General features: G+C 39.5%; 2 protein-coding genes across 3 annotated transcripts; both read left to right on the forward strand.

Annotated features, from left to right (window-relative positions):
• Positions 1-43106: 43106 nt before the first annotated feature.
• LOC128639905 (toll-like receptor 2) lies at positions 43107-118831 on the forward strand. Of its 2 annotated transcripts, XM_053692161.1 has the most exons (3): positions 43107-43272; positions 70810-71600; positions 118797-118831. In XM_053692161.1, exons 2-3 carry the CDS (start codon positions 70907-70909, stop codon positions 118814-118816), a joined length of 714 nt encoding a protein of 237 aa, XP_053548136.1. In that variant the 5' UTR covers positions 43107-43272; positions 70810-70906; the 3' UTR covers positions 118817-118831. The 2 variants fall into 2 exon arrangements, with proteins under 2 accessions (XP_053548136.1, XP_053548135.1); XM_053692160.1 differs by lacking the exon at positions 118797-118831 and having other exon boundaries at positions 70810-74377.
• On the forward strand, positions 118826-120100 carry LOC128640402 (uncharacterized). Its single transcript, XM_053692892.1, has one exon. It carries the CDS (start codon positions 118847-118849, stop codon positions 120098-120100), a length of 1254 nt encoding a protein of 417 aa, XP_053548867.1. The 5' UTR covers positions 118826-118846.
• Positions 120101-130641: the final 10541 nt, after the last annotated feature.

The following is a 130641-nucleotide window of genomic DNA, read 5'->3' on the forward strand; positions in this document are numbered from 1 at the left end:
CTGGGTCACAGTCAGTGTTCCCTCTGAGGCCAGTTTTTTGAGTGGTCCAGCAGTGAAACAGTTAATTAGAGCAATTAGCAAACACTACACAATGCAGACTGCAAGGTGTGGTTCCCGTATTAACTTTCCAATACTGTATATATGAAATTATAAAAATATATCTTTTGTTTATTAGTAAAGAGCTCAGAGAGTACATGCATTATGCTCTTCAGCCCACCTTGACCAATAGCGAGTGTTTCCTGAGTGATTGGCAAGTGCCATAAAGAAATAATAAAGTGGTATGTAAATGAATGCAGTGAATGCTAACATATGCATTCTTTCTATTTTGGTTGGCAGTTGCAGTCTATGCACAAGACAATGCCTTTTGGTAGTCATACTTGTTTGTTTGTTGTTGTTTTTTTTTGTTGTTTTTTTTTTATATATTAACTTTCCAATTTACGTTTATCATTAAATTTGCTTTGGTCTCTTGTTATTCTTTGTTGAAAGCTAAACCTAGGCTCATATGCTAATTTCTAAGCCGTTATGTTCATGTGTGCCATATAGGTAACATTGTGCTCACTCCTGTGAAGTTATTTATGAGAAAAAAGGGGTGGTGTATCTAATCCAGAAACTGAATGACCCAAACTCTGCCACCTACAGGTAAACAAATTATCCCTAACTAATTTGTGAAAAAACAAGCAGATACAATGGGAAAAGGTGGAGCAAAAAATGTTGGTTCAGGTATTGCTTAACACAATAATATTCAAGTGTGTTCTCAAATAATTAGCCAATTCATAGGAGTAATAACATTTAATAAGAAATATTATAAATCACAGTCAGTGCGTATATATATACAGTATTTAAATAGATAGTGCATAGGCTATTGCAAGCTCCAAGTAAGTAATGTACAAGTCGGTTGATATAACACAGTAATTCATAAAAATTCATAAATTTACACAATCATTAATATAATAATACACCGTTGTAAACATTCACACTCTCATCCTTACATAATACTCAAAAATAAAATGCACGCACAAAAAAATCTAAAAAAAAACTCTCAAAAAACCTTTCAGAGCTCTGTATGAAAACTATGTGATGGTAAAAGAGCGTCCATTAAAGACTACATTTGGGAATACTCCTATTTTAGACAGTAAAATGTTAAGTACTTTTTACCATATTTTGTATGAGTCCCTTTAATATTTATATTGCTGAATATATAGAATCAGAGCTTCCTTCTCCGTTTGTAATATTCTGCATATGCATGCTGAAATAAGTCCAGTTGTCTTATCTGCTTCCCTTTTTTTCTCACCACACAAGTTTGTGTTCCTTCATCAGTGTATTTATAAATTTGCATCTGCAAGACCTAACAAAATAAGAAATTTACAATGAAAACTCTGTATCTCTGCATTACCAGATGGGGAGAGGTATATGTACAACTATAGAGTATTAAAGGGATACGATAGTCACAAATTAAACTGTAATGGTTCAGCTTGATCATACAATTTTAAGTGACTTTTCAATTGACTTCTATTATCAAATGCACTTTATTCTCTTGGTATCTTTTGTGGAACACCATAACTATGTACTCCTGGGAGCTATCTGGTGATTGGTGGCTATTTTTTGCTATGCAAAATGACTCTGACAGTGTTAGCATGTGGCCTTTCTAAGCATTTCCCTTGAGTGTATTTCATGGTTTTTTTCTCAGCTCTCCCTGTAATCAGTAAACAATTATTGACTTCTGCATAATTGTCTAATTTGCCTAATCCTGTCTATTTCTGCAAGATACATTTTATATAATGCCCATCCTTTTAGTTTTTAATGTAAACAGTTTTAACTTGACTTTATTCATTGAAATAAGTTTAAATAATGATTTTTTATAAGTATGATGCAACTTTGGGGGAGTTCAATGTCCTTTTAAGCTACACAAAAAACTTTTATTTGTATTATTTTCTAATTTGGGGTTTTAGTAGTAATGGGTGTTCCCATGTTAAATACTGCATGCCTGGTGGGTAAAAAAAATATTTCATGATTTTTAAAGAGCATGACATTTTAAACAGCTTTTAAACCAATTAACTTAAATAATCTAATGTGCTTCATTCTCTTGATGTCCTTTTTTGAAAAGCATATATAAATAGGCTCATTAGCTGCTAATTGGTGGCTGCACATAGATGCATCATGTGATGGGGTCCTTGAGACACATCCAACACACATTTTTCAATCAATGGCTTATAGTAATTAAAAATTATCATTGAAATGTGCACGGGCAAAACATTTCAATGCTAGCAGAACATACAACTCACTGATTGAATTTGAACCAATGACTAGATCACAGAGGCACATAAGTCACGCAACTGCTCATTCCAATAGCTCTAGTCAAAGTGATTGAACATGTCTGAGCTTCCCCTAGTTTCCCACCTCCCAAAGCTAGGATAAGGCTTGATTGGACTAGTATCCAATATTTAGTGCTTGACTGGCTGTCCATAACATCAATCATTAGTAATAATATGGCAGAATTGGACAGGGGACAATAAACACATGAATTGTCAGACCCCCTCATCATTACAATCAAAGGAGCTAATTAGCTAAACAAATATTGCTCCTTACCCTCCTTTCTGCATCTTTTGTGGCGCCAAATGGCATGAACAAATGAATGCATCGACTTTGTCGAGCAATCATTAATTTCTTGTCTGCTTTCTCTAGTAATTTATTCGGATGCTTGTGTTTTTAATGAATCGGTATAAATTCAAACAAATACACATCCCTATTTTTATTAATATTATTATTATTACTAGTATTAAGTCTATCATCAAATTTACCTCTTTCTCCTGAAATAAATGTATTGAAACATAGCTCTTTTCTATAAAAGCATACTGAGGTGCACATGAATGTATAACATTCTTACAAACATTGTTTCAACACGGCTGCTATACAGTGCTCAAGATAGGTACGCGCCAAGAGAGACAGTTGACAATAGAAGAACATATAATTTTTTTCTTAAACTTTTACCACATATCTTAATCATGAAAGGTTCATTTTATCTTCCATATCTCTATAAGTTCCATACATAATGTGCATGTATATTGCAAAACAAGCTTTGTGACTGGCATGTAATTTATGTAATATCTAGATATACAGTTAGAAGTTGTGGCATTTAAATGGACACTAAAGTCAAAATTAAACTTTCATTATGTAGATAGAGCAGCAATTTTAAGAGACTTTCTAATTTACTACTCATCACATTTTTGCAAGTCCTTTTATTCTCAAATTTTCTGAGACACCAATTCCTACTGAGCATGTGCAAAAGTTCACAATGTATACGTATATGAGTCTGTGATTGGCTGATGGTTGTCAAATGATACAGGGGTTAGCAAATTGAAATACATTTTGAAATTTGCCAGAAACCAATCTACTGCTAATTTAAAATACAGAGTAAGTGCTATTGCATTGTCTGTTTATTATGCACTTGTTGAACATGCAATTTTATTGTATTTAATGACCCTTTAAGTATTGTTTACCATACATCAATTTTTATTGTTCAAAAAGATAGATAATCCCTTTATTACCTATTCCCCTGTTTTGCATAACCAAAACTGTCATATTAATAGATTTTTTACCTCTGTGATTACCTTGTATCTAAGCCTCTGCAGACTGCCCCCTTATTTCAGTTATTTTGACAGACTTGCTTTTTAGCTATAAGACGTTTGATACAGTGCCACACAAGAGATAAATGTACAAAATTAAAATACTATAAATAGCTGAAAATACTAGCTCATGTATAAATAACTGGATAAAAGACAGAGAGCAACCAGTAGTAGTAAGTGGATCATACTCATATTGGACAAAGGTAATTAGGGGAGTCCCCCAGGGATCCTGTTCTTTTTAATATTTTTATTAATGACTTGGATGAAGGATTAAATAGCAGCATCTCTATTTTTGCAGATGAACAAAGTTGTATAAGGTCATTAGGTCAGAGCAGGATGAACTTGCTTTACTAGGGGATCTGCAAACATTAGAAGAATGGGCAGATAAATGGAAAATGAGATGTAATACTGGAAAGGGATTCGGGAGTACTTATAGATAACAAGCTAAAGATCGGTGCACAATGCAGGGCAGTGGCTTCTAAGGCTAATAAGATACTAGCATGTATTAATCCCTTCACTACCGGTAATTTTAGAGAAAAACTTGCCCAAAATACCAGAGAATTTTAAACATTTTTGCTGTCACTCCATTTAAACAGAAATAGAGCCTTGGGCGGAGATTTACCAAAGGTCGAGCGGACATGAATCATTTCCGCTCGACCTCGCTAAATGCCAACAGCATACACTGTCAGCATTTAACATTGCACAAGCATTTCTGGTGAAATGCTTGTGCAATGCAACCCCCTGTCTATCGCGGCCAACCAGCCGCTAGCAGTAGTCATCAATCATCCTGATATGATCGGAATGGGATGATTTCAGTCCACCACCTAAAAGGTGGCGGAGAAGTTAAGGAGCTGCTTCTTAACTTCCGTTTCTGGCGGACCAGAAACGATGGGGCATCCGATGCTTGATAAATCGACCCCTTGGTTTGTTTTATATATATATATATATATAGAGAGAGAGAGAACTGAAAATCAGCGCTGGTAGCTCATAAAAACCTGAAACCTAATGTTGATACTAACAATGCTGCCTCAAACCTAAACCAAAGGAGTTTAAGGATCCCCACCCCGAACTCTCCTATAGTTCAAAAATGTAAACAAAATGTGTGTGTGTGAAGAATGGAAAAAGGCTCACAGAAGGATGAAGAGAGAATATCAAGCGTAAAAGCGAGAAAAAGAGATAATTGTATATGTGTGGTGATATACTAAAGTAGAGTGCACTACAAATATCTGCAAACACTATAAAGACTAATGAAGTGTGTACCTCAATTAATCTCGTTGAAACAAATAGTATAAGTAGGTAAAATCATATATCACCACACATATACAATTCTCTCTTTGGAGCTTTGGAGCTTGATATTCTCTCTTCATCCTTCTGTGCGCCTTTTTCCATTCTTCACACATGCTATATATATATTTTAAGTAGTCAACCCAAGGTATTGATCTAGGCCTATTTTGATATGCTTCATGCCACCATTTCCCTGCCAAATGCGATCAAAAAAAATAAATTGTAATTTATTTTGCAAACTTTGGGTTTCTTACTGAAAATATTTAAATACTGCTTGTGCAATCATGATTGTAAAAGCTTCTCTGGGATCCCCTTTGTTCAGAATTGCAGACATCTATGGTTTTGCCATTGCTTTTTGATAATTAGAAGGCCGCTAATTGCAGCTGCTCACCACATTTCTATTATTTCCGACAGTGAAGGGTTTAATTAGGTAGCTTAAAAGGTTAATTTTAGCTTTAGTATATGGATTACCCTCCCATCTGACACTTCCCAACCCCTGATCCCTACCTGATCCCTCCAAACAGCTCTCTTCCATCTATTACCACCCCCCCCCCCCACTTGGTCACCCTATCTTAAAGGGACATTAAACACTTTGAGATGGTAATATAAAATAATAAATTGTATATAATAAAACAACTCTGCAATATACTTTCATTATTTATTTTGTCCTCTTTGCCTGTAATTCCATTCTGAAATTGTGAGCTTTTCAGTTCCTGTTAGAAATGGAAGTGCAGAACATTGTTAAATCCAGCACAACCATTGGCTGCACACTCTAGTGACCTATTTATAACTGACCCTAATTGGCCACAGCAGAGAAGGTAACACAAGTTACAACATGGCAGCTCCCAGTGTTTTATAGACACTAAAACTTTACACTTATTTTGTCACTTTTTAAACAACTAATGAAACTTTAAAAAATACATCTACATGTTAGTCATGGACTAATCTTTTCTTTGAATGCATCATTCTATCTAGCATGTATTTAGTGTTCAATGTCCCTTTAAGTACTGGCAGACAGTCTGCCAATATAAAAATTTAAGTGTTTTTTAAATTTATTTATTGCAAGCTTTATTGAGATATTGTAACAATAATACAAAACAACATCAAAGGCAGTTGGACACGTGTAATGTTAGGGATAACAAGTATAAAAGTTCTAAGGGTGTTTAAGGATTCCTGGGTTTCCAATCCTCATTGTCCAAGGGAAATGCTTGTACCGTGTCTGTTCGACCCCAGCAGGGGAACAGGATATAAAGTCCCTTTCAAATATTAGTGTCCTCAAGCCTTACATGCACAGCTTGCAATAGGTTTCATCATTTTATAAGTAAAACAAGTTGTAACCCTGAATCGGGATACACGTAGGTATTATTAGCTGTTGTATTTGTAACATAACTGGGAATTAACAGTGCTAATCCTCCAGGTCAAGAGGGACCTTGAAAGAGAATGAGAAAAGCAAAGGTAGAAGAACTAGATGGGGGGAGGGGAAAAAAGGGGGGAGGGAGGAAGGGGGAGGAGGTTGGGGGGAAGAGGGACATTTGGGTCCAAGATCTGCTATAGATAGGGGCGTTATGTTTAAGTTAATGGTCAAAGCACTATTGTGAGGAGGGGCAGGTCCTGTCACTGTATAGTTTTTATATTGGGATGCCTTCCCACATCAGGTGCATTAGTTCATGTGTGTCTGGTTTTCTTATTTTCATCTTTCTAAATGCAAAAGGTTAGTGACGTGCGTCTTCCACTCGGGCAGGAGTGTTTTTTTTTTCTCCCCAGTAACGGGGGATGAGCTCCTTAGCGCTACTGAGCATAATGATGAAAAGGGGTCTTTTGCTGCTGTCCCTAAATTTAGGTGAATTATGAAATAATAAAAGGTCGGGTGTGGGGTGGAAAGTAAGGTCTAATACCCAGCTCATCTACTCAAAGACCTCCTTCCAATAGTTCTCCAATTTGGAGCAGCTCAACCAGATATGGAGCAGTGTGCCCTCTCCCCCACATCCCCTTCAGCAGCTCCCAGAGGCACTCGGGTAGATTTTATTTAGCCTCTGAGGCATCAAGTACCATCTGCTCAAGAATTTATATTTGGATTCCTGTACCCGGGCGGAGACTAATACTTTTTTAGTTGTGGCAAAAATGTTATGCCATTGTTTGGGGTCAATTTCATGTCACAATTTTTTGTGCCAACTATGTATGTAGCTAGGAAGAGCTTGTTGATTTTCAGATACAATTATACTATATAGGAGGGATATTAGGTGTCTTGGTGACTGGGGTAAGGTGCAAAGCTTTTTGAAAGGTGTGGTTGGTCTGGTAAAAGAGGTGCTGTGTTTATGTTTTGAAAAAAAGTGTGAGAATCTGGCTGTGTTAAACCAGGATGTGAAAAGAGTAGGGTCCCATTCACCAAGTTCTGAGTGTGGTCTAGTTTTCCCATGAGAAATAGCATTGTAAATAGCAGTATGATTTAGTGGGTATTGCGGTTTTGTTGTCTTAGAGGGTAGGTGTATTCCTATGTCAGGGTTTGCTCTGAGGGGCTGAATGTTGAGTAAGGGGTGGATATAGAACAGGAAGGAGCTAGTTAAAGCAGGACATCCGCCTCTAGAGATCCAAGCCAAGGCTTCCGTATTCCCTCTGCTAAGAATGTCTGTGTCTAGTTGTGTCCAAGCTTTTTGGTTGGAACCATGGCAACATTCAACCACTCTCTGAAGTAATATTGCCTGTCTGTATTTGTGGAAATTGGGAATCCCCAAACCCCCCATGTGTCTTAACATATACAAAGTTTTCTTGTTAATTCTGGGCTTTATTCCCTGCCAGATGTAGGATTCAATGGCCTTCTGTATCTGTTTTAGATGATCTATTTGGAGTGCTAAGGGTATAGTTTGCAGTATGTACAAAACTCTGGGCAGAATATTAATCTTTTCTACATTAATTCGACCCATCCAGGATATAGATTTACTTTTCCAGCTGGAAAGGTCTTAATTATGTCATCTCTGAGTTTTTTGTAATTAGTGTCGACTAGGTCTACAACTCAAGGTTTGATAGTAATCCCTAGTATTGAAGTTCATTGTAACTATTTTAATGTTTTTTTGGGTTTCAGAAAAAGTGTCAGTGGGTTCTGAGATGTTCATAAGGTCTGATTTTCTACTTATGTGAGTAGTTTTCTGGAGGGGGCCCTGACACACAAGCAGGCTTGTTCTCTACGTTATTACCCTATGTGGCGCCTCTTCTATTTCCCATTGCTTTAGGACTCTATCTCCACGGATACGACTAAGAGTGCTGCCGGATCTCGTTCATTATGATCTTTCTTATTACACCAGCGCACCTCTTTAGAAATGGAAGATTCCTATTATCGTTTGACTTCTCTGGCAATGATTGGGCAGTGTTTGACATTGTGAGCAGGACGTCATCTGCATACATGGCTAATTTGTATTCCTTTCCCTGTACTGCAATGCCTTTTATTTGAGGATTGGATTGGATTTACATGCTAGGACCTCTATAGTCAAGGCGAATAAAACTGGGGATAGTGGGCAGCCCTGACATGTGCCGTTTGTGATCTTGAAATAATCTGATAAGATGCCATTAGCAAGAACCTTAGCATTAGGGGAGTAGTAGAGTGAGAAGACCATATTTATAAATTTAGTACAGAAATTCCTCTTGGTCAGTGTAGAGTGCATAAAAGGCCATCTGACCCGATCAAAGGCCTTTTCTGCGCCTGTGGATAAAAGTGTAAGGGAGGTGGAATTGTTGCGGGCAAATGTTATCAATTGAAGTATTTTGAGGGTGTTGACCCTAGTCTCTCTGGAAGGTACAAAATCTACTTGATCGAGTATTATTAGTTTGGGCATAAGTGCATTAAGCCTATTGGCCAAGAGCTTGGCGAGGATCTTTACATCAGTGTTGAGAAGGGATATGGTGTGGAAGTTATCTGGTTTTGTTGTAGGTTATCCTGGTTTGGGTATCACTGTGATGTATGCTTCAAGCATAGTGGGTGGTAGAGAGGCTGTATTTGGTAGCTGGTTAAACAATTGCAATAGGCGCAGGGAAAGTACTTGGGAGAAAGTTTTATAATATTTGAAGCCCATTCCATCTGGTCCTGGACACTTCCCTGTGGGGAGGTCCTTTATCGCTTTGTGGATTTTGTTAAGTGTGAACGGGCGTCTAGGAAGTCTGCGTCCTCTGCATTAAGTGTTGGGAGGGGTATATTCGACATGCACTCATGAATGAGGGGAGTTGTGGTAGGTGGAATCTGTGTGCTAGTTTGGGTATGGCGCATATGTTGTAAGTTGTGTAGAGTTTCATAGTAGTCCTTGAACATATTAGCTATATGTTTTGCGTCTTTTTGTTTATATCCGTGTTTATCTAGTATGTCATGAACATAGGATTTAAATCTCCTGCGTGTGATTGCTCGGGCTAAAAGTTTACCTGCCTTGTTCATAGTAAGTTTGTTTCAATAGGAGTGCTTTTCTCTGGTATTCTTTTTGTAGGTGGAGTAGTAGGTCCTATTTAGCCTGTTCAAGAGTTTTAGTGTGGATAGGGTTCTTCAGGTCTTGTTTCTGCAAGGTTTCTTGTTTAGAGACCTCGGCTAAAGCTAAAAAATGGTGTAGGTTTTCTCTCTGTGCCTTCTTGTATTTGGCCCTAATCGTAATCAGTTCCCCGCTCACAACACATTTATGGGCTTCCCACACAGTGTAGAGTGGGGGTGAGTCGGTTGCGTTGAAGTGAAAATATTCAGACAGTAGGTTAAGCATGTTGGTTGTAGTCACTGGGTTGTTCAATAAAGAGTCGACGGAGGAGATAGGAATATCAGGCCAGTCAATAGAGCCCGAAACCGAGGCGTGGTCCGACTATGTGGTGGGATTAACTTTGCAGGTGTGAGCGAGTGACAGTCCAGTTGTGTCTGCGAATATGTAATCTGTTCTGGAGTACTTTTTGTGAGGGTTTGAAAAAAAAGGTGAAATTTTTAGCAGTTGGGTGAAGTACCCACCAAACGTCATGGACTACTAGGTCTTTTAATTGTGACAACAGTGTTTTAATTGTTTTAGCGGGAACGCAGGAGAAGCTATCCAAAGTGTCTAAAGAGGGATTCAAAGAGACATTAAATTATCCTCCCAGAAAAAGTATCTCCTTTTGGAGTTCAAGTATTTTATGGAGTACCTTTTTAAAGCAAGGGACAAGCGAGGTGTTAGGAAAAGATAGATTAGCTAGGGTGAATGGTCGGCCAAAAAGCAGGCCAGTTATAATTAAATAATGTCCTTTGGAGTCCATTTCAATATGTGTGTGCTAGAAGGAGATCTTTGAATTAAACAAGATTCCCACTCCACCCTATTTGATGGGGCTAGATGCGAAGTGCGCTGTAGGATAGTGTTTGTTATACCATTTGGGTTCCTTATTTCTTGCGTATGTTGTACGCAAAATGTGTTTCTTGTATGAAAAGGATGTCACCCTTGAACCTTCAATCTCTGAAGGTCATTTTACACAATGGACCATTTTCCCGGGCTGTTAAATCCCTTGACATTAGCCGTAATTAGTTCTATACCGTAATTCTTTGGACAAGGTTTAGAGGTAGTCATTTTCTAAGTTATTCTATGCCCCCTCTTTTGAAGAGGGGGGGGGGGCAAGGGGAGGGGGGAAAATAGAGGTAAATAGTAGATTAAGGGGGTAGCTAGAGTGGGAGAAGGGGGTGGAGAGAATAGTTAATTGAGGTAGTAGAGGAGGAGTTGCAAGGCAACTATTAAAGGTAGATTAAACAGAAAAATAATAAACAGCAATAAACAACAGTATTTCACACAGCAATAGCAATTACTGCTTAATAGTGTAGTCTAATTTCATTTTCTATCAGGCCTGTGTGTCAGGCTCACACAGCATATACTGTGGTTAATTGCTCTCTGCCACCACTGATATCTGCTTAACATTATTGTAAATTAAAAAAAAAAAACTTTTACATAATTTTGCTAGTGTAATCTAATTTCATTTTCTATCAGGCCTGTGTGTCAGGCCCACATCATACACTGTGATTAATTCTTCAGTGCCACCACTGATATCTGGTTAACATTATTTTAAATTTTAAAAAAAACAAACTTTTACATCATTTTGCTAGTGTAATCTAATTTCATTTTCCATCAGGCCTGTGTGTCAGGCTCACATCATATAGTGTGATTAATAGATCTTTTTTCCACCACTTATATCTGGTGTAACATTAGTGTAAATTTGTTAATTTTTTTTTTACATCAGTTATTTTCTAGTGTTATTTAATTTTAGTTGCCAGGCCAGCCTGGCTGCCATTAGTGCCAGCCTGTGTGTCAGGCTGCCAGCATATACTGTGCCTACTTCCATCCTCAGTGCCAGTCCGCCACTCCTATCTGGTGTAACATTAGTTTAAATTTTGTAAAAAAAAACTTTTACATCAGTCTTCTAGTGTTATTTAATTTTAGTTGCCAGGCCAGCCTGCCACTAGTGCCAGCCTGTGTGTCAGGCTGCCAGCACATACTGTGCCTACTTCTATCCTGAGTGCCATTACTCCTATCTGTTGTAACATTAGTGTAACTTTTTTTAAAAAAAACTTTTACATCAGTCTGCTATTGTTATTTAAATGCAGTTGCCTGTCTGCCAGCGTGTGTGCCAGGCCCACTTTCCAACTAGTGCCACGAATCATATTTGTTATAACAGTAGTGTAAATATTTAAAATAAAAACTTTTTTGACTGTGAATCATCAGTCTGCTAGTGCAATTGAATTGCAGTTGCCTGCCTGCCTGCCAGCGTGTGTGCCAGGCCCACTTGCCAACTAGTGCTACCAATCATATTTGTTATAACAGTATTGTAAATATTTAAAATAAAAACTTTATTGACTGTGAAACATCAGTCATCTAGTGTAATCTAATTGCAGTTGCCTTCCTCCCAGTGTGTGTGCCAGGCTCACTTGCCAACTAGTGCCACCAATCATATTTGTTATAACAGTAGTGTAAATAATAAAAAAAAATATTTTTTGACTGTGAAAGATCAGTCTGCTAGTGTAATCTAATTGAAGTTGCCTGCCTGCCAGCGTGTGTGCCAGGCCCACTTGCTGCCAACTATTGCCACCAATCATATTTGTTATAACAGTTTTGAAAATATTTAAAATCAAAACTTTTTTGACTGTGAATCATCAGTCTGCTAGTGCAATTGAATTGCAGTTGCCTGCCTGCCAGCGTGTGTGCCAGGCCCACTTGCCAACTAGTGCCACCAATCATATTTGTTCTAACAGTATTGTAAATATTTAAAATAAAAAAATTTTAGACTGTGAATCATCAGTCTGCTAGTGCAATTGAATTGCAGTTGCCTGCCTGCCAGCGTGTGTGCCAGGCCCACTTTCCAACTAGTGCCACCAATCATATTTGTTATAACAGTATTGTAAATATTTAAAATAAAAACTTTTTTGACTGTGAAACATCAGTCATCTAGTGTAATCTAATTGCAGTTGCCTTCCTCCCAGCGTGTGTGCCAGGCCCACTTGCCAACTAGTGCCACCAATCATATTAGTTATAACAGTTTTGAAAATATTTAAAATAAAAACTTTTTTGACTGTGAATCATCAGTCTGCTAGTGCAATTGAATTGCAGTTGCCTGCCTGCCAGCGTGTGTGCCAGGCCCACTTGCCAACTAGTGCCACCAATCATATTTGTTATAACAGTATTTTAAATATTTAAAAAAAAAACTTTTTTGTCTGTGAAGCATCAGTCAGCTAGTGTAATCTAATTGCAGTTGCCTTCCTCCCAGCGTGTGTGCCAGGCCCACTTGCCAACTAGTGCCACCAATCATATTTGTTATAACAGTATTTTAAATATTTAATAAAAAAACTTTTTTGACTGTGAAACATCAGTCTACTATAGTAATCTAATTGAAGTTGCCTGCCTGCCAGCGTGTGTGCCAGGGCCACTTGCCAAGTTAGTGGCACCACTCATATTTGTTGTCACAGTACCTTTAATATTTAAAAAATAAACATTTTTGACTTTGAAACATCAGTCTGCTTTTTTGTGTCAGGCTCACAGCGTATACTGTGCCCACTTGCCCAGTGCCACCACTCATAATTTGTTTTATAGTATTGTAAGTGTACATTTTAAAAAAATGACAGGCAGAGGCAGGCCACCCCGCAGGTGCCGTCGTGGTCGTGGTGCTTTGCTTCCTTTAGACCCTACAACTATGCACATTGTTCAGAGGCCAGGTGCCAGGGACGCGAAAAGTTCTGAGGAGGACCTAGTTGAATGGCTAACACAGGACACCCAATCTTCTACAGCTTCCGCTCCTAGTCCTAACCTTGATGCACCATCCACCTCCAGCTGTGCTTTGGGCACCTCTCAAGTGACCAGTGCCACTCGCCTGCCTGTCGCCACCACCAACACTAGCACCACAGCCGCTTCACTTGATCTGTCAGAGGAGTTATTGACAAATCAGTTGGAAGAAATGAGTGATGCGCAACCATCATTGACAGAGGATGTAGATAACAGTGATATGTCTCAGTCAGGCAGGATTACAGACATGGACGTACGGTGTGATGATGATGATGATGTTGTACCCGCTGCTGCTTCCTTTGTTGATGTGTCAGATACAAGTGAAGCGGTTGATGATGATTTGTCCATGGAAGTCACGTGGGTGCCCGCTAGAAGAGAAGAAGAAGAGGGGGAAAGTTCAGATGGGGAGACAGAGAGGAGGAGATGAGTTGGAAGCAGGGGGAGGTCGTCGCAAGGAGCTAGTGGCACATTCAGACAGCATGCATCGGCACCTGGGGTCAGCCAGACAGCACGCCGTCGCCAATCAACGCATGCTGTTGACACCACCAGAATGCCGTCATCGCAGAGCTCAGCAGTGTGGCATTTTTTTTGTGTGTCTGCCTCTGACAACAGTGATGCCATTTGCAACCTGTGCCAAAAGAAACTGAGTCGTGGGAAGTCCAACACCCACCTAGGTACAACTGCTTTGCGAAGGCACATGGTCTCACATCACAAACGCCGATCGGAAGAACACATGAGTAGAAGCAGCACACAAACTCAAAGCCGCCCTCCTCCTCCTGGTCCAGCATCTTCAGCCACGTCAACCACTGCTGTCCTCCTTGCCCCCTCTCAACCATCCTCCACTCAGTCTCTCTTACGTAGCAGTTCCTGGTCATCTGCCCACAGTCAGGTGTCTGTCAAGGACATGTTTGAGCGTAAGAAGCCAATTTCCCAAAGTCACCCCCTTGCCCGGCTTCTGACAGCTGGCTTGTCTGAACTCTTAGCCCGCCAGCTTTTACCATACAAGCTGGTGGAGTCTGAGGCTTTCAAAAAATTTGTATCTATTGGGACACCGCAGTGGAAGGTACCTGGCCAAAATTTCTTTTCACAAAAGGCAATCCCAAACCTGTACTCGATTGTGCGAAAGGAAGTAATGGCATGTCTGGCACACAGCGTTGGGGCAAGGGTCCATATGACCACTGATAGCTGGTCTGCAAAGCATGGTCAGGGCAGGTATATCACCTACACTGCACATTGGGTAAACCTGCTGACGGCTGACAAGCATGGAATGCGTGGCTCTGCAGAGGAGTTGGTGACACCGCCTCGAATTGCAGGCAGGCCTGCTGCTACCTCCTCTACTCCTCCTACTCCATCCTCTCTACAATTCAATATCCCGGATACGGCAGTGTCACACCGTCTTGGGGTTGACTTGCCTGAAAGCCGAGAGTCACACCGCACCAGCACTCCTGTCCGCCCTGAACGCACAGGTGGATCAGTGGCTGACTCTGCACCAACTGGAGATTGGCAAGGTTGTTTCTGACAATGGAAGTAATTTGGTGGCGGCATTGAAATTGGGCAAGTTGACACATGTGCCGTGCATGGCACATGTGTGTAATCTGATTGTACAACGCTTTGTGCATAAGTACCCAGGATTACAGGACGTCCTGAAGCAGGCCAGGAAGGTGTGTGGCCATTTCAGGCGTTCCTCCACGGCCATGGTGCACTTGTCCGATATCCAGCGTCGAAACAACCTGCCAGTGAGGCGCTTGATTTGCGACAGCCCGACACGTTGGAATTCAACACTCCTAATGTTCGACCGCCTGCTCCAACAAGAAAAAGCTGTTAATGAGTATTTGTATGACCGGGGTGCTAGGACAGCCTCTGGGGAGCTGGGGATTTTTTTGCCAAATTACTGGACGCTCATGCGCAATGCCTATAGGCTCATGCGTCCTTTTGAGGAGGTGACAAACCTTGTCAGTCGCACCGAAGGCACCATCAGCGACATCATACCATTTGTTTTCTTCCTGGAGCGTGCCCTGAGAAGAGTGCTGGATCAGGCCGTAGATGAGTGTGAAGAGGAAGAGTTGTGGTGTCCATCACCACCAGAAACAGCCTTATCAGCATCGCTTGCTGGACCTGCGGCAACGCAGGAAGAGGATTGTGAGGAAGAGGAGTCAGAGGAGGAATGTGGCTTTGAGGAGGAGGAGGAGGAGGAGGAAGACCAAGCACAACAGGCATCCCAGGGTGCTCGTTGTTGTCATCTATCTGTTACCCGTGGTGTTGTACGTGGCTGGGGGGAAGAAGATACCTTCAGTGACATCAGTGAGGACAAGGAACGGGACATGATTAGCTCGGCATCCAACCTTGTGCAAATGGGGTCTTTCATGCTGTCGTGCCTGTTGAGGGACCCTCGTATAAAAAAGCTGAAGGAGAACGACCTGTACTGGGTGTCCACGCTACTAGACCCCCGGTATAAGCATAAAGTGACTGAAATGTTACCAAATTCCTGCAAGTCGGAAAGGATAAAGCAGTTCCAAAATAAATTAAAAACTATGCTTTACACAGCGTATAAGGGTGATGTCACAGCACAACGGGAATGTAACAGGGGAAGAGATGAAAGTAATCCTCCTCCTCCCACGATCACGGCGGCAAGGACAGGACGCTTTCCTGACGTGTTGTTGATGGAGGACATGCAGACCTTTTTAACTCCTATGCATCGCCAGAGACTTTCGGGATCCAGCCTCAGAGAAAGACTCAACCGACAGGTAGCAGACTACCTAGCATTAACTGCGGATCTTGACACTCTGAGGAGCGATGGACCCCTTGACTACTGGGTGTGCAGGCTTGACCTGTGGCCTGAGCTATCCCAATTTGCAATCGAACTTCTGGCCTGCCCCGCTTCAAGTGTCCTGTCAGAAAGGACCTTCAGTGCAGCAGGAGGTTTTGTCACTGAGAAGAGAAGTCGCCTAGGTCAAAAAAGTCTTGATTATCTCACCTTTATTAAAATGAATGAGGGATGGATCCCGAAGGGACTGACATGTTTTACAAACATCAATTTTTCTGGCCGCTGCTACAGCAGCGGCTGCAACAATACCGAATTTTTCAGGCATTTGGACATGCCTATTTTTTCTGGCCTCTGGTGCTGCACTGTGGTTACAAAACCCAAACCAAAAACGGCACATAACAGTGATGAAACTGTTAAGAATAGTACTCAGTCATTAACACACCACTCATATCTGGTGGCACAGTAGATTGCACGTGCAGTGCCCCAAATTTGAAGTAGGAGGACCGACCAAGCATCTTTTTCCATCTCACGGTTCTGAAAAATTATCTATGGGTTCCTAAAAACGATGCCATACCTGTACTCGATTGTGCAAAAGGATATCATATGTGGTGTTTCATGCTGTTGTGCCTGTTGAGGGTCGTGGACCATCGTATAAAAAGGCTGAAGGAGAACGACCTGTACTGGGTGTCCAAGCATGGTTTTTTGTTCAATTTCCCGGTTCCTAAAAATTATCTCTGGGTTCCTAAAATCAATGCCATATCTGTAATCTATTGTGAAAAGGATGGCATATGTGGTGTTTCATGCTGTTGTGCCTGTTGGGAGTCGTGGACCATCGTATAAAAAGGCTGAAGGAGAACGACCTGTACTGGGTGTCCAAGCATGGTTTTTTGTTCAATTTCTCGGTTCCTAAAAATTATCTCCGGGTTCCTAAAATCAATGCCATATCTGTAATCTATTGTGCAAAAGGATGGCATATGTGGTGTTTCATGCTGTTGTTTCTGTTGAGGGTCCTGGACCCTCGTCTAAAAGGCTGAAGGAGAACGACCTGTACTGGGTGTCCAAGCATGTTTTTTGTTCAATTTCCCGGTTCCTAAAAATTATCTCTGGGTTCCTAAAATCAATGCCATATCTTTAATCTATTGTGCAAAAGGATGGCATATGTGGTGTTTCATGCTGTTGTGCCTGTTGAGGGTCGTGGGCCATCATATAAAAAGGCTGAAGGAGAACGACCTGTACTGGGTGTCCAAGCATGTTTTTGTTCAATTTCCCGGTTCCTAAAAATTATCTCCGGGTTCCTAAAATCAATGCCATATCTGTAATCTATTGTGCAAAAGGATGGGATATGTGGTGTTTCATGCTGTTGTGCCTGTTGAGGGCCGTGGGCCATCGTATAAAAAGGCTGAAGGAGAACGACCTGTACTGGGTGTCCAAGGATGTTTTTTGTTCAATTTCCCGGTTCCTAAAAATTATCTCTGGGTTCCTAAAATCAATGCCATATCTGTAATCTATTGTGCAAAAGGATGGCATATGTGGTGTTTCATGCTGTTGTGCCTGTTGGGAGTCGTGGACCATCGTATAAAAAGGCTGAAGGAGAACGACCTGTACTGGGTGTCCAAGCATGGTTTTTTGTTCAATTTCTCGGTTCCTAAAAATTATCTCCGGGTTCCTAAAATCAATGCCATATCTGTAATCTATTGTGCAAAAGGATGGCATATGTGGTGTTTCATGCTGTTGTTTCTGTTGAGGGTCCTGGACCCTCGTCTAAAAAGGCTGAAGGAGAACGACCTGTACTGGGTGTCCAAGCATGTTTTTTGTTCAATTTCCCGGTTCCTAAAAATTATCTCTGGGTTCCTAAAATCAATGCCATATCTTTAATCTATTGTGCAAAAGGATGGCATATGTGGTGTTTCATGCTGTTGTGCCTGTTGAGGGTCGTGGGCCATCATATAAAAAGGCTGAAGGAGAACGACCTGTACTGGGTGTCCAAGCATGTTTTTGTTCAATTTCCCGGTTCCTAAAAATTATCTCCGGGTTCCTAAAATCAATGCCATATCTGTAATCTATTGTGCAAAAGGATGGGATATGTGGTGTTTCATGCTGTTGTGCCTGTTGGGGGCCGTGGGCCATCGTATAAAAAGGCTGAAGGAGAACGACCTGTATTGGGTGTCCAAGGATGTTTTTTGTTCAATTTCCCGGTTCCTAAAAATTATCTCCGGGTTCCTAAAATCAATGCCATATCTGTAATCTATTGTGCAAAAGGATGGCATATGTGGTGTTTCATGCTGTTGTGCCTGTTGAGGGTCGTGGGCCATCGTATAAAAAGGCTGAAGGAGAACGACCTGTACTGGGTGTCCAAGCACGTTTTTTGTTCAATTTCCCGGTTCCTAAAAATTATCTCCGGGTTCCTAAAATCGATGCCATATCTGTAATCTATTGTGCAAAAGGATGGCATATGTGGTGTTTCATGCTGTTGTGCCTGTTGGGGGTCGTGGACCAGCTTATAAAAAGGCTGAAGGAGAACGACCTGTACTGGGTGTCCAAGCATCTTTTTCCATCTCCCGGTTCCTAAAAATGATCTCTGGGTTCCTAAAATGGATGCCATACCTGTACTCTATTGTTCAAAAGGATGGCATATGTGGTGTTTCATGCTGTTGTTTCTGTTGAGGGTCCTGGACCCTCGTATAAAAAGCCTGAAGGAGAATGACCTGTACTGGGTGTCCAAGCATCTTTTTCCATCTCCCGGTTCCTAAAAATTATCTCCGGGTTCCTTAAATGGATGCAATACCTGTACTCTATTGTTAAAAAGGATGGCATATGTGGTGTTTCATGCTGTTGTTTCTGTTGAGGGTCCTGGACCCTCGTCTAAAAAGGCTGAAGGAGAACGAGCTGTACTGGGTGTCCAAGCATGTTTTTCCATCTCCCGGTTCCTAAAAATTATCTCCGGGTTCCTAAAATGGATGCCATACCTGTACTGGATTGTTCAAAAGGATGGCATATGTGGTGTTTCATGCTGTTGTTTCTGTTGAGGGTCCTGGACCCTCGTCTAAAAAGGCTGAAGGAGAACGAGCTGTACTGGGTGTCCAAGCATCTTTTTCCATCTCCCGGTTCCTAAAAATTATCTCCGGGTTCCTAAAATCGATGCCATACCTGTACTGGATTGTTCAAAAAGATGGCATATGTGGTGTTTCCTGCTGTTGTTTCTGTTGAGGGTCTTGGACCCTCGTATAAAAAGGCTGAAGGAGAACGAAGTGTACTGGTTGTCCAAGCATCTTTTTCCATCTCCCGGTTCCTTCAAATTATCTCCTGGTTCCTAAAATCGATGCCATACCTGTACTGGATTGTTCAAAAGGATGGCATATGTGGTGTTTTCTGCTGTTGTTTCTGTTGAGGGTCCTGGACCCTCGTCTAAAAAGGCTGAAGGAGAACGAAGTGTACTGGTTGTCCAAGCATCTTTTTCCATCTCCCGGTTCCTAAAAATTATCTCCGGGTTCCTAAAATGGATGCCATACCTGTACTCTATTGTTAAAAAGGATGGCATATGTGGTGTTTCATGCTGTTGTTTCTGTTGAGGGTCCTGGACCCTCGTCTAAAAAGGCTGAAGGAGAACGACCTGTACTGGGTGTCCAAGCATCTTTTTCCATCTCCCGGTTCCTAAAAATTATCTCTGGGTTCCTAAAATCGATGCCCTACCTGTACTGGATTGTTCAAAAGGATGGCATATGTGGTGTTTCATGCTGTTGTGCCTGTTAAGGGTCCTGGACCCTCGTCTAAAAAGGCTGAAGGAGAACGAAGTGTACTGGTTGTCCAAGTATCTTTTTCCATCTCCCGGTTCCTAAAAATGATCTCCAGGTTCCTAAAATCGATGCCATACCTGTACTGGATTGTTCAAAAGGATGGCATATGCGGTGTTTCATGCTGTTGTTTCTGTTGAGGGTCCTGGACCCTTGTCTAAAAAGGCTGAAGGAGAACGAGCTGTACTGGGTGTCCAAGCATCTTTTTCCATCTCCCGGTTCCTAAAAATTATCTCCGGGTTCCTAAGATCGATGCCATACCTGTACTGGATTGTTCAAAAGGATGGCATATGTGGTGTTTCCTGCTGTTGTTTCTGTGAGCGTCCTGGAGCCTCGTATAAAAAGGCTGAAGGAGAACGATGTGTACTGGTTGTCCAAGCATCTTTTTCCATCTCCCGGTTCCTAAAAATTATCTCTGGGTTCCTAAAATCGATGCCATACCTGTACTGGATTGTTCAAAAGGATGGCATATGTGGTGTTTCATGCTGTTGTTTCTGTTGAGGGTCCTGGACCCTCGTCTAAAAAGGCTGAAGGAGAACGAAGTGTACTGGTTGTCCAAGCATCTTTTTTCCATCTCCCGGTTCCTAAAAATTATCTCCGGGTTCCTAAAATGGATGCCATACCTGTACTCTATTGTGCAAAAGGATGGCATATGTGGTGTTTCATGCTGTTGTTTCTGTTGAGGGTCCTGGACCCTCTTATAAAAAGGCTGAAGGAGAACGACCTGTACTGGGTGTCCAAGCATTTTTTTCCATCTCCCGGTTCCTAAAAATTATCTCCGGGTTCCTAAAATCGATGCCATACCTGTACTGTATTGTGCAAAAGGAAGTAACCTTACCATGGGTCTCAGACCACATGTCTTGTTGTTATATTTTGTCAGGGTAATCGGGCAGGCCATATAGACCTCACCCGATAGGGGGAGTAACACGTATTAAAGTGCTAAGAATAGTAATACTTAACACAACCTAGTTACCATGGGTCCCAGACTGCATGTCTTATTGTTATATTTTGTCAGGGTACTCAGGCAGGCCATATGGAACTCCACTGGATAGGTGGAGTAACACATATTAAACTGCTTAGAACAGTACTACTTAACAAAACCTAGTTACCATGGGTCACAGACCGCATGTCTTGTTGTGATACTTTGTCAAGGTAATCAGGCAGGCCATATAGACCTCCCCCGATATGGGGAGTAACAGGTATTAAACTGCTAAGAACAGTACTACTTAACACAACCTAGTTACCATGGGTCACAGACCGCATGTCTTGTTGTGATACTTTGTCAGGGTAATCAGGCAGGCCATATAGACCTCCCCCGATATGGGGAGTAACAGGTATTAAACTGCTACGAACAGTACTACTTAACACAACCTAGTTACCATGGGTCACAGACCGCATGTCTTGTTGTGATACTTTGTCAGGGTAATCAGGCAGGCCATATAGACCTCACCCAATAGGGGGATTAAAAGGGATTAAAGTGCTAAGAATACTACTACTTAACACAACCTAGTTACCATGGCTCCCAGACCGCATGTCTTATTGTTATATTTTGTCAGGGTAATCAGGCAGGCCATATAGACCTCACCCGATCGGGGGAGTTACAGGGATTAAAGTGCTAAGAATAGTACTACTTAACACAACATAGTTACCATGGCTCCCAGACCGCATGTTTTATTATTATACTTTGTCAGGGTAATCATGCAGGCCAAATAGACCTCCCCCGATATCGGGACTAACAGGTATTAAAGTGCTAAGAACAGTACTACTTAACACAACCTAATTACCATGGGTCCCAGACCACATGTTTTGTTGTTATACTTTGTCAGGGTAATCATGCAGGCCATATAGACCTCCCCCCGATAGGGGGAGTAAAAGGGATTAAAGTGCTAAGAATAGTACTACTAAACACAACCTAATTACCATGGGTCCCAGACCGCATGTCTTGTTGTTATACTTTCTCAGGGTAATCATGCAGGCCATATAGACCTCCCCAGATAGGCGGAGTAACAGGTATTAAAGTGCTAAGAATAGTACTACTTAACACAACCTAGTTACCATGGGTACCAGACCGCATGTCTTGTTGTTATATTTTGTCAGGGTAATCATGCAGGCCATATAGACCTCCCCCGATAGGGGGAGTTACAGGGATTAAAGTGCTAAGAATAGTACTACTAAACACAACCTAATTATGATGGGTCCCAGAACGCATGTTTTATTATTATACTTTGTCAGGGTAATCATGCAGGCTATATAGACCTCCCCCGATATGGGGAGTAACAGGTATTAAACTGCTTAGAACAGTACTACTTAACAAAACCTAGTTACCATGGGTCACAGACCGCATGTCTTGTTGTGATATAATTGTCAAGGTACTCAGGCAGGCCATATAGACCTCCCCCGATATGGGGAGTAACAGGTATTAAACTGCTAAGAACAGTACTACTTAACACAACCTAGTTACCATGGGTCACAGACCGCATGTCTTGTTGTGATACTTTGTCAGGGTAATCAGGCAGGCCATATAGACCTCCCCCGATATGGGGAGTAACAGGTATTAAACTGCTACGAACAGTACTACTTAACACAACCTAGTTACCATGGGTCACAGACCGCATGTCTTGTTGTGATACTTTGTCAGGGTAATCAGGCAGGCCATATAGACCTCACCCAATAGGGGGAGTAAAAGGGATTAAAGTGCTAAGAATACTACTACTTAACACAACCTAGTTACCATGGCTCCCAGACCGCATGTCTTATTGTTATATTTTGTCAGGGTAATCAGGCAGGCCATATAGACCTCACCCGATCGGGGGAGTTACAGGGATTAAAGTGCTAAGAATAGAACTACTTAACACAACATAGTTACCATGGCTCCCAGACCGCATGTTTTATTATTATACTTTGTCAGGGTAATCATGCAGGCCAAATAGACCTCCCCCGATATCGGGACTAACAGGTATTAAAGTGCTAAGAACAGTACTACTTAACAAAACCTAGTTACCATGGGTCCCAGACCACATGTTTTGTTGTTATACTTTGTCAGGGTAATCATGCAGGCCATATAGACCTCCCCCGATAGGGGGAGTAAAAGGGATTAAAGTGCTAAGAATAGTACTACTAAAAACAACCTAATTACCATGGGTCCCAGACCGCATGTCTTGTTGTTATACTTTCTCAGGGTAATCATGCAGGCCATATAGACCTACACAGATAGGGGGAGTAACATGGATTAAAGTGCTAAGAATAGTACTAATATAAACACAACCTAGTTACCATGGGTCCCAGACCGCATGTCTTGTTGTTATAATTTGTCAGGGTGATCATGCAGGCCATATAGACCTCCCCCGATAGGGGGAGTTACAGGGATTAAAGTGCTAAGAATAGTACTACTTAACACAACCTAGTTACCATGGCTCCCAGACCGCATGTTTTATTATTATACTTTGTCAGGGTAATTATATATCTATCAAATCGATCTATTTATCTTCTATCGATTCTATCTAGCTATCAATCTATGTATATCTATCTATCAAATCTATCTATCTCGTGGCCGGACTGATTTGAGACAGCCACTTGTGTTTAGGCCAAATTTGAAGTAGGAGGACAGACCAATCATCTTCTTCCATCTCCCTGTTCCAAAAATGCAGCCCATATAGACCTCCCCCGATAGGGGGAGTAACAGGTATTAAACTGCTAATAATAATACTACTTAACACACCACGGGTCCCAGACCGCATGTCTTATTGTTATACTCTGTCAGGGAAATCATATATCTATCAAATCTATCTATTTATCTATCAAATCTATCTAACTATCAATCGTATCTATCAAATATATATTGCATCTATTGATTGATGTAATTCGTATCTATCAAATGTATATTGCATCTTTTGATTTATGTAATTCGTATCTATCAAATGTATATTGCATCGATTGATCTATGTAATTCGTATCTATCATCAAATGTATATTGCATCTATTGATCTATGTAATTTGTATCTATCATATGTATATTGCATCTATTGATCTATGTAATGTATGTATCTAACTATCAAATCTATCTAACTCGTGGTTGTGCAAATGGACTGTTTGCAGTTGTTTGCGGTGCGTTACACGGGGAGTTTGGTCTGTCACTGTGAAGCGGGCGTAACCCTTACACTACCTGATCGATACTACATCATACCTGATGTTTTAAAGCACGTTATTCAAAAAAAATTTAGGAATGTTAGGTGATTAAGGCACTTTAATGCTTAAAACCAGACTCTGCATCAACTACGTAATTTTCCGTGGGAGTTTTGCCATGGATCCCCCTCCGGCATGCCACAGTCCAGGTGTTAGTCCCCTTGAAACAACTTTTCCATCACTATTGTGGCCAGAAAGAGTCCTTGTGGGTTTTAAAGTTCGCCTGCCTATTGAAGTCAATGGCGGTTCGCCGGTTCGCAAACAGTAGCGGAGTTCGAGTACGCCGTTCGCAAACCGAAATTTTAAGGTTCGCGACATCACTAATCAATATATGAAACTTGATCATAATCCATTTTCTAGTATTATATCACAATTAGAATCAATTCTTTCGAAAGCCCTTTGTGCACACAGAATAACTAAAACTGAATTTGACTTTTTGATGCCTAAACAACCCAGAATTCAAACCTTTTACACTATCCCCAAAATACAGAAACAGGGGGTAGACTATCCACTGGGTCGTCCCATAGTTTCCGGTATCGATGGTCCCCTGGAAAAAATTGGGTAATACATTGATCACTTCCTTAAACCTTTTGTTAGTGGTTTGAACTCATTTGTACAGGACACTCCTGATCTTCTGAGAAAAATAAAATACATAACCACAACTGAACAAATGTTGCTTGCCACTATAGATGTAGAGTCTTTATACTCTAGCATTCCACATACAACAGGGTTACAAGCTATACACTACTATCTGAGCCAAAGAGGCAAGGCTTTTCAGACACACACAAATTTCCTACTTGAACTTTTAGAATTTGCCTTAAAAAACAATTTCTTTGTATTTAATAATATCCAGGTTAGGGGCACTGCTATGGGGGCTAAATTTGCCCCCTCTTATGGATGCCTCTACCTTGGATATATATTGGGAAACTAAATTTGTTTTTGATATAGACCTCCCAGGATCACAGCACGTCGGTCTGTGGCTTCACTATATTAACGATGTGCTGCTATTCTGGGACAGCACTGAATGCGCCCTTAAGGAGTTTGTATTTCAATTAAATAACAAGGAATTAAATTTAAAATTTACTATGAACTCAAATAAAGACTGTATCCATTTGTTGGACCTAAATATAGCTAAGGTTAATAAGCAATTACAAACATCAATCTATAGCAAACCAACATCTACCAATAGCTTCCTTAGAGCAGATAGCCACCACCCTATTCTCTAATTAAGGGGATACCTGTTTCTCAGTTTGAAAGAGCACAGAGAAATTGCTCCAGTGAATTAGAGTTTAAGAAGGAGTCAGAATTATTGACAGGAAGGTTTAAACAGCATGGCTACACTAATAAAATTATCTCTAAAGGTTACCAAAGGATAAAAGATAAAAGTCAGACTGATGTTCTATACACGTCCTCACCAAGTACTGATAAAATTGACAAAAAGAAAATAAGATTTATCACGCAATACAGTGAGGGTTGGAAGGACGTTCAGTCAATACTTAAAAAACATTGGCCCATCCTAAACACAGATCTAGATTTACATAATGTTTTTGGCAATTATCCTCAAATGACTGCCAGAAGGGCACCGAATTTAGGTGATAATTTGGTTCATAGCTTTTATAGCAGACCACCCCCAACACACAACTGGCTACATTGCGCATCATTTGAATCAGGGTGCTACCCATGTAAATGTTGTAAAGCCTGTACTTATATTAAGAAAGCTAGATACTTTGTTTCCAAAACAGGCAGCAAATATAGCATACGGGCCTTAATGACTTGTAGATCTGAGGGTCTCATTTACTTAGCTCAATGCGGTTGCCCTCTATTTTATGTCGGCAAAACAACAAGAGCACTCAGAGACCGTACACTTGAACATATACGTGATATAGAACATGAGGAACAGACATCTAGCATAGCACAACATTTAAAAAAAATTCACAACTCCTCTTCCAGATTCTTTAGCCTAATTGGTATTGAAAAGGTTAAACTTGGTATTAGGGGTGGCAACCTGGATAAGATCCTGTTACAACACGAAAGTCGCTGAATTTACAATCAAGACGCCCTCTCCCTAGGTGGTCTGAATGAGGAATTACTTCATTCACCATTTTTGGGTTAATAAAAATTATTTTCCTTTACTGTTCTGTGTAATCTACCTTGTCAGCTCATGTCTATGTATCTGTTCATTTCTGTGTTTTAAGGGATTGGCCATTCCGATTAGATGATATGGTAAAGTAAAAGGCTATGGTGTAAGTTAAGCCACATTGCTCAAAACACAATATTTATATTGCAATATTTAGGCTAATAGGTGCAAATGAACCTTTTGATAATATGGTTTGTCTGCATATTGAATTGATTTCTTTACTTAATGTAGTTGATAATTAAGTGTATTTCCTTGTACTATTTATTTTTGTCTAAATAGAAGGATCATTATATTATAAGAAACAAAATGTTTTCTATAACATAACTAACATGGAACTTATAATCACAGAGCGGATTTCCAGGGGAAAGCAATTAAATCTTGCTATAAAGGAATGGCAGGCAACAGCCAATTAACATGCCCTGACGAAGCCGCACAGGTGAAACGATCGTTCTTTGGGGGTATTTTCTTTATTTCTTATTTCATTTTCTTATTATTATTTTGTTTTGTTTTGATCCTTGGCAATTAAATATTTATTGATATTGTTACTTTGTGTGCTTTCAGTTTACTTGTCAGCGGAGGTGATTATATTTACTTATGGTCACCATTTTTTGCATATATTGCATTTAAACTACTAGAGGCAAGAGTGCTAATTTATAAGTATTAATTTTCTTTAAACATTTACCCTGTAGATGCACACAGGGTTGAGAGTGGTATGTGCTACTCTGTAATGTGCTGAGATCAGATCCTGTTTGTGGGTCAGCTTATAGGGAACTACTGTGCAGTGTGCGCTATAGTAAGTTTTATTAATCTGTAGATTTTGAAAATCTATGTGGTGCAGAGGCCTTTTCTGAGACCTTTTCTGATGTTGTGCCCCTATTATCATGCATTCTCACCTCTGGATGTTCCCTTCTCACACAGGCTGCGTTTGCAGTGATGGTGTCTGCCGGCTTGCCGTGTAGCCACGTGGGTCGGATGACATGCGATATGCAAGACTCTGTAATCAATGATCGAAGAACTCTTGCGGAGGTATGTGGCTATTGCAGCCATTGTTTGACCCGCCTGCAGTACACTGCTCTCAGGCTCTGCAGGGTCTCCGGTGAAGAAGGGAAGCTCGTTTATGTCTAGGGTGCTTCAGGAGCTCATTTCTTTAGAAACCGGCTATTTTGAGTTGCTCATTTTGTACACGGTTACAAACTCTGCGGCCATTTCCATGCTTGGCCAGGCTCCGCCCCCCATAATACCCCTTTTTTATGTATTTGTAACTTAACAGCCAAGACTGCTGGAGCTTCCTGAAGCTCAGATGGATATATATATGTCTTGTGGTACGATGAGCAAAGTACCGGAAGACGTATATACGTCTTTTTGGGTGAAGAGGTTAAAAGAGGCATTAATGCAAGGGAGGAAAGCATAATTCTGTCACTATATATATCCCTGGTAAGACCTCACCTTAAGTATGGAGTGCAGTTCTAGAGACCATTCTCTAAAAAATACATTGCAGACTTAGAAAACTTTTGGAGAAGGTCCACAAAGCTATGAGGAGAGGTTAGCCAAACTAGGTCTTTTTTCTCTAGAAAAAGGCACTTGAGAGGTGACATTATTACTTTATTTAAATATATGCAAGGCCAATATACAAAGATAACGGAAGCTCTGTTTATTCCAAGCGGTCACAATTTAAGGCTGGAGGAAAGAAGATTTAATCTCCCACAACGTAAACATTTTTGCACTGTAAGAGCAATCAAATTGTGGAACTCATTACCTAAGGAGGTAATAAATGCCAATATCTTAGATACTTATAAAATTTGTTTAAATTAATTTCTGGCTAGAAACAGAATTCAGGGATATGATTGCTTGTGTTAAATGGGTCACCTTTTTAATGAGATTTATTTAAGCTCAACTGGAACTTTTATTGTAAGTATATTAGAATTTGGATAGGTTGAACTTGATGGACTTCTGTCTTTTTTTCAACCTTATCTATGTTACAACCTCATATATGTTATATTTTCATGTCAGATTAGCGATCGGGTTTGTGCGAGAGTTGGGTGTTAGGATTTTCCACTTTTATTTCTCTATTGACTACTATGGGGGAATACGTTAACGAGGTTGCGATATTCGAAGCTTGGCATTTTGCATACATTGGGTTCGCGCAAGCAAAATCTTTTTACTTTCAACTTGTAATGCAATTGCTACCAGATGCGCACACAAAAAGCTTACTTCTAGCGGAGTTAGTGTGAGAGCACGAACGTTAAATACTGCTCCACTCATAACTCTGGCCCTTCGCGTGCGTTACAGTACTCCCACCACAGAGGACACTGTGGCTTTCAATTTTACACTAATTTTGCTCATTGCAAGATATATAATACCAGGGAATGGAATGTGTGAGATAGTAAGTAGGCATCTCAGTAGTGTTATACAATTTGTAATGTGTAATTTTCCCCATTTATGTACTAAGGCTTTGCTTAGCAGGGGGTTAACATATCAGGCTCTATATGTGCTGGGACTGGAATTCACAGTACATACAAAAATACAGATTTACTGGGACGTTGTCTATTAGCCCTCTGCCTACAATATCATCTGCAGCAAAGATTAAAAAAAATGACACCTGCTTGTGAAACTTTCAATAGTGTTTTATCACAAATAAAACATAAAAAACAAATCCTCAGTATATTTACATATATTGTTTTCCATTCCAGCAGCCCCAACACAGCAGGTTAAACATACTGGGCGAGATTACATATACAGCGCAGGCTTCAGCGCAAGCGCTGAAACCCGCGCCACCCGTAATTTCACATCGCACATTGGGGTATCACATATACGGTGCCGGCAGTTCATAAAGTGCCGTAAGTCGTATAAACTAGCGATGTCCAGAAATGAGCATAAATACACATTTCTGGAGTCGCTACTGACTTACAGCTAGGGATGGGTGAATGTTTCTAAAAATTCGAAATTTAAAACGAATTTTGATACATTCGTTCGTTCGAATCGAATTTCGAATGTTTATATAACATTCTAACATTCTATTTTCGAATTTTCGTTTTTTGAATTTTTCAATAAAATTCGAAAATATTAATTCGAATAATAGAATGTTTAGCTATGTATTCATTCAATTTCGAAATGTAATATTCGAATTCGAATGTGACATTCGAATTTGAATGTGACATTCAAATTTCAAATAGTATTTCTAGTCTACAACTGTGTTTAATAAATGTAATATTCGAATTCGAATGTCACATTCGAATTTTAAATAGTATTTCTAGTCTAATACTGTGTTTTAAATGTGATATTCGATTCAAATGTGATATTCGATTTGGATGTGACATTCGAATTCGAAATAGTATTTAGTCTAATACTGTGTTTTATAAATGTAATATTCGAATGTGACATTCGAATTCGAATGTGACATTCGAATTCGAATGTGACATTCGAATTTGAATGTGACATTCAAAAACTGTAAATAACATTCGAAAATCGAATTTTTAAGAATATTCGTTCTTATCAACATTCTATTAGGTAAATCGAATTTCTACAATAACATTCGTTCTAACATTCGAATTCGGATATAAACACATTCGCCCATCCCTACTTACAGCACTTTAGAAACTGCCGGCACCTAAGAAAATAAAAACAAATTAACAAAATCTCTCGTAAAAGTCTAACACGCCTCCCAAAAATAAACCTGACACATAAAACCCCTATATTCGCCATCAAACCCACATCGGAACTAATAATAAAAGTATTAACCCCCGAAACCGATAACCCCCCACAACGCAATATGCCTAATTAAACTATTAACCCCTAATCCACCATTAACCCACATGGCGATCAACCTAGTAAAATTATTAACCCCTAATCTGCTATTAACCCACATCGCAAAGTACCTATTAAAACTATTAACCGCCTAATCCGCCATTAACCCACATCGCAACAAACCTTATAAATCTATTAACCCCTAATCCGCCATCCCCACACAATGCAATAATCCTAATAAAACTAGTAACCCCTAATCCGCAATCATCTAATCACTAAGCCCCCTAACCTAACACCCCCTAAATTAACCCCATTACATAACATAAAATAATCATAAATTACAATTAAAATAAAAAAAACTATTACTTTAAACCTTAAAAAAAACTAAGTTTAAAGGGACAGTCAACCCAAAAAATTATATATTTTATGTAGATAATGTATTTAACGATTTGTACAGCAAACTGTAGGCCAATTTTGATGTCAATATACAGTACTTTGCAAGTAAAAATACTTACTATTTCTCAATTGGCAGTTTGAAATGGCCTCCTGACCCCTCCTTCCTGGCATCATCCAGCTTCCACTGAATGAAACTTTTCGATCCTACGAGTTGCCATTTTCGGCAAGGGAGGCTTAGTAAAGCTTAATGTTTTCTAAACAGGTAGCCCTTGGTTTACGCCGGGGTTAGGTTCCAGAAGGAATGGTTGTAAATCAAAACCGTTGTAAATTGAAACCAAGTTTATAATGTAAGTCAATGGAAAGTGAGGTAGTTAGGTTCCAGGCCCCTCTCAAAATTGTCATAAGTAACACCTAATACATTATTTTTAAAGCTTTGAAATGAAGACTTTAAATGCTAAACAGCATTTTAAACCTAATGAAATAATCACACAACACAGAATATATAATTAAACCAAGTTAAATGAACAAAAACATTTGATAAACAGCATTATAAACCTAATAAAATAATCACACAACAAAGACTTCACTTGCATTTTTCTGCAAACAGTTCTTTCTATGCATTCCAATCTGGACTGATTTATAGACAGGAAGATCTTGTTCCTTTGCAAGCTGCTCGATAGCTCAGGTCTGGTTAATTTGATTAATTTCAGCTTGCTTGGCTTTGCTGCAACACAAGCGGACAGCTCCACCTACTGGCTATTTTAATCAATGCACTGCTTCTTTTCAATAGCAGTCACATGACTGGAAAAAATGGTTGTTATTCTGAAACGGTGTAAATTGAACCGTTGTAAACCGAGGGCCACCTGTATATGGTTTTGCACTAGTCTGCTAGAGTTATTTATTGAGATAAATGTATTTCCACACATCATATGTCAGAACTCGATCTACTTATGAGGGGTGGGGTTACATCATGTTTTTCCTACTTGAAGCACCAGCTACTGTAATCTAGTAATTGTGCAGAACAAAACAACTCACACATGATATGGCAGACACAAGACCACTGGCGATATTTGCCCACAAGTACGTATACACAGACCAACATTAATTAATATACATTCACTCCTACCAAAAATAACAGAAATGTATTAACCGAACAGCTCACTATATTAGCTGTGTGATATTGATAATAACGCATCTGTGTTGCATATTCGGGGCAGTAGAAGAGCAATTAAAGTGAATCTCAGCATTATCCTTACCAATAACTTTACATTATGCCTCAATGTGCCACACAGAAAGGACTCTGTAAAGTCTTCCTGACTGAGAATAAAACTCACTTTTTGTTATTTAGACAACTGGGAATAAAATAAATGTATATATATATATATATATATACATAGTAGATATAAAAAGTCTACACACCCCTGTTAAAATGTCAGGTTTCTGTGATGTAATAAAATGAGACAAAGATAAATAATTTCAGATTTTTTTCCACCTTTAATGTGACTTATAAACTATGCAACTCAATTGAGAAACAAACTTAAAGGGACACTGTACCCAAAATTTTTCTTTCATGATTCAGATTGAGCATGAAATTTTAAGCAACTTTCTAATTTACTCCTATTATCAAATTTTCTTGATTCTCTTGGTATCTTTATTTGAAATGCAAGAATGTAAGTTTAGATGCCGGCCCATTTTTGGTGAACAACCTGGGTTGACCTTGCTGATTGGTGGATACATTCATCCACCAATAAAAAAGTGCTGTCCAGAGTACTGAAACCAAAAAAAAGCTTAGATGCCTTCTTTTTCAAATAATGATAGCAAGAGAACGAAGAAAAATTGATAATAGGAGAAAATTAGAAAGTTGCTTAAAATTGCATGCTCTTTCTGAATTACAAAAGAAAAAAAATTGGGTACAGTGTCCCTTTAAATCTTTTAGGTGAAGGGAAGTAAAAATAAAAAAAATAATAATACTTTGTTGAAGCCACTTTTGATTTTATTACAGCACTCAGTCTTTTTGGGTATGAGTCTATCAGCATGGCACATCTTGACTTGGCAATATTTGCCCACTCTTCTTTGCAAAAACACTCCAAATCTGTCAGATTGCAAGGGCATCTCCTGTGCACAGCCCTCTTCAGATCACCCCACAGATTTTCGATTGGATTCAGGTCTGGTCTCTGGCTGGGCCTTTCCAAAACTTTAATCTTCTTCTGGTGAAGCCATTCCTTTGTTGATTTGGATGTATGCTTTGGGTCGATGTCATGCTGAAAGATGAAGTTCCTCTTCATGTTCAGCTTTCTAGCAGAAGCCTGAAGGTTTTGTGCCAATATTGACTGGTATTTGGAACTGTTCATTATTCCCTCTACCTTGAATAAGGCCCCAGTTCCAGCTGAAGAAAAACAGCCCCAAAGCATGATGCTGCCACCACCATGCTTCACTGTGGGTATGGTGTTCTTTTGGTGATGTGCAGTGTTGTTTTTGCGCCAAACATATCTTTTGGAATTATTGCCAAAAAGTTCAACCTTGGTTTCATCAGACCATAACACCTTTTCTCACATGCTTTTGGGAGACTTCAGATGTGTTTTTGCTCAATTTAGCTAGGCTTGGATGTTTTTCTTCGTAAGAAAAGGCTTCCGTCCGTCTACCCCAAAGCCCAAACATATGAAGAATACGGGAGATTGTTGTCACATGTACTACACAGTCAGTACTTGCCAGATATTCCTGCAGCTCCTTTAATGTTGTTGTAGGCCTCTTGGTAGCCTCCCAGACCAGTTTTCTTCTCGCCTTTTCATCAATTTTGGAGGGACATCCAGTTCTTGGTAATGTCACTGTTGCACCATATTTTCTCCATTTGATGATGACTGTCTTCACTGTGTTCCATGGTATATCTAATGCCTTGGAAATTCTTTTATACCCTTCTCCTGACTGATACCTTTTAACAATGAGATCCCTCTGATGCTTTGGAAGCTCTCTGCGGACCATGGCTTTCTTGTAGGATGCAACTAAGAAAATTTCAGGAAAGACCAACTAGAGCAGCTGAACTTTATTTGGGGTTAATCAGAGGCACTTTAAATGATGGCAGGTGTATGCTGACTCCTATTTAAAATTATTTTGAATGTGGTTGCTTAATTCTGAACACAGCTACATCCCCAGTTATAAGTGTGCACACTTATGCAACCATATTATTTTAGTTTTTTTCGTTTTCTTCCCTCCACCTAAAAGATTTCAGTTTGTTTTTTTTACATCACAGAAACCTGACATTTTAATAGGGGTGTGTAGACTTTTTATATCATATATATATATATATATATATATATATATATATATATATATATATATATATATATATATATATATATATATATATAAAGATGTGCATTGCCTTTACGTTAAAATTAAGAGCAAATAATCAGTCCTCCAAAGATTATCTTTTTTCACAGTTACCTAAACAACAAAAAGTGTACATAAAATAATAAACAAGATTATCCAAAATAAAAAAATTAAGCCTAATCCCTATGAAAATAAAAAAGTCCCCCCAAAATAAAACACCCCCTAATCTAATGCTAAACTACCAATAGCCCTAAAAATGGCTTTTTGTAGGGCATTGCCCTAAGTTAAACAGCTCTTTTGCAGTTAAAAAAAATTCCAAGTCCCCCACTAACAGTAAAACCCACCAAACCCCCCCAAAATAAATAAACCTAACACTAAAAAACCTAAACTACCCATTGCCCCTAAAGGGGCATTTGTATGGGCATTGCCCTTAAAAGGGCATTCAGCTCTTTTAAGAAGGCCCATAACCCTAATCTAAAAAAAAAAAAATGTTTTAAAAAAGCCTAAATCTAGACCCTAGGTTGGTACTCATGGTTCCTGAAGTCCGGCGGAGAAGGTCCTGTTCCAGGCGGTGAAGTCTTCTTCCAAGCGGTGACCGGTTCCTGAAGTCCGGCGGTGAAGTCTTCTTCCAAGCGGGGACCTCTTCTTTCTTCATCCAATACCAAGTAGGAGCGGAGCGGAGACGAGCGTGGAGCAGGACCGGCGACCGCAGAGCCATGGAGCATGGAGTATCCTCTTCGCACGATCACCACCGTACACTGAATAGTGAATTCAAGGTAAGCGATTAAAGATGGCATCCCTTGAATTCCTATTGGCTGATTTACTTCTTCAAATTCAAATCAGCAAATAGGATGAGAGCTACTAAAATCCCATTGGCTGATTTGAACACAAGGCGGCTTTTCAAAAAACTTGTAATGGCAGCACTATGGAGGGTGAAATAACGCACCCTCTATAGCGCAAAATCTGGGTGTTAGTTATTTGCGTTGTGGGTTTTGGTGGATTAGGGGTTAATAGTTTTACTAGGGACTTTGCGATGTGAGTTAATGGTGGATTAGGGGTTAATACATTTATTAGGTAGTTTGCGATGTTGGGGTTGGTGGATTTAGGGGTTAATACTTTTATTATTAGTTGCGATGTGGGTTTGATGGCGGATATAGGGGTTAATATACTTTATTAGTCAGTGGCGTCACTAGGGTTGGTGTCACCCGGTGCGGTAAGTCATGGTGTCACCCCCCCCCAGAAAGCAGACACACACAAAAACACAGGCACACACACATACAAACACTCAGACACACTTAAAAACATACTCAGATGCACACACAAACACTCAGAAACACACTCAGACACACACACAAAAACACACACACAAAAACACTGAGACACACACACACACAAAAACAATGAGACACACACACACAAAAACTCAGACACACACATACAAAATGTAAAACTTCTCTGCATTAATTATGAAGCTCATGCCTAGAGCTGCTCCCTGGCTCAGCAGAGCATCAAATGAAAGATAAACAGAGCACTCTAAAATAAATCACTGAAGAAAAGGTTTAGGCGCGCAAACTATGAAAATTCTGCTCTCTGACTCTGTTCCAAGTCTGTCAGTGCACAGCCCCGGGCCGCATGTCACTGAGCAGTGAGCACAGATAGGCAGGCAGGTTTAGGCTAGCAGCGCAACTTTGCAAGCCCCACGGCATGCCCACAACATTCATAGTGAAATTGGGCAGGGGAGGAGCAAAGTACAAACAAGCAAAAGCAGCCGGGAAAACTATTTGTTGAAATTGCAGCACTGGCTTAAGGGGCAAAAACATTGTGTGTCTACAACTTCCCCAGTCCCACTAATGTTCACAAATGCCAGCCTCTAATAAAATAATCTATGCATCTCAACATTGTATTTCTTTGAATTTCACCCCCCTAGTGACGCTACTGTTATTAGTTATTGCGGTGTTGGGATTGTGGTTGACAGGAATATAGATATTGCGCATGCGTTAGGTGTTAGTTAATATTTTCAGGCAGTTACAGGAGTTACGGTGCTCCCATACTCAGTGCAAGGCTTTGTGTGCAAGTCCTTGCACTGAATATGTGATACTGATTTGTGATGCAGTTCTAGGTTAGCTTATGGGAGTAAAAATTGCGACCGACGGGTGAAATATACGTGACGCATTTATATGCGGCGCCATATATGTGATACAAAAACCGCTTAAAAAACGGCGTTGCCCGTAAAAGCCGGATATGTATTCTCACCCACTGTGGTAATATCTATCTAACTTCAGGCTGTGTAACATCTGTATAAACTAGGGTGCTTTGTGGTTTACTGCTATACAGATGCTGAAGGGATAATAATTTAACCTTTGCTTGCTTATTTTGGTACATAGTAAAGTTATTTTTTCTATGCCAATTATGTGCTTGAGAGGGAGATGATGAAGAGATGATGAATAGTTTGATGATTTAACCTACATTAAAAGGCTATGACATTGCAAAAAGAACAGTCAAATTTATTATTGTACTGTTGTTTGTTTACACCATGAAAAGAGATTAAACACATACGGCTAGATTACAAGTTTGGCGATAGCCTTAAAAAGCAGCGTTAAGAGGTCCTAACGCTCCTTTTTAACGCCCGCTGGTATTACGAGCCTTGCAGGTATAGGTGTACCGCTCACTTTTTTGGCCAGACTCAGAAATACTGCAAATTCACTTATGTCAATTGCGTATCCTATATTTTCAATGAGACTTGCATAGCGCTTGTATTACGAGTCTTCCAAAAAGTGAGCGGTACACCCTCTCCAGTCAAGCCTGGTACCGCATTTAAAAGTCAGTAGTTAAGAGTTTTACACTACAACGCCGTAACATAAAACTCTTAACTAAAGTGCTAAAAAGTACACTAACACCCATAAACTACCTATTAACCCCTAAACCGAGGCCCCCCCACATCGCAAACACTAAAATACATGTTTTAACCCCTAATCTGCCAAACCGGACATCACCGCCACTATAATAAAAATATTAACCCCTAAACCGCCGCACTCCTGCATCGCAAACATTAGTTAAATATTATTAACCCCTAATCTGCCGTCCCTAACATCGCCGCCACCTACCTTTATTAACCCCTAATCTGCCGCCCCCAACGTCGCCGCCACTATAATAAAGTTATTAACCCCTAAACCTAAGTCTAACCCTAACCCTAACACCCCCTAACTTAAATATAATTTAAATAAATCTAAATAAAATTACAATTAACTAAATTATTCCTATTTAAAACTAAATACTTACCTATAAAATAAACCATAAGATAGCTACAATATAACTAATAGTTACTGTAACGGTACCAACCGGATACCAAGGGTTAACACCAGGGAACAATGTCCTGCATAGGGAATCAGCAGTTCACAACCCAGCCAGTTTTCAGGTTTTAAACAGAATAACACTTTATTTGAAGGCAGCATACAGATTTATACAGGTTTTTGACCCCCCCCCCCAGATGGGGGTTGAAAGAATGTTGTACATTAGATAAAAGGGAGAAGCGCCCTTGACATGATACAATAGGATTATATTACTTAAACACTTCAACCACAGGACACTCTTGACTCTCCTTATCACTTAGGCGTTTCTCTCTGGGGGTGATCAAACACTAGAATGCTAAGCATTAATTAGATTGTAGCTGGAGCCAGCCACTTGTGGTTAGAAAATAAAGTTAACACTTTCAGTCCTGACCGAAGGGTCTGTCACAGACAACCTTTCTTACGTTATAGTCCAGAAGTGGCTAGGTTTGCCACAATGCTCCCCCAGAACCAAGCCGGCATACACAGTCTGATCCCAACGGATCGGCTTGGGGATGTCCGGGGCAACAACTTTCGGCTCAAGTAAGCTACGGGGTGTTCTCCGCCATCTGCTCCAACTTGGCTCAGTACTGCCCCCACCCCAAACATGGAAGCGTCTCTTCCCGGAGGGACTGGGCTTGGGTAGTCACAGGGTTAACATTAGCGGGATCCATGGGAGCATAGGCAGAAACAAGGGGGGCCAAGTCATTTCCAAGGAGAACATCAGCAGGTAAGTCCTTCTTGACCCCCACATTCACAAGTCTAGCGCCCACTCCCCAATCCAAATGTACCCTGGCAACAGGTAGGCGGAACACAGTGCCCCCTGCTACCCTCACAGCCACAGTGTCTCCAGTGTGCTGTTTCTCAGGCACCAAGTTCTCTTGAAGCAAGGTCATGGTAGCACCAGTATCCCGTAGACAACTGACCTCCTTCCCATTCACTTTAACCCGTTGCCGGTTATTCCGGTGGGCAGCTTGCACGGGGTCTGCTTCATGTAGGCTGCCCCAGCATTCTGGCGCCTCTACGTAGCGGGCCACAGGCTGAGGATTATGTGGGATTCCGCCAGCGGGTCTTCTCCAGGACTGTGCTTGATTCGCTGCATTTAGGGGACACTCTGGTCTTTTGTGCCCTAGTTGCTTACATCCAAAGCACCGAATAGGTTGTGAGTAGCCCCGCGAATTGAACCGGGCTCTCTGAGGGTAGTTCGTGGCCGGAGGCCGTGTGGTATAGCGGTGCGCCGGGGGTTGGTAACTGGCAGCTGCTGGGGTGACTGGGGGTCTGTACTCCACTCTAGCAGTGGGCAATCGGTATACTGCTCCCCCTGCCCCTCGTACTGCCACGGATCCGCCAGTGGGTGCTGTATCCGGCACCAAATGGGGAGCTATCAGGGTTAAAGTAGCTCCCGAATCCCGAAGTCCCTGGACCGACATCACCTCATGCAGAATTCCCAGGGGTTCCTCGGCTTGGGTGCTCAACACCTCATGAGAGGCTGGCTCCGTTTGGTAATGGTGAGCAGCCGCCCTTGGGGCCAGGTTCTGTCTGACCTGGTTCCAAGCTTGTCTGCTCCGATTTTGGGTGCACTCACGTGCCATATGTCCCCACTGCTTGCAGGTGTGGCATTGTATATTAGCCCGTCCGTTGTTAGGCTGTAGTCCATGGTGCCTCCTGGCATCAAAATGCTGGTCTGCTAATCTGGCTGCTTCGGTTAAGGTGAGGGGTTTTCGATCTCTCACCCATTCTTGGGCTTCTGGGGACAAGCCGTTAAAGAATTGCTCCAACAGCATCAGTTGTCGCAATTCTTCCATGGTGGTAGCTTGGCTGGCCTGTATCCACCCCTGAGATGCTTGATCCAGCTTGTGGGCCCACTCTGCATGGGAATCTCTTTCTGGCTTGCGCAGGCCTCTAAACTTGCGCCGGTATGCCTCTGAGGTAATGGCATATCTTTCCAAGATCGCTCTCTTCACTTTAGCGTAATCCTTGCTGTCCTCCCTGGGTACAGCGCGATACGCTTCCGCTGCCCTACCGGCTAGCTTGCCTGCTAGCACCGGCACCCATACGGACTGCTCCAAATCATGTAACTCGCACAGTCTCTCAAAATCCTGTAAATACCCATCAATCTCATCCTTCTCCTCACAAAACATTTTAAATGCATGGTATGGGATTTTGGGTCTTACTGGGTTGCTGAGTGCGTCCAAAATGGATTCTGCTTGGGAGGATGCATTCCGCGGACTGTGTGCCATCACGTACTCCTGCACATCTGCCATTACCACGGATAGCATATCCCGTGGTACAGGTTGGGGTAAAAATTCCAGCCTGGTCCTCATTTCCCTCTGGTATAGGGTCTCCTCCATGGCTGCTGGAGGCGTAGCGCTGCGAGCTCTGTCTCCCTCCATCAGCTCAGCAATTAATATAGCCTTGGGTTTGCTGCTGCCTATCTTTCCCCTGGCTTCTAGCAGTTCCTTTTACGTTTGTCTCTTTAGCTTAGAATAATCCATCTCCATTCACTTCGGTCCCTGGTACTCCTTCCATCTTAGTCAGTATTGTAGTAATCCCCCTCTTCCTGAGGTTACTGGCTTGTGTAGTTGCTCTTCTGGGCGATAAGGTTCATTCCGTCGCTTGCCACCAATTGTAACGGTACCAACCGGATACCAAGGGTTAACACCAGGGAACAATGTCCTGCATAGGGAATCAGCAGTTCACAACCCAGCCAGTTTTCAGGTTTTAAACAGAATAACACTTTATTTGAAGGCAGCATACAGATTTATACAGGTTTTTGACCCCCCCCCCCAGATGGGGGTTGAAAGAATGTTGTACATTAGATAAAAGGGAGAAGCGCCCTTGACATGATACAATAGGATTATATTACTTAAACACTTCAACCACAGGACACTCTTGACTCTCCTTATCACTTAGGCGTTTCTCTCTGGGGGTGATCAAACACTAGAATGCTAAGCATTAATTAGATTGTAGCTGGAGCCAGCCACTTGTGGTTAGAAAATAAAGTTAACACTTTCAGTCCTGACCGAAGGGTCTGTCACAGACAACCTTTCTTACGTTATAGTCCAGAAGTGGCTAGGTTTGCCACAATGCTTACATTGTATCTATCTTAGGGTTTATTATTTTTTACAGGCAACTTTGTATTTATTTTAACTAGGTACAATAGTTATTAAATAGTTATTAACTATTTAATAACTGCCTAGTTAAAATAAAGACAAATTTACCTGTAAAATAAAACCTAACCTAAGTTACAATTACACCTAACACTACACTATAATTAAATACAATTGATTACAATTAAATAAAATTATCTAAAGTACAAAAAAACCCACTAAATAATAAAATAATTACAAGATTTTTAAACTAATTACACCTAATCTAATAGCCCTATCAAAATAAAAAAAAGTCCCCCCCCCAAAATAAAAAAAACCGCTAGCCTAAACTAAACTATCAATAGCCCTTAAAAGGGCCTTTTGCGGGGCATTGCCCCAAAGAAATCATTTCTTTTACCTGTAAAAAAAATACAAACAACCCCCCCAACAGTAAAACCCACCACCCACACAACCAACCCCCCAAATTAAAAGCTAACTAAAAAAACCTAAGCTCCCCATTGCCCTGAAAAGGGCATTTGGATGGGCATTGCCCTTAAAAGGGCATTTAGCTCTTTTGCAGGCCCAAAGTCCCAAACCTAAAAAATAAACACACCCAATACACCCTTAAAAAAATCCTAACACTAACTCCCGAAGATTCACTCACCGGGAGAAGTCTTCATCCAAGATGTCCTCAACGAAGTCGGCAGAAGTGGTCCTCCAGACGGGCAGAAGTGGTCCTCCAGATGGGCAGAAGTGGTCCTCCAGACGGGCAGAAGTCTTTATCCAGACAGCATCTTCTATCTTCATCCTTTCCGACGCGGAGCGGCTCCATCTTCAAGACATCCGGCACGGAGCATCCTCTTCAAATCATGTCTTCTTCCAAATGAATATCACTTTAAGTGACGTCATCCAAGATGGCGTCCCTTAGATTCCGATTGGCTGATAGAATTCTATCAGCCAATCGGAATTAAGGTAGAAAAAATCCTATTGACTGATTGGATCAGCCAATAGGATTGAACTTCAATCCTATTGGCTGATCCAATCAGCCAATAGGATTGAGCTCGCATTCTATTGGCTGATTGGAACATCTTGAATGATGTCACTTAGAGGAACCTTCATTCAGTCGTCGGCCGTCGTCAGAAGAGGATGCTCCGCGTCGGATGTCTTGAAGATGGACCCGCTCCGTGCTGGATGGATGAAGATAGAAGATGCCGTCTGGATGAAGACTTCTGCCCGTCTGGAGGACCTCTTCTGCCCGGCTTGGATGAAGACTTCTGCCCGTCTGGAGGACCACTTCTGCCCGGTTGGGTGAAGACATTTCCCGGTAAGGTGATCTTCAAGGAGTTAGTGTTAGGTTTTTTAAGGGGGTATTGGGTGGGTTTTAGAGTAGGGTTGGTTGTGTGGGTGGTGGGTTTTAATGTTGGGGGGTATTTGTACTTTTTGTTTTACAGGTAAAAGAGCTGATTACTTTGGGGCAATGCCTCGCAAAAGGCCCTTTTAAGGGCTATTTGTAATTTAGTGTAGGGTAGGCCTTTTTTTTATTTTGGGGGGGGCTTTTTTATTTTGTTAGGGGGGTTAGATTAGGTGTAATTAGTTTAAAAATCTTGTAATTATTTTATTATTTTCTGTAATTTAGTGTTTTTTTCTGTACTTTAGATAATTTTATTTAATTGTAATTAATTGTAATTAATTGTATTTAATTTATTTAATTTATTTAATTATAGTGTAGTGTTAGGTGTAATTGTAACTTAGGTTAGGTTTTATTTTACAGGTAAATTTGTCTTTATTTTAACTAGGTAGTTATTAAATATTTAATAACTATTTAATAACTATTGTACCTAGTTAAAATAAATACAAAGTGGCCTGTAAAATAAAAATAAACCCTAAGCTAGCTACAATGTAACTATTAGTTATATTGTAGCTATCTTAGGGTTTATTTTATAGGTAAGTATTTAGTTTTAAATAGGAATAATTTAGTTAATGATAGTAATTTTATTTAGATTTATTTAATTTTATATTTAAGTTAGGGGGTGTTAGGGTTAGACTTAGGTTTAGGGGTTAATAACTTTATTATAGTGGCGGCGACGTTGGGGGCGGCAGATTAGGGGTTAATAAGTGTAGGTAGGTTGCGGCGACATTAGGGGCAGCAGATTAGGGTTAATAAATATAATGTTGGTGTCGGCGATGTTGGGTGCGGCAGATTAGGGGTTCATAAGTATAATGTAGGTGGTGGCGGTGTCCAGAGCGGCAGATTAGGGGTTAATAATATAATGTAGGTGTCGGCGATGTCGGGGTTAATAAGTGTAAGATTAGGGGTGTTTAGACTCGGGGTTCATGTTAGGGTGTTAGGTGTAAACATAACTTTTATTTCCCCATAGGAATCAATGGGGCTGCGTTAGAAGCTGAACGCTGCTTTTTTGCAGGTGTTAGGTTTTTTTTCAGCCGGCTCTCCCCCATTGATTCCTATGGGGAAATCGTGCACGAGTACATTTTACCAGCTCACTGCTAACGTAAGCAGTGCTGGTATTGATGTGAGATGTGGAAAAAAAATTTGCTCTTCGCTCACTTTTTTGCAGCTAACGCCGGGTTTAAAAAAAAAACAACTAATACCAGCGCTGTCTGCAAGTGAGCGGTGAGCATAAACTGCTCGTTAGCACTGCACCCCTGTTAACGCCAAAAGTAATCTAGGTGATAGTTAAAGTCATCTCCAGTTTAACAATGCACTGCTGAGAGCTAGCTGAACACATCTGGTGAGCCAGTGACAAAAAACAAATGTGCATAACCACCAATCACCAGTAGTGTATTGCTTCTGCTGAGAATATGTCAATATTCTTTTCAACAAAGGTATCCAAGAGAACAAATAACATTTCTCAGTAGAAGTGAATTTAAAAATGACATGCTCTATCTCAATCATTAAAAGATGAAATATGACTTTAAGCTATCAGTAGGGCTAAAACATACTACTAGAATTGTATAAGCTTGTTGTGGAGTAGGTGGGGCTATGTAAACCATAAAGGGGTGGGACTCTGCAGCAAAGTGTCTCTGTAATCGAAACTGCTTGTTTGGAATATTTGTAGAGGCACCGGAGCAAATATTTGCTTTACAAATGAAGGAATGTTTTGGACTTTTTAAACAGTTTTTAAAAATGTTGTGATTTGCAGTCCTTCCCTAAATGATATACAGAAGTAAAAGTTTATTTTTCTGCACAGCACAGACTTTTCTGTAGTTAGCAGGTCGTTAAATCTTTGCTATTTGCAGTTTTTTTCTGGATTTAAAACACAATAGGAGAAGATATTTATATACCGTAATTGCTGACCTACAACAGAAACTTAAATCACCAACAGAAAAAAGGAAATCTATAAGGTATGTAATCCCTGATCACTTTAGAAGAGATGTTGTAAATCAGGGATGGCCAATTGGTGGCCCTGGGGCCACATGCAGCCCACTGCGCCATGTGCCAGAGATTTTTTGGTCCCAGGAAAAATTGAAACTAAAATATGTGTGTCGGGAATTCTGGTTGATGGGCAAACTCAAATGAGAGGACAAGCAGCAAATAAATGGTACCCTGCAACATTACCTAAATCTAGCCATGCAAAACTGGACATATTTAAGAAACCTATTATTTTTGTGTTCAGTATCTATTAATTAATGTCCAGATATCTAAAAATATTGGGGCTCCATTACATATGCAGTGTCGCCCGCAAAATCCGCCGCTGTCTGTTTTTACGCGATTTTGGCATTACGTATACGGCACCGAATATAAATGCAGCACGTATATTTCACCCTTTGGCCGCAATTTTTACTCCCATAAGCTAACATGGGACCGCGTCGCAAATCGGTATCCAATATTCAGTGCAAGGACTTACGTGGCGAAAATGGAGAAATTTTACTCCATTTCCACCTCACCACACAAGGCAGCCGCAGCAAGCCTTGCGCTGAGTATGGGAGCACCGCAACCTCCGTAACTGCCTGTAAAATACAAGCCTTGCGCTGAGTATGGGAGCACCGTAACTCCCGTAACTGCCTGTAAAATATAAATTAACACCTAACGCATGCGCAATATCAACCTGTCAACCGCAATCCCCCACCACAATAACAAATAAACAGCTAGATTCAGGTTTTGCGTTATGAGTGAAAAAGCATCGTTATGGCCGCTATTACAAGTCTTGTCAGAATAGATGTACTGCACACCTTTTTGGCCGTCACGCAATGTCAGTACCACACTTTTAAAAAAGTCCTTTTTCAATGGGACTTCCATAGCGCCGGTATTACGAGTTTTGCGTTGAGGCCAAAAAGTGAGCGGTACAGCCTAAAATGACAAGATCCGTACCGCCATCTAAAGTCAGTAGTTATGAGTTTTACGTTACAAAGCCGTAGCATAAAACTCATAACTAAACTGTCACAAAGTACGCTAACACCCATAAACTACCTATTAACCCCTAAACTGAGGCCCTCCTGCATTGCGAACACTAAAATAAAATTATTAACCCCTAATCTGCCGCTCCGGACATCGCCGCCACTTAAAAAATGTATTGACCCCTATTCCGCCGCTCCACGACATCGTCGCCACTATAATAAAATTATTAACCCCTAAACTGCCACCCTCTCGCATTGCAAACACTATTTAAATATTATTAACCCCTAATCTGCTTTCCGCCCACACCGCCGCTATAATAAACCTATTAACCACTAAACCGCAAGCCCCCCACAATGAAATATACTAAATTAAACTATTAACCCCTAAACCTCTGGCCTCCCACATCACTACATAAATATATTAACCCCTAAACCTAACCCTAACGTAACCCTAAGTCTAAACCTAACCCTAACACTCCCTAACTTAAATATAATTAAAATAAATCTAAATAAAACTTACAATTATTAACTAAATAATTAATATTTAAAACTAAATACTTACCTATAAAATAAAACCTAAGCTAGCTACAAGATAACTAATAGTTATAATATTGTAGCTATCTTAGGTTTTATTTTTATTTCACAGGTAAGTTTGAATTTATTTTAACTAGTTAGACTAGTTAGTAAATAGTTATTAACTATTTACTAGCTACCTAGTTAAAATAAATACAAACTTACCTGTAAAATAAAACCTTACCTGCCTTACAATAAAACCTAACATTACTGTTGGGGGGTTGTTTGTATTTTTTTTTACAGGTAAAAGAGCTGATTTCTTTGGGGCAATGCCCCGTAAAAGGCCCTTTTAAGGGCTATTGGTAGTTTAGTGTAGGCTTTTTTTATTTTGGTGGGGGCTTTTTTATTTTGCTAGGGCTATTAGATTAGGAGTAATTTGTTTTTATTTTTGATAATTTGGTTTTTTATTTTGTGTAATTTAGTGTTTAACGTTTGTGTGTAATTTAGATAATGGTATTTGATTAATTTAATTTATTTTATTTTATTGTAATGTTAGTTTTTAGTGTAAGACAGGTTAGGTTTTATTTTACAGGTAACTTTGTATTTATTTTAGCTAGGTAGTTAGTAAATAGTTAATAACTATTTACTAACTAGTCTACCTAGTAAAAATAAATACAAACTTACCTGTGAAATAAAAATAAAACCTAAGCTAGCTACAATATAACTATCCTATATTATAAAAGACAAGTGTTTGTCTGAAGCAGTCATGCGCGAGAGAGAGAGAGAGAGAGAGAGAGAGAGAGATTAAATAAATATGTATAACACAACACGGCCCGTGTGAACGGGCTTTAGGACTAGTTACTTATATTGTAGCTATCTTAGGTTTTATTTCACAGGTAAGTTTGTATAGGAATTATTTAGGTAATAATTGTAAGCTTTATTTAGATTTATTTTAATTATATTTAAGTTAGGGGGTGTTAGGGTTAGGGTTATGCTAAGGGTTACGTTACGGTTAGAGTTATGCTTAGGGTTATGTTAGGGTTAGGTTTAGGGGTTAATATATTTATTTAGTGTTAGGGATGTTGGAGGCCAGAGGTTTAGGGGTTAATAACTTTAGTATAGTGGTGGCGATTTTGGGCGCGGCAGATTAGGGGTTAATAACTGTAATGTAGGTAGCGGCAATTTTAAGCACGGCAGATTAGGGGTTAATAAGTGTATTTAGGTAGTGGCGATGTTAGGGGCAGCAGATTAGGGGTTAATAACTGTAATGTAGGTGGCAGCAATGTTAAGGGCGGCAGATTAGGGGTTAATAAGTGTATTTAGGTGGCCCAATGTTAGGGGCAGCAGATTAGGGGTTAATAACTGTAATGTAGGTGGCGGCAATATCGGGAGCGGCAGATTAGGGGTTAATAGTTTTATTTAGGTGGCGGCGATGTTAAGGTCAGCAGATTAGGGGTTAATAACATTATGTAGGGGTGTTTAGACGTGGTTTTTATGTTAGGGTGTTAGGTTTAAACGTAACTTTTTCTTTCCCCATAGACATCAATAGGGCTGCGTTACTGAGCTTTTGTTTCCGTGATCGCAGATGTTAAGCTTTTTTTTTGCCGGCTCTCCCAATTGATGTCTATGGGGAAATCGTGCATGAGCACGTAACAGCAGCGCTTGATTTTGGTGCAACCATACGCCCGCACTGCACACCTTTTTGGCCGTCACGCAATGTCAGTACCACACTTTTAAAAAAGTCCTTTTTCAATGGGACTTCCATAGCGCCGGTATTACGAGTTTTGCGTTGAGGCCAAAAAGTGAGCGGTACAGCCTAAAATGACAAGATCCGTACCGCCATCTAAAGTCAGTAGTTATGAGTTTTACGTTACAAAGCCGTAGCATAAAACTCATAACTAAACTGTCACAAAGTACGCTAACACCCATAAACTACCTATTAACCCCTAAACTGAGGCCCTCCTGCATTGCGAACACTAAAATAAAATTATTAACCCCTAATCTGCCGCTCCGGACATCGCCGCCACTTAAAAAATGTATTGACCCCTATTCCGCCGCTCCCCGACATCGTCGCCACTATAATAAAATTATTAACCCCTAAACTGCCACCCTCTCGCATTGCAAACACTATTTAAATATTATTAACCCCTAATCTGCTTTCCGCCCACACCGCCGCTATAATAAACCTATTAACCACTAAACCGCAAGCCCCCCACAATGAAATATACTAAATTAAACTATTAACCCCTAAACCTCTGGCCTCCCACATCACTACATAAATATATTAACCCCTAAACCTAACCCTAACTTAACCCTAAGTCTAAACCTAACCCTAACACTCCCTAACTTAAATATAATTAAAATAAATCTAAATAAAACTTACAATTATTAACTAAATAATTAATATTTAAAACTAAATACTTACCTATAAAATAAAACCTAAGCTAGCTACAAGATAACTAATAGTTATAATATTGTAGCTATCTTAGGTTTTATTTTTATTTCACAGGTAAGTTTGAATTTATTTTAACTAGTTAGACTAGTTAGTAAATAGTTATTAACTATTTACTAGCTACCTAGTTAAAATAAATACAAACTTACCTGTAAAATAAAACCTTACCTGCCTTACAATAAAACCTAACATTACTGTTGGGGGGCTGTTTGTATTTTTTTTTACAGGTAAAAGAGCTGATTTCTTTGGGGCAATGCCCCGTAAAAGGCCCTTTTAAGGGCTATTGGTAGTTTAGTGTAGGCTTTTTTTATTTTGGTGGGGGCTTTTTTATTTTGCTAGGGCTATTAGATTAGGAGTAATTTGTTTTTATTTTTGATAATTTGGTTTTTTATTTTGTGTAATTTAGTGTTTAACGTTTGTGTGTAATTTAGATAATGGTATTTGATTAATTTAATTTATTTTATTTTATTGTAATGTTAGTTTTTAGTGTAAGACAGGTTAGGTTTTATTTTACAGGTAACTTTGTATTTATTTTAGCTAGGTAGTTAGTAAATAGTTAATAACTATTTACTAACTAGTCTACCTAGTAAAAATAAATACAAACTTACCTGTGAAATAAAAATAAAACCTAAGCTAGCTACAATATAACTATCCTATATTATAAAAGACAAGTGTTTGTCTGAAGCAGTCATGCGCGAGAGAGAGAGAGAGAGAGAGAGAGAGAGAGAGAGAGAGAGAGAGAGATTAAATAAATATGTATAACACAACACGGCCCGTGTGAACGGGCTTTAGGACTAGTTACTTATATTGTAGCTATCTTAGGTTTTATTTCACAGGTAAGTTTGTATAGGAATTATTTAGGTAATAATTGTAAGCTTTATTTAGATTTATTTTAATTATATTTAAGTTAGGGGGTGTTAGGGTTAGGGTTATGCTAAGGGTTACGTTACGGTTAGAGTTATGCTTAGGGTTATGTTAGGGTTAGGTTTAGGGGTTAATATATTTATTTAGTGTTAGGGATGTTGGAGGCCAGAGGTTTAGGGGTTAATAACTTTAGTATAGTGGTGGCGATTTTGGGCGCGGCAGATTAGGGGTTAATAACTGTAATGTAGGTAGCGGCAATTTTAAGCACGGCAGATTAGGGGTTAATAAGTGTATTTAGGTAGTGGCGATGTTAGGGGCAGCAGATTAGGGGTTAATAACTGTAATGTAGGTGGCAGCAATGTTAAGGGCGGCAGATTAGGGGTTAATAAGTGTATTTAGGTGGCCCAATGTTAGGGGCAGCAGATTAGGGGTTAATAACTGTAATGTAGGTGGCGGCAATATCGGGAGCGGCAGATTAGGGGTTAATAGTTTTATTTAGGTGGCGGCGATGTTAAGGTCAGCAGATTAGGGGTTAATAACATTATGTAGGGGTGTTTAGACGTGGTTTTTATGTTAGGGTGTTAGGTTTAAACGTAACTTTTTCTTTCCCCATAGACATCAATAGGGCTGCGTTACTGAGCTTTTGTTTCCGTGATCGCAGATGTTAAGCTTTTTTTTTGCCGGCTCTCCCAATTGATGTCTATGGGGAAATTGTGCATGAGCACGTAACAGCAGCGCTTGATTTTGGTGCAACCATACGCCCGCACAAGCCTGCTTTTTTTAAACATGTAATACCAGCGATATAGGGAGGTGTTGCGGTCGTTAATTTCCCTATAGCGCTCAAAACTCATAATCTGGCTGAGTGTTTGTTATGCAAAACTGGGTGTTGTGTAGTAAAGGGATTATCTATCTTTTTAAGCAATACAAATTGTCCCTTTAAAGTAATTTTATAAAGGCTTAGTATAAATTAGTTATAACCAACTTCTTTACACGGGGCTGTGGGTCAATATTTTAGAAGCTTTAAAGAAAAAAAAATGAAATACAGGATAGTCATTGAACATACCTTTCTAATGAGACTATTGTGAGAGAGAGTGGAGGGAGAGAGAGAACAAGGGAGGTATGTGAGGGAGAAAGAGTTATAGTGAGTGGGAGGCAGAGAGAGAGATAGGGAGGGGAAGGAAGAAAGAAATAGGGAGGGCAAGGCAAAGAGAGATTAGGAGGGGGAGGTAGAGAGAGAGAGAAGGGGAGGGGGCAATGAGAGATAGGGAGGGGAAGCAGTAAGAGAGATAGGGTGGGGCAGGCAGAGAGAAATTAGGAGGGGGAGGTTCGAGAGAGAGATAGAGAGGGGGCAGTGAGAGCTAGGGAGGAGGAGGAGGTTGAGAGAGATAGGATGGCGAGGCAGAGAGAGAGATAGAGAGGGGAAGGTTAAGAGGTAGGGAGGGGGAGGTAGAGAGAGATAAGGAGGGGGAGGTTAAGAAAGATAGGAAGGGGGGTTGAGAGAGATAGGGTGGGGCAGGCAGAGGGAGATAGGGAGGAGATGCTGAAAGAAAGATAGGTAGGGGGTGGGAGGTTGAGGTTGAGAGAAAGATAGGTAGAGGGCGGTAGACAGAGATAAGAAATGAGAGGGAGAGAGAGTTAGAGATAAAGGGATGGACAGGTTAGTAGCAGTGAGTCAAAGCTTCAGGCCTTATTCTGCTCAGACTCTATGGCATGGTTGTTATGGCTTTTGATTGGCTGCATAGCCTGATAACATGCTACTTAAAAATTCAGCAAAAGTGAATGGGCAGTCTTGGGTAAAGAGACATGAAGATAAACCCTATGGATGTTCAATGGTTAATTTTTGGAGTACTGTGGTGCTTAAAGGGACATTAAACACTAAATAAGTGTTAAGTAGAATGAGCCATTCAAAGAAAAATTTAGTCTGAGAATAACAGTTAGATGCATTTTTTTAAAAAGTTTAATTAGCTGTTTAAATATTGACAAAATAAGTGTAAAGCTTTAGTGTCTATAAAACAATGGGAGCTGCCATGATGTAACTTAGGTCACCTTACTTTGCTATGGCCAATTAGGGACAGTTATAAATAGTAGAAATGTGCGACGCTAAAAAATGTATTTAGTTTTCATTAGTTAAATAAATAAATAAAGTTTTTTTTAAAAAAGAACTAAACTGCCGAAACAATTTTTTTAAAAAACTTCAGTTAATGTTCCTGACGTACAACTTTCCTTTGATAAAGCCGTACGCTTACGGTGAAATGTACGTCAGGAACATTAACTGAACGCCACTATACGTTGTGTACAAGTAAGGTCGCCAGGACAGGTATTGAGAGATTACTACTTACCCAGGGGGAAGTTGATGTGGCACGCTTTTTCTCTCCACCCTACCAAAGGATAAGTTATCTCTCCCGGAGTCCCACTTAAAGCTCTGCTAGTGGTTCGATACCCGAGTGACTGTATACTTTGATGTGTATATTTGTGGCTTTTAATGATTTTATGTATTTTAAATAAATAATCTTTTTACCTGAAGCAGCTGTTTGCGGTTGGTATATACTGGTTACCTGGCAGTATAAAACCGGGTGTGCGCGTGGTAGGCTCAGCAAAGTGTGAGCAACCCCTTGGTGGGACTACGAATGTGAAGATAATATTTCTTTTTCACCAAATTGTATTGCACTATATTTTTCTTATTTTGTTTTTGAGGCAAGAAATCACTTCAATCACTGGAATTGCGGAGGACTCCCACAGATCACCCATATCCTTACACCCTATATCTCATTGTTACTTTTATATTTGTGTATTATTTAGTTTATCACTTTTTATTTTCACATTAACCCCTAATCTGCCGCCCCCGACATCACCGACACCTGCATTATACTTATTAACCCCTAATCTGCCGCTCCGGACATCGCCGACACCTACATTATACTTAGTAACCCCTAATCTGCTGCCCCCAACATCGCTGACACCTACATTATATTTTTAACCCCTAATCTCCCGCCCCCAATGTCGCCGCAACCTACCTACACTTATTAACCCCTAATACGCCGCCCCCAACATCGCCGCCACAATAATAAACATATTAACCCCTAAACCGCCGCACTCCCACCTCGCAAACTCTAGTTAAATATTATTAACCCCTAATCTGCCACCCCTAACATCGCTGCCACCTACCTACATTTATTAACCCCTAATCTGCCGCCCCCATCGTCGCCTCCACTATAATAAAGCTATTAATCCCTAAACCCAAGTCTAACCCTAACACCCCCTAACGTAAATATAATTAAAATAAATCTAAATAAAACCTACTATTCATAACTAAATAATTCCTATTTAAAACTAAATACTTACCTATAAAATAAACCCTAAGCTAGCTACAATATAACTAATAGTTACATTGTAGCTAGCTTAGGGTTTATTTTTATTTTACAGGCAAGTTTGTATTTATTTTAACTAGGTAGAATAGTTACTAAATAGTTATTAACTATTTACTAACTATCTAGCGAAAATAAATAAAAATTTACATGTAAAATAAAACCTAACCTGTCTTTCACTAACACCTAATATTACACTGCAATTAAATAAATTACCTAAATTAAATACAATTACCTAAATTAAATACAATTACCTAAATTAAAAAAAAAAAAAAAAAACACTATTTAACTAGGGCATATTTAACTAGTGTTTGCAATGCGGGAGTGCAGCGGTTTAGGGGTTAATATGTTTATGTGTGGCGGCGATGTCGGGAGCGGCAGATATGGGGTTAATAATTTTATTTTAGTGTTTACGATGCGGGAGGGCCTCAGTTTAGGGGTTAATAGGTAGTTTATGGGTGTTTAGCGTACTTTTTAGCACTTTAGTTATGAGTTTTATGCTACGGCTTTGTAGTGTAAAACTCATAACTACTGACTTTAGAATGCGTTACGAATCTTGCGGGATAGGCTGTACCGCTCACTTTTTGGCCTAAAAAAAAAGCTTGTAATACTGGCGCAATGGAAGTCCCATTAAAAAAAGACTTTACGCAAATTGTGTAAGTTAATTTGCGGTACGGCCAAAAAAGTGTGCGGGACAGCAGTACCTACAAGACTCGTAATAGCAGCGGTAGTGAAAAAGCAGCGTTATGAGCCTTAACCCTGCTTTTTTACTCATAACGCAAAACTCGGAATCTAGCCGTAAGATTACTAAAAAATTAAAACTACAATTACAAAAAATAAAAAACACTAAAATTATAACAACAAAAAAACTACCATTACAAAAAATAACAAACAAAATTATCCAAAACAATAAAAATTATTCCTATTCTAACACCCCGTTTAAAAAGAAAAACAACCCAAAATAAAAAAAACCCTAATCTATAATAAACTACCAAGGGCTCTCAAAAGGGCCTTTTGTAGGGCATTGCCCTAAAGTTAAATGGACATTAAACCCACATTTTTTCCTTTCATGATTTAGAAAGAGAATGCAATTTTAAACATATTTCTAATTTACTTCTATTATCTAATTTGTTTTATTCTCTTGATATTCTTTGCTAAAAAGCATATCTAGATATGCTCAGTAGCTGCTGATTGGTTGCTGCACATAGAAGTCTTGTGTGATTGGCTGACCCATGTGCATTGCTTTTTCTTCAACTAAGGATATCTAAAAAATGAAGCAAAATAAATAATAGAAGTAAATTGTAATGTTGTTTAAATTTGTATGTTCTATCTGAATCATGAAAGAAAGATTTTGGGTTTAGTGGCCCTTTAACAGCTCTTTTGAAAAAAAAGCAAAACAAACACCCCCTGACATTACAAACCCCCACCCTCCAAACCCACAAAATAAAATAAACCTAATCTACCCATTGCCCCAAAAAGGTTCAGCTCTTTTTCGGCCTATTAAAAATAAAAAATGCCTAAAAAAAAAACACCCCAAAAATTAAAAAAAATCCCATTGCAAAAAAAATAAAAATCCCATAAAAATAATTCCATTATTCTGATTCAAATCAGCCAATAGGAATGAGAGTTGCTTAAATCCTATTGGCTGTTCAAGTCAGCCAATAGGATTTAAGCAGCTCTAATTCCTATTGGCTGATTTACATTTTTCAGCCAATAGGAATGCAACGGTACCCCCCAATACAATACCTTGCCTTGAATCCTCAGTGTGCGGCGAATGATCGCATGAAGAGGACCTCCACGTCGGACCGATGGACCTCGGCCTGTCTGGTCGGAGGCATTGTTCCCTAAGGGGTGCCGGGTGGGATAGAGTGTGTCATCTCTCTCAGGGTGTGGGAGAAAGACTCCCAATAGAACCGGACTTCATGAAAGAAGGCCAGATTGCCATTCTTGAAGAAGGAGTACTCTTCCCCCTCCAAGAGTTCCGAGATGTGGTGGAGCCAATCCTGGGTCGTGGGGACATTTGAGGATTTCCAATTCCGGGAGATGAGTGCTTTCGCACTATTAATGGTAATTTGTAGGAGTTTCCATCTGATCTTACAAATCTTTTCATATTTATGGTTCAGGAGGGCAGTGAGGGGTGTTAAGCTAAATGTTGGACCCATAAGCTCCTTAAGGAATCTCTCTACTCTCCTCCAGAAAGGGGAAATCACTGGACAGTACCACCATATATGGTCCATCGTTCCCACCGCCCCACACCCCCTCCAGCCAGTGGCGCCTGCTCTCGGGTAGATTTGTTTAATTCTTTCGGGTGTGAGGTACCAGCGGAATAGGATCTTATGATTCAATTCCAAGATTCTAGCTAGGGACGAGGACTTGGAAGTGCTATAGAGAATCGCCTGCCATTGCTCTTCAGATATTTCTCTCCCTAGTTCTGTTTGCCAGTGGAGCTTGTATGAGGGGGGCAGTGCCATAGGGGTGTTATCTAACATTTTCTTTGCTATAAAGAGGGGGCTACGGGGCGGGAGGCCCGACAGGCACAGCCTTTCAAATGGGGTCAGTTCTCTAGTTAGACTGTCCCTATGGGGTGAGATTTTCAGGAGGTGTGTCAGTTGGGCATATTTGAGCCAGGAGGAGAAACTCCCCCCAGCTATGTCTGTCATTTGTGAGCGTGTTTTTAGTGTGTGGTTAGAGACCAGGTTGGCAAATGGGGTTGTATTTGACATGCCGCCTGGGCAATGCCTCTCCGCCAATAGGCCTCCTAAGAACTCGGGGTTGTGTGATATTGGTGTCATCGGGGAGATAGGGGAAGAAATACCCTTGTCTTTGGCTCGGATTATGTCCCAGGTCTTGAAAAGGTGGGCATAGAGTTGGGATGTCTTTGCGAGGGGTGGTCGGGCTGAGGGGCTGATCCAGGTTAGGGGACCCAGGTTAGGTGAGGTTAAAAGGAAAGAGTCAATAGATGCCCATGCTTTGCTATTTGTGCTGTCATGCCATTCAAGAACTCTCTGCATCACTATTGCCTTATAATATTGCTGGATCGAGGGTACACCCAGTCCTCCCGCTCCTAGTGGGGACATAATGACTTTTTTGCTTATGCGTGGTTTAATACTTCCCCAGATGAATGAATTTAGCATTGACTGTATTTGGTGGAGGTATGTGTTTGGTAGGTGTATTGGCACCGCCTGCATTATGTAAAGCAGCCGCGGGAGGGCAGTCATCTTGACCGCCTGTATGCGGCCCCACCACGAAAGTGGTTTGTTTTGCCAGTTGTCTAGCTCTTTCTTGAGTCTATGCATAATAGGTATGTAGTTATGTTTAAACAGTTTGCCGCTATTCGGGGTAAGATAAACACCAAGGTATTTAATTTTGTCACAGTTTAGTTTGTAGGGGCAGCAGTTCGCCAAAGCTGCAAACTGCTGCTTTTCAATGTTTATATTTAAAATCTCAGATTTCCTAGCATTGATGAGGAAGTTGGAATGGGCACTAAATCTATCAAACTCTCCTAATAGGTGGGGTAGTGAGGCACTCGGGTGGGTGAGTAGAAGTAGGACATCGTCCGCGTAGAGTGTTACTTTATATGTATTAGGGCCTAGCTCAATTCCTGTAATGTTGGGGTTGTTTCTGATCTGAGAGGCCAGGACTTCCATTGAGATGGCGAAAAGGAGTGGAGACAAGGGGCATCCCTGCCTCATCCCGTTTCTTATCTCGAAGCTGTCGGAGAGAATACCATTAGCCTTAACCCGTGCTGAGGGTTGGGAGTATAAGCTGAGAATTCTTTGGATCATTACCCTTCCTATGCCAAAGGCGGACAGGCAAGAATGGAGGAACTCCCAGTCCAGCCGGTCAAAGGCTTTTTCAGCGACGGTTGATATTACAATTGACGGTGCGTTAGACCGGCTGGACTGTTCTATTAGGTGGAGTACACGGATGGTGTTGTCTCGTGCTTCCCTTCTGGGAATGAACCCTGTTTGGTCTACGTGGATAATTTGGGGAAGGATTGTGTTCAGTCGTGTTGCTAATATTTTTGCGTAAAGTTTAATATCAGAATTTAGTAGCGAAATAGGTCTATAATTTTCCACTTTTTGGGGGTCCCTATCCACCTTTGGCAAAACAATGATATGGGCTTCTAAGGTGTGTTTGGGCCATGGTACCTGCTTATCTATTGTTGCAAACATGGAGGTTAGGTGTGGAGCTAATAGCTGTCTAAACTGTTTATAGTAGATGTTGGTGAACCCGTCTGGCCCTGGGCTCTTACGTAGTGGAAGGGATTTTATTGCTAGGAGTACCTCCGAGGTAGTTATTGGGGCTTCCAGGGTTTCTGATAGCTCTGGAGGGAGTACCAGTAGGGCAGCTTCCTCAATGTACTGTTCCCGCGCCTGTGGGGTTGCCGCGAGTGGGGGGCTCGGTAGATTGTATAAGTTGTTATAGAAAGACCTGAATTGGTCAACGATTTGGTGGCTGCTAAGGGCTTGATGACCGGCAGAGTCAATTAGACTGTGTATGTAAGAGCTAAGTTTTTGTTCCTTGAGAGATTTAGCTAGGGAGGGGCCTATCTTATTGGAGGTAGCTAGATACATTTTCTTAAGGAAGAATGCCTTCGTTTGAGCCTCTTTATAAATTAGTCTATTTAAGTCATTCCTCGCCTGCTTCAATCTATCTGTTAGGTTCTTGTCCTGTGAGGACATTTTATGCTGTAGCTCTATGTCGCGAATGCTCTGTGTCGCGGACCTGTATGATTCTCGGTATTGTTTAGACAGCTGTGCTTTGTGTTTAATTATTTCGCCCCTGATTACACATTTGTGGGCCTCCCATAGGGTGTGCGGTGCTATACCTGGTATATTGTTTAGTTCAAAATATTCTTTTAGTTTTTCTGCCAGTCGTGTGGATAACTCTGGTTTTTTTAGCAGTGATTCATCGAGCCTCCACACGTAAGGGGAAAGGGGCCTATCTAACCAGTTTAATGTGGTTGTCACCATAGCGTGGTCTGTCCAACTAATAGGTTCTATGTCATCGTCCCTCACTAGGCTGTATGTAATTTGGTCTGTGAAAATGTAGTCTATACGCGAGTAGCACCTGTGCGGGTTAGAGAAAAACGCGTAGTCGCGCTGACCTGGATGTTTCGCCCGCCATGCGTCTATCAGGGTAAGTTTGTGGGTGGTCGTAGTTATGTCCTGAATGGTTTTAAGGGGTACGCTGCCTCGGCTTAGGGAGCAGTCGATACAAGGGTCAAGGGCTACGTTCAAATCCCCGGCCAGGACTAGAGAGCCCTTTTGGACCTGGAGTATCTTATTTGCGACTTTTCTAAAAAACTGTGCCTGTTTGGAATTCGGGGTGTAGATGTTGGCCAGGGTAATAGGTCGATTGTATAGGAGGCCAGTAAGGATTAGCCATCTGCCCCCTGGGTCTGCCTCTACTTGTGACAATTGAAACGGTAGTGATCTGTGGAACATAATCCCTACCCCCCCGCGCTTGCTGGCATGGGACGCAAAATATGCAGTGGGGAAGTCTCTATTTGAGAATTTAGGTGAGTTATCTTTCGGGAAGTGCGTCTCCTGTATGAAGACTACATCTGCCTTAGCGCTTTTAAAACAGGAGAGAGCGACCGACCTCTTTGTGGGTGAGTTCAGTCCCCTGGCATTAAGGGTTATTAGTTTGACGGTGTGTGTTCCAGTGGGGAGGGAGTACTGTGACACTGTGGGAGTCATTCTAAGCTATCAGTGGGGTGGGGGAGGTGGGAAGAGTGGGAGCCATACTGGCTCTGTGCTGTGTGCTCGCAAGGGGGGTACCTTATGTCGAATGGATCCAGATCCTGGGGCTGAGTTATAGGGTGAGTCGTGCGGGTCCGACCAGACCAGGGAGAAGGGGGAGGAAAGGTAGGTGGTGGTAGAGGCAGTTCAGAGAAGGCGTATCTGAAATGGTAAAAGGCAAACATAAACAAAAACATAACAACATATGTAAAACTTAATCTAAAAGCATAAACAAACCTCATGCTACGCTTTCAGGTGGATAAAAATGAAAAACAAAAAGGGGGGAGTAGGGGGGGGGGATAAGTAGCTGCTACGACTTGCGGTAGCAGGTCGGCCTCAGAATATGGGACTGGAATTATGAGGTATAGACACTGCTACAGGGAGAGAACTCTCTATGGGATGGTCAGCCTTTCGTCGTACTTATGGCGCATATGGCGCAATAATCACATGCTTGGTTTGTTGTATACATGGCGCATGCAGCATATTAAAACATATACACAATTAAATATTAGTACTGTGCAGTGCAGAGAAAAACTGTGGGGTAATTGTTAAACCCATTAAGGGGAGGAAGAGCATAAAAAAAACAATAACAAAGCAACAGATATGTGCCTAGGATGTGGCATAATGTCTATATGGACCACACCATGCTGTGGCAAGGTGTAACATGGCAATCAACAGATATAGGTTACTTAACACAAGGTAGTCCTTGCAGTCAGGTGACTGCTCCTTGATTCGGAGGTATTCCCTTGGAGGGCTTGGTCTTTTTCCCATGGTAGACAGGAGTCCATTCTTGCCTGTGTGGTCTTGGTGGTCGCTGATCTTTAGGGGCTTCCTGTAGCGATGGGAGGCTGGGTTGCGAGATCTTTAATGATGAGCAGAAGTCTTCCAGGTCCTCTGTTGATCTGTAAATTGCAGTTGTATTATCCTTGATCGCTTTGAGGCAAAATGGAAAGCCCCATCTGTAGGGGATTCCAAGGTTTCTGAGGTGTAAAGTGAGGTATCTGGTCTCCCGTCGCTTGGCTAGTGTGAGCTGACTTAAATCAGCAAAAAATTGAAGTGCACAGCCCTTGTGTGATATAGGTGATTTCTTCCTCGCCGCGGTGAGGATATCTTCTTTGTCTCTGAAACTTGTGAATTTTATAATTATGTCCCTTGGAGGGGCTGCGTCTTTGGGAGTTGGTCTCAAAGCTCTGTGGTACCGATCAAGCGGATACTCAATTTCTTCTTTGTTATCCATAAGTGTGTTAAATAAGGTCTGTAGATAGGGGAGGAGCTCTGGGGTTTTGATGTTCTCAGTGACACCCCGAATTCTAATGTTCTGGCGTCTCCCCCTATTATCCAAGTCCTCCACTTGGTTCTGTAGTTGTGTTATTAGAGTGGAATGGTGGTATGTCTGCTGTGACTGGACATCCAGCAGCCTATCTGTGTGTTCTAAGTCTTCTTCTAGTTGTGCTATTCTATTGCCAATTTCACTTATCTCTTTTCTGACTTCAGATAAGCTGGACTTTAACATGGAGCTGACTTAGGCAATAAAGTTGTTGAAATCCTCTTTGGAGGGCAGAGATTGCAGGTCCGCTTTAGTGAGCATTGTCTCTGTTGTGCCTGTATCTGATGAAGATGTTAAAGAAGGCAGTTTATCCGAGTGTTCAGTTGGGTCTGTAGCTGCCATTTCAACTACTTTGAAAAAATTGTGAACTGTGGGGGCTGCGCTGCTCTTACTGGGTTTTTCAGCTCTAGGTGCCCTCCTGGTTGACATAGTGGGAAGGGAGCCCTTCTGATGTGATACACTGGTTCAATTGCTGTGGTTAGGAGCAAATTTAATGAGAGGGTTAATGTCCATTGACAAAGCGCCTGTAAGTGTGCGTTATCTCCCCCTTCACTGAGTATAGTGAGGCTGTAATTCCTGTGCTGATGTGACTATCGGCGCCATCTTTGTGTCATGCAGCGCAGTGGGCCATATAGAATGCAGGGATATTTGGTGAGTGATGGAGGTTAGATAGGCTGTATAACGTGATTTGCCCGGTTGTGGGAGCAGTTACCCCTGTGTGGTTACAGTGATGAGGCCACAATGTGTGTGTTATACGGTAATGGAGACTAGCATGTCTGCATTACGTTCTCACCTCTCGCATGGTGTCCGCGTGGCCAGTCAGATAGAGAGCGCTGAACGTGCGGTGTAAAGTTGCTCCTCCGGTAAGCGGTGTGAAGGCTTCTGTGTGCGCCGCACCTCCGTAACGGGTGTTGTTAAGGCTCGGTGCTGGCCATGTGGGTAGTCATCAGAAGGCCGCGGGAGGCCGCGGTAGTGTGCGGTGCTAATTATAACACCAGGTCTTCTCCGCCTCACTTCATGTGATCCCTGGGCTATTAGGAGACAGGCGCACTTGTTATTAGCTTCCAGCTCGCAGGTTCTATGGTGTTAAGGCTGTTTTTGGGCCGACCCTACTTCAGAGCTCTACATGCTAGCGACCATCTTGGACGCTGGCTAGCTCCGCCCCCCTGTTGTAATTGTAGTTTTAATATTTTTTAGTAATCTTAGGTTTTATTAGTGTAAGCTTAGGTTTTATTTTTATATCACAGGTAAGTTTGTATTTATTTTAACTAGGTAGTTAGTAAATAGTTATATTGTAGCTAGCTTAAGTTTTATTTTTATTTCACAGGGAAGTTTGAATTTATTTTAACTAGGTAGTTAGTAAATAGTTATATTGTAGCTAGCTTAAATTTTATTTTTATTTCACAGGTAAGTTTGAATTTATTTTTAAATAGGTACTGTAGCTAGTTAATAATTGTAACTTTAATTTAGGTTTATTTTAATTATGTTAAAGTTAGGGGGTGTTAGGTTTTGAGGTTAATATAGTTAAATTAAGGTTGTTGCAATGTGGGGGTAGCGGTTTAGGGGTTAATAGGTTCAGTTAGTGTTGGCAATGTTTGGGAACTGCGGTTTAGGGGTTAAGAGGTTTAGTTAGTTTTAGCAACGTTTGGGAACTGCGGTTTAGGGGATAATAGCTTTAGTGATTTAGTTTGTGTCTGCGATGTCGGTGAACTGCGGTTTAGGGGTTAATAGGTTTAGTTCATGACGGCAATGTTTGGGAACAGCGGTTTAGGGGTTAATTGGTTTCGTTTGTGTTGACAATGTTTGGGAACGGCGGTTTAGGGGTTAATAGGTTTAGTTAGTGTCAGCGATGTCGGGGAACTGCGGTTTAGGGGTTTTATTAGCTTTATTTTGTGATTTACTTAGTGTCAGCGATGTCGGAGAACTGCGGTTTAGGTTAGAACCATGAAAAATTCAGAATATAAATAAAGAATGGATCCGAAAATTTGGAAACTGATTTATTTATTTTCGGAATGTTTCGGGGTTTTAGTTATGGTGCTGATTGGGAAATTCAGATGCGTTCGAATCTTTGAATCGGCCAAAATTTTGCCCAAACAAAACACACATGTCTAATAAATGGGTCACTAGAGAGTGCAGCCAATGGCTGTGTGTAATATAACAGTGTTATTTTAAGTTTCTGTTAGAAATGGAAGCACAGCTCACAATTTCAGAATGGAATTACAGGGAAAGCGGACAAAATAAATAATGAAAGTATATTGCAGAGTTTTTATATATAAATATATATATATATATATATATATATATAAACAAACAGATTTGAGCGATGCGCTCTGCCTTACCCACTTCCTGTATTCACGGCACTATGGAGCGTGGGATGACGTCACACGCCGAAGTATGGATACACCAGCCAGAACACAGCGCTCTCATCTCAAGCGCTTTAAGGGTACACAAAGTTCAAAAGAAAGATGTCCTGGATATAGTGTGTTCCATAAAACGCATCTTTATTAGGCAATCCACAATAAAAACATATAAATGCACAGTCAGTACATAAATAGCAGCCTCCACAGCAGACAGGCAAAGGAGACTGCTGGGTTAGACTGCAGCAGACATGTTTCGTGCCTTCCGGCACTTGTTCACTGCTCACAGGTAACCCAATCATCTCACCTTAAATAGGCATTTTAACTTAAAGGTATATACATACATTAATATAGTCTCCATTACAGCCTGTATTGTATGCTCTCTAACTAGTTGCTACCATCACTTAATTATTAATGTGCCATATATTAAACTTATTTCTATAAACTTTTTTAGTATTACAACACATCAATCTTTATATGTAGCACTATTATAAGTGAGGTTACAGTAATTATAGCCTTAACATAGTAGTAATTATAAACTTAGACACATAAATCAATGTCTCTCCTGAAATTTAGACCTTGGGGGATACTTGTGTTGAGGGTAAAGATCCAAAATATTTCCCTTGTATTTAATTTGGCCTCTCTATCCCCTCCCCTTTTCCACAAAGGTACGTGGTCTATGGCTTGTACAGTTAATAACTTGGGGTCAGCATTGTGAAATTCTCTGAAATGACGAGCAATGGGGGTGTCTGACTCTTCATCCTCAATTGATCTAATATGTGCCAAAAACCTGTCCTTTAGGGGTCTCTTTGTTCTCCCTACATACTGCTTAGAGCACCCCCTACAGGTCAATAAATATATTACATGAGTTGTGTTGCAGTTCATGTAAAAATTAATATTATACAGTAGATCTTATGTGTAAATGTGGACACATCTATCTCCCTCAGAAACATAGTTGTAAGTTTTGCATACTTTTTTTCTATTTATAGAAACCCTTTCTCTTTTTAAGCCAACAGCTATTGGGTTTAATTGAACAATCAGAGGGGGATATAAAATTACCAATTAATTTTCCTTTCCTTGATATGAACTCACAACCATTTTGTATAACCTGTTTAAGTCCAGGATCTGTATACAATATTGTTAGACTCTCTTTTATGATGTGACATATTTTGCCATACTCTAGGCTATATGTGGTTATGAACTTAGGTTTAGAATATTCTAATGTTGTTTCACTTTTACCCTTTTTGTCATGATATCTTAATAAATTCTCCCTAGGTAGACAATCTACCTCTTTTCGTGCCTTCTCTAATACTCTAAGATCGTACCCTCTTTCTTTAAGTCGGTCAGTCAGTCCTTCAGCCTGTAAGTTATAAGTCACTTGGCCCTTATAAATTGGCCTTTCGGTATTCCCTGTATAGTGTGTCTTGGGTGGCAGGATTTATATTCAAGTATGGTGTTCCCCGATGTGGGTTTCCTATATAAATCAGTTTCAATAATGCCATTGTTTTTACCAGTGATCACAATATCCAAAAAACAGATGGTATTTTGATTCTGTTCTCCTATTAGTTTAATCCCACTGCTATTGTTGTTGAGATAATCACAAAATGTATTAATTTTCTGTTCGTCACTGTCTATAATGAAAATTAGATTATATATATATATATATATATATATATATATATATATATATAATTTACTAGTCGATAAGCCTGCCCAGAGGGCAGTCTAATTATATTTTAAACTACAGATGTAGAAACAACCTATTTTATATAACTAAGTACCCTAACCTAACACCCCCTAACCTAAAAACCCCTTACCTAACACCCCCTAACCTAACAACCCCTAACCTAACACCCCATTAAATAAACCCAAATTACCTAAACTAATACATTCTAAAGTTACAAAAATTAAAAAAAAATAAGTTTACAAAAATTAAAAAAAGCTAACATTACAGAAAATAAAAAATCAAATTACCAAAAAAAAAAAAAAAAAAAGACCCCTCCAAAATAAAAACACCCCCTACTCTAATAATAAACTACCAGTAGCCCTTTAAGGGCATTTAGCTCTTTTTCTGCCCATCCCTAATCTAAATAAAACAAATCCCCCCAAAAAAACCTTAAAAAATCCTAAGTCTAACCCCCAGGTTGGTACTCACGGTTCCTGAAGTCCGGCAGAGAAGGTCCTATTCCAGGCGGTGAAGTCTTCTTCCAAGCGCAACCTCTTCTTCTTCCAGGAACATCCTGCACTGAGCGGAGCTGAAGACCGCGGAGCTGAAGACCGGCGACCCTGGAACTGAAGATCGGCGACCGCGGAGCCATGGAGCGTGGAGGATCCTCTTCGTACGATCTCCACCGTACACTGAATAGTGAATTCAAGGTACGCGATTAAAGATGGCGTCCCTTGAATTCCTATTAGCTGATTTAATTCTTCCAATTCAAATCAACCAACAGGATGAAAGCTTCTCAAATCATATTGGCTATTTAAATTAGCCAATAGGATGAGAGTAAGTGAAATTTAATTGGCTATTCAAATCAACCAACAGAATTTCACTTGCTCTCATGCTATTGGCTAATTTAAATAGCCAATAGGATTTGAGTAGCTTTCATCCTATTGGCTGATTTGAATTGGAAGAATCAAATCAGCCAATAGGAATTCAAAGGGCGCAATCTTTAATCGCGTACCTTGAATTCACTATTCAGTGTACGGTGGAGATCGTACAAAGATGATCCTCCACGCTCCATGGCTCCGAGGTCGCCGGTCTTCAGTTCCAGGGTCGCCGGTCTTTAGCTCCGCGGTCTTCAGTCTTCAGCACCGCTCTGCGCAGGATGTGCCTGGAAGAAGAAGAGGTTGCACTTGGAAGAAGACTTCACCGCCTGGAACAGGACCTTCTCCGCCAGACTTCAGGTACCGTAAATACCAACCTGGGGGTTAGACTTAGGATTTTTTAAAGGTTTTTTTGGGGGGATTTGTTTTATTTAGATTAGGGATGGGCAGAAAAAGAGCCAAATGCCCTTTTAAGGGCAATGCCCAAACAAATGCCCTTTTCAGGGCAATGGGTAGTTTAGGTTTTTTAGTGTTAGGTTCTTTTATTTTGGGGGGTGGGGGGTTTAATGTTAGGTGGGACTTTTTTTTGCATATTTATATATATTTATATATATTTATATTTTTTGCAAAAGAGCTAATTATCTTGGGGCAATGCCCTGCAAAAAGCCCTTTTAAGGGCTACTGGTAGTTTATTATTAGAGTAGGGGGTGTTTTTATTTTGGGGGGTCTTTTTTATTTTAATAGGGATTAGATTTAATTTTGTTAAATTTGGTAATTTGATTTTTTTATTTTCTGTAATGTTAGTTTTTTTTATTTTTTTTATTTTTAGAATGTATTAGTTTAGGTAATTTGGGTTTATTTAATGGGGTGTTAGGTTAGGGTTTTTGTGATGTAGGGGTTTTGCGGTTTAGGGGTTAATAGGGTAAATAGGTTTATTGCGATGTAGGAATTTTGCGGTTTAGGGGTTAATAAGTTAAATAGGTTTATTGCGATGTAGGGGTTTTGCGGTTTAGGGGTTAATAGGGAAAATAGGTTTAGTGCGATGTGGGGGTTTTGCAATTTAAGAGTTAATACTTTGTGTAGGTTTTTTTGTTATATTTCGTGCGGGCGGTGTGTTTTTTTTTTAATACTTTATGCGGGCGGTTAGTTTTTGTAAAAAAAATACTTTAATGTGGGCAATTAGGTGTTGCTTTTTTAATGCTCTGTTTGCCTTCGATGCATCTACCGGGATACAGCTTACGCTGCATCCCGCACCTTCTGTAGATTCTTTCACCACCCTGCCATTTTCAGAATTCACCTGGATGCAGCGAAGCTGCATCCAGGTGAATTCTTTTGTCCTTGCGCTGCCAACATTCCATTGAGGATGCATGCGCAACTGCCAACGGCGACAGACATTACAAACTCATATATAGTATATATATATATATATCTATATATATATATATAAAATCCCCTGTGGGCTCAGCACTCACTTTACACTGAACAGCATGCCCAGGGTGCATTCAAAAAAGGTAAACAAAACAGCATGAAAGAACGCACTCGCCGGGTCTTATGAAGCAAGTATAATTTAATACATAAAGAAATGTGAAGTTTCGGGGTCGTTAGCCCCGTCCTCAGGTCTGAATACGGGGGTTAACGACCCCGAAACGTCACATTTCTTTATGTATTAAATAATACTTGCTTCACAAGACCCGGCGAGTGCGTTCTTTCATGCTGTTTTATATATATATATATATATATATATATATATACCTGTATATGATTTATCATTTTATATTGCCATCTCAAAGTGTTTAATGTCCCTTTAAAGAGGTTATCAGGGGGAAGTCTATGGAAAGAGGGTTTGCTTTATCGAATATTGCATGTCCCTTTAAAGGGAAATGAAACCCAATTTTTATAATCACGATTTAGATAGAGAATACCATTTTAAACAACTTTCCAATTTACTTCTATTATCTATTTTGCTTCCTTCTTTTAGTATCTTTGGTTGAAGAAACAGCAGTGCACATGGATGAGCCAATAACATGAGGAATACATGTGAAACCACCAATCAGCAGCTCCTGAGCCTATTTAGATATGTTTTTCAACAAAGCATACCATGAGAACAAAGCAAATTAGATAATAGAAATAAATTGGAAAGTTGTTTAAAACTGCATGCTTTCTCTGAATCACAAAATAAAAATTTGGGTTTCATTTCCCTTTAATTTTGGTCCCCACATTTTGTTGTTATTTTAAGTATGTATAACTTCTAAATAAAGGTTTGGAGGATATATATACAGTGGGGCAAAAAAGTATTTAGTCAGCCACCAATTGTGCAAGTTCTCCCACTTAAGAAGATGAGAGAGGCCTGTAATTTTCATCATAGGTATACCTCAACTATGAGAGACAAAATGTGGAAACAAATCCAGACAATCACATTGTCTGATTTGGAAAGAATTTATTTGCAAATTATGGTGGAAAATAAGTATTTGGTCAATATCAAAAGTTCATCTCAATACTTTGTTATATATCCTTTGTTGGCAATGACAGAGGTCAAATGTTTTCTGTAAGTCTTCACAAGGTTGTCACACACTGTTGCTGGTATGTTGGCCCATTCCTGCATGCAGATCTCCTCTAGAGCAGTGATGTTTTGGGGCTGTTGCTGGGCAATACAGACTTTCAACTCCCTCCAAAGGTTTTCTATGGGGTTGAGATCTGGAGACTGGCTAGGCCACTCCAGGACCTTGAAATGCTTCTTACGAAGCCACTCCTTCGTTGCCCAGGTGGTGTTTGGGATCATTGTCATGCTGAAAGACCCAGCCATGTTTCATCTTCAATGCCCTTGCTGATGGAAGGAGGTTTGCACTCAAAATCTCACAATACATGGCCCCATTCATTCATGTACACGGATCAGTCGTCCTGTTCCCTTTGCAAAGAAACAGCCCGAAAGCATGATGTTGCCACCCCCATGCTTCACAGTAGGTATGGTGTTCTCTTTGGTTGCAACTCAGCATTCTCTCTCCTCCAAACACAACGAGTTGTGTTTCTACCAAACAGTTCTACTTTAGTTTCATCTGACCATATGACATTCTCCCAATCTGCTTCTGGATCATCCAAATGCTCTCTAGCATACTTCAGACGGGCCTGGACATGTACTGGCTTAAGCAGGGGGACACATCTGACACTGCAGGATCTGAGTCCCTGGTGGCGTAGTGTGAATTACTGATGGTAGCCTATGTTAGGTTGGTCCCAGCTCTCTGCAGGTCATTCACTAGGTGCCCCCGTGTGGTTCTGGGATGTTTGCTCACCGTGATTGGATCAGCCAATAGGATTGAAGCTCAATCCTATTGGCTGATTGCATAAGCCAATAGGATTTTTTCACCTTTAATTCCGATTGGCTGATAGAATTCTATCAGCCAATAGGAATTCAAGGGACGCCATCTTGGATGACGTCCCTTAAAGGAACCTTCATTCTTCGTTAGCCGTCGTCAGAAGAGGATACTCCGCGTCGGATGTCTTGAATATGGAGCCGCTCCACGCCGAATGGATGAAGATAGAAGATGCCTTCTGGATGAAGACTTCTGCCAGCTTGGATGAAGACTTCGGCCCACTTGGATGAAGTCTTTGGCCCGCTTGGACGAAGACTTCTGCCGCTTCATTGAGGATGGATGTCCGGTCTTCAAAAACTGTAAGTGGATCTTCGGGGGTTAGTGTTAGGTTTTTTTAAGGGTTTATTGGGTGGGCTTTATTTTTAGCTTAGGGTTTGGGCACCGAAAAAGAGCTAAATGCCCTTTTAAGGGTAATGCCCATCCACATGCCCTTTTCAGGGCAATGGGGAGCTTAGTTTTTTTAGATAGGATTTTATTTGGGGGGTTTGGTTGTGTGGATGGTGGGTTTTACTGTTGGGGGGTTGTTTGTATTTATTTTACAGGTAAAAGAGCTGATTTCTTTTGGGCAATGCCCCGCAAAAGGCCCTTTTAAGGACCATTGGTAGTTTATTGTAGGCTATGTTTTTTTTATTTTGGGGGGGGCTTCTTTATTTTGATAGGGCTATTAGATTAGGTGTATATAGTTTAAATATTTGATAATTTCTTTTTTATTGTGTGTAATTTAGTGTTTATTTTTTTTGTAATTTAGTTAATTGTATTTAATTCATGTAATTTATTTAATTGTAGTGTAAGGTTAGGTGTTAGTATAACTCAGGTTAGGTTTTATTTTACAGGTACATTTGTATTTATTTTAGCTAGGTAGTTAGTAAATACTTAATAACTAATAAATAAAAATAAAACCTAAGCTAGATACAATGTAACTATTAGTTATATTGTAGCTAGCTTAGGGTTTATTTTATAGTTAAGTATTTAGTTTTAAATAGGAATTATTTAGGTATTAATTGCAATTTTTATTTAGATTTATTTTAATCATATTAAAGTCAGTGGGTGTTAGGGTTAGACTTAGGGTTAGGTTTAGGGGTTTATATCTTTAGTATAGTGGCGGCGATTTTGAGGGCAGCAGATTAGGGGTTAATAATATTTAACTAGTGTTTGCGATGCGGGAGTATGGCGGAAAATAGGGGTTAATAATTTATTTTAGTGGCGGCGATGTCCGGAGCGGCAGATTAGGGGTTAATAATTGTATTTAAGTGTTTGCAATGCGGTAGGGCCTCGGTTTAGGGGTTTATAGGTAGTTTATGCGTGTTAGTGTACTTTTTAGCACTTTAGTTATGAGTTTTATGCTACAGCTTTGTAGCGTAAAACCCATAACTACTGACTTTCAGTTTACGGTATGGATCTTGTAGTTATAGGCTGTACCGCTCACTTTTTGGCCGGACAGGCAAACTCGTAATACCGGCGCTATGGAAGTCCCTTTGAAAAAGGACTTTTTGAAAGCTGCGGTAGTTACGTTGCGTTACGGCCAAAAAAGTGTGTGGTACAGCCTGCAAAACTCGTAATACCAGCGGTAGTGAAAAATAGCCATAACGCTGCTTTTTCACCCAAAACGCAAAACTCGTAATCTAGCCGATAGTTAGTAACTTTATTATTTTTTTATGTAGGTAATTTGGGTTAATTTAGGGGGTGTTAGGTTAGGGGATGTTAGGTTAGGAGGCTTAATAATTTAATTATTTATTTGCGTTGTGGGGGATGGCGGTTTAGGGGTTAATAGTTTGAATAGGTAGTTTGCGATGTGGGTTAACGGCGGTTTAAGGGTTAATAGTTTTAATAGGGACTTTGTGGGATAATGGGGGATTAGGGTTAATAATATAATACATTAGGTAGTTTGCGATGTTGGGGTTGGCGGAAATAGGGGTTAATAATGTAATTATTACTTGCGTTGTGGGTTTGATGGCGGATATAGGGGTTAATAATGTAATTATTACTTGCTGTGTGGGTTTGATGGCGGTTATAGGGGTTAATAATTTAATTATTACTTGCGGTGTGCGTTTGATGGCGGATATAGGGGTTAATAATGTAATTATTACTTGCGGTGTGGGTTTGATGGCAGATATAGGGTTTAATAGTTTAATTAGGCATATTGCGTTGTGGGGGGGTTGTCGGTTTCGGGTTAATACTTTTATTAGTTCTGATGTGGATTTGATGGGGGATAAAGGGGTTTTTACGTGTCAGGTTTATTTTTGGGAGGCCAGTTAGACGTTTACGGGAGATTTGATATTTTTTTTAATTTTTCTTAGGTGCCGGCAGTTTCTAAAGTGCCGTAAGCCACTAGCGGCTCCAGAAATTTGTATTTACGGTCATTTCTGGACATCGCTAGTTTATCCGACTTACGGCACTTTATGAACTACTGGCACGCTATATGTAATACCCCGATGTGCGTGGTGAAATTACGGATGGCGCGGGTTGCGGCACTTGAGCTGAAGCCTGCACCATATATGTAATCTCGCCTCTGAATCTTAATAGCTATAATTTTCACTGAGCTCTAGTGAAATTTGCCCAGTTAGAAGAAAAGCACTTTATAAAGAATAATTATAAAATGTAATGTTTACTTATAGTAAGAATTGTTATTAACTAGCAGTAGATGTTGAATATGAAATATTATGCACTGTCTTTCAAATATGTGTAGAAGCATTGTGCAGTATATTTGAATTTGCAAAAAATATATTTGTTTTAAAAGTTGTAACATATTTGTTAGTAAACCAAGAGTCCTGTATCCTGTGGGGCTACCAAACTGGTACCTCTGTCCTGTTATGTCTTCCTTCTTTAGATGGCTTTAAATTGAAATCCTGGAATAGCAATACCCATTGAAAGCTATCCCACTCTTCTGTGAGAACCCATCCAGAGTGCCTGCACAGATACAAACAAAAGACTAGCCTATACGGCCCAATCCACACCCACCAACCTAGCCCAGATAGCCCAACCCTGCCATGGTTGACCTAAGCTTAAATCCTCCTGCACTCTGAGCCAAGACATCCTTAGACCCCATTCTAATCTCCAGCATAGAATATTGGGAGTTATTGAATGATAGACAAAATAGGAAGTTCTGAATTTTTTGGACAAGCACATAAACAAATATTAGGATAAATGTGTGTAATTACCTTATCTTTTCAGTATTATAATGCCAGATTAGCATTGCCACCTTTTTTTGGGGGAAAAAATACCAGCCATGCTAATTATTAGACTTGTGCGCGGCGACAAAATTTGTTTCGTTTCGGATCAATTCGGATGTTTTCGAATGCATTTGTTTCGGATTCGTTCGGATTAATTCGGATTCTAATAAATTCGGATGTATTCGGATGTATTCGGTTTGGATTCGATTAGTAAATTTGGAAGTTCGTATGTGTTAGGTGGGATGTGCTGTGTATTAGACTAGTATTATGTACTGTAATATTAGGTGTAACCCATAGCAGAGTGATATAACCTAATATACAGTACAATACTAGTGTAATTGTGATTAGTCCATGGCCATCCGAATGTTAAGAATAAATCCGAACTAATTCGGATTTATTCATTAGATTCGGTGCTACGGTAATTCGGAAATTCGAATTGATCCGAATCTCCGAATTTGACAAATTTGTCCGAATTTAAATTTGGAACAAAACAAAATGCACATGTCTACTAATTATCATATATTAGCATAAATAATTATACAGCATAACTCAGATAATTAAATCTAATAGGACTTGTTTAAAATAATTTGTTTTAAATTTGATTTGACCATTAGTAGAAGTTTCACCAGGTTTTTTTTTATTTTTCATTATCTACATTGTCATGACCCTTAGAAATATCAACTATGCCAGGAGCATACAGTCTGCTAGATATGCTGATATAATAATACAATAGTTTGGTAAAAACATAATAATTATATTAATTTATATAGAGTAAGTGGTGCATATTGTTACATCCATCATCAAAGTAAGTTTAATGTATTTTTCTTTATATTTTAGTTTCATGTTCCATTAAAGGTCAGACTACGTATTCAAATGAACACTGAAGACACAACTTTGTGCTGTCTTTAAATTCAATATTTTGGAGGCTGTTAACATGAAAGCCATGGCAAACTCTCCAATCCCTCTGGAACCCCCAATCCCTGCTTTGTTGAAGGATGACAAGTACCATTTGTTTATTAGCTACAGCAGTGGAGATTCTATCTGGGTCTACGGTCTTATTCGTAAATTAGAAGATACCTTCCCTATCCTGAAGATCTGTTATCACGAAAGGGACTTTCTCCCAGGGAAGACCATCATAGACAATATGGTTGAGAGCATACAAAGCAGCCAAAAAATCCTGATGGTTTTGAGTCCAGATTTTGTACGCAGTCGCTGGTGCCTCTTTGAAGCTAATCTCTCCTTCTTCCGAGATTGTATGGGACACAAAGCCATCATTCCCATCATGCTCAGGCCATGCCCAATGCCCCTTCATCTCAGTCACTTGACTTACCTGGAGGCAGAAGATGAACAGTTCTTTGACAAACTGTGCCAGGTCGCTTTGACTGCTAATGATCAAATGATTCATTGTAGCTTGGTTCATTATCAGTCGCCTTTGTTGTACAGTGGAAAGGCAATTCTCACTCTCAATCTTGTCAATGAAGACAGAGAACCTTGGCAGCTTGCAGTTTTCTCCAATTCTGTCCCTGACTCACTGAGAGCATTTGTGGATGACGATGACCTCTATAAGGAAGCTGTTGATATAGTTAACAGTGCAACAATTTCCTTTTCTTGCCTACGATTTATGGCCTGTAAAGTGTTTCTTTGTATTATCTTAATTTTAATAACATGTTTTTGTATCCTTTTTTTTCTTTCAGGTATTATGGATAGTCCATTATTAACAGGAGAAGCAATGGTATTCTTACTTTCACCAGTTGCTCTGACTGTAGTGATCTTAATGCCAATTTTATTCATTAAAGTTGTATGCTGGAATAAAGTTAATGTTAGGAAAATTACAAAGCAGATGGTCCTGAAGACAGGAGAGGCAAACCTCATCTTGATGAAGACCTCTCTCTTGGCTGGGTACTCTGTCACAGCTCAGTTGTTCTTTGTCTATGTCTCCTTACAGAAATGCAGAGAGACATTTGAGATCACCTTTGGCAGTGACAGTGTCTTGGCTACAAAGATGTGGAGAAAAGCCATTGTTAATTACTCTTCTGATTACACCTGTTGTTTGGCCAAGAAACATTTTCCTTTAAATTGTGTTGACTCCCCTGGACACCAGGAAGGGTGTGTATGCTTCTGTCAGTATTTTTGAGCAAAAAGAGGCTGCTTCTTGGGTGGTAACTAGCCATAGAGCAAGCTATTATGCTATTGTTCGTTCCCAGGTTGAGCGCTTCTCTCTTTTTATTTATGCAAATTATGACATTTTGGGAAGTCTCCCTAAGTGTGATGCGGGAATCCAGACGTGGACCCGTTGCTCAGTGTGCCTAGAGGGATATGGCTGCACCTCACTGACGAGGCCCACAATAGGCCGAAACGTACGTCTGGGGTTTTGCTGTTTCTCTCGTTCAGAGAGGGATTGCCTGGTATTTCGGGGCTGGACTGTACTGTGAAGTCAGGATCAGACTGATATGCTTCAGGAAAGTTCTTCTCTGTGAAAGGCACATTTTGAGCAAAAAGAGGCTGCTTCTTGGGTGGTAACTAGCCATAGAGCAAGCTATTATGCTATTGTTCGTTCCCAGGTTGAGCGCTTCTCTCTTTTTATTTATGCTTCTGTCAGTATGTAGCCACACAGTTAAAATCAGGGTATTGACCCATAGTAAATGTATATATGAGATATGAGCAAATTAAGTGTTATAATTGGTATGGATGCATTATATTTACTGTTTAATTTAAGAAAAACAATTCATTGGAAAGTAAAAACAATTATCTATTGTTTAAATAGAAGTACTTATTTTAATATAAAAAAGACAAAAGGGACACACTCTTTTAGAATAATGTACTGTGAGCTTATTAAACGTGACAAACTAGCCTTAATAGGTCAGTATTTCTAGTCTAATCATCAGACCCTGCAGGAGTGTTACAGGTTGGGACGGCAGACCAAAGTCCTACCTGCAGTTTCTAAGGGCAAATATTTTTAGGAACTAACCCAGCTCCTCCCAGGACACACCCCAACTCTCACCAGCCCCACCCATAAAAAACAACTGGGCCACCCCCACAAGTCCCCTGACCTTTCTATTCCAGAAGGCTTCCAAGAAATGTTGGGAGGCATCTATATGAATTTATTATGGCCTATTGGAGCTTTATCTGTGATTTGCAGCTGATGTCCTTAAACATTTGTTTGCCACAAAAAACACCATCCACACAATCCCTTTAAAATTTTACATGTAATGTTAGGATTTAAAAATGTCTCCTTCACAAAAAAAAATGCACAACGCCAATCTAAAAGAATACAATCCAATTCTTACCCTATATCCTACAACTGATTCACAAGACTGTATAACATATCTTGTATCAATAAAAGAAAAAGAAAAAAATATTTTAAGACCATTTTTTCTATATTCCCTAATCATTCTAAAAGAAGCACAAGGATTTAATGGAACACATTCTGGCACATACAAAGCTCATAGTTTCCACATCAGGATCACCACAGAACTCTTAAACAACCAAATTCTAAGGGATCTTTTGAGAATTTCCCTCTACTTAGTTCTAATGTTTATATCTGCAATAGTCAAAGGTAATACCTCAGACAATTTAGGCAGCTTTAATTGAAATTTAGCGCTATTTAAATGATATGTGACAGTGACATACCAGCTTTGCATGGGGGTCCAGTGAGGGGGATTTTGCTCTTATAGCTAAGAATAAGCACCTTTTTATGTAAATAAGCCACCATTTTTAAAATTGTGTATATCCCACATGCACAACAAACAACAATTTGATGCAGTACATTATGATTATTACTATGTTGTTCAAGGCATTTCATTCCACCCCCTAAAACAGTTCTGCATATATATTTTCTCTATTATCTACATTAACTTAGTATACACGTACTTACAATTATAGAATTGTTATTGAACTTTTCCCTAAAATGTAATACATATATTAAAAAATTAAACTAGAGAGAGAGAAAGTCATCTTTTGAAAAAGCTAAAAAAAACATTTACTCTTGGGGGTTGATTTAACAAGGGCCGAATGACCCTTGTTCCCTTTGTTTCCGCGCAAGCCTTCATGCTCGCCGGAAACAGCAGTTTAGAAGCAGCAGTCTTAAGACCGCTGCTCCTTAACTGGATCCTCCGCCTCTTAACCGTGTTCAGCAATCAACCTGATCGAATACGATCGGGTTGATTGACACCCACTGTGCAATGCTGAATGTCGAGAGTGTATGCTGTACACATTCAGCGTTGTCTGGCGGACATGATACGCTACTGCGTATCATGTCCGCCAGACATTAATAAATTGGCCTCTTGCTTTATTTTATTTTGGCATTGTCACTGTCTCTTGTCTGTAATGTACCCCTTTATTGTGATGTGTATTTTGCTGTTGCTTAATAAATAACAGATAATAATAAAACTAATCTCTAACTCACTGTTGTGGTGGAGCCCCTTGTATTGGATCTGCTAGATGATATGCTGTAAACTGAAAGATTTTGATCTAGATTACAAGTGTCACACTATCGTTATTACTAGTCGTGATAACAATATCGTGACCTCGATAACTTTAACGCAGTATTACAAGTTGAAAATAAATGCGACCATTCTAGAGTAAATTAAATTTGCGCTCATTGGGTTACCGCCAGTGAAGACTTTGCATAAAGGAAAAGGGGTTAAAAAAGATGTGCACAAACACAACATTAATACATAAAAAAAAACATATACTGTATACATATTACAAAAATACCATCAGACATATGTAGCAATATTTATTTATGAATAAATAGAACATATTCTGCTATGTGCAGAACATTGGAATGTGAAATATTCATATTTTGATGTCGGGTTAGCGCATATGAGATTATGCGATTGGGTTTTTGCGAGAGTGGGGTTGTTATTTTTGTTTTACACTTTTTTAATCCGTTAATTTCTACGGGGGAGTAGGTGAACACACACACAATATTCTAATTTATGCTTTTTGCACTCATCGGATTAGCGAAAACACTTTACTTTCAACTCATAATACGAGAGAAAAAAGCTTACTTCTAGCGTAATTAACACTCTAGTTGGAGCGTTAAATAGTACTCCACTTGTAATCTAAATCCACTTGTTTAATGTCCCTTTAAGAAGTGATCAGAGCTGGCTCAAGACATTTCTGTCCACTACAATCAAAATCCAGCTGTAGCACAGAAGTACATCAAAATGAAGGTAATATGGAAAAATATAAAAACCAGAGTATGTTTGATGACACCGAGACCTTTAACCACTGACACCAAAACATACATAGAGATATGCTTAAGGAAGACAGTGAGCTGGCACATTCAGAGATTACTGTAAAATGCTATTGAGACTGCACACTGTAGCTGGTACACTCAGAGATTACTGTAAAATGCTATTGAGACTACACACTGTAGCTGGCACACTCAGGGATTACTGTAAAATGCTATTGAGACTGCACACTGTAGCTGGCACATTCAGGGATTACTGTAAAATGCTACTGAGACTGCACACTGTATCTGGCACACTCAGGGATTACTGTAAAATGCTATTGAGACTGCATACTGTAGCTGTCACACTCAGGGATTACTGTAAAATGCTTTTGAGACTGCATACTGTAGCTGTCACACTCATGGAATACTGTAAAATGCTATTGAGACAGCACAATATAGCTGGCACACTCATGGATTAATGTAAAATGCTTTTGAGACTGCACACTGTAGCTGTCACACTCATGGAATACTGTAAAATGCTATTGAGACTTCACACTGTAGCTGGCACACTCATGGATTACTGTAAAATGCTTTTGAGACTGCACACTGTAGCTGTCACACTCATGGATTACTGTAAAATGCTATTGAGACTTCACACTGTAGCTGTCACACTCATGGAATACTGTAAAATGCTTTTGAGACTGCACACTGTAGCTGGCACACTCATGGATTACTGTAAAATGCTTTTGAGACTGCACACTATAGCTGGCACACTCATGGATTACTGTAAAATGCTTTTGAGACTGCACACTGTAGCTGGCACACTCATGGATTACTGTAAAATGCTTTTGAGACTGCACACTGTAGCTAGTACACTCAGGGATTACTGTAAAATGCTATTGAGAATGCACACTGTAGCTGGCACACTCAGGGATTAATGTAAAATGAAATTAAGACTTCACACTGTAGATGGCACACTCATGGATTACTGTAAAATGCTATTGAGACTGCACACTGTATCTGGCACACTCAGGGATTACTGTAAAATGCTATTGAGTCTGCATACTGTAGCTGGCACACTCATGGATTACTGTAAAATGCAATTAAGACTTCACACTGTAGCTGGCACACTCATGGATTACTGTAAAATGCTATTGAGACTGCACACTGTATCTGACACACTCAGGGATTACTGTAAAATGCTATAAAGTCTGCACATTGTAGCTGCATACTCAGGGATTACTGTAAAATGCTATTGAGACTGCACAATGTAGCTGGTACATTCAGGTATTACTGTAAAATGCTATTGAGACTGCACACTGTATCTGGCACACTCAGGGATGACTGTAACATGCTTTTGAGACTGCATACTGTAGCTGGCACACTCATGGATTACTGTAAAATGCAATTGAGACTTCACACTGTAGCTGGCACACTCATGGATTACTGTAAAATGCTATTGAGACTGCACACTGTAGCTGGCACACTCAGGGATTACTGTAAAATGCTATTGAGACTGCACACTGTAGCTAGCACATTGAGTGATTACTGTAAATTGCTCTTGAGACTGCATACTGTAGCTGGCACACTTATGGATTACTGTAAATGCAATTAAGACTTCACACTGTAGCTGGCACACTCATGGATTACTGTAAAAGGCTATTGAGTCTGCACACTGTAGCTGGCACACTCAGAGATTACTGTAAAATGCTATTGAGACTGCACAATGCTATAAAAACTACACACTGTAGCTGGCACACTCAGAGATTACTGTAAAATTGTATTGAGACTGCACATTGTAGCTGGCACAGTCAGGGATTACTGTAAAATGCTATTGAGACTGCACACTGTAGCTGGCACACTCGTGGGTTACTGTAAAATGCTATTGAGACTGCACACTGTAGCTGGCACATTTAGGGATTACTGTAAAATACTATTGAGACTGCACACTGTAGCTGGCACACTCAGGGATTACTGTAAAATGCTATTGAGACTGCACACTGTAGCTGGCACACTCAGGGATTACTGTAAATTGCTATTGAGACTGCACACTGTAGCTGCAACTCAGGGATTACTGTAAAATGCTTTTGAGACTGCACACTGTAGCTGGCACTCTCAGGGATTACTGTAACATGCCATTGAGACTGCACGCTGTAGCTGGTACATTCAAGGATTACTGTAAAATGCTATTGAGACTCCACACAGTAGCTGCCACACTCACGGAATATTGTAACATGCTATTGAGACTGCACAATGCTATTGAGACTACATACTGTAGCTGGCACATTTAGGGATTAATGTAAAATGCTATTGACACTGCACATTGTAGCTGGTACTCTCAGGGATTACTGTAAAATGCTATTGAGACTGCACACTGTAGCTGGCACATTCAGGGATTACTGTAAAATGCTATTGAGACTGCACACTGTAGCTGGTACATTAAGGGATTACAGTAAAATTCTATTGAGACTGCACACTGTAGCTGCACACTCATGGATTACTGTAAAATGCTATTGAGACTGCACACTGTAGCTAGCACATTGAGTGATTACTGTAAATTGCTCTTGAGACTGCATACTGTAGCTGGCACACTTATGGATTACTGTAAAATGCAATTAAGACTTCACACTGTAGCTGGCACACTCATGGATTACTGTAAAAGGCTATTGAGTCTGCACACTGTAGCTGGCACACTCAGGGATTACTGTAAAATGCTATTGAGACTGCACACTGTATCTGGCACACTCAGGGATTACTGTAAAATGCTATTGAGTCTGCATACTGTAGCTGGCACACTCATGGATTACTGTAAAATGCAATTAAGACTTCACACTGTAGCTGGCACACTCATGGATTACTGTAAAATGCTATTGAGACTGCACACTGTATCTGACACACTCAGGGATTACTGTAAAATGCTATAAAGTCTGCACATTGTAGCTGCATACTCAGGGATTACTGTAAAATGCTATTGAGACTGCACAATGTAGCTGGTACATTCAGGTATTACTGTAAAATGCTATTGAGACTGCACACTGTATCTGGCACACTCAGGGATGACTGTAACATGCTTTTGAGACTGCATACTGTAGCTGGCACACTCATGGATTACTGTAAAATGCAATTGAGACTTCACACTGTAGCTGGCACACTCATGGATTACTGTAAAATGCTATTGAGACTGCACACTGTAGCTGGCACACTCAGGGATTACTGTAAAATGCTATTGAGACTGCACACTGTAGCTAGCACATTGAGTGATTACTGTAAATTGCTCTTGAGACTGCATACTGTAGCTGGCACACTTATGGATTACTGTAAATGCAATTAAGACTTCACACTGTAGCTGGCACACTCATGGATTACTGTAAAAGGCTATTGAGTCTGCACACTGTAGCTGGCACACTCAGAGATTACTGTAAAATGCTATTGAGACTGCACAATGCTATAAAAACTACACACTGTAGCTGGCACACTCAGAGATTACTGTAAAATTGTATTGAGACTGCACATTGTAGCTGGCACAGTCAGGGATTACTGTAAAATGCTATTGAGACTGCACACTGTAGCTGGCACACTCGTGGGTTACTGTAAAATGCTATTGAGACTGCACACTGTAGCTGGCACATTTAGGGATTACTGTAAAATACTATTGAGACTGCACACTGTAGCTGGCACACTCAGGGATTACTGTAAAATGCTATTGAGACTGCACACTGTAGCTGGCACACTCAGGGATTACTGTAAATTGCTATTGAGACTGCACACTGTAGCTGCAACTCAGGGATTACTGTAAAATGCTTTTGAGACTGCACACTGTAGCTGGCACTCTCAGGGATTACTGTAACATGCCATTGAGACTGCACGCTGTAGCTGGTACATTCAAGGATTACTGTAAAATGCTATTGAGACTCCACACAGTAGCTGCCACACTCACGGAATATTGTAACATGCTATTGAGACTGCACAATGCTATTGAGACTACATACTGTAGCTGGCACATTTAGGGATTAATGTAAAATGCTATTGACACTGCACATTGTAGCTGGTACTCTCAGGGATTACTGTAAAATGCTATTGAGACTGCACACTGTAGCTGGCACATTCAGGGATTACTGTAAAATGCTATTGAGACTGCACACTGTAGCTGGTACATTAAGGGATTACAGTAAAATTCTATTGAGACTGCACACTGTAGCTGCACACTCATGGATTACTGTAAAATGCTATTGAGACTGCACACTGTAGCTAGCACATTGAGTGATTACTGTAAATTGCTCTTGAGACTGCATACTGTAGCTGGCACACTTATGGATTACTGTAAAATGCAATTAAGACTTCACACTGTAGCTGGCACACTCATGGATTACTGTAAAAGGCTATTGAGTCTGCACACTGTAGCTGGCACACTCAGGGATTACTGTAAAATGCTATTGAGACTGCACAATGCTATAAAAACTACACACTGTAGCTGGCACACTCAGAGATTACTGTAAAATTGTATTGAGACTGCACATTGTAGCTGGCACAGTCAGGGATTACTGTAAAATGCTATTGAGACTGCACACTGTAGCTGGCACACTCGTGGGTTACTGTAAAATGCTATTGAGACTGCACACTGTAGCTGGCACATTCAGGGATTACTGTAAAATGCTATTGAGACTGCACACTGTAGCTGGCACACTCAGGGATTACTGTAAAATACTATTGAGACTGTACACTGTAGCTGGCACACTCGTGGGTTACTGTAAAATGCTATTGAGACTGCACACTGTAGCTGGCACATTCAGGGATTACTGTAAAATGCTATTGAGACTGCACACTGTAGCTGGCACACTCAGGGATTACTGTAAAATGCTACTGAGACTGCACACTGTAGCTGGTACACTCTGATTACTGTAAAATACTATTGAGACTGCACATTGTAGCTGTCACACTCAGGGATTAGTGTAAAATGCTATTGAGACTGTACACTGTAGCTGGCACACTCATGGATTACTGTAAAATGCAATTGAGACTGCACACTGTAGCTGGCACACTCAGGGATTACTGTAAATTGCTATTGAGACTGCACACTGTAGCTGCAAACTCAGGGATTACTGTAAAATGCTTTTGAGACTGCACACTGTAGCTGCCACACTCAGGGAAAACTGTAAAATGCTATTGAGACTGCACACTGTAGCTGGACATTCAGGGATTACAGTTAAATTCTATTGAGACTGCACATTGTAGCTGCATACTCAGGGATTACTTTAAAATGCTATTGAGACTGCACAATGCTATAAAAACTACACACTGTAGCTGGCACACTCGGAGATTACTGAAAAATTGTATTGAGACTGCACACTGTAGCTGGCACAGTCAGGGATTATTGTAAAATGCTATTGAGACTGCACACTGTAGCTGGCACACTCGTGGGTTACTGTAAAATGCTATTGAGACTGCACACTGTAGCTGGCACATTCAGGGATTACTGTAAAATCTATTGAGACTGCACACTGTAGCTGGCACACTCATGGATTACTGTAAAATGCAATTGAGACTGCACACTGTAGCTGGCACACTCAGGGATTACTGTAAATTGCTATTGAGACTGCACATTGTAGCTGCAACTCAGGGATTACTGTAAAATGCTTTTGAGCCTGCACACTGTAGCTGGCACTCTCAGGGATTACTGTAACATGCCATTGAGACTGCACGCTGTAGCTGGTACATTCAAGGATTACTGTAAAATGCTATTGAGACTCCACACAGTAGCTGCCACACTCACGGAATATTGTAACATGCTATTGAGACTGCACAATGCTATTGAGACTACATACTGTAGCTGGCACATTTAGGGATTAATGTAAAATGCTATTGAGACTGCACATTGTAGCTGGTACTCTCAGGGATTACTGTAAAATGCTATTGAGACTGCACACTGTAGCTGGCACATTCAGGGATTACTGTAAAATGCTATTGAGACTGCACACTGTAGCTGGTACATTAAGGGATTACAGTAAAATTCTATTGAGACTGCACACTGTAGCTGCACACTCAGGGATTACTTTAAAATGCTATTGAGACTGCACAATGCTATAAAAACTACACACTGTAGCTGGCACACTCAGAGATTACTGTAAAATTGTATTGAGACTGCACAGTGTAGCTGGCACAGTCAGGGATTACTGAAAAATGCTATTGAGACTGCACACTGTAGTTGGCACACTTGGCTACTCTTCTCTATTTACACTCCTTCACTGGGTAAATTTATCAACAGCTATGGCTTCAGCTATCACCATACCGTATCACTATACTCAGATCTACCTTTCCACCCCTGCACTCTCTCCATCTGTCAACTCTCACATCAGCGACTGATTATCTGGCATTTCCTCCTGGATGGCCTCTCACCACCTAAAAATAAATATGTCCAAGACCGAACTACTTCAGGGATTAACATAAAATGCTATTGAGACTGCACGCTGTAGCTGGTACTCTCAGGGATTACTGTAACATGCCATTGAGACTGCACACTGTAGCTGGTACATTCAGGGATTACAGTAAAATTCTATTGAGACTGCACACTGTAGCTGCATACTCAGGCATTACTTTAAAATGCTATTGAGATTGCACAATGCTATAAAAACTACACACTGTAGCTGGCACACTCAGAGATGACTGTAAAATTGTATTGAGACTGCACACTGTAGCTGGCACAGTCATGGATTATTGTAAAATGATATTGAGACTGCACACTGTAGCTGGCACACTCATGGGTTACTGTAAAATGATATTGAGACTGCACACTGTAGCTGGCACATTCAGGGATTACTGTAAAATCTATTAAGACTGCACACTGTAGCTGGCACACTCATGGATTACTGTAAAATGCAATTGAGACTGCACACTGTAGCTGGCACACTCAGGGATTACTGTAAATTGCTATTGAGACTGCATACTGTAGCTAGCACACTTATGGATTACTGTAAAATGCAATTAAGACTTCACACTGTAGCTGGCACACTCATGGATTACTGTAAAAGGCTATTGAGTCTGCACACTGTAGCTGGCACACTCAGGGATTACTGTAAAATGCTATTGAGACTGCACAATGCTATAAAAACTACACACTGTAGCTGGCACACTCAGAGATTACTGTAAAATTGTATTGAGACTGCACATTGTAGCTGGCACAGTCAGGGATTACTGTAAAATGCTATTGAGACTGCACACTGTAGCTGGCACACTCGTGGGTTACTGTAAAATGCTATTGAGACTGCACACTGTAGCTGGCACATTCAGGGATTACTGTAAAATGCTATTGAGACTGCACACTGTAGCTGGCACACTCAGGGATTACTGTAAAATACTATTGAGACTGCACACTGTAGCTGGCACACTCGTGGGTTACTGTAAAATGCTATTGAGACTGCACACTGTAGCTGGCACATTCAGGGATTACTGTAAAATGCTATTGAGACTGCACACTGTAGCTGGCACACTCAGGGATTACTGTAAAATGCTACTGAGACTGCACACTGTAGCTGGTACACTCTGATTACTGTAAAATACTATTGAGACTGCACATTGTAGCTGTCACACTCAGGGGTTAGTGTAAAATGCTATTGAGACTGTACACTGTAGCTGGCACACTCATGGATTACTGTAAAATGCAATTGAGACTGCACACTGTAGCTGGCACACTCAGGGATTACTGTACATTGCTATTGAGACTGCACACTGTAGCTGCCACACTCAGGGAAAACTGTAAAATGCTATTGAGACTGCACGCTGTAGCTGGTACTCTCAGGGATTACTGTAACATGCCATTGAGACTGCACACTGTAGCTGGTACATTCAGGGATTACAGTTAAATTCTATTGAGACTGCACATTGTAGCTGCATGCTCAGGGATTACTTTAAAATGCTATTGAGACTGCACAATGCTATAAAAACTACACACTGTAGCTGGCACACTCGGAGATTACTGAAAAATTGTATTGAGACTGCACACTGTAGCTGGCACAGTCAGGGATTATTGTAAAATGCTATTGAGACTGCACACTGTAGCTGGCACACTCGTGGGTTACTGTAAAATGCTATTGAGACTGCACACTGTAGCTGGCACATTCAGGGATTACTGTAAAATCTATTGAGACTGCACACTGTAGCTGGCACACTCATGGATTACTGTAAAATGCAATTGAGACTGCACACTGTAGCTGGCACACTCAGGGATTACTGTAAATTGTTATTGAGACTGCACACTGTAGCTGCAACTCAGGGATTACTGTAAAATGCTTTTGAGACTGCACACTGTAGCTGGCACTCTCAGGGATTACTGTAACATGCCATTGAGACTGCACGCTGTAGCTGGTACATTCAAGGATTACTGTAAAATGCTATTGAGACTCCACACAGTAGCTGCCACACTCACGGAATATTGTAACATGCTATTGAGACTGCACAATGCTATTGAGACTACATACTGTAGCTGGCACATTTAGGGATTAATGTAAAATGCTATTGAGACTGCACATTGTAGCTGGTACTCTCAGGGATTACTGTAAAATGCTATTGAGACTGCACACTGTAGCTGGCACATTCAGGGATTACTGTAAAATGCTATTGAGACTGCACACTGTAGCTGGTACATTAAGGGATTACAGTAAAATTCTATTGAGACTGCACACTGTAGCTGCACACTCAGGGATTACTTTAAAATGCTATTGAGACTGCACAATGCTATAAAAACTACACACTGTAGCTGGCACACTCAGAGATTACTGTAAAATTGTATTGAGACTGCACAGTGTAGCTGGCACAGTCAGGGATTACTGAAAAATGCTATTGAGACTGCACACTGTAGTTGGCACACTTGGCTACTCTTCTCTATTTACACTCCTTCACTGGGTAAACTTATCAACAGCTATGGCTTCAGCTATCACCATACCGTATCACTATACTCAGATCTACCTTTCCACCCCTGCACTCTCTCCATCTGTCAACTCTCACATCAGCGACTGATTATCTGGCATTTCCTCCTGGATGGCCTCTCACCACCTAAAAATAAATATGTCCAAGACCGAACTACTTCAGGGATTAACATAAAATGCTATTGAGACTGCACGCTGTAGCTGGTACTCTCAGGGATTACTGTAACATGCCATTGAGACTGCACACTGTAGCTGGTACATTCAGGGATTACAGTAAAATTCTATTGAGACTGCACACTGTAGCTGCATACTCAGGCATTACTTTAAAATGCTATTGAGATTGCACAATGCTATAAAAACTACACACTGTAGCTGGCACACTCAGAGATGACTGTAAAATTGTATTGAGACTGCACACTGTAGCTGGCACAGTCATGGATTATTGTAAAATGATATTGAGACTGCACACTGTAGCTGGCACACTCATGGGTTACTGTAAAATGATATTGAGACTGCACACTGTAGCTGGCACATTCAGGGATTACTGTAAAATCTATTAAGACTGCACACTGTAGCTGGCACACTCATGGATTACTGTAAAATGCAATTGAGACTGCACACTGTAGCTGGCACACTCAGGGATTACTGTAAATTGCTATTGAGACTGCATACTGTAGCTGGCACACTTATGGATTACTGTAAAATGCAATTAAGACTTCACACTGTAGCTGGCACACTCATGGATTACTGTAAAAGGCTATTGAGTCTGCACACTGTAGCTGGCACACTCAGGGATTACTGTAAAATGCTATTGAGACTGCACAATGCTATAAAAACTACACACTGTAGCTGGCACACTCAGAGATTACTGTAAAATTGTATTGAGACTGCACATTGTAGCTGGCACAGTCAGGGATTACTGTAAAATGCTATTGAGACTGCACACTGTAGCTGGCACACTCGTGGGTTACTGTAAAATGCTATTGAGACTGCACACTGTAGCTGGCACATTCAGGGATTACTGTAAAATGCTATTGAGACTGCACACTGTATCTGGCACACTCAGGGATTACTGTAAAATACTATTGAGACTGCACACTGTAGCTGGCACACTCGTGGGTTACTGTAAAATGCTATTGAGACTGCACACTGTAGCTGGCACATTCAGGGATTACAGTAAAATGCTACTGAGACTGCACACTGTAGCTGGTACACTCTGATTACTGTAAAATACTATTGAGACTGCACATTGTAGCTGTCACACTCAGGGATTAGTGTAAAATGCTATTGAGACTGTACACTGTAGCTGGCACACTCATGGATTACTGTAAAATGCAATTGAGACTGCACACTGTAGCTGGCACACTCAGGGATTACTGTAAATTGCTATTGAGACTGCACACTGTAGCTGCAAACTCAGGGATTACTGTAAAATGCTTTTGAGACTGCACACTGTAGCTGCCACACTCAGGGAAAACTGTAAAATGCTATTGAGACTGCACAGTGTAGCTGGCACAGTCAGGGATTACTGTAAATTGCTATTGAGACTGCACACTGTAGCTGCAAACTCAGGGATTACTGTAAAATGCTTTTGAGACTGCACACTGTAGCTGCCACACTCAGGGAAAACTGTAAAATGCTTTTGAGACTACACACTGTAGCTGCCACACTCAGGGAAAACTGTAAAATGTCATTGAGACTGCACACTGTAGCTGGTACATTCAGGGATTACTGTAAAATGCTATTGAGACTCCACACAGTAGCTGCCACACTCACGGAATATTGTAACATGCTATTGAGACTGCACAATGCTATTGAGACTGCACACTGTAGCTGGTACATTAAGGGATTACAGTAAAATTCTATTGAGACTGCACACTGTAGCTGCACACTCAGGGATTACTTTAAAATGCTATTGAGACTGCACAATGCTAGCTATAAAAACTACACACTGTAGCTGGCACACTCAGAGATTACTGTAAAATTGTATTGAGACTGCACAGTGTAGCTGGCACAGTCAGGGATTACTGAAAAATGCTATTGAGACTGCACACTGTAGTTGGCACACTTGTGGGTTACTGTAAAATGCTATTGAGACTGCACACTGTAGCTGGCACATTCAGGAATTACTGTAAAATGCTATTGAGACTGCACACTGTAGCTGGTACATTCAGGAATTACTGTAAAATGCTATTGAGACTGCACACTGTAGCTGGTACATTCAGGGATTACTGTAAAATGCTATTGAGACCACACACTGTAGCTGGCAGATTCAGGGATTACCGTAAACTGATATTGAGACTGCACACTGTAGCTGGCACACTCAGGAATAACTGTAAAATACTATTGAGACTGCACACTGTAGCTGGCACATTCAGGAATTACTGTAAAATGCTATTGAAGCTGCACACTGTAGCTGGTACATTCAAGGATTACTGTAAACTGCTATTGAGACTGCATATTGTAGCTGGCACACTCAGGGATTATTGTAAAATGCTATTGGGACTGCACACTGTAGCTGGCACACTCAGGGATTACTGTAAAATGCTATTCAGACTGCACACTGTAGCTGGCACACTCAGGGATTACTGTAAAATGCTATTGGGACTGCACACTGTAGCTGGCACACTCAGGGATTACTGTAAAATGCTATTCAGACTGCACACTGTATCTGGCACACTCAGGGATTATGGTAAAATTCTATTGAGGCTGCACACTGTAGCTGGCACACTCAGGGATTACTGTAAAATGCTCTTGAGACTGCACACTGTAGCTGGCACACTCAGGGATTACTGTAAATTGCTATTGAGACTGCACACTGTAGCTGGCACACTCAGGGATTACTGTAAAATGCTATTGAGACTGCACACTGTAGCTGGCACATTCAGGGATTACTGTAAAATGCTATAGAGGCTGCACACTGTAGCTGGCACATTCATTGATAAAGTGGTAATGAGGATGCACAATGTAGCTGGCACATTCAGGGATTACTGTAAAATGCTATTGAGACTACATACTGTAGCTGGCACATTTAGGGATTAATGTAAAATGCTATTGAGACTGCACACTGTAGCTGGCACACTCAGGGATTACTGTAAAATGCTATTGAGACTACATACTGTAGCTGGCACATTTAGGGATTAATGTAAAATGCTATTGAGACTGCACACTGTAGCTGGCACATTCAGGGATTACTGTAAAATGCTATAGAGGCTGCACACTGTAGCTGGCACATTCATTGATAAAGTGGTACTGAGGATGCACAATGTAGCTGGCACATTCAGGGATTACTGTAAAATGCTATTGAGACTGCACACTGTAGCTGGCACACTCAGGGATTACTGTAAAATGCTATTGAGACTACATACTGTAGCTGGCACATTTAGGGATTAATGTAACATGCTATTGAGACTGCACACTGTAGCTGGCGCACTCAGGAATAACTGTAAAATTCTACTGCGACTGCACACTGTAGCTGGCACATTCAGGGATTACTGTAAAATACTATTGAGACTGCACACTGTAAACTGGCACACTCATGGATTACAGTAAAATGCTACTGAGACTGCACACTGTAGCTTGTACACTCAGGGATTACTGTAAAATGCTACTGTGACTGCACACTGTAGCTTGTACACTCAGGGATTACTGTAAAATGCTATTGAGACTACATACTGTAGCTGGCACATTTAGGGATTAATGTAACATGCTATTAAGACTGCACACTGTAGCTGGCGCACTCAGGAATGACTGTAAAATTCTACTGCGAATGCACACTGAAGCTGGCACATTCAGGGATTACTGTAAAATACTATTGAGACTGCACACTGTAAACTGGCACACTCATGGATTACAGTAAAATGCTACTGAGACTGCACACTGTAGCTGGCACACTCAGGGATTACTGTAAACTGCTATTGAGACTGAAAAAAACTAAATGAATGAGTCCTGCTGTATAATGTTGTATAAATGTGTTGCTGTCTGTAAACAATCAGATATTAAAAAATACTGCTCAAAATATAAAGATATGCAGTTTATTATACAATATAAGGTATTTACAATTTAAGGTATATACCTAAACAGCTTTAAATACATCAATATAAAAAATATAAATTTTTATTTTATATATAAGTAGAAAATAAATAAAAAACACCGGTGTATCAAATTGACTATATAGAAAGGCTGCAAAGCTCTACAGTTCCAAAATATCACAATTTCAAGGCTGTAATCAACCTGTTTAAAATGGAATTAAAACAGAATTGTACAATGGCATTTAAAACAAATCGTAACACAATCCTATTTCTATATATCTATTGGCATTATTAGGTTTTGGTATGTCAATTCGCCCTCAGTAGTAACTTTCTAATTTGAAGGCAAATGAAACTTTGTAGGTAATTTATCCAATAACTTATTACTCAGGTAAAATGTATGCTCTCCTCTATTCAACAGTGCACTGTTTCAGATCCTTTCTCATCGGACAGATGATTCTGGTGGAGTGCCGTGGCTTCCAGCCTCCGTTTACCGGCTGTCTCGATGGGCTCTTTGGTGTTTCTTTGCTCCTCAGTAATGGAACTCCACTGTGGTTATGTGAACACTGTATCCCGAGGTCGCCTCCAGCCCACTTGTGTCTTTTACGAGTGTTCCCAACTCGGTCTCTGTGTCTACCGGTTGTCTCTCTCAGGAACCTTGCGTCTTTTGGCCGACATTTTATTCCTCTGGAGCCTCACTGTTTAGCGGGTTTATTTGCTGCTCTCTCTGAAATCAGGTTTCTACGCGTTTCGGCATTCCGCCTTTCTCAAGATACCTGATTGGTCAATCTGTAACCTTTTAAAGCTGTTTTTTACGCCTTCTTTGTTTAACCCCTTAATTGCCAATTATTTTGCTTTTCTGATGTTTAGGTAGATATTCCTTGAATTCCTTGCCAATATTGCATTTAATGGTTTGTAGCAATCTTTTTACACCTTTTGTTACCCCTTAAATTGCCAATTGGTTTACTTTTTGCTGTATAAGTGGATATTCCTCAGATTTCATTGCCAATATTACGTTTAATAGTATTTTCCTTAATTGGTCAGGTATACTTTTACCAGTGTTTACTCATGCAATGTGCATTGCGAACATAATGAAGAACATAAAGAACAATATACAAAAGGAGTAATCTACAAAAATACAGAAAATTAATAATAGTCACCTCCTTTTCATGAGAGGTTGCAAAATTTAAAAATGAATAAACTTAATGATGAATATATATAAAATTTTGCTGACTTTAAGCATTTTATCTAATAGTATTAAATCCTTAAATGTGTTCAACTCCTTAGCATTAATTTCGTTAGAAAGAGGTTATACAATAAGTCTATTACATCAATTGTGTCCTCTATATATGTGCCTTTCTAGATATTAATTAATAGTAATATTTAAAATATTTAAAATCCATTTAGAATATGTAAATCCATTTGTAATATAAAATGAGGAAGTTATAAGAATGTGTATTAAAACCAATTTATATTGAATGGCTGAAAAAAACGTTACATATATGTATGAAATTATATATAATGCATGTATAATTAAGTTAAAATATACATCTATAATTAAATGGTAAATTTGATGAAAAAGATAGATATAACATTTTTTAATCAAAAAAGTTTTTTTTTAAAAAAGTTGTCTCTATATCGATATTAATTATTATGAAATATTTACTTTGGGCATATACAGATATATGTGTTCTAACCCAGTGATAGTTACTTAATATCTTATGGATTTGGCCTCAATGGAACGAAAAACTTGAATGTGGTCCTAAAATATGTTTATTTCTGAGAGACTGTTAATTTATATGAAGTAGTTACTTAGGGCATATACAGACATGTGTGTTCTAATTATATGCCATGCTATTCTAATCCAATAGTAGTTGCCTTATATCTTATGCATTTATCCTAAATGGAGCAAAAAACTTGAATGTGGTCCTGAAATATGTTTATTTCTAAATGACTGTCCGCTAGATTTGGAGTTTTGTCGGTAACGACCCGAAAAACTAACGCCGGCTTTTTTCTGGCCGCACCATAAAAATAACTCTGGTATTGAGAGTCCACATAAAGGCTGCGTTAGGCTCCAAAAAAGGAGCGTAGAGCATTTTTAACGCAGCTTCAACTCTCAATACCAGAGTTGCTTACGCAAGCGGCCAGCCTCAAAAACGTGCTCGTGCACGATTCCCCCATAGGAAACAATGGGGCTGTTTGAGCTGAAAAAAAACCTAACACCTGCAAAAAAGCCGCGTTCAGCTCTTAACGCAGCCCCATTGTTTGCTATGGGGAAACACTTCCTACGTCTGCACCTAACACCCTAACATGTACCCCGAGTCTAAACACCCCTAACCTTACACTTATTAACCCCTAATCTGCCGCCCCCGCTATCGCTGACACCTGCATTTTATTTTTAACCCCTAATCTGCCGCTCCGTAAACCGCCGCTACTTACATTATCCCTATGTACCCCTAATCTGCTGCCCCTAACACCGCCGACCCCTATATTATATTTATTAACCCCTAATCTGCCCCCCTCAACGTCGCCTCCACCTGCCTACACTTATTAACCCCTAATCTGCCGAGCGGACCTGAGCGCTACTATTATAAAGTTATTAACCCCTAATCCGCCTCACTAACCCTATAATAAATAGTATTAACCCCTAATCTGCCCTCCCTAACATCGCCGACACCTAACTTCAATTATTAACCCCTAATCTGCCGACTGGAGCTCACCGCTACTCTAATAAATGTATTAACCCCTAAAGCTAAGTCTAACCCTAACACTAACACCCCCCTAAGTTAAATATAATTTAAATCTAACGAAATTAATTAACTCTTATTAAATAAATTATTCCTATTTAAAGCTAAATACTTACCTGTAAAATAAATCCTAATATAGCTACAATATAAATTATAATTATATTATAGCTATTTTAGGATTAATATTTATTTTACAGGTAACTTTGTATTTATTTTAACCAGGTACAATAGCTATTAAATAGTTAAGAACTATTTAATAGCTAAAATAGTAAAAATAATTACAAATTTACCTGTAAAAGAAATCCTAACCTAAGTTACAATTAAACCTAACACTAGACTATCAATAAATTAATTAAATAAACTACCTACAATTACCTACAATTAACCTAATACTACACTATCAATAAATTAATTAAATACAATTGCTACAAATAAATACAATTAAATAAACTAGCTAAAGTACAAAAAATAAAAAAGAACTAAGTTACAAAAAATAAAAAAATATTTACAAACATAAGAAAAATATTACAACAATTTTAAACTAATTACACCTACTCTAAGCCCCCTAATAAAATAACAAAGCCCCCCAAAATAAAAAAATGCCCTACCCTATTCTAAATTACTAAAGTTCAAAGCTCTTTTACCTTACCAGCCCTGAACAGGGCCCTTTGCGGGGCATGCCCCAAGAAATACAGCTCTTTTGCCTGTAAAAAAAAACATACAATACCCAAGCCCCCCAACATTACAACCCACCACCCACATACCCCTAATCTAACCCAAACCCCCCTTAAATAAACCTAACACTAAGCCCCTGAAGATCATCCTACCTTGTCTTCACCTCACCGGGTATCACACCGATCCGTCCAGAAGAGCTCCTCCGATGTCCTGATCCAAGCCCAAGCGGGGGGCTGAAGAGGTCCATGATCCGGCTGAAGTCTTCATCCAAGCGGGGCAGAAGAGGTCTTCCATCCGATTGAAGTCTTCATCCAAGCGGCATCCATCCGGAGCAAAGCGGCAGCATCCTGAAGACCTCCACCGCGGAACATCCATCCTGGCCGACGACTGAACGACGAATGACGGTTCCTTTAAATGACGTCATCCAAGATGGCGTCCCTCGAATTACGATTGAATCCTATCAGCCAATCGGAATTTGAGGGACGCCATCTTGGATGACGTCATTTAAAGGAACCGTCATTCGTCGTTCAGTCGTCGGCCAGGATGGATGTTCCGCGGTGGAGGTCTTCAGGATGCTGCCGCTTCGCTCCGGATGGATGCCGCTTGGATGAAGACTTCAATCGGATGGAAGACCTCTTCTGCCCCGCTTGGATGAAGACTTCAGCCGGATCATGGACCTCTTCAGCCCCCCGCTTGGGCTTGGATCAGGACATCGGAGGAGCTCTTCTGGACGGATCGGTGTGATACCCGGTGAGGTGAAAACAAGGTAGGATGATCTTCAGGGGCTTAGTGTTAGGTTTATTTAAGGGGGGTTTGGGTTAGATTAGGGGTATGTGGGTGGTGGGTTGTAATGTTGGGGGGCTTGGGTATTGTATGTTTTTTTTTACAGGCAAAAGAGCTGTATTTCTTGGGGCATGCCCCGCAAAGGGCCCTGTTCAGGGCTGGTAAGGTAAAAGAGCTTTGAACTTTAGTAATTTAGAATAGGGTAGGGCATTTTTTTATTTTGGGGGGCTTTGTTATTTTATTAGGGGGCTTAGAGTAGGTGTAATTAGTTTAAAATTGTTGTAATATTTTTCTTATGTTTGTAAATATTTTTTTATTTTTTGTAACTTAGTTCTTTATTATTTTTTGTACTTTAGCTAGTTTATTTAATTGTATTTATTTGTAGCAATTGTATTTAATTAATGTATTGATAGTGTAGTGTTAGGTTAATTGTAGGTAATTGTAGGTAGTTTATTTAATTAATTTATTGATAGTCTAGTGTTAGGTTTAATTGTAACTTAGGTTAGGATTTCTTTTACAGGTAAATTTGTAATTATTTTAACTATTTTAGCTATTAAATATTTCTTAACTATTTAATAGCTATTGTACCTGGTTAAAATAAATACAAAGTTACCTGTAAAATAAATATTAATCCTAAAATAGCTATAATATAATTATAATTTATATTGTAGCTATATTAGGATTTATTTTACAGGTAAGTATTTAGCTTTAAATAGGAATAATTTATTTAATAAGAGTTAATTAATTTCGTTAGATTAAAATTATATTTAATTTAGGGGGGTGTTAGTGTTAGGGTTAGACTTAGCTTTAGGGGTTAATACATTTATTAGAATAGCGGTGAGCTCCGGTCGGCAGATTAGGGGTTAATAATTGAAGTTAGGTGTCGGCGATGTTAGGGAGGGCAGATTAGGGGTTAATACTATTTATTATAGGGTTAGTGAGGCGGATTAGGGGTTAATAACTTTATTATAGTAGCGCAAAGGTCCGGTCGGCAGATTAGGGGTTAATAAGTTTAGGCAGGTGGAGGCGACGTTGAGGGGGGCAGATTAGGGGTTAATAAATATAATATAGGGGTCGGCGGTGTTAGGGGCAGCAGATTAGGGGTACATAAGGATAACGTAGTTGGCGGCGCTTTGCGGTCGGCAGATTAGGGGTTAATAAGTGTAGGTAGGTGGAGGCGACGTTGTGGGGGGCAGGTTAGGGGTTAATAAATATAATACAGGGGTCGGCGGTGTTAGGGGCAGCAGATTAGGGGTACATAAGGATAACGTAGGTGGCGGTCGGCAGATTAGGGGTTAAAAATTTCAAGTGTCGGCGATGTGGGGGGACCTCGGTTTAGGGGTACATAGGTAGTTTATGGGTGTTAGTGTACTTTAGAGTACAGTAGTTAAGAGCTTTATGAACCGGCGTTAGCCCAGAAAGCTCTTAACTACTGACTTTTTTCCTGCGGCTGGAGTTTTGTCGTTAGATGTCTAACGCTCACTTCAGAAACGACTCTAAATACCGGAGTTAGAAAGATCCCATTGAAAAGATAGGATACGCAATTTACGTAAGGGGATCTGCGGTATGGAAAAGTCGCGGCTGAAAAGTGAGCGTTAGACCCTATTTTGAGTGACTCCAAATACCGGCGGTAGCCTAAAACCAGCGTTAGGAGCCTCTAACGCTGGTTTTCACGGCTAACGCCAAACTCCAAATCTAGGTGTGTGCTTCTTGACCTGGATATAAGACCTAAATATTTACAAAAGTTTTATCTAAGATACTGCATCTTTCATATTTGCATTCTTGCATGTACCTAGATTATCGAATTGAGATCCAGTTCACTATTCAATCCTCTAGAGAATAAAATTCCCATTTTGTAAATCAATTCTGCCTCTTTGTGGAGTAGCTTCATCTCCATGTTTCCACCTCTATCTTCCTCTTTAACATTTTTTATACCCCAATAGACTAATTCCTTCAAATTCCCCTTGTGATGTTCTTTAAAATGTTCATATAATCTGGTATTATCTTTCTTTAGTTCTATACATCTGATATGTTCCCTAATTCTCTCTTTGAGACTTCTGCTAGTTTGTCCCAAATATTGTAACTTACATGAGCATTGTAGTACATATATTATATTATTATCTGTGCATTTTATGATTTCGTTAATCTTAAATACCATGTTTGTACCTGTTGATCTAACTGAATTAGTTTTTGAGCTATATTGACAAGATTTGCAATCATGACATGGGAAAAAGCCTGTTAGTTTTTCTCCCCTTAAGTTAACCTGTTTATTTATTATTATGGGTTTATATTCACTTGGTGAGAGTATATTTTTTAAATTTGTGGCTTACCTAAAAATTACATCTGGTTTATATTTCAGTCTTTTTCCTATAAATGGATCACTTTTGGCTAAATGCCAATGTTTCTAAATGATACTTTGTATTTGTTTATGTTGAGCTGAATATGTTGTTATAAAGGGTATGTTAAATGTATAAGATTCTCCTTATTCTGTACAGTCTTTCCTTTTGTCTTCGAACAGCTTATCTCTATCTAGATCTCTCACTTTATTTTTTATATCTAAAATCTTGGTTTGATTATAGCCGTTCTCTAGAAATCTCTCTTGTAGGATTAGTGCTTGTCTATCATAATCTCTGATCTCTGTACAGTTACGTCTAATTCTGGAAAATTGTCCTTTTGGTATATTTCTTTTCCACTTTTCGTGGTGGCTACTTTTATAATCAATGTAGTTATTAGCATCAACTTTTTTAAAGAATGTGGTGGTAGTGATTTTATTATCTAATATGGATATCTCTATGTTTAGAAAACTAATTTTCTCTTTAATGGATTCATGACTAAATTTAAGCCCTAAATTATTGCTATCCATATCTTCTATGAATTGATCGAATAATTCTTGGTCACCCTTCTAGAGGATAAATACATCATCTATAAAACGTTTATAGAGCACGAGATTCACACCTCAAGGCGTTGTTGATAAAAAAAAATCCTCAAATTGTCCAACAAACAAATTTGCATAGCTGGGTGCGAATCTCGTGCCCATAGCTGTTCCTCTTATAGTATTTACCATCAAATTTGAAGTAATTATTACATAGAATAAAAGCCATGCATTCAAGAATAAATCTCTGTTGTGTATTATTCATATCCTGATCTTCTTTAAGATATTTCTTTGTAGCTTCTAACCCTTGTGTGTGTTCTATACGTGTATAAAGAGAGCTAACATCACATGTTGCCAGTATATAATTTTCACACCATTTAATTTCTTTTATTGTATTTAGAAAATGATTTGTATCTTTTAAATGTGATGTTACAGTTTTTATATGTTTTTTTCAAGAAAAAATCTACGTACTGTGAGAGATTGAAGGTTACTGAATCTATCCCCGATATTATAGGGCGTCCTGGTGGATCTATGATATCTTTATGTATTTTTGGCAAAAAATAGAATGCAGGTGTTCTGGGGTATTCTATTGTAAAAAATGTCAATTCTTGATTGTTAATTATTCCCTTTTCTTTAGCTTTTAATAGCATAATATCCAGATTATTTTTCATTTTATTTATCGGGTTGTTTGGAAGTTTTTTATATGTTACTATGCCATCTAATAACCTGTATGCTTCTTTAAGATATTTCTCTGTGTCCATGATAACAACCCCTCCCCCCTTATCAGCTTGTTTTATGGTAATGTTTTTATTCTCTTTTAGTCCTTTAAGGATCAGATTTTCTTTTTTAGTCATATTACCTTTTATTTCCTTACTTGTATCTATTTTCTCGATGTCTTCCTTCACTTTCCTCTCAAACATCTCTATAGCACTCCTTTTTTCTTGAGTTGGAAAAAAACTTGATTTCTGTTTTAAATTTGTATGTATGAATGTGGAATCGTAGGTTGAATGGTTTACAAGTGGATTCTTCATGAAATATTTTTTCAGAGATAATTTTCTAGTGAATTGATTCACATTAATTAGATTTTTTCAGTCCCAGTGGGGAATGTTATATAGCAGGACCTTCCCTAAGTTCTTTAGTCATAGTAGGGCACATTACCCTCTTATTATATTATATATATTTAATGATACGCCCACACCACTGAGTAGAAATGGCAATAGTTTGCGCCACCTTACACACATTCATCTAATATTTAAACCTTTTGGGAAAGTTTTAAAGGTGAGCAGTGTTTCACACTAATCAGGTTTGATATTCAACCCCTTATATCTATGCATGTAGATTAGGTTTACATGGTGTCTGCCTCTAATTGTATCTGTGAGTACTCAGCTTGCTTACCTCACATGCAGCAGTGATAGAACCATCAGCAGCACAGCTAGTGTAGTATGCGTTATCATGAGCAGAATGACTAAAGCAAGAAGTGTACACAGGACTTGCTGCTTCTCTTTAGCTATATACAGTATGTGGTCACCCGGGATGATAAAGTCAGAGAACAGTGTTTGCCCCATTTATAATAATTAACTGTAAAAACTAAAACTGTTGTGTTTAGAGTATACATTATGGGATTATCGCTGCCCAGCTATAGAACTGACATTGGCTAGACGCCTTATACAAAAATATAATTGTATTAAAAAAAAAAGTGGGAGATTATAATGGCTAAGACCAAATTGGATAAATATATCCACAAACAATCCTCTCTGGACCAAGGTATAATTCTGTAATAGATAGTAAATGTGAAGCTGCCACTCTGTGCAGCTGAGTCTCAGTCCTCACTAATGCAGCATAAACAAAAGTCAATACTTGTAAAGGTGAGGGCAGTGAACATTGGAAAAAGGTAAACAGACTCACTGGATATCAATTGTTTGATGCAGGATGTGCTTCAATCTGCAACCACGGATCATCAACAACGCCGGTCACACCCTGTATAAACAGCCAGATCCCTGATGAAATGACCCAGGAGCAGTAGGTTCAATCTCAGAGGTGTGCTGTTATGCCTACAGATGGGGTTTAGACTAATACACTTTGATTTGCATCTACTCCTATGTAGAAATGTTGTTCTTACTAAAGTTGTAAGACCAAATTGGCTAAAATTTGGGGGAGTTGAAAATCGTTAGGGTGTAGTTCTATGGCATGATGCATCCCATCCCTATGTTCTTCAAATTATTTATTTATTTAATTCACTGGCTGTCTAGAGAGGGGCCCAACCTCTTCATACATTCCTGATCTCTGGTTGGGAAAAATTATGCAATGGCAAATGTCAGATAAAATTGTTGTGGCTGGCAAAATTTTGGTACAGCAGATTGTTTTGTTTCTAGGACAGCACAAAACTAAATTCACTAGAGCACCACTACAAAACATGGTTGAATGAAATAAAACATTTAGGGCTAGATTACGAGAGGAGCTCACAAGCACAATATTTGCACTCCACTATATATGCACTGGTATTACAAGTTGTGTTCGCATTGCATGGAAGCCTTGTGCTCATGAAAGCGTGCTTTCATAGGCTCCAATGGGAGCCTTCTTCTGATGCTGTGAGACACGGCAAACCACCTAGCATAGTGCAGGGGGCAATTCGTACAGCGTTGGGCAGCAAAAAAAAAAATACATATGGATATGAATACACACTAACCGGCCACTTTATTAGGTACACCTGTTCAGTTGCTTGGTAACACAAATTGCTAATCAGCTAATCATATGGCACATGGCAGCAACTCAATGCATTTAGGCATCTAGACATGGTGAAGATGACTTGCTTCAGAATGGGTAAGAAAGAGAATTTAGGTGACTTTGAAAGTGGCATGGTTGCTGGTGCCAGACGGCTGGTCTGAGTATTATTATTATTATTATTTTGTATTTATAAAGCGCCAACAGATTCCGCAGCGCTGCCCATGGGTACAAGGATAAAAGTACAATGGAGAAACAATAGAATAAGAGACAAAATGTTACAGACAAATACAAGGGGGCGGTCTGGGGTATATTTGTTGATGAGTGGGGACAGGTAGGGTGGGGCAGCATTGGTGAGGGCTTTGTAGGTCAGGGTGAGTATTTTGAATTTAATTCTGCTGTGAATGGGGAGCCAGTGAAGGGACTCACAGAGAGGTGCAGCTGAAACAGAGCGTCGAGAGAGGGGGATTAGCCTTGCAGATGCATTTAGGATGGATTGAAGGGGAGAGAGGGGAGAGAGAGGGAGGCCAGATAGTAAGTTATTACAGTAGTGAAGTCGAGAAATACAAGGGAGAGGATTAGCTGTTTAGTAGCTTCAGCACTCAGAAACAGATGAATTTTGGAGATATTGCGTAGGTGGTTGCTGCAGGATGAAGAGAGCAATTGGATGTGGGGTATGAAGGACAGATTTGAGTCAAGTGTGACTCTGAGGCAGCAGACTTGGGGTGATGGGTAGATAGTGGTGCCGCCAACAGTGATGGAAAAATTAGAAACTGGAGTTGAGTTGGGGGGGGGGGGGGGATTAAAAGTAGTTCGGTCTTGGACATGTTTATTTTTAGGTGGTGAGAGGCCATCCAGGAGGAAATGCCAGATAAGCAGTCGCTGATGTGAGAATTGACAGAAGGAGAGAGTGCAGGGGTGGAAAGGTAGATCTGGGTATGATCAGCATAGAGGTGATAGTTGAAGCCATAGCTGTTGATGAGTTTACCCAGTGAAGGAGTGTAGCTAGAGAAGAGTAGAGGACCCAGGACAGAGCCTTGAGGTACTCCAACAGACAGTGGCAATGGAGAGGAAGAGTCCCCAGCAAAAGAGACGGAGAAGGATATGTTAGAGACATAAGAGTGAGTCCAGGAGAGGGCAGTGTCACAGAGCCCAAGAGAGCCGAAGGTCCGTAGGAGAAGGGGATGGTCAACAGTGTCAAAGGCAGCAGAGAGGTCAAGTAAGATTAGTATAGAGTAATAGCCTCTGTTTTTAGCAGAAAGGAGATCATTGGTAACCATGGTGAGGGCAGTCTCAGTTGAGTGTTGGGGACGGAAGCCAGATTGCAGGGGGTTGAGCAATGAGTTGGAGGACAGGAAGTGGGTTAGGCGATCAAAAGCTAGTTTTTCAAGGATTTTTTAAGCTAGCAGGAGCAATGATATGGGGCAGTAGTTTACAGGAGAGTTAAGGTCAATGGAGGGTTTTTTGAGCATGAGTATTGCAAAAACCTCTGATCTACTGGAATTTTCACGCACAACCATCTCTAAGGTTTACAGAAAATGGTCTGAGAAAGAAAAAATATCCAGTGAGCAGCATTTGTGTGGCCGAAAATGCCTTGTTGATGTCAGAGGTCAAAGGAGAATAGGCAGATTGGTTCTAGATGATAGAAAGGCAACAGTAACTCAAATAACCACTCGTTACAACAAAGGTATGCAGAATACTATCTCTGAACGCACAACACGTTGAACCTTGAAGAAGATGGGCTACAAATAGAAAATGAAATTAAATTACACTTTATTAACAAATATGCTTGAGAACAGACGTTACTAATAGGGGGTATTATATAAGGGTAGTAAATCCAGGGTTAAGCAACCTCTGAACTCAATGAGTATGATCCTTACAGTACCCAATATTCCCCTATAGGTAATTAGACAAGTAAAAATAGGGCGGTATAGAAGGCTAGTGAAGAATGGGATATGTCACTTCCATAATTCAAATAATTCATGCCTAGATTCTATAATACCCAAATGTTTAAAATTAGGGCTAGTGGACAGGTGTAGCGTGTCTGGTCAGACAATAACATAAGAAAGGTAAGTTAGCAAGATGGTAGTCTCATATACACAGGAGGTTTCATTCATACAGGCATACACTAATATGCACTAGCTATGCGCTCAAAGGCGTCCTCCTACCTGCGTACTGCTCTGATTCAACAGAGTCAGCCGATTGCTAACTAAAACCCCTATCAGATAAAACAAACTCACATACAGTATAGTTTTTCAGAGATCTTAGCAACTGTTCAGTGGAGGTGTTGTGCTGAGTATAAACTGGCAGCTTGTATTGCACTAGGTTAGATACAAGTAATTACATTTAATCATAGTCAGAATCAGAAGTTACTTTGTAACTGAACATATAGCGTAATAGCGTATTTTGTTTCAAAAATGACAAACTTGTTAACCTGGCAATAAACCATAAAGGCAATTCTGCTCATTTAACGGCAGTATAACAGCATTACCCCCCTATAGTTTCAGATATGATGCTAAGTATAGGCGGTATTAAATATACAAAACCGCTGGTAATCATTAGGAATATGTGAGCATTGCGACCAGTTCGGTTAGAACACGCTTGTTACAACACAGGCCACGCCCACCGACGCGTTTCCGTCACAGAATGTGACTTCGTCAGGGCATAGGGCCAGCCCAGCGTTAGATGCAGTAAGATATAGTGATCCATCGTCATGGCAACGTATGAAAATCATTACACAGTAAACACGGAGGTGTAAACTCCGCTATGGCCTCATTTAATTACATAACTTAAACTCGATATATTCAATATATATTGTGCCTTTTAAAGATTGATCAATAACAGAGCTGTTAGAACAAAAAGGGAACATAATGGATGTAAATTAACATTACATTTAGAATAGGGCGCTCAGGTAGCAGGTTTATTGTAAATTAGAACCGTTAGGGAGAAATTGGATTCCCTTAGTATCTAAAGGTGTTGGAGAGGGGTATGTATTGATTACAGAGCATATCTAGTACAACAATTTCATGGGTAGAATGCTAATAATTATTAGGTGAATTTAGACGATGAAATGATATACTCATAGGATTACTCAGTGTAGAAAAATGAAATTAGCCCCTTATAGTCCACCTAAAATATCGTTCAGAGTTAGTTATTGACACATTGAGAAGATAAATGCTTATAGGGGAAAGAAAACAGTTTCTCCTCATTGTTATACACAGTGCTGTATTAGTATGAACTGATCAAAGTGTTTGAAAATCATTAGTTCAAAGGGTATCAACTCAATTATGTGCTGTTTCAGAATTATACAGTAGTGCATACTTTTAAATTTCAATGGTCAAAAAGGGGACAGTTTGTAATTAATATTAATGAATCCAAGATGAAATGTATATCATGACCATAGTCTATAAGAAGCATTTATATGATATTGCTTCATTTAATCCTCTAGGTGAGGTGGATTTTAATTCATGAATCCATCTACATTCTTTCTGTAATAACATTTTGGTAATATCGCCCCTCCTCCCTTTCAATTTAACTTGTTCAATTGCACAGAAATAAATGTCATATTTATGTCCCTGATGTTCATTATTCATGTGTTGTGCTACGGGAACATTTCTATTCCATTTGATGTCGCCTATATGTTCTAGCACTCTGGTTCGTAGCTCCCTTGAGGTCTCACCCACATAGATTTTTGGGCATTTGCACATAGCGATATATATAACTTGCTTAGATCTACAGTTTAGAAAATCTTTAATTTCATACTGTTTTTCTGTGTTGGGGTGTATGAAGGTTTTAGTAGGGGTCATGTTCTTACAGGCTTGGCATCTTCCACATTTATAGAAGCCTTTGGTTTCTCTCAACCAGGTTCTAGGTAAGTCTTTTGAATAATGGCTCACCATAAGTATGTCTTTAAGGTTTTTAGACCTTCTATAAGTAATGTTGGGTTTTTCAGAAATTACTTCCTTAAGGTCTTCATCTTCTTCAATAACATGCCAATGTCTTTGGATGATATTCTTTATGCAGCCATTTTTGTCATCATATGTGCCAATGATTCTTATGGGGTGCTGTTCATTTATTGGTTGTGCATTACCTTGCTTACTGGTTTGCAATAGTGTATTTCTATCCAGTAGTTTAGCTCTTTGGTATGCCTTTTTAAGGCATCTGCCTGGGTACCCTCTTTCTTTAAACCTTCTTTGTAATTCCCTCGCTTCAGTCTCAAAATCAAGTTCTGTGCTGCAATTTCGTCTAGCTCTTAAGTACTGGCCAAACGGAATGCCCATTTTCAATTTCTTAGGGTGATAACTCTCCCATTTGAGGAGACTGTTGGTAGCTGTCTCTTTTCTATACAATTTTGTATTTAGCGTGCCATCAGTCTCTTTTCTAATCTCTAGATCTAAAAATGAAATTGTGTTTGAATCTATAGTCGAAGTATACTTCATTCCATCTTTGTTGTTATTCAGCCACAACATAAATTTTTCAAAGTCATTTTTAGTGCCCGTCCATAGAATTAGAACGTCATCTATATATCTGATATATAGATCCATATATTGCATATATGGGTTAACATCTTCATTGAGAATGCTTTTGTTCTCAATCCACCCCAGGAACATATTGGCATACATAGGAGCACAGCAAGTGCCCATTGCTGTGCCCCTTTTCTGTAAGTAAATCTTTTTGTTGAATAGAAAATAGTTATGTCTTAATACATAGTCTAGTAAATCAATGATGAATTCATCTTCATCATTTTTAGTTGGATTTACTGTTCTCAAAAAGAAAGTGACTGCTTCCAAGCCCAAATTATGGGATATATTAGAGTATAGACTTTCAACGTCTATGCTAGCCAGCATAGTATTATCACTGACTATAACATCAGCCAGGCATTTTAAGACATCTTTAGTATCTTGTACGTGAGATGTAAGAGTGTGTACAAAGTGTCTCAGTTTTTTATCTAAAAAAATGCTTGCATTTTCAGTGATACAGCCATTGCCGGAGACTATGGGTCTCCCGGGTGGGTTTGTCATATTCTTATGAACCTTGGGAAGGCTATAGAAAGTGGCTATTCTTGGAAACCTATTAAACATAAACTGATGTTCTGCTTTTGTAATTACCCTTTCTTGAAGACCCCTATCCAAGAGGGATCTCAATTCACTTTTAAAGGCATCAGTTGGATCACGTGTAAGGACCTTGTAATTGTCAGTATTGCTCAGAATATCAGTACAAATGTCTTCATATTGAGAGTTGCTCATAAGGACCATATTACCTCCCTTATCTGCATTTTTTATTGTAATCTTCTTATTGTTTTTTAATTTCTGAAGAGCTTTTCGTTCTTTATAACTCAAGTTTTTTGGCACTTTACTCTTTTTATTGATCTCCTCTATTTCTGTTGTAACTAAGGAGACAAATTTGTCAATAGATGGAAATTTGGATATTGCTGGAATAAAATTACTTTTAGGTTTCACTAAACTTGCTTTCCTTGTTTCTGGAGTCTCTACATTTTCATTCAGTAATGATATCATTAGATTAACCATTTCATGGTCCTCTTGTTCTACACCCATATCAATCAGGGAATTTGTGTTAGCATTTTTATGAAATTTATGTAGTGCAAGTTTTCTAGCAAACAAATGTATATCCTTGATCCAATTTAATGTATCATGATGTGGGGTGGGTACAAAAGTTAATCCTTTGGATAATAGTGTGTGATGTTCTTTTTCCAAATGAGTTTCAGTCAGATTAATAATCTGTAAATTATCCATAACTACTTCTGTTTGCTGGTGGTTTTTGGTTTGTTTTGTTGCCTCATTTTTATTGTTCTTTTTGGGGGGAACAGATCTTTCTCTAAAAAAATCAGTGTAATGGATGGTTCTATTATGGCAGCAATGGTTGTGGGTGTTTGTGTTAATTCCTCATCAGAGGGTTCTGAATCAGTAGTGGAATTATCTGAGGTATTATTTTTATTAGTGACTCTAGATTCTTGAGTTTTTCTAAAATTACTACGTCTTTGATTGACTTTATAGATATTCCCTTTTTGATGGTTAGACCAATCTCTTTGAAGTTTCCTATTTTTAGTTTCACTCAATTCTTCCTTGAGCTTATCTATATGGAACTTAAGTTTTATATCTAAAGCCTCAAAGTCTTTATGCGTAGTAAATTTGTTTGTTTGTGTTTTTGCTTCATCAATTAGTTTGGTTAGTTCATCATATTGTTTCCTTTCATACTCTAATGTCAATTTCATTAGATCTAGAGAACACTGTGTCAAAATTTCCTGCCACCTAAATACAAAATTCTCATCAGAGATATGAAAAGCAGGTGCTAGCTGAATCCTTAGACCTCTAGGGATTAGTTTATTCTTAACATAGTTTTCTAAACTGAAAATTTCCCAGAAAGATTTAACTTGTTTTTTCATAATTTTTGCAATATTTTTAAAGGCTTCTTCTATGTTGGTAGCATTTGGGCAAACATTACCAACATTTAGAGTAAATACTCTTTCTGCTTCTTGTTTCCACTGATCAAAATCTATGGAAGAGGATAGATAGCCGGCCATCGCTATCTAAACTCTCTACCACTGCAGTCCCAAATTCATATGTGTGAATTAAATCACTGGGTATAAAATAGTAAGGTTAGGGAACCAAAAGGGGATTTGTGACATTGAAGTCAAGTGTAGAATTATACACTAAATAAATCAAATAGAAAATGAAATTAAATTACACTTTATTAACAAATATGCTTGAGAACAGACGTTACTAATAGGGGGTATTATATAAGGGTAGTAAATCCAGGGTTAAGCAACCTCTGAACTCAATGAGTATGATCCTTACAGTACCCAATATTCCCCTATAGGTAATTAGACAAGTAAAAATAGGGCGGTATAGATGGCTAGTGAAGAATGGGATATGTCACTTCCATAATTCAAATAATTCATGCCTAGATTCTATAATACCCAAATGTTTAAAATTAGGGCTAGTGGACAGGTGTAGCGTGTCTGGTCAGACAATAACATAAGAAAGGTAAGTTAGCAAGATGGTAGTCTCATATACACAGGAGGTTTCATTCATACAGGCATACACTAATATGCACTAGCTATGCGCTCAAAGGCGTCCTCCTACCTGCGTACTGCTCTGATTCAACAGAGTCAGACGATTGCTAACATCTGCTTTTCATATCTCTGATGAGAATTTTGTATTTAGGTGGCAGGAAATTTTGACACAGTGTTCTCTAGATCTAATAAAATTGACATTAGAGTATGAAAGGAAACAATATGATGAACTAACCAAACTAATTGATGAAGCAAAAACACAAACAAACAAATTTACTACGCATAAAGACTTTGAGGCTTTAGATATAAAACTTAAGTTCCATATAGATAAGCTCAAGGAAGAATTGAGTGAAACTAAAAATAGGAAACTTCAAAGAGATTGGTCTGACCATCAAAAAGGGAATATCTATAAAGTCAATCAAAGACGTAGTAATTTTAGAAAAACTCAAGAATCTAGAGTCACTAATAAAAATAATACCTCAGATAATTCCACTACTGATTCAGAACCCTCTGATGAGGAATTAACACAAACACCCACAACCAGTGCTGCCATAATAGAACCATCCATTACACTGATTTTTTTAGAGAAAGATCTGTTCCCCCCAAAAAGAACAATAAAAACGAGGCAACAAAACAAACCAAAAACCACCAGCAAACAGAAGTAGTTATGGATAATTTACAGATTATTAATCTGACTGAAACTCATTTGGAAAAAGAACATCACACACTATTATCCAAAGGATTAACTTTTGTACCCACCCCACATCATGATACATTCAATTGGATCAAGGATATACATTTGTTCGCTAGAAAACTTGCACTACATAAATTTCATAAAAATGTTAACACAAATTCCCTGATTGATATGGGTGTAGAACAAGAGGACCATGAAATGGTTAATCTAATGATATCATTAATGAATGAAAATGTAGAGACTCCAGAAACAAGGAAAGCAAGTATAGTGAAACCTAAAAGTAATTTTATGCCAGCAATATCCAAATTTCCATCTATTGACAAATTTGTCTCCTTAGTTACAACAGAAATAGAGGAGATCAATAAAAAGAGTAAAGTGCCAAAAAACTTGAGTTATAAAGAACGAAAAGCTCTTCAGAAATTAAAAAACAATAAGAAGATTACAATAAAAAATGCAGATAAGGGAGGTAATATGGTCCTTATGAGCAACTCTCAATATGAAGACATTTGTACTGATATTCTGAGCAATACTGACAATTACAAGGTCCTTACACGTGATCCAACTGATGCCTTTAAAAGTGAATTGAGATCCTTCTTGGATAGGGGTCTTCAAGAAAGGGTAATTACAAAAGCAGAACATCAGTTTATGTTTAATAGGTTTCCAAGAATAGCCACTTTCTATAGCCTTCCCAAGGTTCATAAGAATATGACAAACCCACCCGGGAGACCCATAGTCTCCGGCAATGGCTGTATCACTGAAAATGCAAGCATTTTTTTAGATAAAAAACTGAGACACTTTGTACACACTCTTACATCTCACATACAAGATACTAAAGATGTCTTAAAATGCCTGGCTGATGTTATAGTTAGTGATAATACTATGCTGGCTAGCATAGACGTTGAAAGTCTATACTCTAATATATCCCATAATTTGGGCTTGGAAGCAGTCACTTTCTTTTTGAGAACAGTAAATCCAACTAAAAATGATGAAGATGAATTCATCATTGATTTACTAGACTATGTATTAAGACATAACTATTTTCTATTCAACAAAAAGATTTACTTACAGAAAAGGGGCACAGCAATGGGCACTTGCTGTGCTCCTATGTATGCCAATATGTTCCTGGGGTGGATTGAGAACAAAAGCATTCTCAATGAAGATGTTAACCCATATATGCAATATATGGATCTATATATCAGATATATAGATGACGTTCTAATTCTATGGACGGGCACTAAAAATGACTTTGAAAAATTTATGTTGTGGCTGAATAACAACAAAGATGGAATGAAGTATACTTCGACTATATATTCAAACACAATTTCATTTTTAGATCTAGAGATTAGAAAAGAGACTGATGGCACACTAAATACAAAATTGTATAGAAAAGAGACAGCTACCAACAGTCTCCTCAAATGGGAGAGTTATCACCCTAAGAAATTGAAAAAGGGCATTCCGTTTGGCCAGTACTTAAGAGCTAGACGAAATTGCAGCACAGAACTTGATTTTGAGACTGAAGCAAGAGAATTACAAAGAAGGTTTAAAGAAAGAGGGTACCCAGGCAGATGCCTTAAAAAGGCGTACCAAAGAGCTAAACTACTGGATAGAAATACACTATTGCAAACCAGTAAGCAAGGTAATGCACAATCAATAAATGAACAGCAGCCCATAAGAATCATTGGCACATATGATGACAAAAATGTCTGCATAAAGAATATCATCCAAAGACATTGGCATGTTATTCTGAAGATGAAGACCTTAAGGAAGTAATTTCTGAAAAACCCAACATTACTTATAGAAGGTCTAAAAACCTTAAAGACATACTTATGGAGAGTCATTATTCAAAAGACTTACCTAGAACCTGGTTGAGAGAAACCAAAGGCTTCTATAAATGTGGAAGATGCCAAGCCTGTAAGAACATGACCCCTACTAAAACCTTCATACACCCCAACACAGAAAAACAGTATGAAATTAAAGATTTTCTAAACTGTAGATCTAAGCAAGTTATATATATCGTTATGTGCAAATGCCCAAAAATCTATGTGGGTGAGACCTCAAGGGAGCTACGAACCAGAGTGCTAGAACATATAGGCAACATCAAATGGAATAGAAATGTTCCCATAGCACAACACATGAATAATGAACATCAGGGACATAAATATGAAATTTATTTCTGTGCAATTGAACAAGTTAAATTGAAAGGGAGGAGGGGCGATATTACCAAAATGTTATTACAGAAAGAATGTAGATGGATTCATGAATTAAAATCCACCTCACCTAGGGGATTAAATGAAGCAATATCATATAAATGCTTCTTATAGACTATGGTCATGATATACATTTCATCTTGGATTCATTAATATTAATTACAAACTGTCCCCTTTTTGACCATTGAAATTTAAAAGTATGCACTACTGTATAATTCTGAAACAGCACATAATTGAGTTGATACCCTTTGAACTAATGATTTTCAAACACTATGATCAGTTCATACTAATACAGCACTGTGTATAACAATGAGGAGAAACTGTTTTCTTTCCCCTATAAGCATTTATCTTCTCAATGTGTCAATAACTAACTCTGAACGATATTTTAGGTGGACTATAAGGGGCTAATTTCATTTTTCTACACTGAGTAATCCTATGAGTATATCATTTCATCGTCTAAATTCACCTAATAATTATTAGCATTCTACCCATGAAATTGTTGTACTAGATATGCTCTGTAATCAATACATACCCCTCTCCAACACCTTTAGATACTAAGGGAATCCAATTTCTCCCTAACGGTTCTAATTTACAATAAACCTGCTACCTGAGCGCCCTATTCTAAATGTAATGTTAATTTACATCCATTATGTTCCCTTTTTGTTCTAACAGCTCTGTTATTGATCAATCTTTAAAAGGCACAATATATATTGAATATATCGAGTTTAAGTTATGTAATTAAATGAGGCCATAGCGGAGTTTACACCTCCGTGTTTACTGTGTAATGATTTGCATACGTTGCCATGACGATGGATCACTATATCTTACTGCATCTAAGGCTGGGCTGGCCCTATGCCCTGACGAAGTCACATTCTGTGACGGAAACGCGTCGGTGGGCGTGGCCTGTGTTGTAACAAGCGTGTTCTAACCGAACTGGTCGCAATGCTCACATATTCCTAATGATTACCAGCGGTTTTGTATATTTAATACCGCCTATACTTAGCATCATATCTGAAACTATAGGGGGGTAATGCTGTTATACTGCCGTTAAATGAGCAGAATTGCCTTTATGGTTTATTGCCAGGTTAACAAGTTTGTCATTTTTGAAACATAATACGCTATTACGCTATATGTTCAGTTACAAAGTAACTTCTGATTCTGACTATGATTAAATGTAATTACTTGTATCTAACCTAGTGCAATACAAGCTGCTAGTTTATACTCAGCACAACACCTCCACTGAACAGTTGCTAAGATCTCTGAAAAACTATACTGTATGTGAGTTAGTTTTATCTGATAGGGGTTTTAGTTAGCAATCGTCTGACTCTGTTGAATCAGAGCAGTATGCAGGTAGGAGGACGCCTTTGAGCGCATAGCTAGTGCATATTAGTGTATGCCTGTATGAATGAAACCTCCTGTGTATATGAGACTACCATCTTGCTAACTTACCTTTCTTATGTTATTGTCTGACTAGACACGCTACACCTGTCCACTAGCCCTAATTTTAAACATTTGGGTATTATAGAATCTAGGCATGAATTATTTGAATTATGGAAGTGACATATCCCATTCTTCACTAGCCTTCTATACCGCCCTATTTTTACTTGTCTAATTACCTATAGGGGAATATTGGGTACTGTAAGGATCATACTCATTGAGTTCAGAGGTTGCTTAACCCTGGATTTACTACCCTTATATAATACCCCCTATTAGTAACGTCTGTTCTCAAGCATATTTGTTAATAAAGTGTAATTTAATTTCATTTTCTATTTGATTTATTTAGTGTATAATTCTACACTTGACTTCAATGTCACAAATCCCCTTTTGGTTCCCTAACCTTACTAAGAAGATGGGCTACAGCAGCAGAAGACCACACCGGGTGGCATTCCTGTCAGCTAAGAACAGGAAACTGAGGCTACAATTTGCACAGGCTCACCAAAATTAGACAATAGAAGATTGGAAAAACGTTACCTAGTCTGATGAGTCTTGATTTCAGTTGCAACATTCCGATGGTAGGGTCAGAATTTGGCACAAACAACATGAAAGCATAGATCCATCCTGCCATGCATCAACGGTTCAGGCTGGTGGTGGTGTAAAAGTGTGGGGGACATTTTCTTGGCACACTTTGGGCCCCTTAGTACCAATTTAACATAGTTTTGTCAGGGTTTTTTCCCTGTTGTGTTTGCCATGTGATGCTTGCAGCCATTTTACTCACCTCTCTTCCTGACTGTGGTGCATTGTGGGGGATGCTGCTCATTTCCTGCACTTCCTTTTATGGCCAGACTGGTTTGCATCATCCGTGTGAGACAGGATGCAGTCTCAGAATTGTGATGTCATCACTTATTATTTAAAGGGCCTCTGTTCAGTATGCTTTGCCTTTGCGTTGTCTCAGACCTGCTTGTGAGAGTTCCTGTGTATTACCTGGCTGCCTGACGTCCTTCCTGGTTCCTGATCCCTCGCTTGTTCCTGACTCTGCTGTTTTCCTTTTTCCTCATTCCGGCTCGTCTGACTATTCGATTTGGCTCCTGACTCGGCTCGTCTGACTACCAGCTCTGGTGTATACTCCTGGCTTGTTATTTGACTTGTGGACTTTTTATTATTTTTTGCTTTTAATAAAGGTGTGATTATTTTTGCACTTCTCGTCTCAGTCTGATTCCTGGCACCCTGACAAGTTTAAATGCCACGGCCTACCTGAGTATTGTTGCTGACCATGTCTATACCTTTATGACTACAGTGTACCCATCTTCTGATGGTTACCTCCAGCAGGATAATGCACCATGTCAAGCTCAAATCATCTCAAACTGGTTTCTTGAACATGACAATGAGTTCACTGTACTCCAATGGCCTCCACAGTCACCAGATCTCAATCCAATAGAGCACCTTTGGGATGTGGTGAAATGGGAGACTCGCATCATGGATGTGCAGCCGACAAATCTGCAGCAACTGCGTGATGCTATCATGTCAATATGGGCCAACATGTCTGAGGAATGTTTCCAACACCTTGTTGAATCTATGTCACGAAGAATTAAGGCAGTTCCCTGAAGGCAAAAGGGGGTCCAACCCGGTACTAGCAAGGTGTACCTAATAAAGTGGCCGGTAAGTGTATACATAGAATATTTATGTGTTTATATGTGTATATACAGATATAAACACATAAATATATATGTACTGTATATAAGAATATACATATATATTTACAGTAAAAACATAGTCACCCATAGACCGCAATGTAAAGGCACTTTTAGTGGTGTTTTTTTTTTTCAAACTCTTCACATCCCCTCACTTTAAACCCTTATAACTGCTTTGTGTAATTTTAAATTTTAAAAGTAAAGATGCTCATATTTTTTTATTTATTTGAACTATTGTACTTCTTATTTGGGGGGGGGGGGGGCAATTTTGGCAACTTTTTTTAACTAACCTCTGGTTAATTGCAATAAGCGCACAGTGAAACCGCAAGCTTGCGGGAGTATTAAATAGCCACTTGTAATGGCTGGTTATTTAATGTGCGCTCGTGAACGAGCAAATTTGCCCCTTTACAGGTGCATGTTAAAATAACTCTCAACCCTTAATCTAGCCCTTACACGTCTAACAACACTATAATTCCTTCTTAAAGCGCAAAAGAACATCATATTTTTCTTTCCCACATGGTCACATTAATGACAGAAGCCTCTGTGACCCAATTAAATTTGGCAAGAATAATAAAAAAAAACTCTTCTTTCACCTTCCTTTCGATGAAGTGTTATTGCTGTATACTAAAATGTAGCCTGGCAACCTCAGGCAATAGATTGGCGTGGCCCTACATTATATTTGCTCAGTGAAAATGAAACTATAACTGGAAGGGACATAGTCGGGCATAATATAAAGAAGAATATATTGCCTATTTTCTTCTGCCAACGAAAGGTAGGATGACAAAATAAAGAGCTGGGTTTGCTTGTGGTGTAGGAGAACATTCTAACGACAGATTGCTGTAGATATAGTCATAAAGTTGCATGTTTTCTTTAGCATAAGATGATGCCCTGACTGCAGTTTATTTGGGCAGGCTTGGGGAGTGCTCATTTTGTGCCTAGTGAAATGTAACAGTCTAGCTGTAGATCAGGTTCACATAGTGCCTTACTTTTATTTTACGTATTGTGATCCCCTGTATATTGTCACTGACAGTCTCATAAACTGCATGTTCTTCTTCTTTTTTTTTCTTTTACTGAATATGGGTTGATTGATGGTTATCTGTAAAAGACTTAAACACTGTTTAGCCAAATATTCAAAACCTCTTTGCTCAGGAGATAAATTCTAAAATGATTCTCCAGCACTGCAAGATCCCTAGTGAAATTTTCAAAAGGAAGATTTTGCTGAACTTCACTAAGGGTGTTCCCTGCATTTCTGAATGTGAAGGAGAGACAAGCCCAGTGCAATATAGCCCTGTATGGCATGATAGTTCAACTGCATTTACACATTGTGCATTCTATTTTATACCACTTTACACTTCAGATTACATTTTATTACATTTCTATTTTGTATTTTGTATATAGCAGTGTATTTAGGATTGTGATTTTTCAAATTCTGATTATGCCTTTACAATATCTGTGTAACTTTAACAAATTAGGCTCATACTTTGTATATTTAAGTGTATCTTTTACAAATTAGATTGCACATTGTATATCCCTCACTCTCCATGCATAGGTACCCAGATAAGCCTATGTCCACACTTTTGTCATTATTATTATTCTCTTTTTTTCTTTCTTTCCTTTCTCCTTTCTTGACTATCTTATATTCCCCCTGTATACATAACTTCACATCTTTATACATATTGATTTCATGGGGCCGATTTATCATTTGTCGGATGGACATGATCCGCTGTAGCAGATCATGTCCGCCCGACATCGCTTTAATGCCGTCAGCATACGCTGTTGGCATTTAACATTGCACAAGCAGTTCTGGTGAACTGCTTGTGCACTGCAGCCCCCTGCAGATTTGCGGCCAATTGGCTGCTAGCAGGGGGTGTCAATCAACCCGATCGTATTTGCTCGGACGAGTTAAGGGGCAGCCCCCATGTTGATATATAACTTTATGTCAGTATATGCTCTATGTAAAACCGTATATATGTTCCCTGTCTGTTCTCCTACACTGGACACTGTCTGCCTGTTACCTAAGCCCCCCTCATGATTTTTACGACACCCCCTCCTCTCCCTGCACTCAGACCTTTTCTTCTTTTTAGCCATCCTGTGTTTTAAGATATAGGGGCCCATTTATCAAGCTCCAACCACTGCTCTATAACCTGTCTGCCTGCTCTGAGGAGGCGGACAGACATCGCGGGAAATCAACCCGCATCGGGTTGATTGACACCACCTTCTAGCGGCCGATTGACAGCGAATCTGCAGGGGGGTGGTATTGCACCTGCAGTTCACAAGAACTGCTGGTGCAATGATAAATGCCGAGAGCGTATGCTGTCGGCATTTATCGACGTGCAGCGGACATGATCCGCAATATCGGATTATGTCCGCTCGCACAATGATAAATGGGCCCCATAATCTGTAAATTTCATTGAATTGGTCAGTATTGCATCAGACTTGAGAAAGGAAGGAATTGTTCCGAAAGCTTGTCAACTTATCATTTGTATAGTTAGCCCAATAAAAAAGTATCATTGCTCAATGCAATACTCTTGTTATTTTGATATCTAAATATCTGGACTAACACGGCTACTTCATTCATATACTGTACATATATACACACACACATTGGAGCCCTTTCCAGTCAAACACCTACTTTCCAGTCAAACACCTTGCCATATCCCTTAACCCTTATAAAACCTTTTTATTAATATTTAAATTATATATTTTTAATTAAAAAAGTGTATATATGTGTGTTATATTTTATTTGAATGTTTTTAATGTGTTTTGTGCAACTTATTTTTTAACCCTTAGGGGCCGATTTATTAAGGGGCGAATGGCCCCTAATGCAACTGTTTCCACGCGAGCCTTAAGACCGCTGCTCCCCTTAGGGGAAGATTTATTAAGGTCTGAATGGCCCCTAATGCTGCTGTTTCCACGCAAGCCTTCTAACCACTGCTCCTTAACTCGCCCGCCTCGTCTGAGGCGGCCCACAACATTCAGCCCGATCGAATACGATCGGGTTGATTGACATCCCCTGCTAGCGGCCAATTGACTGCAAATCTGCACAGGGCGGCATTGCAGAAGCAGTTCATCAGAACTGCTTGTGCAATGTTAAATGCCGACAGTGTATGCTGTCGGCATTCAGCGATGTCGGGCGGACATGATCCGCTACAGCGGATCTTGTCTGTCTGACAAATGATAAATCGGCCCCTTACACTTTACTTCAGATCTCAAGTCGAGCTAAATATTTTAATGCAGTTTCTGGGTTCGCTTGAGAGCAAACTATGGCCTAGATTTGGAGTTTGGCGGTAAAAGGGCTGTTAACGCTCCGCGGGCTTTTTTCTGGCCGCACCATAAATTTAACTCTGGTATCGAGAGTTCAAACAAATGCTGCGTTAGGCTCCAAAAAAGGAGCGTAGAGCATTTTTACCGCAAATGCAACTCTCGATACCAGAGTTGCTTACGGACGCGGCCGGCCTCAAAAACGTGCTCGTGCACGATTCTCCCATAGGAAACAATGGGGCTGTTTGAGCTGAAAAAAAACCTAACACCTGCAAAAAAGAAGCGTTCAGCTCCTAACGCAGCCCCATTGTTTCCTATGGGGAAACACTTCCTACGTCTGCACCTAACACCCTAACATGTACCCCGAGTCTAAACACCCCTAACCTTACACTTATTAACCCCTAATCTGCCGCCCCCGCTATCGCTGACCCCTGCATATTTTTTTTAACCCCTAATCTGCCGCTCCGTAAACCGCCGCAACCTACGTTATCCCTATGTACCCCTAATCTGCTGCCCTAACATCGCCGACCCCTATATTATATTTATTAACCCCTAATCTGCCCCCACAACGTCGCCGACACCTGCCTACACTTATTAACCCCTAATCTGCCGAGCAGACCTGAGCGCTACTATAATAAAGTTATTAACCCCTAACCCGCCTCACTAACCCTATCATAAATAGTATTAACCCCCTAATCTGCCCTCCCTAACATCGCCGACACCTAACTTCAATTATTAACCCCTAATCTGACGACCGGAGCTCACCGCTATTCTAATAAATGTATTAACCCCTAAAGCTAAGTCTAACCCTAACACTAACACCCCCCTAACTTAAATATAATTTACATCTAACGAAATAAATTAACTCTTATTAAATAAATGATTCCTATTTAAAGCTAAATACTTACCTGTAAAATAAATCCTAATATAGCTACAATATAAATTATAATTACATTGTAGCTATTTTAGGATTAATATTTATTTTACAGGCAACTTTGTAATTATTTTAACCAGGTACAATAGCTATTAAATAGTTAAGAACTATTTAATAGTTACCTAGTTAAAATAATAACAAATTTACCTGTAAAATAAATCCTAACCTAAGATATAATTAAACTTAACACTACCCTATCAATAAAATAATTAAATAAACTACCTACAATTACCTACAATTAACCTAACACTACACTATCAATAAATTAATTAAACACAATTGCTACAAATAAATACAATTAAATAAACTAGCTAAAGTACAAAAAATAAAAAAGAACTAAGTTACAAAAAATAAAAAAATATTTACAAACATAAGAAAAATATTACAACAATTTTAAACTAATTACACCTACTCTAAGCCCCCTAATAAAATAACAAAGCCCCCCAAAATAAAAAATTCCCTACCCTATTCTAAATTAAAAAAGTTACAAGCTCTTTTACCTTACCAGCCCTGAACAGGGCCCTTTGCGGGGCATGCCCCAAGAATTTCAGCTCTTTTGCCTGTAAAAGAATAAATACAATACCCCCCCCCAACATTACAACCCACCACCCACATACCCCTAATCTAACCCAAACCCCCCTTAAATAAACCTAACACTAAGCCCCTGAAGATCTTCCTACCTTGTCTTCACCATCCAGGTATCACCGATCCGTCCTGGCTCCAACCTCTTCATCCAACCCAAGCGGGGGTTGGCGATCCATAATCCGGTGCTGAAGAGGTCCAGAAGAGGCTCCAAAGTCTTCCTCCTATCCGGCAAGAAGAGGACATCCGGACCGGCAAACATCTTCTCCAAGCGGCATCTTCGATCTTCTTCCATCCGGTGCGGAGCGGGTCCATCTTGAAGCAGGCGACGCGGATCCATCCTCTTCTTCCGATGTCTCCCGACTAATGACGGTTCCTTTAAGGGACGTCATCCAAGATGGCGTCCCTCGAATTCCGATTGGCTGATAGGATTCTATCAGCCAATCGGAATTAAGGTAGGAATTTTCTGATTGGCTGATGGAATCAGCCAATCAGAATCAAGTTCAATCCGATTGGCTGATCCAATCAGCCAATCAGATTGAGCTCGCATTCTATTGGCTGATCGGAACAGCCAATAGAATGCGAGCTCAATCTGATTGGCTGATTGGATCAGCCAATCGGATTGAACTTGATTCTGATTGGCTGATTCCATCAGCCAATCAGAAAATTCCTACCTTAATTCCGATTGGCTGATAGAATCCTATCAGCCAATCGGAATTCGAGGGACGCCATCTTGGATGACGTCCCTTAAACTTAAAGGAACCGTCATTAGTCGGGAGACATCGGAAGAAGAGGATGGATCCGCGTCGCCTGCTTCAAGATGGACCCGCTCCGCACCGGATGGAATAAGATCGAAGATGCCGCTTGGAGAAGATGTTTGCCGGTCCGGATGTCCTCTTCTTGCCGGATAGGAGGAAGACTTTGGAGCCTCTTCTGGACCTCTTCAGCACCGGATTATGGATCGCCAACCCCCGCTTGGGTTGGATGAAGATGTTGGAGCCAGGACGGATCGGTGATACCTGGATGGTGAAGACAAGGTAGGAAGATCTTCAGGGGCTTAGTGTTAGGTTTATTTAAGGGGGGTTTGGGTTAGATTAGGGGTATGTGGGTGGTGGGTTGTAATGTTGGGGGGGGGGGGTATTGTATTTATTCTTTTACAGGCAAAAGAGCTGAAATTCTTGGGGCATGCCCCGCAAAGGGCCCTGTTCAGGGCTGGTAAGGTAAAAGAGCTTGTAACTTTTTTAATTTAGAATAGGGTAGGGAATTTTTTATTTTGGGGGGCTTTGTTATTTTATTAGGGGGCTTAGAGTAGGTGTAATTAGTTTAAAATTGTTGTAATATTTTTCTTATGTTTGTAAATATTTTTTTATTTTTTGTAACTTAGTTCTTTTTTATTTTTTGTACTTTAGCTAGTTTATTTAATTGTATTTATTTGTAGCAATTGTGTTTAATTAATTTATTGATAGTGTAGTGTTAGGTTAATTGTAGGTAATTGTAGGTAGTTTATTTAATTATTTTATTGATAGGGTAGTGTTAAGTTTAATTATATCTTAGGTTAGGATTTATTTTACAGGTAAATTTGTTATTATTTTAACTAGGTAACTATTAAATAGTTCTTAACTATTTAATAGCTATTGTACCTGGTTAAAATAATTACAAAGTTGCCTGTAAAATAAATATTAATCCTAAAATAGCTACAATGTAATTATAATTTATATTGTAGCTATATTAGGATTTATTTTACAGGTAAGTATTTATCTTTAAATAGGAATAATTTATTTAATAAGAGTTAATTTATTTCGTTAGATGTAAATTATATTTAAGTTAGGGGGGTGTTAGTGTTAGGGTTAGACTTAGCTTTAAGGGTTAATACATTTATTAGAATAGCGGTGAGCTCCGGTCGTCAGATTAGGGGTTAATAATTGAGGTTAGGTGTCGGCGATGTTAGGGAGGGCAGATTAGGGGGTTAATACTATTTATGATAGGGTTAGTGAGGCGGGTTAGGGGTTAATAACTTTATTATAGTAGCGCTCAGGTCCGCTCGGCAGATTAGGGGTTAATAAGTGTAGGCAGGTGTCGGCGACGTTGAGGGGGGCAGATTAGGGGTTAATAAATATAATATAGGGGTCGGCGGTGTTAGGGGTAGCAGATTAGGGGTACATAGGGATAACGTAGGTGGCGGCGCTTTGCGGTCGGAAGATTAGGGGTTAATTATTTTAAGTAGCTGGCGGCGATGTTGTGGGGGGCAGGTTAGGGGTTAATAAATATAATACAGGGGTCGGCGGGGTTAGGGGCAGCAGATTAGGGGTACATAAGTATAACGTAGGTGGCGGTCGGCAGATTAGGGGTTAAAAAATTTAATCGAGTGGCGGCGATGTGGGGGGAGCTCGGTTTAGGGGTACATAGGTAGTTTATGGGTGTTAGTGTACTTTAGGGTACAGTAGTTAAGAGCTTTATGAACCGGCGTTAGCCAGAAAGCTCTTAACTCCTGCTATTTTCAGGCGGCTGGAGTTTTGTCGTTAGAGCTCTAACGCTCACTTCAGAAACGACTCTAAATACCGGCGTTAGGAAGATCCCATTGAAAATATAGGATACGCAATTGACGTAAGGGGATCTGCGGTATGGAAAAGTCGCGGCTGAAAAGTGAGCGTTAGACCCTTTAATCACTGACTCCAAATACCAGCGGGCGGCCAAAACCAGCGTTAGGAGCCTCTAACGCTGGTTTTGACGGCTACCGCCGAACTCCAAATCTAGGCCTAAAACTTTAAACTTGTAATATGAGTGCAAATTAGCGAATTCTCAATAGAAATTGAAAGTATAAATTGCACTAGAGTGATGACTGCTGCGCTAACCCTTTTCTGGTAAACATCCTTTACAATGGACTTGTAATATCAAGTTGTTCGCTAATGTTAGCGTGGTCCAGCAATATCGCATATCGTGTCCTGCTCTATCAGCGCACCACTTGTAATCTGACCCGTATCTTTAATATTTATTAGCGTATTTGTATTCTTTTTTATGCCTTTGTTATATTTCTCACATGCATTTCTATTATTTCATCACAGCTTCGGTCCAATTTATATAAAGCATAATATCCGTGCGTAATTCGGAGATAATGGCATGCTACTTGGGTGATCTAGGGTTGGATGATGACCGCATGGAAGTCTCAGAGAACCCAAAACATGTCCTGTATCAGACTGTCCCTTCTTTAACCATGGATGAGAGATACCATATATTCATCAGCTACAGTAGCAGAGATTCAATCTGGGTCATTGGTCTTATCCATAAACTTGAGAAGATGTTGCCAAGTCTGCAGATCGGTTATCATGAGAAAGACTTTATCCCTGGAAGGACTATCATAGATAATATGATTGACTGCATCCAAAAAAGTAAAAAAATCTTGGTAGTGCTGAGTCCAGATTTTGTGCGCAGCAACTGGTGTCTCTTTGAGACCAACCTCTCCATGTTCAAGGACTGTTTGGGGCACAAAGCCATTGTTCCCATTATGTTGAAACCTTGTCCAGTGCCTCTGCATCTCAGCCACTTGACTTACATAGATGCTGAAGATGACCAGTTCTTTGAGAAACTTATCAATGCCATTTTAAATGGAAATGAGCCAGAATCTGATGAAGACGTTATGTTTCATTACCAGTCATCCATTCTCTACAATGGGAAGTCCCTGCTCACATTGGCTGCAGTAAATGAAAATGATCTGAAAGCTAATAATATAATATTTTCTGATGCCTCTGTCCCTGACTCCCTCAAAGCAGTTGTAGAAGACTCTGATTTGTACAAGGAAGCCATTCGGATACTCAATGCAACCCCCACTTTTAATAGCATCTTTAATTCTAAAATGGTAATAGTATTATTATCAATAATATTTGGTCTCCTTTTCGCTCTGCTTTTATTGGCATTTGTTTTCTCATGTTTCACGTACTATGCTTGGTTTTTATGCCTTCCACTAAGTTTTTCCCCAATTTTTATTGAAGCTTACAGATTTGAACAATGGGATGCGTACAAGTTAAACAAAATAACCAAAGAGATGATCAAAAGCACTGGACGTGCAAACTTACTTTTGATGAAGACTTCCATCCTGGCTGGTTACCCAAGCAAAGGACAGCTGTTCTTTGTCTACATCACATGTCTAAAAAAATGCATGCGGAATTTCGAGATAACTTTTGGAACCGGAAGTGCATTGGCTACTGCTATGTGGGAAAAAGCCATTGTCAAACATTCTTCTGAATATGCTTGTTGCTTATCCAGAAAATGTTTTCCTTTCAAAGACACTGAGGTTCCCAGTCATCTGAAAGGAGGAGTTTGTTTCTGTCAGTTTGTAATTGTTCAGATAAAAAATGGTGATTGGCCATAAGCAATATGCTTGACTTGCTATAAAATATAAGTAAAATGAAACGTCATTTTTTTTTCTTTCATAATTCAGATAGAGCAAACAATTTTAAACATTCCAATTGATTTTTATTGTTTAATTTGTTTTGTTCACTTTGTATCTCTTGTTGAAAAGTATAAAGATGAAAACATAAATAGTAATAGTATAATCAGTATTAGAAAATCCAACCAGTAAACAAATATAAAAAATAAAATGATACTATACAACACCATACACCATGTGTAGATGGAATATTCTCAGAAGATCTTCCTTGTATCACAAAGAAATTGGAAAGAAACTTTCATAGTGTAAAACTGTTTTTAAAGGGAATTGTTTATAACAGTTTTACACTATGAAAGTTTCTTTCCATTTTCTTTGTGCTACAAGGAAGATCATCTGAGAATATTACATCTACACATATAGTGCATAGTGTTGTATAGTATCATTTTATTTTTTATATTGTTTGAAAAGTATACCTGGTGGCTGAACATCTATGCCTCTTGTTATTGGCTTTCGGCTAACTCCCAGTAGTGAATTACTGCTCCTTCTACAAACAATACCAAAAGATTGAAGCAAATTAGATAATAGAAGTAAATTATCAATTTTTCTTCGTTCTCTTGCTATCTTTATTTAAAAAAACAGGATGTAAAGCTTAGGAGCTTGCCCATTTTTGGTTCAGAACCTGGGTTACGCTTGCTTATTGGTGGCTAAATGTAGCCTCCAATAAGCAACACTATCCAGGGTGCTGAATCTAAAATGGGCCGGCTCCCAAGCTTTCTATTCCTGCTTTTTAAATAAAGATAGTAAGAAAACAAAGAAATATTGATAATAGGAGAAAATTAGAAAGTTGCTTAAAATTGCATGCTCTATTTGAACCATGAAAGAAAAAAAATGTGGGTTTTGTATCCCTTTAATTATGGAAGAAAAATTGGGATTTCATGACTCTTTAAATGATTTATCTACTATTATATTTTTTCTGTTATATTTCCATTATTTACTATTCTATTGTATTGCATTTAATTTAGCACATAAGTCAGCACTGACATCTGAATTAATTTACTATTTTTTTGAATGATGAACTGCTATATAAATATAATCTAGATTAGATATTAAAGGTATTTTTACTCTTTTTGCTGCATCATTTTGTCCAAGATTATGTCAAAACAACTAACAAAAGCTGCCCTGATTGCAGCTTATAGGATCTCTCCTCCTGTCAGCCAACTTTAAAGGGACATAAAACACAACATTTTTTTTCATGATTCAGATAGAAAATACAATTATACCCCTAGCCCCCCTGTAATAAATGATGCCCCCTTCAATAAATTATGCCCCCCAGCCTCCCTGTAATAAATTATGCCCCCAGCCCCCTGAAAGAAATTATGCCCCCAGCCCGCCTTCAATAAATTATGCTTCCCCCATGAAGTCTGTGATTATATTATTAGCCTAAAGAAAGAAAAAAAATACTTTTACTTACCATCCATCCTTCCGACGGTGAACTCCTCCTTTAGCTTCAGATCCTCGTGTGGTGGATGGGAGGGGTGACGCACGCAGTGTTACTCCTCATTGGCTGGCGGACAGAGAAGCTGATTGGATGAACTCCGTGAGGAAACTGAGTAATCAAATCAGAGAGGAAGTGTGACAGGGCTCTTAACACTGCCTGCGTACAGCACCATTAAGGTCCCCTGTCACATCAAACGCAAACTAAAGAGATAGGCAAATAAGGCGGCCGCGAGGCCCCTGTGAGCGCGAGGCCTTAGGCGACCGCCTAATTTGCCTAATTAAAGAGCCGCCTCTGCATGCTTTTACAGAAAGGATAACAAGAAAATGTTATGATAGAAATAGATTGAAAAGTTGTTGAAAATTATAATTTATTATAGGGGGGCTGGGGGCATGATTTATTGTTGGGGGCGCATGTCCTGGGAGGCATAATTTATTGCTAGGGGGCATAATTTACTGAAGAGGGTCTGGGGGCGCATAATGTATTATGCCTGTGCGGGTTGGGCATAATATATTACAGGGGGACTGGGGGGATAATATGTTGTAAACTGATTGATTCATTTTTCTTTAGAACCTTCGTTAACAGATTTATTTCATATTTACATATGTGCAGCTGCACACATTTTATTTATACCCTATGTTTGTCTATAGATATTTGACTAAAGAATAATTGGTTATAAGACAAATAAAATTCTAGAAACTGTGAATTGTAAGTTCATAGGATTTAATGGCTTGTCATTTGCAATTTATACAGTTCATTTCTATTGCTTGCATTTTTTTCATTATTGGCATCAGTGGGGCCTCATGTTTAAAGGGACATTAAACCCAATTTTTTTCTTTCATGATTCAGATAGAGAATACCATTTTAAACAACTTTCTTATTTACTTCTATTATCTAATTTGCTTTATTCTCTTGATATTCTTTCCTGAAAAGCATATCTAGATATGCTCAGTAGCTTCTGATTGGTGGCTGCACATAGATGCCTCATGTGATTGGTTCACCAATGTGCAAAGGATATCTAAAGATTGCAGCAAATTAGATAATAGAAGTAAATTGGAATGTTGTTTAAAATTGTATTCTCTATCTGAATCATGAAAGAAAATTTTAGGGTTTAGTGGTCCTTTAAGTTTCGTCAAAGGCCTCGCAAAGTCTAGAACTATCCCTAAAAACATAAAGGTGAGTTCAGGAGTGTGCACGTGTATCTGCAGCACTATGGGCTATATTACAAGTGGAACTCTATTTATCACTCCTTTTCTTGAGCTAACTCCACTAGACGTAAGCTTTTGCACGCATCGGGTAGCGCATGCATTGCAAGTTAAAATTAAAAAGTTTTCACTTGTAAAATATCCTGATGCATGCAAAAAGCTGAATTTAGAATATTGCGTGTGTGTTAACCTATTCCCCCATAGAAGTCAATGGAGCAAAAAAAAAGTTTGGGGAAAAAACCTAACACCCTACTCGCATGCAATCCCAATCGCATTTTCTCAAATGCGCTAACCTGACAAGAAAATATAAATAATTCACATTCCAATGTTCTTCACATAGAAAAATATGCTCTTTTTATTCATACATATATATATATGACATCAAGGAGATAAAACTAAAAAAATCAAAGGAAGCCTAAAGGTTCACCTTAATTATATGAGGTAAATTTTACGCATTCAGGGGAGGAGGTTTCTATTCCCCAATCCAGGATCCATTCCTAATCGGACCATACAGACGTTTCCTTCGATCAGTGGAAGTTAGCCCCAATCGTAAGAGCGCTGACGTACATCCAGATGGGAGGAGATCTGTTTCCCACGACCAGCGCTTCTGATAGGCCTGTGCAGACACACCCTTCACTCATAATTGGCTCCACAGCGTGTAGTGTGTATTCAACAATGGGATTATTTGTTATTTAATTTGTTTTGTTCTCTTGCTATTCTTTGTTGAAAAGGATACCTAGGTAGGCTCCGAAGCTGCTGATTACCAGTTCTGAGCTCAAGTGATGTTGCTCTCCTACTGACATCAGCATAAGGAGTCAGGCACAAATAACTAGTACAAACACAACGTTGTTTTTTTAAATAGTTTAGTACATATTATGCGGAAATTATAATTTAGCGCAAGTACAAACAATAAAACTAAATGCGCTGTTACATATTCTATATACAAACGGTGCAACTCTTGTAAGCAATATTAGTTTTGAATGCTCTTGATAAAGATGGTGTAAGCCGTTGAAACGCGTTGGTAATAATAAAGCTGCTTTTTCATATATAAAAGCTGTTGAACATTTCCTTGAACACAAAGGAGCCGTCTATCCTAAACTACTCTGCGAGTATCAACACGTTGTATTATTGTGTATGGATGCAACACACCAATGTGATATCTTTAATCAGGAACAGGAGCCACTATACTCTGATACGAGTTTGAAGAAACTGTGGGGTCTACAAAGTGAACCAGTGCATCCTTCTTCACACACATATCGATTGAACAGCCTTTGGGAGAGACTGTGGGAAGGCAGCGTCTCTGAGACCAGAGGGGAGTCCATCTCCGTATTGTATATTATTCTGTTTCTATTTTTTTTTTTTTATAAAGATTTTTATTGAGGTTGTGCAAAAAAACAATACAGCTTATGCAAAATAATATCATACAGAATATGCATAAATGGTATACTTCACATATACTACTTCCATCCACATAAATAAGATCTACAACATAGGCTATATTATGGAAGAGTCAAGAACCTCTTTTTTATAATTATATGACAGAATAGAATAACAGGATATATTTCAAGCAACATATGCCGTTTCTGGTTAGATAGTGTGGTATGATATGTAAGTATGGTAGGATATTTGTCTAATGAGGTATATGATAAAGTAAATTATTGGTATTAAGTATGCGGGTATGCTATGTATAAAAATATAACTCAACCGAGGCAGGGTACGACATAGGCAAAATAAGTTGTGTAGGTAAATCTCCTAAGATGGTTAAATAGAATGGTATGATATGTAAGTATGGAAGGATATCTGTCAAACAGGATATATGATAACATAAATTGGTAGAACTGGTAAAACTAGCATAGTAAAATAAATAAGTAGGAATAAGCAGGGTACGACATGGGCAAGATAAGTCGTGTAGTTAGATCTCCTAAATTAGGAGGTGCATTATTATGGGGTGGGGGGGGGGTGGGCAGTTAGGTATGGGAGATATGATAGAAGGAACTCTACGTTATTGAAATAATTGGTTAGAGCAAATAACAATAAGGAAGTATGACTCCGGTTATAATAAGAACCTGGGAACACCTACTATGGGCTGGGACTAACTAAGTTTCAAGGATATGTACCAGAGCAAGGTAGAGGAGACTGTCCGCAATAAAGGGATATAGCAAGCCCTTAGTGAGACAAGCTAAGCTTGATAATATAAATGGGAGGCTTCAATATCTGTCGGGACATCCGGTATGGGAAGGGTAGATGGGTCAGTCATATGTAGTAGTTCTGTTTATGTGACGATTAACGAGTATTAATGGCAACATGTGGTTAAAACTAAAATTCTTCTATATAGCCACACACTTGTAAGAAACACGCGCCCACTGCTTCGGCCGCTAGCAGGGGAGCGCCCAAATCAAAGGCTGCACCATAGTACTAGGAGTGTATCTATTACAGTAGAGATTTCCCTAAAGTTGGAGGGTACGTGTAGGGGCCAAGGTCCAGCCTAAGCCAAATGAAATAAAGATATCACTATGTAACAGTGCTATTTATCCCTCAAAGTGTGTGACTAACATGAGAGGAGTTTGAGAGTGCAGATTGATAAACATACATACACCCACAGTGATCATACAATATGAAATAGGAGCTTTCAATCATTGACTATATATAAATATAACCCATGGTGAATGAGCCAGGAGCACTGCAAACGGACAGTTAGTATGAACTCTGAAATAGATATTAGGAAGAAGGCATTTAAGTAGGACCATTGATACATGAAATGACCCACATGTCATATGGTGTGTGAACAATAAGACCGGACTTATCCTAACAAATAATTCTTTGCACTGAGGGGAACAACCTCTACATATTTAAAAGTGATATCTAGAATTTAAAGCAGTTAAACATAGAAGCTGGAATCTCTATAAATTAAAGGAACAGTAGACAGTTGGCTATCTCGGTGGAATATGTGACATCCTAGGTCATTAATATTTTGAGCAAAAATCTCACACCTAGCTAGTTACAACTGTAGGAGCATAATCATGGGAAACAACATACAGCTTGATATAAAAAATAGGGCGTTGTATAAGCGTCAATTAAAAATACACATAAGGACATCTCTCTTTGTAAATAGTGCAGTACCAGCTTAGTAATTGTATACAGAGGTTACTTAAACTAAAACGTAATGAGGAAACTGTTCATAAGGTACATATGTAGGCAGAGAATGTGTGGTTGGACATATTAATCTACAGTTATCTATATAGGGGAAAGTGACAATATAATTAACAGTGGACACACTCACACATCTGTGTTAAACATCTGAGACCCTCATGTAACTGAGTAAAAGAGGCTCAACTAACAAACAGGCAAACATATATTAAACTGAAGTGAACCAATATTTTTCAACTACCATGCTGGGCTTATGACATCGCAGGGTCTGTAACTCAAAAGTTGACAATAGGAAGTCCCAGAAATATGAAGTTACAAAATATAAAATATCCAGTCCGTATCTTAAAGTGTTAGTTAACATGGCTTGCAATGAAGTGTCTATTATAAAGCGCAGTTGGCCTACCACAAAAGGTCCATATGTTATCGTGTGTATAAGTGTTACCCTTAGATGAAGTGTCCGTCTCTTCAATAGAGAGTCCTAGATGGCAGCATAATCCCAAAAACAAGGTCTCTCATCCGATCCTCTGATTCCCCGGTAACTGTCGCATGCCATGCCCCAGAGCAAGCTTAACAATAGAGCGATCCGGTAAGATGCAAACGTGGCTGACCCAGAATATGTTACCGCTGCAGAGGACCAGCCGGGAGAGTGTGTTCTAGCCGATACCGGCCCTAAAAGGAGATGGTGGATTTCCCTGCAGCGTAAGTTTCTGGAGCGGTAGGTGCTGAGAGGAGATTTGCGCCATTTCTGACTTCCATCCCAAATCAGCAGAATAGATAGTAGGGCGCTCAATCTGAGTGTTAGCACTCCCAGAACGCTCCCCTCTCATTGATAGTTGCTTGGATTGCAGCAAAGCCCGCTCCAGGTCTTTAGACTGTTGATCAGCAATCTGTCCCTCGTAAAGGCAGAAGCCCCCAGCCTCCCGTGTGAAAAGTGGGATCTCGTTCAGGGGTGTGCTGTTGAGTTGCAGAAGATCACAAGAGCGCGTATCCTCCAATTTGCCGGCAGGCTGGGCCTTAGCTTCTGGGTTAGGTAGGTTCACAATAGATTGCAAAGATTCTGTGAAGCGGAGTTGATATTGCTTTAGAAGGGCCCCGATGTCCTTCAAGAGGCAGCAAGCGAATGCCATGGTGAGCTTAGAAAGGTTTTTGTGAATTATCCTTCTCGTGCAGATTAAAGATGGCTGCTCTAAAAAGGCCTCAACTTGTTCCTCCGACAAAACAGACAGGCCAGCTTAACTTCTCATTGTCCTTCGGACTCCAAAGTTCTGAATGATGCTCAGTGAGCAATTAGGCACTTTATGAGTGTTAAGTTTGCTGAGTATAAAGGCCAAATATGCATTTTTTGGATAGTATACAGCCAGAGCTGTGGCAACATGCGACCTTTCTTTCTCAGAGCTGACTCCACCCCCTTCTGTTTCTATTTTTACATATAACTATGTGTTTAAACCATGAAATGAGATTAAACACATAGTTAAAGTCATCTCCAGTGCAGAAATGCACTGCTGGGAGCTAGTTGAACACATCTGGTGAGCCAATGATAAAAAACAAATGTGCATAACCACCAATCACCAGCGTAATGCTGCTGCTGAGGATATGTACATATTATTTTCAACAAAGGTATCAAAGAGAACAAATAACATTTCTCAGTAGAAGTGAATTTAAAAATGTCATGCTCTATCTGAATCATTAAAAGATGAAATATGATTCTCTCTGCACTTTAAGCTATCAGCATGGCTAAATCATACTACTAGAATTGTATAAGCTTGTTGTGGAGTAGGTGGGGCTATGTAAACCATAAAGGGGTGGGACTCTGCAGAAAAGTGTCTCTGAAATCAAAACTGCTTGTTTGGAATATTTGTAGAGGCACCGGAGCAAATATTTGCTTTACAAATGAAGGAATGTTTTGGACGTTTTAAACAGTTTTTAAAAATGTTGTGATTTGCAGTCTTTCCCTAAATTATATACAGAAGTAAAGGTTTATTTTTCTGCACAGCACAGACTTTTCTGTTGTTAGTAGGTAGTTACATCTTTGCTATTTGCAGTTCTTTTCTGGATTTAAAATACAATAGGAGAAGATATTTATATACCGTAATTGCTGACCTACAACAGAAACTTAAATCACCAACAGAAGAAAGGAAATCTATAAGGTATGTAATCCCTGATCACTTTAGAAGAGATGTTGTAAATCAGGGGTGGCCAACTGGTGGTCCAGGGGCCACATGCAGCCCCCTGCGCCACGTGCCATAGATTTTGTGGTCCCAAGAAAAATTGAAAATATAATTTGTGTGTCTGGGACTACTGCTTGATGGGCAAACTCAAATGAGAAGGCAAGCAGCATATAGAGGGAACCCTGCAACATTACCTAAATCTAGCCATGCAACACTGGACATTTTTAAGAAACCTATTATTTTTGTGTTCAGTATCTATTAATTAATATCCAGATATCTAAAAATATTAAGCTGTGGGTCCCTTGTGTTAGGAAATTGTCCCTCACTGTTTTAAATAATGGCTTTAGACAATTGCACTTAACATCATAAGGATTTATGATATAGCAATAAAATTTACATTGAATTTAAAGGGACAGTCTAGTCAAAATGAAACTTTCAAATTTACTTTTATTATCAAATTTGCTTTGTCCTCATAGTTTTCTTTGTTGAAAGCTAAACCTAGGTAGGCTTATATGCTAAATTCTAAGCAAACCCATAGAGTTATTTATGAGTCAGCACCGCTTGGCTAAAATGCAAGTCTCTCAAAAGAACTGAAATAAGGGGGCAGTCTGCAGAGGCTTAGCTATAAGGTATTCACAGAGGTAAAACAAATATTAATATAACAGTGTTTGTTATGCAAAACTGGGTATTATGCAATAAAGGGATTATCTATCTTTTTAAGCAATACAAATTGTCCCTTTAAAGTAATTTTATAAAGGCTTAGTATAAATTAGTTATAACCAACTTCTTTACACACAGGGGCTGTAGGTCAATATTTTAGAAGCTTTAAGGGATGTATATACATTTATGGCTAAATTACAACAAATAACAACATATCAACGCAACAAAGAAAAAGAAAATTGAATACAGGATAGTCATTCAACATACCTTTCTAATGAGACTATTGTAAGAGAGAGTGGAGGGAGAGAGAGAACAAGGGAGGTATGTGAGGGAGAGGTAGAAAGTGTTATAGGGAGTGGGAGGCAGAGAGAGAGATAGGGAGGGGGAAATAAATAGGGAGGGCAAGGCAGAGAGAGATTAGGAGGGGGAGGTCGAGAGAGAGATGGGGAGGGGGCAGTGAGAGATAGGGAGGAGGAGGTTGAGAGATATAGGATGGGGCAGGCAGAGAGAGATTAGGAGGTAGAGGTCAAGAGAGAGATAGGGAGGGGGCAGTGAGAGATAGGGAGGAGGAGGTTGAGAGAGATAGGATGGGGAAGGCAAAGAGAAATTAGGAGGTGGAGGTCAAGATAGAGATAGAGAAGGGGTCCAGTGAGAGATAGGGAGGGGGAGGTTGAGAGAGATATTTAAGGGGGGGCAGTGAGAGAAAGGCAGGGGGAGGTTGAGAGAGAAGGTGGGTCAGGCAGAGAGAGATAGGGAGGGGGATGCAGAAAGAAAGATAGGCAGGGGGAGGTCAAGAGAGATAGGGAGGGTGAGGTTGAGAGAGAGAGAGATAGGGAGAGGGATACAGAGAGAAAGATAGGTAGGGGGATGTAGACAGAGATAAGAAAGGAGAGGGAGAGAGAAAGTGAGAGATAAAGAGATGGACAGGTTAGTAGTAGTGAATCAAAGCTTCAGGTCTTATTCTGCTCAGTGAGGTCACAGGAGAGTGCACACTGAAGACTCTATGGCATGGTTGCTATGACTTTTGATTGGCTGAATAGCTTGATAACATTGTCGTTGTGTCAAGGTATATGTGAAGATTAATATATATATATATATTATTATTATATATTTGGCTATCAGCACCAAATGATTCATTCATTTATAAGACATTAAATGCTTTGACTGACCAAAATTCAATCCTCCCCACTTCTGTTGATTACACAGGATGGGTCACAATGTCACTTAAAAATAAATGTTGTCAAAGTTATCTTGAGGAAGAGCAGAGGTTTATAGCTTGATATAGGATATGACCATTGAACCATTTCAAAGAAAAGACAGATTGTCTCAAAAGATAGTCATCTGTATATTCTGAGAACAAAGGATTGTTCCCAAAAGATATCCCGCTGAGGTGTGAAGTTAAAATCCTTCTTTCTACTCTGAAACCATCTATATTTTTGTGTGTTATAAATCTTGGATCAAACAGGAAATCTCCCTTTCTTGATTAACAGAACCTCTGAAAACAGGATTATCAGATAGATAACCTCATACAGTGTTACACAGACACAATGTCTGAGAAATGGCTGACGCTACAAACATCTCCAAGAAATTATAGCTTTTAACAACTACTGGTAAAATGAACCGTACTGTGTATTGAAGCAATGAAAGTTTGACCAGCAAAAACACATGTTTACAATGTAGCTAGTTGAATTCATTTTTTTTTAAAGTAATTGATATAATTTTGTTTGTGTATAACAATCAGCTGGATTTTATATGAATAAGGGAATACTCAAATGAGTGTATGTGTATATATATATATATATATATATGTGTGTGTGTGTGGGGGTACACATATGTACAGTATATTCA

This window comes from Bombina bombina, chromosome 9, assembly GCF_027579735.1.
Source record: "Bombina bombina isolate aBomBom1 chromosome 9, aBomBom1.pri, whole genome shotgun sequence".
NCBI lineage: Eukaryota > Metazoa > Chordata > Amphibia > Anura > Bombinatoridae > Bombina > Bombina bombina.

What these genes read in the sequence shown, in the direction of transcription:
- LOC128639905 (XM_053692160.1), top strand. Translation starts at nt 70,907, where the DNA reads ATGAAAGCCATGGCAAACTCTCCAATCCCTCTGGAACCCCCAATCCCT.
- LOC128640402 (XM_053692892.1), top strand. Translation starts at nt 118,847, where the DNA reads ATGGCATGCTACTTGGGTGATCTAGGGTTGGATGATGACCGCATGGAA.